Below are 143,869 nucleotides of genomic sequence, written 5' to 3' on the forward strand. Positions count from 1 at the left end.
AAAAGAAATATTGATTTATATAAACTCATTTGTAGTTTAAGCTTTGATTAGACTTTTAAAAATCATTATATGTATACTTGCTAAATTCATAAATAATTTATAAACTATATAATTCTTATTTACTCGTACACATTTATAATCCAAAAAGGCTCTCCTGAACTCATCTACGTTGTCAATATGACGATATATATTTTCTAAATCTAGTAACATAATTTAGCAGTATATATATCAAATATAAAAGATTTTGTCGAAATTCCAAAATGTTTTTTATTTTTTTTTAGTGATGCTCTCGCCTGAAACTTCGATAGAACTTTCTTTTGGCAAATGTCAATTCTTTTTCCATTGGCAAATGTCAATATTGCCAATAGCGTGAGGTATCAAAAAATAATCATTTTTAACAGAAAATGGGCTGATATAGTTAAAAAAAGAGGATTAGTTGTAGATGTTTTTCTGAATGTGGTTTGTATCCTCTATAAATTGCCGTAAAAGCTTTTGAATACAAAAGATAAAAATGCTTCATAAAACAAATATTCAGCAAGGAGACCGAAATTTATCATAATAATGCTGTTAATATCAAACACAAGTCAAAAAAGATGAAAGTAAAGCAGTCAAATTGAAAATAAAGTCCTTTTTTTCCACTGATCCAAATTAGCCAAGGAAATTTGGTAGTTTTTGCAGCCATTTGGAATGAAGATTAGCTTCTATTCTTGAGTTTTAACCAATGGGCATGTGAAGGATATTCTAGAGTGGATACATTTATAATTTGTGTGCAAACGATTAAAGTCTTGCAAATTCTTAAAGTTAGTTTATATGTCTAGTTACAATATGCAGTCATAAAATGTGTTCTTTAACTAGATTAGCGGAACTGACGAATTCGCCCCTTAAATGACAAACCTACCCTACATAACTTGACTATAAATAGATCATTTTACAAACGAATCCATTGTTTGAAACTTTTTACCCAATACATTACTAAAGTGACGGTTCTTGATATTAAAATAATGTATCTTATTGTTTTACTTTTGCCCGAAATTTCATGTACGAAATCACCCTATTTTCGCTTGTGGAAGATCATAATTCATACGTCCAATCCAACTAATTCACTTTTTAAAAATTAACTTGAAACACATATTATTCACGGAATAGAACAGGAATAACAAGTAAATCGTCAGCCGCAACAACTTCACCGTTAAAGTAGTCTTTAGCTTCTTTTACTAGCTTTTCAACACTTTCTTCACCTGATCTCGTTCCATCGTTTCCTGCTTTGTAACGTTGACTAAAATGAGTAATGACAAGTGTCCGAGCACAGATAAGAGTAGCAAATCGACCTGCCATACCTAAGAAATATAAATAAATGAATAATTATAACAGTTACAAATATAAATGTAATAATCATTAGAAAATGACAATGATTAACATCTTTGAACAAATTTATTGACAAACCTGCTGTAGAGTGCCCATGTTCAACTGATTTTATTTCATCAGCATTTTCATTAGTGGATTCATGAACGAGAATATCTGGATCACAACCAAATTTGACAATATTTTCGCTATTACAGGTATCTCCTAATATGACTAACTTTCTTCCTTTCCTTGAAGGTCCCAAGCAATCCTCGGGAAAAACAACATCTCCATTGGGTAACGTAACCGATTCTCCTGATTTTAGTTTTCCAAATAGCGGTCCACTTGGTATACCTTTTGATTTTAAAAAGCAGACATCAAGCTTTCCAGGAAGATCTTTTTCTGTTAAAACGTAACCAACACATGGTATTGAATGTTTAAGAGGGACAGCTTTTACTATTAATGAACGTTTACTACACACATCAAAATATCCCTCACTTTCAAAGTTAATTTCTTTTCCCATTGTTTCGTTAGGGTGGATTGGGAGCTCAAATTTTGAAATATCTGGAATTAAGCTGTTTTTAAGATCATTACAAGCGGGACCTTAAAATAAATTTTTTTTTTTATTTCCTATTTTAAAGAAGGCTAACAAATTAAACCAACCATATTTCTTTCGGATTTTGATTCAATTAATTAGAACTTCTTAAAGGTAAACCCAAGTTACTTACCACAAATAGATGGAATTAGAAGTTCATGAACAGAATAGCTAAAACTAAGATTTGAATATGATAACAGCAATGCTGACCGAACAAAATTTTTTAAACCAACAGGCCCATATATATCAACATGACTATGTATATCAGCTTGATTGAACCCTATAGTGCAAAGGAGACCAGGCAATCCGAAAACATGATCCCCATGTAAATGAGTGATGAAAATCTTGCTTATTCGACTAGGCTTTAGTTGACTTTTTTGAAATTGAATTTGACTGCCTTCCCCACAATCAAATACCCAAATATCGCCATCATGACGCAAGGCTAAGCATGATGAACTTCGATTTGGTGATGGATAAGCAGAGCCAGTGCCAAGAAAATGTAATTCCATGTTAACTCATTCTAAACTAGAATTTACATAAAAAAAGATGTCAAAAGCTTCAAATAAAATAATTTAAATGATTTTAAAACATTTAAAGACTTTTAACTAAATTTAAAGAGTTTTAACGTTTTAAAAAAAACAATAAATAAAAATAGTGAAGTATGTATGTATGTATGTATGTATGTATGCATGCATGCATGCATGCATGCATGCATGTATGTATGTATGTATGTATGTATGTATGTATGTATGTATGTATGTATGTATGTATGTATGTATGTATGTATGTATGTATGTACATTAGGGATATTTTTTGCAAAAATTTTTTGCATGTATCAAGAAAATACCAATTGCACTCTTGAAAAATTTACAAGTACAAAATAGGCTTTTTTATGAAATAAAAACATGGACAAAAATACAGACATAGGTTTTTTAGTGTTTTTTTGTCAAAAGAAATTTAATATAAACTTTTTAAATGTTTTTACACAATGAAAGTAAATCTTGTATGAGTTTAATTCAGCACAAATTTGATTGCTGAATTGGAGTTGGCTTAGCAGTCCAAAAAACCATGTGCCACTAACAAAGTTACTTGATGACTGACTGTTGTATGACTATTCTGAAAGTAGAATATAAGCAAGCTAAGCATAAATTGCTGAACTCATCCATTTTGCATTACAAATATTTGTCAAAGTTTTGAAAATTACTTTAGGGAAGCTTCCTGTTTTCTTAATCTGCCTGTAACAAGTAAATTTACCAAAACTTTAAACTTCACAAAATTTTATTCCCATAGTTTTTGTTCTTATTAGTATTTTCATAGTATTTTATTCTTATTCAATATTAAAATAATATATTAAATATTAGTATCTTCATAGTATTTTTTCTTATTCAACTGTTAAGGATGACTATTTATAGTTATCTTGATTTTAATCTCATCAAATTAGAATTTAATAGTTAATTTGTTACAAATAAACAGATCTTATGAGTTAGGCTATCAAAAGAAGTTTATAAAGTAACAAAAGGTGGAAATAATAAATATTTTATACATGAAAGACAATGTAAAAAGCATGCATATAAGTAGTAAAATGGCACTAATAATGAATTAAAACTTTTACATTAAACTAATACTAAAAAAAGATGAGAAAAGAGTTTTTAGCTGGAGGGTAATCTATTTTAATATTTAACACTTTCTAATGGTAATTTACATTTAAAAATGATATTTTTCTATCAGAGTGGCATGGAAAACAAAAAACTTCCAATTTTTTTTTTTTTTAGTTATACCCCTAATGTACATATGTAGGTATACATGTATTTTATATATATATATATATATATATATATATATATATATATATATATATATATATATATATATATATATATATATATATATATATATATATATAAAAATGAATGTATGTATGTATAAATGTATGGGGGATATCCAATGAAAAATTCTTTTTTTAGAAAATTCCTCTAGAAAGCACAAATATACGTTTATCAAGTAGATAAGCTATTGTTTATTCTACTGTAAGATACCATATAGTATTTATCAAAATTCAGTTGTGATAAACATTATAACTAGAAGATTAAATATGGAATGTATGAGACACACCATTTTCTATTTTGACATTTTTATCAATTCCTTCAACATCTATCTCTGAATTTTCTTTCATCAAATATTGGATAAAAGACTTCACAATCAAAAACTATTTTTGTTAAATAAATTTCTTCACAAAACCATTCCATTGCTTCTTTATAAACACCATAATATCCTACAATAAATATGATTTCAATAGTATCAGAATAAAACTTATCTGATAACTTTTCATTAGCTGATTTTAAGCTTGATTCAAGTATAACACTTTCTGGAAACTCCTCTGCAACAAACAGGCTTCTTAAAACTACATTTAAGTGGCTTTTCATATGCCTGTATTTTAATAACTGCTTTTTGCTTTCCTTCTTTCACTACTTTAGTTGTCATTAACAAAATATATAAACTCCAGGGCAAGTATCCATTTATATATATCAAAGTATATATATTTAAACTAAACTTTTTTTAACACTGCAAGTACCCCCCCCCCCCCCCCTTAAAAGCTTATTTTCATTATGTCATAAAAAAAGGAATGTTTCAAAATAATTTTTCAGTTTCTTCATTTATCAATATGTCATTCTTCTTTTATCAATCTGTCATTTCTGTTTCTTCATTTATCAATATGCGTCGCTGGACATACCCAAAATATGGATATATATATACAGTATTGGACAAAACATTTACAACCAACATCGAACAATGCTAAAAAGTGTTCCTAATTTTACATGTCTTAAAAACGAAACGAACTATACTACCACAGCAAACAGTTCAGGAGTCTGGAGTCATAGCATGCCATGACATGAGCAATCAGCTGGCAGGTGACAGTACACAGGCAGAATTTCGTTGACAAGTGCCATTTTGCAGCGGACAAAACAAGTGCAACTTTTTTGGTTTGTTTCATTTTCTTAAGTCTTGTCCGTGTCAACGTCACGGAAGTTTTTTAATAATTAAAGGAAGTATCCAGAAGTTTCCAGAAGTTTCCAGAAGAAGCATCTGGAAGCATCCAGTAGCATCCAGAAATATCCAGAAACATTCAGAAACTTTCAGAAGCATCCAGACGCATCCAGAAGCTTCCAGAAGCATTGAAAAGAAGCATCTAGAATCTTCCAGAACAGGTTCACACAGGTTCATTTTACTATATAAGAGAATGTAAATCGACATGTAATTCAGTCAGTATATGGAAGTCAATCAGTCAGTATTATCAAGACAGTTTATCGAAGTGAGTTTTATCAAAGTGTTTTATCGAAGAACATCAATACAAGAAGTGAAATACAACAAGTGTTTCATTACATGAATACAGTCCACATCCAACCAAGACGTTGTGTTCCACAGAGCATTATTGTATCATCACAAGGTAAATGTAACACGGTAAGCCTTGAGAAGCGTGATTATTTATTTTTATTATTTTTATGACTTCAAGTGCAAAAATGGCTCCCGACAGTCTTGGATTGGAACTAAGAAAGAAAATTATTGGTGATTACGTAAGTGGAATGTCACAAAAAAGTATTTGTGATAAATATCGCGTGAAAAAATGGACCGTATCAAGACTATGTTCCAAATATCGTTCTACGGGGAAGTTGGCAGCAGATAACAAAGGTGGAAGACCGCGTTCCACCACTTCTAGAGAGGATTCTATGATTGTCAGATCCGTCAAGAAGGATCCCTGGATATCATCAGTCGAGATACAAAAGCAATTAGAGCTGCCTGTATCGGACCGAACAATCAGACGACGTGCTGTTGAAGCCGGATTGTTTTCTCGACGCCCTGCAAAGAAACCGCTGATTTCACTAAAAAACCAGAAGAAAAGACTTCTGTTTGCTACATCTCATATTGACTGGAATGTGCAGAAATGGCGCACTGTCCTGTTCAGTAATGAATCGAAGCTCAACATCATTGGGAGCGATGGCATTTACCGTGTACGTTGACCGGCCGGAAAACGCCACGATTTACGTTACTGCCATAAGACCGTGAAGCATGGTGGAGGCAATGTAATAGTCTGGAGGTGTTTTTCTGCTAATGATCTAGGTCCAATACATCGAACAAAACCTTCTAAATTATTGTCGACCTATGGAAAAAAACAAGTTGGAATTGTTTCTAGTAATGAGTAAAGAAGTCCTGACGAATAAAGTTTTTTGTTGTTGCATCTCGGAAATATTTGTTCCGCCGTTTTTCATTCTAAAGAGAAAGAGACTTAAACTAAGGCTCTTAGACGGTGATCCTCTTGGTGCAGAAGTTTATCCAACCACCTTCAGCGGTTGGATAAACTTTACCAAGTTTTTAGACTGGCTGCAAATATTAGTGAAAAAATTGTGCCCCGCTAAAGAACATAAAGTACTTTTAATACTAGACAATTATGAACCGCACAAAAGTTACGAAGCACTTGATTTTGCAACCAGAAACAACATCCAGGCAGAATCATCAATCAGTATGACTTTGCAAACCTTTTTACAGGAGCGTATCTGAAAGGGGCTACACTAGTAAACGCAATCAGCGGTTTCCTTGCAAGAGGCATATATTTATTTAATAGTTACAATATTAGAGATGAACATTTTGCATCGTCTGAGGTTTATCAAGGAAGTACTGCAAACATCGTACCAGAAACTAACGTCAGTTGCACTAAAAAAGGAGAGCAAAATGGCTGAGCCAAATATATCAATTATTAGCCCATCGCTGTTTGCTACTGGACACATTCTCTTCTCAAGGCCTACCATCGTCGACATCGAACCCTGTCGCCGGCTCTTATACAAATATCTCCAATAATGAAAATCAAGGTTACTACATAACAGATTCAAGAATTTTACAAGAAATCAGGCCAATACCGGTTCAGATAAAGCAAAAAGAAAATTCGATCCTCAAACAAACAGCAAAAAGCAGAAATTTTAACCAGCACACCAATAAAGATGGCGCATAAAGAAAGGATTCACGCAGCAACAATAAAAAAGAAAGTGTTGTTTGACATTCTGGGTCTATCAAATATTATAATTAGAAAAATACGTGCCATAGGAGGCCCATCCACAAACAAAGAAAAAGAAAAACCGACTTCTTTTGCATTGCCTGCAACGAAAAGTATAAAGACCCTCCAATTAAGGATTGGATTTACTGTGATATTTGCAGAAAGTGGACTCTCGAAACTTGTTCTTCATATTCCGGCTGAGGATCATACTTTTGCGACGATTGCTTTGATTATATATCATTATTCGTTTTGCCCGATTCACATATTGATTTTACCCACCATATGTTGGCAAAACGGATTATCACTCAAATCTTGAAAAAGTTGTTTTATTTGAGAAAGATAGTAGTTTTTTTTAAATTTTAATTTTAGTATGACTATTTTTTGTTCAAACGTTGTAACCAAAAAAGTAAATTAAATGAAATGACTATAGTATATATCTTTTTTATTTATTTTGAAAATTAACATATTCTTCTTGCCCGTCCGTCCCCAAGTTGCCAAAACTGAGAGTTTGAAATTATAAGCAGATGACCTTTCAACATTTGTTCACAATTTAAAAGAGTTTGACCGCTTGTACAGCAAAATGTTTCTTTGGGCAGATCACATTTCTATATATTGATTTTTTTGTAATAGTACGAGTACTCAGGGATCACTAGAAACGCCTGAATACTTGTACTGTTACAAAAACACTAACAAGAAAAGGTAGTGAAAAAAAACTCTTTATCTTCCCCCTCTAATTTGTCCCACCTTAGAACACATGCTCCTAATATGAGACAGTATCCTATAATCCTATCTTAAAAAACTTATGTTCCAAATATGAGACAAGTCTACAATGTTAACTCACAGGTTAAAAGAGAGATTTTTAAACACTTTATTCAAAATTTGAATAAACTAAGTTGAATGAATAACAAATCGCTATATGTATTTCATTACCTAATAAACAGACTTTGCTTTGAAAATATAATTTTATCAAATCAGATTATAAATTTAGCATTTTTTAAAATTGAAGTTAGAGTTTCTAACATAATTTGTAGCAATATTTCTAACATTTTGAACTGATTTCAAAATTCTTTTGCTTTGAAATTTAATTTTTCTTTCAATGTTTTCAGTTGATTTATTTCTGATGAAGCACTTTTGTTTTTAGGCAATATATTTCTTAAAACTTATCGAGAGATGGTTTTAAATTGACACTGCTCCACTTGGTGAAATTTAATACATGCGAAAAGATGTCATACAAGATATGAATAGACTAAAAACTGATCGTCTGTATCATGGCTCTCTAAACCGTTTTAGAGAATTAAAAGATTTTAAATAATTTAAATTAATTTAAAGGATTTGCCACTGTAGATAAACGAAAATTCTTAAAATTCTTACTAATTCTATTACAAAATTTGGACGTTTGAGTTCTAAGAAGGTTAAATAGTTGGGGTGAATTTCTATCATAAAAGAAAAATTTTTGCAAGTATCTGAAAATATTATACCATTTATGTTATTTTAGGAACAATTTGACTTTTTCTCTGATAACAATTCTCTGATAAATGGAACCCGACTAATAAAATGAATTTTAAACGGATTTTATTTAATAACTCTCCATATGTAAAAGATTTAGATATAAGAAGGTTTAACTTGTAGCAATATTCTTATTACTTGATATGTTAATAATAATCACTTCTATTTACCAAAATATAAAAAATATTTAGTGAAAAAGTTTTAAATATACAGTCATTATACATAACAGAAAACAGTGTGCAAATAAATTGTTGCTTAATATTATTACGCAAACAAAAAACATCACAATGAATCCATAAATCATCATGCCTAACTTTCCTCTACATCATCAGGAGCTTTATGAACTTTTTTATCAGCTAACTTTTGATGTAGGTTCTTTATATGCCTCCGCAAATGACTAGGGTTGTTAAATGCCTTCATACAATTGAAGCACTTAAAAGGTCTTTCACCATTATGAACAAACATATGTCGCTGAAGATTACCTGATATAGAAAAAGCTTTTGGACATTGATCACATTTGTATGGTTTTTCACCAGAATGAGTTCTCAAATGTTTTCGCAAAGAAGACTTTTCAGCAAAGCCTCTATCACAAACTGTGCATACAAATGGCAGTTCCCCAGTATGAATCCGTTCATGCTTAGTTAAAGAACCAGGATCTCTAAAAGCTTTCTGACAGTGAGAGCAAGCATAAGGTCGTCGCTGAGTATGAGCAGTAATATGCTTACTAAATTCACCTTTACTTGAAAAAATTTTTGTACAAAATTGGCAAACAAATATGTTATCTTCTCCTCGATGAGTAACTAGGTGCTGATGATAATCAGAAAGGTTGCTAAACTCTAAGTGACAAAAACTGCAAGTTTCTACAGCTGCAGTGGTATGTGTTTTGGCATGATTTTGAAGTGTTGCCAATACACTGAAAGTTACACCACACTCTCTACATTTGTATAGAACTTTTGGTCGATGAGAAACTGACTCAGAGATATCACCTTTTTCAGGAGTCAATGCCTGAATAATTGTATAAATTGGCTTTTCAGGGCAATTTTTAGACAAACTTAATTCAACTCTTTTACTTTCTTCTTCATCAACCTCTTTTGCAGTTTCTAATATTAAACTTTGCAAAGAACTTAATGATACATTAGAGTGAATAGAAGCATTTATTTCATTGCTCTCAGAGTTTAATAAAATATCAGTTTGATTATTCTGCATCTTGAGATTAAATAAAGTCTTCATGGGAGCTTGGTCACAAACCACCTCATGATTTTCATTAGTTTTGCCAAAATCTGACAATTGTAGCTTATTACTATCTCCCAATATATTTTTTTCTAATTTCATTAAAGGGGGAATACTTGAAATAGAGCTGGAGCTTTCCTCAGGACGAGCAAAAACAGAAAAACTATTTTTTTCAAAATAATCTTTAGCTAGGTGTTTTTTTTTAGTTTGATCATTCATTGATTCTATAAGCTCTGATATTTGTTTATGGCGATTTAATAACTGGTGCAGTGTTGCATTTTGTGCTTGAGCTGCATGAGAAGTGGAAATTTCATCAACATTACTTAAGTTAGGAAAGTTAAAAACCTCACTTCCTCCAACAGAATGCTGTGTAACTCCTAATTGATGCAAGTATAAAGTTGATAGTAGAGATGAATCAAATGCTTTATTTAAACTTGGTATTGGCATTTTGTTGACAAGTATATCTGCAATGTCAAGATGGTCTGATTTACCAGTAATACTTTGTTTTGCTTGGTTGCCCAGCAAAAGTGATAATCCCATATGAGTTAAATAACCATCAGGAGCAATAAATGTTGGTTGAAGATCACCGGGCTGAATTAGGAAGGGAAAATCAAAACTAGTTGCACCAAAATTTTGATTTTTTAAAGATTCAGGTAAATTATTGTTGCCTAATGAGTTTAAAGTATTAATTTTGGTCTGTTCATCTTTTCCTTTTGCTAATCCCAAAGGAACCAATGAGTTTTGTTGAAATGATACTTGATTATTTATTATTTGATGATTGTTAAGTATTTCAGTTTCGGAAGCCAGAGAAACACCAGATGAAGTCCCATATTTCTCTAAACATATTTTGCTTTCTTTACTTTCATTTTTCTTTAGAGATCCAGAAACTGATGAAGGAGTTGATAAATGAATTGATTGAAAAGGAGACATAGAAAAATGATCAACCAATGTTGTTGGTAGAGGTGACTGAGTTTTATTTATCATCAGAGATAGTATATTTAGCAGCACACTGTTTAGAACAGTGTCATTGTTTGAAAGATGGTGCTGATCTGAAATATGATCTTGTAGGGTACTATAAATTTCTTGACACTTTAAACAAGATTTTTCACTTGTTTGTTGAAGCATAACTTCAGAATAAGATGAAAATTACCACTAAACTAAAACAAGAGCTAAATATAAATTATTAGTTTTAACATAAAGTTTGCATAATACTAAATTAAGTTATTAGCAGTCAGATAAATACATTAGACCATTTAAGTATTTTACTAGCGCATATAAAAAAAGATTTGCTTTCATAAATGAAAAACTAAAATGAAGTAACATTCTCAATTTTCTTTTTTTTTTTTGTGTTTTTTTTAAATCCATTTAGGTTATACAAACTAAAATACTTTTGATTTTACAGATTCTAACCACAAATCTGGTAAAAAGATTTTATCTAATAAACGTTTAAAAAGTAAAACAAAATCTGAAACACACAAACAGAAGCTAACTAGCTAGCTTGGATACTGTATATAACTTAAGAAGCTCAGTTTAAAAAAAAAGATAATTTAAACAATTATCGGAAACAATGTCAGATGTTACGCGAGAGCCGTTCGGAAAAGTCGGCCCAAAAGACGAAACCATCCCTTTTTTAAAACTTTTTCTTAAAAACTTTGTAATTTACTTTTAAATATTGATGCAAGTTTTGTGGTAGGTGATTGTTAAAACTACTAGTTTATTTTTTATTTGTTTTTGCATTTTAAGATGGCGATTTACAACTTCCAAAAACATTTAATGGAAACTGCAAATTTCAAAATGGTGCGACCATTAAATTTTTATGGTTCTTTTTTATCAATATTTACATTTATTTTATTTAAACAGTTTTGAACGAAAACTTTTAATTACAAATGGTCAAACTGTAGAATTGAAAATTTGAAGAAACTGTATGAAAGAGACAGGAACTCCTTATTGATTCAGTGTCATGTTGCAGCTTGATTTGGAATTTTCCATGATAGGAGTTTGTAATGCTATTAGTCGTTACAAAAAGCAAAGTAATGTTTAATCAAATAAATTATAGCCTCAAGTAACAAAACGACAGGGAATATAGGATTGTAAGAAAGCTTTCAAAAGATGATCCGAGAAAACCTGCCACTCAGAATCAGTTGTGTTTTTACAACAGTAAAATGATGCCACCTTGCTTCAGGATTTTGTTTGATAAACCATCACTAAAAACATTGTTAACCTACAAGAAAAGTATTCCCTGAGTCAAGATTGACAAACGTTATTCTTACAATCAACATTCTCTAGAGTGACGAATCAAAGTTTATGTTTTTTGGATTTGATTTACGGTTGTAAAAGTTGAATCTAACTTTGATATCGTCACCAAATTTTTTTGTTACAATTGAAAGCCACGAGCACACAGGTCACAAGACTTTAATATTTTTACACTGTCTGCGGAAGAAAATTGTAAATTTGGTAAACTCTTACAACTCTTTTTGCCAAAATTTTGAGCTACATTTATTTCCAGTTAAATTTTATAAATCAGACTTAAAATCACTAATAAAGAAACAATTATCTGCAATATTATTTTTAAGCACACACTAGCAGACAGGCTAGGGTGGCTTTGGTTTTTTCACTTTTTGCAAAGTAAATTTTTTTTAAACGAAGAACATCAAATTACAAAGAAATAGAATCATGATTAGTTACGAACAGTCACACAGTGTGTCATTTTAACAACCTTGAAGGAAAAAATTCCAAACACAAACATAGACTATAACTTTGCTCATTTAAAGCACAATTATAGATATAGTAATCATTAAAACGCAAAATAATAAAAATAAAAGCATACATAACACTTTTTGAATTTTATAAAATGGAGCAACTTTAAAGAATTTAACAATTTTTAGATTTTAATTTAAATATTTAATAATTTTTATGAAATACACATTTATGCTTTACAATTAAATAACAAAACACAATTTGAAAAAGGCAAAAATAGATTACTCAGTTGTTTAGTATCTCTGGGGATGATATGTTCATCTAGTGAATCCTCAGATGTGTCCACAGAACTGTCACTTTCTAAAGCCGTCTCACTTTGCTCACTTTCTAATAAATTTAACAACTCAGGATTTATTTTAATATGCTTAGTTTTTGGGCATGCTCTGAAACTTGCTATAACCGGATCTGAAGTAATTATTAGTCTGTTTAATAAATTCGTATTTGTATGTTCCCTAAACTGCCTGTTGTGTGTTTCTAGCCTCTTAGGCTTCTTCAGAATATTGTCTGATTGGAAAAATGTACGTTTCCATATTGGCTCTGCTATGAAATAAAACTTTATGAAGGGTAACAGGCATAGGATACCATCCGTATTGTTAAATATAAAAGTCTCGGGTCTCTCTTGCGTAGTTTTCGAATTTATCCAAACTGATTTTACGATCCAAAATTATGCATTTTAGAATAATTCTCAAGCGTTTTATTAATTCTAAGCAAACTCTTATTATCTCAGTTGACTTCACAGCATTTTTTAAAAATGTACGAGCACAGTTTCCATCATTTACATTATCAGTTTGCTATTTGGGTGCATCGACTAAAAAATCCAATTCACGTCTAAACTTTTCCTGGGCCTCTCTTTTTTTTTTTCATGCAACCTTTTCTTTATTTTCATTTGCACTTGGTTGCCATGTTTTAATTTCTAATTGGTATGAAATGTGAAGAACGCATTCAAAAATTCTAATTCACCCATGAAGAGCTGATAATCCAAAAAAAGATATTCTTTGTTCATTTCTTTTCTTGATAATATATTACATTATTCATCTCAATAGTCTTCCCCACAAATGTGACAGCATTATGTTGAAGAACATGTTGACACCGCCTTGCAAACTTTTCCTTCTATCATAGCTGGTATTATCGCAATGTGAAGATCTCCGAGAGATACTTTGGTGCGCCTAAGCATTTTAATTTATCCCCTTAATTAATTTCTTTAACTACTAAATTTGTAGCCTCCATCGTGAAAACCAGTTAAATGGGGCAACAATACCGAGTAGACAATGTGGCAGGGTTCAAGTTCTAGTATTTTTTGTTTTTGTTGCCTGTTAATAAATAGGGATTAACAACATTTGTGTACTTTTTTTCTCTTTTTTAAATTTGCAACATCGGCCATTTATTGGTAGTACAATCTATCTACACAAAGATTCTAGAGTATAATGATCAGCTTTTTGAAAGTTAGGAGATGACATCATGCAACACGGACAAGGGTGCTTTGATGTTGCAGCTTGTTTTCCTACCAATTGAAGAAAAACCTTTAGATCTTCAGATGATGTGTAATCTAAGAATGAAATGTTCAATTTATCTAAAATTAATAGCAAATTATGATATTTTTCGTTCGATGAAGCCAAAATGGCAAATATAATAGTTTTGTGAACACTTGAGTCTTTAAAATCTTTGCACGCATATCCGTCACACTTGCTTAGTTTCTCTGGAACTTTATCATTTTTAACTCTGGTTTTAAGGGTTATTGACATTGCTGCTTTAAGGAATCCCTGCCCTCCATCTATACCTAATTTGATATCAACATCATTTTTTCCTTTACTTTTATGATGAAGTACAATTGCTACAAGCTCTTCAATGTCATTGCAATACACAATAGGAGTATCTTTTTCAACCAACTATACATTCATAAAAAATCAAAATGAATGCAAAAGTAATACAAATTGCAATCTAGTTATCAAAAAATATATTTTTTGGTAATAGTTTACTTACCTCTTCGCTTTCATTTAATGCTAATAGCCAGGGCTGTGGAGTCGGTAAGCTGCTGTTCTGACTCCAACTCCGACTCCGACTCCTTGATTTTATCATGGACCGACTCCGACTCCGACTCCGACTCGCAACTCCGACTCCGACTCCTTCATAAGTAACCAATTTGTAACAACAAATAGTTGTTTGTTTTACTACAGTTATTTGTTTATAATAACAAATAACTGTAGTAAAATGTTAACATTGGCTATTTCATCACTATGATACAAATAATCCAACCACTTAGTGCTTTAAATAATATCTATAAGAAAACAATTTCTGAACAAACAACTTTTCTGAACTCTTGTTATGCAATAAAATCTTATGCAGTCGCTAACAACATTATGAATTTGTCAAAATCATGTTTGAAATAATGTCAGTTGGACAATATTTCAAATATGAAAGAACTTGTTCTTCTTTAAGTTCATATTCTTTAAGAATCTTTTCTACTAAGACCTGGAGAAATTCGCTGGTGTGATTAGCTTTGGTGTCTTTTACTGCCAATGTCTTGGTAACTGCTTTATTTTTTTCAAAAAAGAATTAAACATTTATTGCAAAATAGTTCACTCTGTTAAGAAACACAAAGCGTCCTTTGAGAGATTGATTAAGTTCTTCTTTTTGTTTAACAGCTTCTCCAATCACTAATTTTCTAATATTCTCTCTCTCCAGAGAAACAAAGTTAATTGAATACTTACAATCTTTCTGTTTGTGGAGCAACTCTTTTGTGCTTGGTGGTGGCACGCCTAGCTTTCTACTAAGAATATGTAGCATAGTGCCAGACAATTTAAGTCGGGAGTTAGGGGATCATGAAGTTATATAGTTTAAGGGATGGTAGAGGAGAGCGCAAGGGAGGTGATATATGATTCTCAGTGATAAGCAGCAAAATACCCTATTGCTTATCACTGTTTTAAAGGCCTAAAAATAACATGTCAAACTCCTTGTCCTCCAGTTGTTGCAAACTACAACTCCCATTGTGTCTGGATATCCTACAGCTTTCAGACCATCCCGGGACTTGTAGTTTTGTAACATCTATAAAATCCTTATGAAAGTTATGAAACTTTGAAAGATTTTTTTTAAACCGGAGTCGGAGTCGGTACAATTTTTCCGACTCCGACTCCGACTCCGACTCCAGCCAAAATGAGCTCCGACTCCGACTCCACAACTCAGACTCCACAGCCCTGCTAATAGCAATGGGAGTTTATCACCATTGAAAAATTTTCCAATCATTTCATTGTTTTCAATCAGTTTAATGTTGAAACCAGATTCCATACTTTTCCGTACTGCCTCACTTCTTAGAAATTGTACAACTTCAATCATGTTACAATTACTTAGAAATCATAATGAAGTTATTACAAAAAATTGGCTTTAAACTCATAAAATTATTTTTAAAAGTATTTTTAAGCAACAAAAAGTTACCTGGGATGTAATTTTAATTGAGATTTGTTCAATTTATTTAAAGAAAAGAAAGGTTTCTTAACCTCAGTCTTTCCGAAAGAGACCGCTGCTTGAATCAAAAGTTTTCAAAGCTAAGGTGTCTCTGAGTCATCTGTGCTTAAATCTTTAATAGAACTGGACAAAAATTTTTCTTACGTTGTTGGGGATGTTGATTTTACAACGCAGTCAAATCCTTATGTCTTTCTAATTTCGTACAGGGATGTAAAACTCCTTGTCTCACTTGGGCATACCAATTTTGAAAACTTAGCCTTTCTGCAGGGTTTTTTTGAAATATTTTAGGCGCCTCGATAAACAAGTTTTCCCCACACTTATTCAACCATAGGGGCTAATACTTTTACCATTTTTGATTTGCGCCCATTTTCACAAATAAAATATTCAAATTTTCTCCCTCTAATAACTCTGGTATTCAGGTCTAAATACTATAATATATGTATGGCACCTATAGTTACCAAAATAACGTAACTAAATTTTAATTAAAGTAAATTAAACATCAATAGAGTTATAATTACCTTCATAACACGGCGTAAGAGGAGTTATTATACAACTATTAGCAATAAGCAACTGCTAGCTTTTACTAATTATTATTAATCAAAGGTTGCTTTGCTTCATTTTTATTTCAATAAAAATGTAATGAAAACTATATATCCGCCTGTAAATTCCAATGTTAAACAAATTTTTTTAAACATTTCTGAAAATCTAAATGTAGGGGCATTGGCATGATTTTGTGGTGTTTGAAACCATCCCCCGAATCCCCCTAGGGTATGGTTGCTAAAAACCTTTTTCAATCTTTTGCTTGTTTTATATTAAACTAGATCAAAATTTATCGACAGATTTCAAACTGCATCCAAAAAAATTTTTTTGTTTAAAAATTAAGACCATTTAAAGTTATTTCAAGGGGTAATTTGAAGTAGCTTTAAGTTTTGCTTAGATATAAATCTTAAACGAAAAGAGAGTTTTTGATGAAATTTGAAATCTGTTGATGAATTTCGATCTGGTTTATGATAGAACAAAAAAAAAATTTTATGATTAAAGGAGAGGTAGTTCTAAGAAGGGGGCAGTTAGGGGTCGGGGCGGGATTGGTTTAGCTCCAATTACCCTAATGCTTTGCAAATCATTCTCATTCGACACCTGTATCAACATACAAGAACCTTGAGTATGCCCCATGCCTCTTAGTTATCTATCTTGAACAACAAAATTTCTGGGCACTCCCCTAAAATTTGTGATTTCTCCTCAGGCCTCCACTAAAAAAAGTTGTCGTTTACATTTTTTGAATGAGGAAATGTTTTCTGATGATAATCAAAAAAAAATTTCTGGGAATGTGTTGCAAGGTCTTAGAGCATGTTCCTGTGCACTGTGCTTACGCATATTTTATTTTCATTTGTTTTATATCCCTTTCTAACTATTTATATAAATCCCATTTTATTTTCAATGTTCGAAATCTACGTTTATGGTCTTCGGGAAATTTTACCCAAAAAAAGGTTCACATAAAGAACAATCTTTGTGTGATAGCTAATCAAACTGTGATTGCTAATTAAAAATTTGAGTGAACGGCTAACTTGAATATCTTAACCCTAAAAACTCCCAGAGACACTATTTGCAATTAGGTGAGGCTTGAGACCTCGTTGTCCGATGTAAAAAGCTAGGCCAATATTATAAAATTTACATGCACAATTTTTGAACTTGATTTCAGTTCAATTTTTTCCTCAAAACAACTTTTTTTACAACTATATTACTAATTAATGCTAGTTTGATAATTATCTACAAAAAGTGGTATAATGCATGTAAGGTAATATCTTAAATACTTATTTTCATATTTAAATGTTGTTGCGCCAATTTTTATTTCTTGTAGCATTTTGATTTACTTTATTATATTCAGTAAAATTATAAAACTAAATTGAATGTTTTAGCTAGTGCTGTGACCAAAACTAAAAAGTGTAACTAGCTTAACTAAAAAAACCGTAACTAAGTTTAGTCGACTAACTTCTTACTCGAAATAAATTTAGTCGACTAACATTTCAGTCAAACTAAATTTAGTCGGCTAAAATTTCAGTCAAACTAAATTTAGTCGGCTAAGTTTTTAATTTGTGAAAAGTACATTGTTACTGTTACCCCAAAAATATACATTTAAAATCTTGTTTTGTGTTAGTTGTGAAGTGGTTTGAGCGAAATGTTTTTAATTTCAAATTACTGTAAGTTATAATTTTTATCTGCAAGGCATCTGTTTCAAGGTTCGGTTTTCAGAGTTTTTCAGGTTTTTGGAGAAAGGTTTGCGACATATATACTTGGAACTTTGTAATAAAACTTATCTAATTAGTCTCCCCATAATTATTAAGTACTTGTTTTAAATTTCAATTAAAAGCGGTTCAGATCTGGGTTTTTTCAATTTCTAATTAAAGTAAATTATAAATTATAAAGCACATGTGAAATCAATTTATATAAAAAAAAATGGTGCCATATTTTTGAAAGGTGTGTTATATGCAGAAGCATTTTCGGATTTCTTCTACATAATATCTGCAATGATTTTTCGAGGTAATAATACGTAATTTATTTCGTACAAACAAAATATTTTTATTACCAAATTGTCACAAATTATATTACGTATTTTAAACTTCTTACAAACAATAAAATTTGATGAATGTCTTTAAATTGATTTATTTGTCATAATTCATATTATGTTCATTTAATTTCATGGTATAGGTTATCTAATTTTTTTTAGCACTAAATCTTTTATTCAATTTTAGTGAGACTAAAATGTTAGTGGACTAAATTTAGTTACGCTAAAAAGTCGACTAAATTTAGTTAGTCGACTAAATTTAGTTAATCGACTAAATTTAGTTAGTCTAAAAAGTTAGTCGGCTCATTTTAATTCGACTAAAACTAACCTTAACTCCCACCCCATGCTTTAGCATGAAAACCGCAAGATTTAAATGATATTTTCTCAAAAATAAAAAATCAATATATTTTAAAGTACTTTAAATAAGCTTAAAAAAAAAGTCTCTAGAATTCAAAAAGATTGTTAACTCTATTAAATTGTATATTAACTATAAAAGTGAAAAATTTATTATTAGGGGTGAGTGAGGTAATGGCGAACGCGGCGTAACTCCGAACAAGGTCAAAACGGTATGATGGAAAACAATAGATGACAATTTCTTTTTGTCTGCTAAAAGGGGGTCTCATGCTCATTTCCAGACGTGTAGTGAAGCTGCCCACGTTGTTCACGATAAAGTAATTCTATGTTTTTCTCATAATTTTATGTAATATTTTGCTTAAGAAACATTCCTGTTGTAGCTACTATGGATATTATTGTTGCATAGTATCATAATCAAAGAGTTTTTAACACGTATTATATTTTGGATATTTTAATACAACCTCAATAGATTAATCGTATTTCATTTGTTTATGTCCGCGGGGAAATAACGAAAGATCTTAGTGGGGTAATTTCGAACGTCTAAAGTGTGAAAAATAAGGCAATACGAAGTTTTTGAACTGTTTACAAAAGCATTTAATCGTATCAGCAATATTGAAAAGCAGCCAACAGATTTTGAGCAGCTGGTATTGTGAGGAGGAAAAATGAGAAAATTATAAACATTATCTTCAAGTTTTACTCAACTTAAGCATGTAATATTCGAACGAAGAAAAGAGTGAGTCAACCAAAACACCAGGTGGACACACATGTTCAATGACATGAAAAATAAATAAGTCCCACCATTAATGTTTAAAGCTGTTCTTGCAAATACTTCTAGAAACACAATGATATGAGTTTAATTAGTAAAGTTCTCGAAAGTTCTGTAGCCATTCCGAGACAAAGGCTAATAAAAAAAACAATTTGTAAAATCTGTTTTAGAATACCATGACTCAGAATTTGAAACAAAGCACTAAACGAACATGAAGAAAAAGAGATCGATTGTCAGTACGAAAATTCAAAATTAACATTTGCGGACAGATGGAAAAGATGGAAAAGAATTTTATGAGAAAATCTAACAGATTTTTTTAGGATTTCTAAGAGTGAGTTTTTTGGGGAGATTTCGATGAAATGATTTACTTTAAAGAGAATTTTAAGAGAAAAGTGATTTAAAAAAGATTTTATGAGAAAAGAGTTTTAAGAGATTTTAAAGAGGATCTTATGAGAAAAGAATTTTGAAGATTTAAAGAGAATAATATGAGAAGAATTTACGGAGATTTTAAATAGAAACTCATGAGAAGAATTGGTAAGAAAAGATATTTGAGTAACTTTAAATATATGTTATTATCTGTAAATGTATAGTTATTTATACAAGTTAATATTAAGAGAATATATATTGATGAGGAATGAATGAGAATTTTTATTCAGAAATAAACATTCCACCATTATTGCTAGTTCTCAAATCAGAAATATTTTTGATTACAAGCAACAAAAGAAAAATAAGAAGGAACAAGAAATAAAAAATACCGCGGGTAAGAGTAAGAAGGGAAAGAAGAACTTTGATCGCTTAGTGGCTGAACATGTACCGCCATGTAAAGAAAAAAAAAGAGAGCCAGAGGTTATAAAGAAATTTGTTGTTAATTTGCGAAGAAAAGTATCAGGATCCGCCAACAGAAAACTGGTTTCTCTATCATAAATCAGGCCTGGTTGCACGAGAAGTGCACAATTGTTGAAAGCACATCCCGGGGTTTTGTTTGTGACTTTTATTTGTATTAATTTTTTAAAATTTTAACATTTAAATAAAATATTAGTTTTAAAAGATTGTTGTTGTATTATGTTGCGATGATAAGTTTCATGATGCGCCCATGGAAGACTGGATGATGTGTTACAATTATAACGCCTGGTGGAGGTGAGCATATCCCGAGGTTTTGTCTGTGATTTTTGCACTTAATTATTGCAATTATTATTTTATTTTTTATTACCCCACGATTAGTTCAGAAACACCCCACGTATGTAGGGTAATTCTAAACACCAATAGTTTTATTTTTGCCCTAAATTTTTATTTTATAATGAGATTTATAAAAGTTGCTTAGGAGACTTGTGACTAATTAGTTTTACTAAATGATACGCAATAAATATGATTAATTTCTTATAACGGATATAATCTAATATAAATGGAATATTATAAAATTCAAAATATAAATGGAATTAATTGTAAATAGGAATAATTCTGATACACCAATAGTTTAGCGTAGTACAGCCTACCGTGTTTCCGTATACGTATTTCCAACGCAAATACGCACTGAAAAATGATGTGCTAGCAAGGATAAACAACGATAGGCTATTAATGGTAAATGATGACTGGCTACTAATATCAAACAAAAACAATCCGACGTCCGTTACTTAAAAGTCATGAACATTCATTCGATGCTTTTTGATTTAAACTTTTTATATTCAAACTTAAGAAAACCGTTGAGAGGGGTGTTTATGGCTATAAGCAAAATTTTCAAAATCACGAAATGATTTTTTTTCAGAAGAGTAGGCTTGAAGAGACAAACGGAACTGTATTAATGTTGGTAATGGTGCAAGAGCTCAGTATTGGTCCAAAACGTTTAAGTTTTAAACAGGATTTGATTTATAACACCCTCCCCGCTCTCCCTTCTCCTATAACACAGAGTTTTCTGTGATTATCAAATTATAACGCAAATGTCACGGCAAATGACAAGTGTTACATAAATTAATACAGTGATGTTATATGTTAATAAAAACAAATATTTGATAAAAAATATCACGCTTTAATTTTACACAGATTACTTCAGTGAATTTATATATTTATCACAAAGCATCGTTGGGGCCGTATGCAAAGGCGGCCCTCAGTTCTCATAGGCTTTAGCGCCGAACCCGGAACGATCTATTCACTTCGAGAGGGAGAGATCGCATTTATGAGAATTATTTTTGAACACTTTGAAATATTCAAAAAATATAATTCTCTTTTACAGGTTTTTGTAAAAAATATGTTCGATTTAAATAATCTTAAATGCCTTTGAAGAATGCAATATTGGAGTGATCGCAAGGTACGCCTAAATTTTATAAATGAATTGTGAAGCGCATTATAAATAAAATATTTATAAGAGTCTCGCAGTTGTTCGTATGTGGAAGCTAATAAAATCTGCGTTAGCCTCTGTCGCTTATAGGATAGTTTAATAATTTAATATGTACATTCAGCTACAGTATTCAGATTAATAGTTTATATTCATTTTACATTCAAAAACTTTTCAAGCATAAAAGTAAAAAAAGCGAAAAACTTGTCAAGAGGATTTAACAATTTAAAAATGGTTGATTTTTTTCTTAAAGAAATTCTGTTCAGTCTTGTAAACTGTTAAACTTATCTTAAAAAAGAAAATTAGATTTGTTATTCTTCACTGAAGTTTTTCATGCTTCGTCTAATTGAAATTTTCTTACAAAAAGAATTTACATTTGCATAATAATTTATTTGACACGTTTAAACTCGATATATTTATTTGAAACATTTAAACTTGATATTTATTTTAAACACGATAAACTTGTTTCAGACATAAATAGAGCATCATGTTAAATAATATTTAAAACAAAGCACCTTTGAGTTAAGTGAATTAACATATTGACAGTAATAATGTAGCATCCAACATATTTTATCATCTGAACTCTTTTTTTCAGATATATAATAAAGATTCAGAATGTCTATTGATTGGGCTGCAATAAATGCAAAACTACCGACTGGCCGTAGCAACGAGGAAAAAGAACAGCGCAGGAAACTGTTTCAACAATTCGATAATGGAAACAAAGTTCTTTCCTTAGCAGAAATTGACAGCGCAATCAGAGCTTATCTTCACATCGATGAAATCTTTAACGCAAAACCAGCAATACACAGAGCATTCAAGTATGCAAAAAACTATTCGAAATCCGGAAGCGTGGGCGATGACTATGTGGAATTCTCTGAATTCCGAATTTTTCTGCTCTCATTGCGGCAGTATTTTGAATACTATGAAGCTTTTTCCCGAGTTGATCAAGATTCTGATAACAGAATTGAATTTAATGAGTTTCTGGCAGCACAATCAAAGATTGAAAAATGGGTTGGGTCGATTAACCCCGAAAATGAATTCAATGCTATTGATAAAAATGGTAGCGGATTTGTCTTGTTTGATGAATTCTGTGACTGGGCAATCAAGAAGCACCTCGATTTGGAAGATGACGTTGATGAAGTAAACAAAGACTAAAAAAAAAAAAAAAAAAAGGCATTTTTCTTTTCCTTATTTATGCTTGCTTTTTTTGGAAATAGTTCAAGTTGAAAGCTATCTTTTTGTAATGAAACTAAAGCCACACGTTGATACATTTTCGTATTTACTTATTTTTTCAGGAGCTAATCAAGTAATATTGATTTTTTGCTTCAATCCCAAGCGACTGATTTAACCTGATTGCGGCGTATTCGAAATAGCATCCAAACCGCTGGCAGTGGTTTCCCGCGCGTTACACTTTTTAAAGATACGCATTATGTTCCAAAAAGATATGCTCACGCTGAATTAACTTGCAAAACTTCTTATTAATTTTTGAGTAAAAAGTTTAATAGCCTCTGGTTATAAAAATTTTAAAAATTTTATTCTAAGTAAAAGTTAAAGGAGAATCCATCTATAGTGTGAAATTTTTCTTTTACCTAAAGCGCAATAATCTTCGCTGAATTGAAACGCTGCAATGACAGCTTTTGTTCATAAAATTGATTCAATTTAATGTTTATGGGAACTGCATCAGTTTTACACTACTTATTTCTCTCTGTCTTCTTTCAGCTATATTTAAGATTTTAAAAATATGAATTTCGTAACAACAAATAATCAGTAAATGCCTAACCGTGTTTACTATTGAAACTCAAACCTCCACCAGGGTTCCCACGGTCTTGTTCCATTTAGGAAACAAGACCGTGGGAACCCTGCAACCCACTGCAGCAAAATAAATGCATTCTAGTGGTAGATAACGAATACTCATGCTAACCATTCGCATTTCTCAACCAGAAAAAGTGGGAAATGTGTCTTACACGCCGCTCTCACACCTTCCTCTCGCTATTTGGCTCATCATCCTCTAACCGCACAGATTATGGGACACAGTTTGAAAAAAACAGTATCATCAAAACCAATTCCTATAATAGGCACCGTGCTACCAAACAGGATTCCACACTTTTACACAGACGTCAGGTCAGAATAAATTATGAACTCAACCCTCGACGTCTTTTCCCGTTTATATTTACGCCTTAGATAACACATAGACGTTGGCCCAACGTTGGATCAACGTCGAAAAATTCGTTGGCCGACATCGATCCAAAGTGGATTTGATAGCCGGCGCGACGTCGCAACCAACCGTTGGGCTAACGTTTGCCCGACGTCGGATTTCGACGTTGGGAGAGCGTCGCATTCTGATGTTGGTCCAACGTATAATTCAAAAATTATTAGTTTTACTTGTTTGCAAAAACTTTGATTTTGATTCAAAAGGTGTGCTCATCTTTTCAATCAAAAACAAAGTTTTTGTAATCAAATTAAATTAATTATTTCTTTGACTTAAGTGTAACTTTTTTTAACTAAAGAGTAACTATTTTTTTAAATAAAGCGCAGCTATTTCTTTGTAACGTTGAATAAAATGTAATGTCCAAATAAGTTTGAATAAAATTTGACGCTAATGAACGAAAATAAAACATTGATTATTGAACCAACTTAAATTAAACAATTACTTAGAGAAAATCAATATTTGTTGTAATAAACATTTTAATTATGTTAAAATATTTGTACACATGTTCGAGCAAAATAACGTTCTTCTCGACTGCTAAGCATCCTTACAAATCTGCATCTTTACTTCACTTTAGACAAACAACAACGTTCGAATGCTCCTCGTTATACAATTTGATAGAAATCTTTGAACTTGCATCATTCGTTTGATGAGCTTTAGGCATTGCCATAACTACTGCTAAAATTATAGGTATTCATATATTTTTGTGTTTATATATATTATATATAAAGTATCTGTATCTCTCTAACAAACTGGATTCTAACGAAGGGGATTTCTTTTCAAAACCACTTCTTCGCGTGATTCAATCTTTTTTAATTTTTTTAATACCACTTTTTCTCGTGATTCAACCTTTCCGAGTTCTATAACGACCACTTCTCGTGACTCAATCTGTTTGTTTTAGAATAATTTCTTTACAACTTCTTTACATAACCAACAGCTTAATAAAAACGGAATTTTTTTAAGAATGGCCGAAAACTTATTCAACACTAAAACTTGAAACACACTGAAAGTATGCAAAAAAGCAAAAATTCAGTCGTATTCCGACGTTGGCCCGACTTTGGTTCGACGTTATCACTTAAGTCATAAAATAAACCAACGCTTCCGACGTTGTGCCGATGTATGTGTGCTAGCTGGGCGCTTAGGTGGGCTCTATATGTTAATCAAGTTATATTATGCGTCTTACTTTGTTGTTGCTTGATGCATTTGACTTTACATTTAATAAAACCGAATCATCTTCCTCAAATTAATATGTAAAAAAATGAACTGCTTCCTGAATGCACATAAGGCTCAAAAGCAATTAGAGTGCAATATATCCGTTTGTGAACTTATTGAAATTAATGTTTAGTTGCTCTTATTTTGGTCTTACATTTGATCTAATGGTGGTAATTAATTACTTCCTGGCCATTATTGATTTCTTTTTTTTTATGCGAGATTTTTTTAACTTATAAGTTTTTTTATTTTAAAAGTCCATTTTCTTAGTTTAATATTTTTTAAAAATATTTCTAAAACTGAATACCTCTTACTCTCTTTATGTAAAATTTTCACTATTTTTTCATAGATATTTCAGAAAGATCTGGTAGAAAAGTAAACAAGAATAATCTTTTGTTTTGGTCAGAAAAAAACATTTTACTTTCCCGGGGATCATTATCGATGACGGCAACATGCCAATGTCTGTCATTTTAGTTTGGTTTACTACTTTTGAAAAAAATTTAGGTTGATTATATTATGCTTATAAAATTTCTGGCTCAAATCTCAAGTGTTGCTCAAATTTTTAACGTTCTTGTTACTACATGTTTAAATGCTAATTTTGCTGACTCAGCAGCTTTTGATAAATTACGGTTATTTTCGCAAATTTTCTATTTCTTCACGAAAAAAAAATCAAAATCGTCACTCTTTTAAACGTTTTTTTCAAGAAGTTCGTTATTTTATTTAATTTTACAAGATTGACCCCAAAAGTCATTTATGAATCCATGTTACATTATCACGAAGATTTATTTATTTGAAAAGTATTTAACTTATGGTAACAGCATAATAGTTTTTAATTTAATTTGATTAAATACAAAAACTAAAATACTCTAGAGATTTTCATAAAATTAATTCCCTATAAATTCCATAGAATTCACTTAAAATTGCCAATGAATTATATACGTTCTGAAAGGGAATTTTGATACTTAAGTATTTTATTTTTTATTTTTTACTGATTTTCCCTACTAATTTTCTTTTTTCGAACTTTTTTAAAGAAAAATCTAAAGAGCTATTTTTGTTAGAAATAAAGATTGATATAGAGTTAATTTATAAGAAAGTTTGTTCTTAAGATTTTTTCATTCTTAAGAGTTGTTAGGATGTTTCTGCACAGTTGTTTACAAATTCCAGTTGTTGAAGAAGTCTTTCTGACACTTCATCATTTGAATCGTACTAATTGACAGCTAATCTTTAAAATCTAGTATTAAATTTGTCTCAAGCAGTCAGCTATTAAAAGGTGTTTCACTTCTGACAGATCTATTTAGGTAGAAAAGTAGGGAATATTTTAATTAGTGCAATATGCAGCACTTGGTTTTAAGGTAAATGAATTCCAATAATACTCCAATAAAATAAAATTATATTGAGACAAGCATTCTTATTATCATCCTTATTCTTATATATTACAATAAATATATTAAATCATATATATATATATATATATATATATATATATATATATATATATATATATATATATATATATATATATATATATATATATATATATATATATATATATATATATATATATATATATATATATACATACACACACACACATTTTTTAATCTTTTTGTTTCTAGATTTTAAAACAATTTATTTTATACAATATGGATCATGAAGATGAAGAGCTCAAACAAAGGATGCGTAATCAGGTAATCAGAGTATAAATTATTCAACAATGTCTTTCCTTGATAACATAATTTATCAACATATAAGGGTGCATCAAGAGCTTCATAATTAAGAAAATGTAGAGAGATATTCTCATCCTATCTATATTCTTCAAAAAATATGAATAGCAACCAAATACTACCTATCTAACCATTTATCACAATTAAAGTGCAGATTGAAAACAAGTCTTACAAGGAATTAAATTAAAGTTTTTCACGCAAAAAACTCTTCACCAATTTTGTGTTTTCAAAAATGATTGAAAAATCCAACACATGTAAGTGAAGCAAATGAAATAGTTGACAAACTTCCAAATGGTTGGATGGGAACGTCTTTTAGGAATATTACAATTTTTAAAATTATTTTGCTAATAAAAAACAAACAAATCTTCCATGTATTGTTGATCTATGACTCGGTTGATCTTATAAAAGTTGAGCTATTCATAAAATTGTTCTCCTATGACTTTGGGAGCTTTAGCAAGTGTTTTTTTTTTTAATTAGTAATAGAACTATGCCTGTTTCTTGTGGTTCTTATTTAAAATTCAATTGGTTTTAATTAGTTTTCAAAAAGGTTGTGAAAACCCAAATATCAAAATAAGGTTCTATTGTTATCAGGGACTTGAAATAAAAGTATGAAAACTGTAAAAATACCAAAGTATTTTAATAAATTTAGGTGCTACTAAGACCCATTTTTAAACTATAAATTTCAGACTCATTGGTGCACTACTAAGCCCTCCACTTTTGACTTAAAAAAATCCTTATATTAAAAGTCTAACTTTCCTCAAAACTTTTTTTTAACTCACAAATTACTCAACATTAACAAGCAGAAATTTCTTACATCTTACAGCAAACTTTCTGTTGTGTAAAATCAAAACATAAATAGTTTTATCATTTTCCTATTTTAATAACTCAATATAATAAGTATTTAATTGGGTTCAAAGTATTGCAGTTCTTCCAAATATATCTTTGATAGTGAAAAGATTAAAATATAATGCTACCATTTAAGATTTTAGTAATTAGATTTAATCTTTATTACTTAGAATTTTTGTCTATGGCTAGCAATGGCTAAAAGATTTGCCTGCGTGTCACTTTTGTGCCAAAAAAGCACGCAGGCAAATCTTTTAGCCAAAATCATTTTAGCCATTTTCCTTTTAGCATTATTAATAGCATGGAAAGAGAACAAATTATCTGTATTTCAGAAATCCAGAAAAATCTCCTATTTCAAACATGGTTAGTTTCAATATGTCAAATAAAAACAAACTCTCTGGTCCTACAAGTTCAGGAAGAAGTTTGGTATGAATATCTACCACAATCTGTGGTATTGCTTTACCTATTTTGTTTAAATATAGCATCTATAGCCAGGAGATTTGTAAAGCTGAAGAGCAACAGCTTACCAGAGCTGGCACTAAAAAAATCCACCCAAAAAAATAAAAAAAAAAAACCACTTTAAAAAAACCATGTAAAAAGTTTTTTTTTTTTCAAATTTAAAATCTGTTATTAGTTTCCTAATTCTTTTTTTCAATTAAGAACAGATATTTATATTTCATGACATTATTTTTTAATTATTTGATAGGGGTATTTGAAATATGATTTATTAAAATTAGGGAAGTAGATTACTGAATTCTTATCATTAATTTTCTATATCATGAAGTGAAAAGTAAAAAGGATTAAGGGTAAAATTCAAGAAGCAAACTTATGTCAAGTTTGACTTGAATTTCAAAGTTAGGCTTTGTCAACTCAGACTTCTATTCAGTCTGTTGTGTGTTGGTCATTACCAAGAACAAATTCATATGCCACTTTCAGATCCAAACCCTAAGCCATAAGTAACCAAAGTTTGGCCATAAATAGCACTTTGGTAATCATATAATCTTTTGGGGGATCTTATAAATACCTCATTGGTGATCAATATCTCTTGATTCCTCCATTTTTAACAGGTTCTGTTTGAAATAAAATACATGGAAAACCCAGAAAAAAGAGTACAAATACAAAGAAAAGAAAGTGTCATGGTAAAATGTGATTCATTTTGCTACTGTGAAATTGTAATTTATATTGTAATAATCTAACTGTGGTGGTAGTAGAAGATTGGAAATACTTAACATATAAAAGAAGATAAATTTCTAAATGCATATCCACCTTTTGCTGATTTTTTAAATATCTGTAAAATAAATTCTATAAGACAAATTTTCAGTCAACATGAAAAACCACTTCTGATCAATATAATTTAAGGCCATAAAGAGATGGAGGAAAAAAAGGATAGATAGTTTCTCCCTAAAAAAAAAGAAACCTTCGTGGGAAGAAATAGCATAATTATTTAACAGCCAATCCATTTGAGCTACGAGAGATAAAGAAGAACTAAGAAAATGCTGGATGAATGGAAAGTAAAAAGCAAAATTGTTTTTAAAGACAAGCATCCAATAAACTTATGACAAGTTTAGACATCTAAAAGAAGAATGGATGTCTAAAATATGGAAGCCCTAGTCACCCTCCTGTTCCATCACTGGAGATTGAAAGTGGTCTGCAGATAAAATTAGGAATAACTTGACCTGTTGTTTCATAATTTAGTTAATAAGTGTAGTTTTATAATAAGTCATAATTAGTAATTTAGCTAGTAATTATATTTTCATAATTAGTCATAATCTTTGAGTCAAAAAGGATAGCAAGACATTTATTTTTGGTAAGATTTAAACTTTTTATTTTATTTTTTAAGCATTTTCAACTTTTTTTTCCTCCTCTGCAAACTGCTCTGTATTTAGAAATCAATACTACCTCTACAATCATTTATGATAGTAGCCAGTATTGCTACTACATTTGAAGAGATTCAAAACCTTGACAAAATAACTCCTATGTACTTCACAATTGCATTTAGAATGAGAAGAGATATGAAATCAGAACCTCAGATTTTTTTCTAGGAATAACAAAATCATCACCTATTTTCTCATTCAGATCAACATGTTCAAGTTTTTTATTAGCATTTATGCAGCTTATCTCCATTCTCTCCTTTTTTTTCAAGATCTCTTCTTTTCTCTTTCCTTCTTCTATTCCCTATTTTTTTTAAAGCTTATTATATAGGTTGATTGAAAAATTTTGAAAGCAGAAGTGAAAGAGTGTAAATTTTTACCTGAAATTAGTTTATTTATTCAATATAATCACTCTCAACTTCAATACAGTTATTCCAATGATCCTCCAATAATTTTATACTATCTCTGTAACTATTTTCTGGAAGATCTGCAAAATACTGATCCATGACTAAAAATTTATCCTGATCTCTTTGGATGGACAGCAGAAAGTCTGATAAATTCATTTAATTTAGCTATCATTAAAACACCTGTTTGAGAATAAGTATAATCTTTATGAAAAATGATTTTTTTTTTGCTAAACCAGATTTCTTTTCATGAATCTTAACATCCAATTGATCAGGTTTTCATTCAATTAAAAGGTTAATGATAATATTCAGAGTTAACTGTTTTACCTTTTTCATGATCAATAAAATCCCTTTTAATTTTAAAAAGATTGATCCTAAAACCTTTTCTGCCAATCATCCTGACTTCACCTACTTTGGAGCTGTACAACTAGCCTCAGTCCACTGCAATCATTGTTGTTCAATTTAGGATCATGGTAGTAGATCCACGTGTCATGCATGGATCCACGTGTCATGCATGGTCATGATTATTCTGCTTAAAACACTGCAAACTATGCTAAGAATTTTTTTTCAATCCAGGTTTTACTATAAGCTGCTAAATTTTACAGGTAACTTACTTGGATTCAAATACTACTAAAGGTGTACATTATGTTAAACTTCTCACTTTTTCTATAAATGCATATTCAAAAACATATTTAAAACTAGAAAGTTTATTATACAAAGCAATATTCTCATTTGACTTTTTTCATCTTGCTACATCAGTCAGAATAATTTGATATTTCAGTCAATTCTTTTAATGCGATACTAGTTTTTTGATAAAGAAATTTGGCATAGTTTTTATATAAAATGAGCCTAAAGATGTTTTAAATTTTCAGCAATATTATAGTTGTTTATGAGCGATTTTGCATATTAATTTAATGTCAGAGTTCAATTTTAGTTTAATGTCAGATTAGTTAGATTAAATAGCAATATGAAACTTGTTTAAATTATCATATCATAAGTAATTTAAGACCTTTTATAAAATTTAACAAATTCAATCAAATACTATCACTGGTTTTATCTTTCCATTTTTGGTTAGGTTACATCAAACTACTTTTTTATATAAAGAATTATTAATCATAAAAACCATGCTTTAAATTTTTTTTTTTTAAATTGATAAATATATTGTTTATTACCATTTATTTGTGTGTTTAAAGGACTAAGAATATACAGAAAAAGTAATTTCTAAATTTTTATGATTACAATATCTCACTTTCTTTTTAGTTACTACAAAGTCAAAGTGGTTCTTTTTATCCAACCAATAGTCCAATGCCAATCAGCTCGGTCACTAGTGCTTATTATCCGTCTAATCCATCAGTTGCACCAAACACTCCTATGATTGGGCCTCCTATGACTCCATTAACACCTATGATTGCTCCAATGACGCCAATGTCTGCAGAAGCTTCTGGTATTATTCCTCAGCTTCAGTAAGAAAAATAAATGGAATACGAGAGCAGTTAACAAAACTAATTATTTAATTATTTCTATACTGTGAGTGTGTAATGTCTTTTCAGGAATATAGTTTCAACAGTAAACCTTAGCTGCAAGCTTGATTTAAAAAAGATTGCCCTCCATGCAAGAAATGCTGAATATAATCCTAAGGTATAAATGCACACTCTTGTTTCCCTTCATCATTATCAAAATCATCATCCACCACAAACATTTGTACAAAAATTTATATATATGAATGTATATATGTATATATGTATATTAGAGTGACAAATAAATGCATTAAAAAATTTTTTTTTTTTCTTATGCTCTTAACCTTTTATTTGGTTCCATTTAATGAAAAAATGACATTGGGAAATTTTGGATACATATTATTGATGTTTAGGGGTTGCTCAATCCATTTTTTTAATCTTACAAGACTGCTTGAACCCACGTTTTTCATATTTTATCATATATCATTTCTATTTTACTAATTTAGTTGATAATGTTATCAATATTTTGTATGTATATATTTTATATGTTATCAATATTTTATATGTAATATGACAGAATTGTCGCATTCTGTTTTGATACTACTTCAAGCAGCACAGGTATACATTTAGGTGCTTGAACCTTGCTGGAAAAATTAATTGGAAAGTCTTTATTATGCACAGCCTGTTGACACCATGTTCACGAGTGATTTTATCCCATGTTTACAAAACTTGTTTTGGATCATCTTCTTGTCCCGAGGTTAAGTTGTTTCAATGATTTCATGATCAGTGGAGTAATTTTAGTTCTTAATCATGGCTCTTAACTGATGCAGATCTTAAAGTATATGATTCACTTGTACCACCAGCAGTAGAATTTGCTGTAAGTATGATGCAAAAATCAAAACAACCTTGCAACAGTTACAAAGAATTTTAGCAACTCTTGAAAGTTTGTTTAGGAAAAACTCCTCCAGGCCAAAGGGGAATAACTTTTTGTTCTCCTGGTGCTATGCACCAAGCATGATGGATGGCGAAAGCATTGTACTCTATTAAAATCTTCTTGTTTCAACATCAATTTCATGTAACAAAAAATGAAAAGAAGAATCTTCTACGACTTTCGATTTTTTCAATATTGATTTACATGGAACATTGGTTTCCATCTCTTCATCTGCTCCTCATAATGGCTTGACACTGTTCTGGAAAATTTAATCATTTCAAAATATTTGACAAAGAAGTTGCTGAATTTGCCATAAAAGCCATTGCAGGACATTTATGGTATTTAACTGAAAACGTTGTGAGTCCCTCTTTTTTCAGAAATGATGTTGATAACCAAACTAAAGAAAAAATGTTGATTGCACATGAAAAGCCAGCCACAAAAACTCTGTTAAAAAGATATGGAGGTAAAGGATTAATGGATCAAATTGTACACATGAACTTAGATGATTTTGTAACAAAGAGATCAAAATATGTATTTGAATTGCTTGGAATAAATTGGGCATTTATGAAGAAACATTGCCCAGATAAGTGGAGTGCAATAACCAAATACCAGAATGCACATAAAATTGTTAATTCTATGAAAATTGTGAATGACAAAGTGGTGAAACTTGTTTCAGATTACACAAAAATCTTAACAAAAGATGAAACTCAATTGCAATATATTTTACAAAATGTGGAAAATCATTGACTTCAAATTCCAAATATGCAAAAGTCCACAATTGTGAACATGATATTATCAGATTTAAGGGTCAACGTAAAATAAAAACGAATGTACTTCTTTTTTTATTACAAAGTTTTAATTATTTTATTCAAGTTTAATTTTATTAATAAAAACAAGTGAACAATCAACAAGCAAACAACCTGATTCAAACATTGATTAAAATCAACAATTGATTAAATTCAAACATTGATTAAAATCAACAAGCAAACAACCTGATTCAAACATTGATTAAAATCATATAAATAAAACTAAACTTGAATAAAATAATTAAAACTTTGTAATAAAAAAAGAAGTACATTCGTTTTTATTTTACGTTGACCCTTAAATCTGATAATATCATGCTCCTTGAGCAAGCCCTAGGTATGAAAATATCCTAATAATATTTTGCACAGTTTATTTTTTAGTTAAAAGGAACACAATAAAGGGTTGAGAGTCCAATTTTGAGCAACTTGAAATTTTTTTTGTCACCCTAATGTATGTACATATATATACATATATATATATACATATATATACATATATATATATACATATATATACATATATATATATATATACATATATATATATATATACATACATAGATACATACATACATACATACATTCATGCATACATACATATATATGTATTCTCTTTTAGAGATTTGCAGCGGTTATTATGAGGATTCGTGAACCAAGGACAACAGCCCTCATTTTCAGCTCAGGCAAAATGGTTTGTACTGGTGCAAAAAGGTATCAAATAACATTAGTTTAACTAAGGGAGCTATAAAGAAATTACCAATACTAATTTCTTTTTACAGTTTATAGCTTAAGCATTTTAACCTATTTGTTATATATATGGGTATTCTTTTTGTAGAATAAGCAACTGAGTAGAAAATTAAATTGTTTGTAAAGGTGAACTCAATGCTCATGAAAGTGACATTACTTATAAAAAAGAAAATTTTTTTTCACTAATGAGTGATGTCCTATTTAGCTAAATTTGTGTTATTCATAATCTATAATTTTTACTTACTCTATTTTAAATATACAGTATGCGACAAAGTTATTCATATCCCAAGCATATTGTTAAACTGTTTTTGTACTCTAACATGTTTATTCTTTATTGCTATGAAAAAATAAAAATGCTTTAAGACAAAAATAAAGATTAGTTCTGTGTTAATAGTTATGATGTTAAGTTATTATGTTTGGTTATATTTTGTATATAACATTAAAAGTGCAATTTTAAATACGCCATAAGTACTCATACTTATTGAATTATTTAGTGCTGTAAGTTTATTTTTTGATTTTTTTTTACTGGTAAGTTATATAATTTTGTTTCTCTGCACTACAGATGTAAAATTTAAAATATTTAAATAATTTCTTCTTTTGTTTTACTTCAAAAGTTTTCCAAAGTGCCTAAGACCAAGGAAATTAGTGTTGAGGAAGGCAAATGATTGTTGATGATCATGAAAGAGGCTTTGGGTATAGAAAAATTGCTGAAAAATATAATAAAAGCAAGGCAATGGTATAATCAGTAATGCAAATATATAAAAAACTGAAATTGTGCAAAATAAAGCATGTTCAGGCCAAAAACAACATCTAGAGAAGATAAGCTTATTGTACAAGAGGTAAAGCGAGAGCCTATTATTTCTGCCAGAACTATTAGAGAAACTAAATGTGAACATTTCTGATTGAACAATACAACGTAGACTTTGCTCTGCAGGAATTTTATGGATCCTGTGTCACAAAAAAACCTTTTATTTTGAGAAAAGTAAAGTTAAATGCCTTGCCAAAAAAGTATTTTTGAAAACCACTAAAGTTTTGGAAATCAGTTTTATGGTCTGATAAAAGTAAATTTGAACTAAAGAATTCCAAAAAAAGACCAAATGTATGGGCAAGAAAAGGAAAACCCTTGGCCAAAAAAACTATAAAAGTAATCATCAAATATGAAGGTGGTAATGTACTTGTTTGGGCGTGTTTCAGTCATAACGGAATTGGTAATTTAGTTCAAATTGAAGAAAAATTAACAGGAGCTGGATATGTGAATATTTTGTGGAACAACCCTCTCTGTCGATAAATTAGGATTACTGGATCAATTTGCCTTTCAACAAGACAATGATCCAAAACATACAAGTAAGATTGCCAAAGTATATTTTGAAGAAAAACTATTTAAAACACTTAATTGATAGTATTCCTTGTTGCTAGCATTAATCAATGCCAAAGGACTTCTTACTAAATATTAACTATAAAACAAAAAACTCAGATATACTTAACAAAACTTTGAGAGGTATGAATACTTTTGACACTTCCTAATATCACAACTTTTAAATAATCTTTTGTTTTTAGTTTCAATTAAAGTTATTTAAATCAATTTGCTTTTTGTTTTATTACTACAACATCTTTTATGATAGAGCATGAATAATTTTATTGCATACTGTATTTTATAAAAATAATATTGGATTTGATTCTATAAGGAAAAGTTACTTAGAGAAATTTAAAGAATGATCAAAATAATTCCTGTTACATTAATTTTCTGATGAAATTTTAAGACAGAATTAACACTCTAAAAATCTCAAGTAACTTATCTCATATAAGCACTACTATTATTTGAGTATGCATGTATGATATAAATATATGTAGTAAACTAAAGTCTTCAACTTGCCATAAACAAGATCAAGGTACTCTACTACTTGACTGCATGAAAAAAAGAAATGCTTGCGCTGAAGTATTAATTGGGAATTTGATGAGTTTTTATATTACTTAGTTAAAAAAAATCTTGTGACACAGTTTAGATAATGTAAAGCTAATAGTTTTTATCCCTATGTAGTTTTTTAGTTATATTTAGTTTATTAGTTACTTTTTAGTTATTTATAGTTTAATGAACTTCATTAAAACAGATTCAGTCTTATTTTACTAAAGCTAAGTAAGTTATTGCTCATAAAGTCTAATAGTTTCTTTTTAAATATCTAACAGAACATCTTTCTTTGTAAAAGAAAATCATCTACATTCACCTGCTAAAAATGTTACATACCAGACCATATACTCAGTGAATTATGGTTTGACAACATTTGTATTGGCACATTTGTTTCAAAGCAGTTTCTTATCTTTTAGTAAATAGCAAATTCTTAAAAAGAATACTTTTAAATAATAATAATTATACCATTTTTAAATGTACTTTTAGTGAAGAGCAATCAAGGCTTGCAGCTCGAAAATATGCAAGAGTTATTCAAAAGCTGGGTTTTCCAGTAAGTTCTCCAGTTTTTCATACTAAGTTTCTTTGAATTATTCAGTTATATAAAATCATGAAATATATATAAATTGAATACTCATTTGTGTGCACCCAGATGTTTATTGCTCATACAAGCATTTATGATGTTGTTTTATTTTACAAGAAAAGTCTATTTGTTGTTTTACTACACAGTGGATTTACTTGCAAGCTTTTTGATCTAATTCAATTTTCCAGTCTGAAGCTGAACTCGAACTTTCTATCTCAGATTTATGAGACAAACCTGTAGACTAACTTAATGGTTGTTTTCATATATTTAATGCTACTTTATGAAAATAGAATTTATCATTAAAACTTATTCCATAATCATAAATAAATGGTTTAACATTGAGCATGGGTAACATGTTCTATTCAGTTTTTATTTGTACTTATCATATATAAATTAAAATGCTCTTTTGAGAATAGGACATTAAAGTGTCAAAAAAGTCTAAAACTTATTTTAAAATATGATAAATATCATGTGGTTTATCATATTTTAAAATAAGTTTTAGACTTTTTTGACACTGAAAATATGATATCATTAGGAATCTTATGTTTCAATGCTTCTGTAGTATCTTTAAAGGTTAGTATTTTTAAACCAAGTTTACAAGGAGGTCATTAGCTTTTTTAGGAGTAAAACCAAAATATTCTCCCTTTAAAATTCATGTTTTATTTTTTGTATGAGGCTTATGTTTTTTAGAAGGTAAGCATTTACTAGCCTAACTTGTACAAGCAGGATTAGTGAAGACATTTCTTAAAACACACTTTACTCTGTACAATGTAACAGCTGTGTGGTTGCAAACTTACAGACATGCAACTATATTGAGTTGACCTTTTTTTTAAAGATTTTTTCTCTTTATTCATTTTAAAGATTTTTTCTCTTAATATTTTTGTGGGGGATCATTAAGCTTTTCAGATTTAATACATCTCGCCATTAAAATAGGATTTGTTGAATAAAACATAAAATTGATATATAATTTTTCAGATAAAATTACACTAAGCTAGGTTTAGATCCTTTTTTTCTGTCTGGAATTTTGAACTCCAAACAAGAAAAATTTCTTTTTGTTTTGCTTTTTAATTGTCCTGTTAGATTTTAGCAGCAGTTTTTTATGGCAAAAAAAAGCAATTTACAGTCTCCATTGTGGAAACTTTACAAATCTTCTGCTATGTTTACGAATTTTCTTTTCCAAAGTGTTTGGCTTTTGAAGCCTTAAATTTATTTTTTTTAATTTGTTGATTTTCTTACATGAAATCATATCATATGCCATGTTTTATTCATTAAATATTGACTTGTAGAATTTTATGAAGGCAACTAAAAAATATATTTGACATTTATGATATGTTTTATTGAATAGAGGTTAGTAAAAATATGTATTTTCCTCCTATAAATTCACCTTAGTATCCAGCAGTATTTTTTATTATTTTCACAATTTTTCTGGCATCAAAGAGACTGTGAAATCAATCAATTGCAATGCTTTGTTCATTTTATTTTTTTGATTGCCTAAATTTTTTTTTGGTGATAAAATTTCCCTGTAATAGTTGACCTGGCTCCAGCAGTTCATAATATGCTAGACCTTAAGTAAATAAACAGCATGGTTTTAAAGCCAAGGATATTTGGCTTAGAAATTCATGTTGATTTAGACAGAATAGTTTTGACTTGTTTTTTATGGATTTTTTTATGCTTCAGTTATCCTGAAGTCACAATAAGATGTGTAAACTTTTTCTTTTGTTTCTTCAGAGAATTTTTTGCAACTATTAACCCATTTTTACTAACAGAAAAATGCTTGTTTACATTTGCATATTTTTTTGAACCAAAAATAACTCAGTTTATGACTACTTTGAAACTTAGACATGAACTGACTGTAAAAGAACACAAAATTATGAGTGAATAAAATAAGAAAAAAATATGATTTTTTAAATTATTAAAAAAACTTTGTTAAAAATTTTTTCAAAGCTGATTCTCAAAGCTTTTTAAACGCAAACTAAGATATAAGGAATATTCATTACATCCTAGTTTGTTTTAAACAGTTGAAATGTTGGTATCAAAATTGTAATAATCTTAATCATTCTTTCTCTTTTTTTAGTAATAAAAATCCAGTTAAGTAAGTTATTATAAAAATAGTTCCTATTGTTAGTTAGTCATTGCTAAATTTGAGCAGCTGCAAAAAAATTGTTAAGTTTAACCAAAAGTTATATATACTTTTTAAACTTTTATTTAAGTCAAACACAGTTTAATCATATCTATAGACTTCACATAATTTTCTTAGGACATTATATTACCAAATATAAGATAGATATAAATATGAAATATAACTTGTTTTATATTAAATGCTTTATATTAAATGTTTTTATATTAAAAATAGTTGTATATATAAAATCATAAAAAAATTATAGTTCGTTGTGTTTCATTACTTTAAATTCATAAAGGAGGAAATTTTAATGACATGTATCTCTTTTGATTTAATAAAGTTCAATTAGTTTTCACTTTTGGACTCTTTATTTCAGGCTAAATTTGTGGACTTCAAAATTCAAAATATTGTGGGAAGTTGTGATGTTAAGTTCCCTATAAGATTGGAAGGATTAGTATTAGCACACAGTCAATTTTGCAGGTTTGTTTGAATTTAAAATTTTTGTTATACCTAGCATTATATTGTAATAATTTAATTTTAGTAAAATCTTCACTTAACTGTCCTTTGTGAAGCAGGTCTGTAAAAAGCTGCTGGTCCTTAGGAGTGCAAAAGGGCTTAAGATATAAAAGTTAGCATAATTGGCACTGCTGATAGTCCTCTTTCTGATTATCTTTGACATAGCAGTTCTTTTTAAAGGTCAATTTCAGTTTTCTGTATTTAAAAAAAAATTGCATTCTATCTTAAAGTCAAAGATCATTATAAATCACCAGAAAAACAAAGATGCATAAATTAAGTTCATGGTAAGTGATTTTGTTTTTTTGATATCCTGTTAAAGTATCTTTTTATAAGACTTTGTAAAAATTTCTTAATTCTATTTGCGTTACTTTTTAGTTATGAACCTGAATTGTTCCCTGGTTTGATCTACCGAATGGTGAAACCTCGCATTGTGTTACTCATTTTTGTTTCTGGAAAAGTAGTACTTACTGGAGCAAAAGTTCGCTCAGAAATATATGAAGCATTTGAAAGCATATACCCAATTCTACGAGGTTTTAGGAAAACTTAACAATGCTGTTTTAGGCTAAAGCCTAAAATTCTTCAACAAATTTCCGCTTCATTTGTTGCTACAGAGAATATGCACTCATATGAAATTGTAACTTCATGTTGAACTCCTTTACTAAAGTATTTTATAACAATTGTATCTGTTTTAATAAGGATGAAATCATATAAAGAAAAATTAATTCAATTCTCAAAACACTTTTTAACAAAAAGCTTTGAGTAGTTTTTTAGCATTTTTTACAAATGTCTATATATATATATATATACATATATATATATATATATATATATATATATATATATATATATATATATATATATATATATATATATATATATATATATATAATACATGTATATTAGGGTAGTTTAAACCCCCCTTTAGATACAAAAAATCTAGGTTCAGTGTTTTTCATGTGCTGTGGTTATCCTTTGCAACTAATTTATGCCTGATTTTAGCTCAAATATCAAAAATTAAGTACTGGCTGAAGTCCATTTTCTGTTTTTTAATATATATGATTTCAGCTCAAGCATCAAATGCTTAGTACTGACTTAAGTCCATTTTCTATTTTGTAATATTATAGAGGTATTTTGTAATATTATAGAGGTAGCATGATTTTTCATAGATTATTTTTCATTATTATTCTTAAAGATGTTGAATTAAGAGAAGTAACAGCATTAATTTCCGCGAAATATTACTATAATTAAGTAATTATTACAATTACTATACTTTAGTACTTTCATGATATATTCTTTTAAATTAATAAGAAATTTGTAATTAAAATTTATAATCAGTTTTTAATATATTTGAATTTCTATGGTCTCACTGATTGCTGGATTGGGTTGATATATAGCAGAAGAGTGTTAAAGATCAAAATCTGAGATGTTTCCCCCTGGTGATTTAATAAAATGTGCCATTGTAGCAGTATGGGCAAAATTCTGTATCCCATATCTTTTTGCAATGACTGCAGTTTGTCTCAAGATTTTTTTTGTAAGCATGACTGGAATGAAATCTGGTTTCCATTTATGTGATTTTGATATACTATCAAATTGATAATTCATGTCCTACCCATCATTTGTGTCATCTACATCATCACAATTACTAAGTGTTTCAGGTTTTACAAAAGTGACATTCCTTCTTAGTGTAGACTCCAACACTTTCTGTTATCTTTTAATTGCTTTTGTGTACTTCTTGTCTTTGGCTCCTGTTACAGCATTCCTCTCCTCCCTTTTATCTTCCAAGGACGAAACATCAGCAAGTCTCTCATTCTTTGTGATTTTTTTGTTGGATGAAATGAACTCAGCAGCAATTTTAACACATATCAAACAACATCTTTATTTCTTTTTTGAAAACTTGCCTTTGTTTTACAGCTGTTGCACTGCGTATGGAATTATTCTTAGCCACTGCAAGTATCTTATTCCTAATTATTAAAACTAGAATTTTCTCAATCAAAAATTTACATAAATTACTATATATAAAAAAAGAGGGAGAATGAGAGAGAGAGAGAGTGGGAAGGAGGGTGATGGAGAGGGCTGGAAACAATTTCATTCTTCTTAAACTATTGAAAATCTTTGAATTGCTCTCTTTATTTGCTTTAATTATATTCCAGCGACAAAGTTGCAGAATTTGTTCACCAGTTGGTAATTGTGAGGATTGTAGAACTTTAACAGCATCTTCCACCAAGAAGATTCTGTGTTTGGATCTAGTATCCTTCTTTGACATTGTTTTATATAAATTAGTAATTAAACTGTAAAAATTTGATTTATACAACTAGCTGTAAGTATTCTCCATAACATAAGAATTTAATATATGGCACACACAGATATTACAGTGATTTGTTTTTATGGAATAACACATTTTTAAGTAAAATTTTTCATTAAATAAATATCTTAATTTCAAATTATCAATAAAACTGTAACTAAAAAATTTATAAGTTATAGACTCATTCATAGCTGAAATGTAAGTTTAGGCAACCTCTCTAATATATATTACAAATTAGAAAATGGACTAGTTAGTACTAAATATTTGATGATTGAATTAAAATCATATATTTTAAAAAACAAAAAATGGACTTTAGCCAGTTCTTAATATTTTATATTTGAGCTAAAATTAGGCTTAAATTACTCACAAAAGATAACCACAGCACATGAAAAACACTGAATTTAGATTTTTTTATCTAAAAGGAGTTTAAGGTACCCTAATATATAAATATATGTTTTAATATATATATATATATATATATATATATATATATATATATATATATATATATATATATATATATATATATATATATATAATATATATATATATATATATATATGTATGTATATATATGTATATATATATATATATACATACATACATACATACATACATACATACATACATACATACATACATACATACATACATATATATATATATATATTTATATATATATATATATATATATATATATGTATATATATTATAGTAATAATAATAATTAAAAATAATAATGATAGTAATAATTATTGATAATAGTAGTTAATGATAAATAAATAATAATAAATAATAGTAATCATGATAATAATAGTAATACTATGTAATAATAATATACAAATTTCTTCTAATTTAATTTGTCATCAAAAAGTTCCAGATGTTGTATTGACAAACATTTTTTAGTTCATAAGTGTTCTTTAAACAATATAAATAATACTAAGCTTGAAGTCAGTATATGAATACCTAGTTCTGTTGAACTTTCTTTCAAATTCATAAACAGTTAATCCATACGTTTTTTTTTTGCAATAACGATTACTAATAAGTGATTTCATTAAGCAAAGTTAAAAAGGTATCTTCTCTCAAATTTGAGAATGTAAGCTTAAGTTTCTACTATTTTTAGACAATTGTTTCAGTGAACAGACTTCTTTAAATTCTATTTTTTCAATGTACCATAAAATATGACTTTTTTTTACAACAAATGTATTTTAAAGTCAACTTTCAAATGCATTATGTAAAAAAAATGGCTGATATGTGGCAAATATAATTTAAATATGAAAATTACAACAAATGCTTTTTATGTAGACTATTACTTTACTTTAAATGAAGTAGATTCGTGCAGTGTCTACACAATTTAAATTGAACCAATACACCTACATAGTGATTTTGTTAACATAGGTTACTAAAAAGCATTTGTTAAGGGGATATTCTATATTCTAGTTGCTGATTTTTTTTTTTTTTTTTGAGTCTGTTTGTTTATCCAAATTTATTTCTTTTTTTTTTCTGTAAAAATAAAAGAAATGAAAGAATGGTTTGTTGATATTTTTATTATCAACAAACCAGTTTTTTAAAAATGGTTTGTTTAAAATGTTTTTTATTTACATATTTATTTGAATATTTATTAGTTTGATTTAAATGTTAGCAGAAATAATATTTAATTTTTTATTTTTACTTAAATCTTTTTTACTTGTTTGAACAGTTCTTTGAATAGTTTAAAAAAAGTTTATTTGAATATTTGTTTAATTTCAATCTTTGCAGAAATAATTTTTAACTTTATTTCTACTTAAATCTTTTAGTATTTAGAACATGAAATTATTTTTTAAGAAAAACTTAAATGAGAAGAATTCATTAAGTTCTAGGTACCTACAACAGTTTATCAATCAACTTATTGACTCAAAGACTTTTAGAGTTTTTATCTTATTTGTCATTGTTTTTAATACAGTCATATTGTTATTACAAACATTTGAAGAAATCAGTGTAAAAGGAGGTAAAAACCATTTTATATACTTTGGTAAGATCAACCTTTTTTTAAAAGTTTACACCTGTTTTATTTGTAACTTAAATGAGCATGATGATGAAGGTGAAATGGCCATGATAACAATTTACATTGTTTGCAGGAGACCAATTTGTCTGAAACAAATACAAATTTAAAAATGGTTATGATTAGAATTGGTCATATTTTAAAATTTATTGCTTAAAGCTTATCTTGCCGTAGACTGGTACTTTGCTGTAATAGACAATTTACTTCTTTCAATATACTTTGTGGAACTGATTTTAAAACTTTGTGCGCTGAGGTGGTCATTTTTTAAATCAGGATGGCACATTTTAGGTTTGTAGCAAATTTCAGTGTTTATCATTTTAAAAGAAAATTTTAAATTTTTATTGATTGTATTGTTTCTTATTTAGACTTCATAATTGTAATGTGCACCACCATAGAATTTTTTTTTCATATAATCATCTCTTCATTCAACTCATTGAACATAAACTTCTATTTATTCAACATGTTAAAAGCTATCAAAGCACTTAGAGCATTGAGATTACTTCGAGCCATTAGGTAACTACCTTTTATGTTTGTTAACTAAATAAATTTGGTTAATAAATATATATTTTATAGACATTTAACTACTTAGTTAATAAAATAATTAGTTTTTTTAAACATTAAAGTGCTGCAAGAATTTACCAAAGAAAGTTTAAAAAACATGTATTACTTTTAACATCAAAGTTTGATATAAACTGAGAATTTTTACATTTATATTGTTAGATTTTTGAAGAATCTTCGAGTTATCTTGACAACAGTTTTACAGTCTTTTAGAACTCTAAGTACCATTGTTATGCTACAGGGTCTGTTTTTATGTATCTTTTGAACTGTAATTTTTCTTCAATTTAATAATATTTTTAAGGAATACACTCACATAAAGATAATTGTTACAAACTTTTTTCTCCTATTTCGGTGTTTTTAATAAAGTTTATTACAGAATATTTTAATTTTTTTGTTTTTAGAGAAAAAATTTAAGAAAGCTTTTGTTTTTTTCATTTCTTCATTTTATAAAGTAATAGAAGTCATAAAGAAAACTCCAACCCTTGTAATTCTACCCTTTAACCTCATTTTTTTATATCTTCTGATAACTTAAGTAATTTCATTTATAATACTTCCCTTTTGTTGCTACTAAATCCAGATGCAGTTTATTTTGCATGCTACTCTGTTAGAACATTTTTATGTATTTAGCTTCATTCTTGTTTATAACTATTTATACTGCCCACAATCTAGATATCAAGCATCTTCTTTCTGTGATACTTGGTAAAATGGAGCATAATGTGAGAACCATAATGAAATCTGTATCCTGCTTCACACCATGTTCTGTGCAATTATTTTATTATTTTGAGAGTTAATAATTTCTGTGATGCAGTAACTTTAGGAAAAGCTGTAAAGCATCATTCCATGATGCTTTACAGCTTCACCTGTATTTCTCTACTTAGCTGATGCTAAAAGAAGTTTGTCTATTCTTTTTTGATGTAATCACTGTTTCTTGGCAATGCTTAGAGCACTGTTGTCAATTTGAATTTTGTTTTGTTAATAGTATCTGATTGTTCTTTGAATAATGTAATCTGTGGAACCAGATGGTATAATGAAAACCAAATATTTCAGCTACCAGAGTCTTAAAATAAAAGATTTCAACACATTAAAAAATATATATATATAATACATGTCCTTAAAAATAGTGATAAGCTTGCTCCCTCTAACTGTAGATCTGTTTCCCTTACATTGATTGTATATAAAGTTTTAGAAAGAATAATCAATTTTTTAGAAAAAAGGCAAGCCATTGTTCTTGGAGAGAGTCTCTACATTGGTTAATGTTTCAAGTGGTGTACTCCAGGGCTCTGTTCTGGGACCAATATTGTTTTTAATGAATTCCAATTTTCTTACTGATTACTTAATAAAATAAGTATAAACTCTATGCTGATGCCCATATAGTTCTTCAAATAATCTGCATTAGTAATTGTAATCATCTACAAAAGGATATAAATACTATTGTTAAGTGGTGTAATGACTGGAGTATGCAACTATATATTGAAAAATCTAAAATTATGTGTATCACTAAAAGAAAAAAAAAAGAAAAATAACATTAATATTAGAAACCATCACATTGCTCACTATAAATTGAGTACTAAAGAATTTGAAAAGGGTCTTAGCATCATGTTAAAAAACAATCTAAAACATAATATCAATGCAATAGTTTCAAAAGCAAATACTTTTAGGTTTAATCTGACACACATTATTAAATGCTGGTAAAGTTAAATTTTTATGTTTCACTAGTATATCCCTATCTAGAATGTCTTCTATTTGTAGCCCTTTTCTGAAAAAAGATCTTATTGATTATTGAAGAAGTAAAACATTGAAAAAGTTATTGATCTTAGATAAAAAATATTGATTGAAAAAGGTATTGATTTTATTGATAGAGTACAACACAGAGCAACTAGAGTTATTCCAGGATATTTTAAGTTAAGTTATGAAGAAAGATTTAAAAGGCTCAATTTAACTTTATTTAAGAGAAGAAAGAGTTGTGATTTGATTAACTTCTTGAAATGTGTTATAATTTTTTAGCAGATATCTCCCTTAAGGAAATTTTGCTAAGCAAAAGAACCAGCTGAAAGTATTTGTGAATATAAACATAATCAAAGGTATATTACAGAGAACAGTAGTTATTCATTTAAAAGTTTTTTTACTAATTGTGTCATTCCAATTTGGAATAATTTGCCATTTGGTGTTGAACAAAACAGAACAGTGACCAGCTTTCAACAAAATCTTGATAAAGTTTAGAAAAATTAAAATTAAAAATTGTAATTTACTGCTAAAGTAGCTTACCATTCAGTAAGCTTTTATTGATTGCAGCTAAATATAACTAATAGATAAAATAAATATATAAATAGCCCCTAATTACTGTTATATTATAAGTATGAACACCTGTATTTAAACTAGTGATTGGAAACAGAAACTAGCGAGCCACTCAAAAACATCTTACACTCAAAAATATCCACTTGTACAGAATTTATACCACCTATGAATACTGCAGTACTTTTGAAAAGTTTTGTATTGGTTATCAGTTTCTCAAAATTATGTTCTGATAGAATGATTGGCATTCATAAACTAGTTTCCAAATAGTTTACATATTTCTTCACTGTTGTTAATTCAACCATTTAATTAAAGTTTCTGACAGTCTAATGTCATCAATTTCAACACAGAGCTTTAAGTGCTTGTGCAATAAATGGTGGATTTTCTTTTTTCTCTGATTTTACTCAACCTGTTTACTAGATTACTGTTGTCTAGTAGTTTGCTGTATATTCTTTATTGTACCAGCTTGTTTTTCTTACAGTACTTTAAACTTTGCAATTGCATTAGGTTTGGCTTTTGCTGAAATTTTTGTTGCATGGTAGTGCTGGATTTCATCATTTACTTTGGAACAGCTGACTCGTATATATACTGCCATTCAAATATTTACACACTCTTTTTTTCACAAAACTATTATCACATAATGCAGGTTTTTTAAAACCCGTTTTGATAAAGAAAAGCTTTAAAGTTCTTTATATGTTTAAATTGAAATAAATAATTTTATAAATTAACTTAAAGTTCTTTTTAGTTTATTGAAAAAATATTTTTTTTTTTGTATTATGCAATATTTATTATCAAGGTTTTTTAAGAAATGAATTATTTACCATAACTGAAAGGGGGACTTCCGCCTTTATGTTATGATAAATAAATTATTTTTTAAAAAACCCTGATAATAAATCTGGTTTGTATCTCATCAATAATTTTTGCTGAAATAGCATATCATCTTAAACTAGGTGTATTTTAATTTTACTAAAGTTTCAAATAATTTTTAAATTGTGGAAAATATTTAAAATATATTACTTAAACAGATTCACAGAACAAAGTTTCTATTTAAATATATTTAACAGCATAATAATAATATATAGTCTTTATCAATTTAACAAGAGTGATTAATTAATTTTCTTATTTGCTTAACATTATGAAAGATATATTTGCAGTTATTGCTAAAGGTTTGTTTTATATCGTAAAACCAGATCTTTTTGGAACAATTGGAAATTCTTTTTTTACTTTGTTTCAACTCATTACATTGGATGATTGGTATTTCTTGTATATTGATGTTGTAAAGAGCAATCCAGGTATCTTATTGTATATAAAACTCAGCATAAGTATTATACAGGGTGATATCAATAAAGAAAGCATGTAAAGTTATAGAGTTTATTTTTCTTTTGTGAATTGATCAAGGCCCCTAAATTTTTTGAACATTTTAAATTTCGCTGTAAATTTAAATTATGGATGGCTTAGTTGTTAATTATATTAGAGAAAGATAATTTTTTTTTTAGAATACAGTTTCATTATCATTTATCTTGTGATTTACATCGTCTTAGAGAATTTAATATTTCTCAAGTAAGTTAAAGTTTTGCTGTTTTTTAAGTTGCTATTTTGTTGTTGAAGATTAAGACATGTACATAATTCAATGTCACCCAGATCATTTTACAAAGGTTCTTAGAACTTGTCTATTTTGTTTTGACAGAACTTATAATAAAAAAATTCTCCATAAAGTTCTATCATTGAACTCCTTGTGGCTAGAAATAGTTTTAACCTCAAAGATAAAACAATTTTAAATTGACTCAATTTCTCTATCCCAAAAAGTTAAAACTTAGACAAATAAAAAAAAAAAAAAAATTCTATAGTTACTAGAATATCCCAAATCCCTGTTACTATAGCTCTATAATTATATTTCTCTTTACTATCTTTACACCCTCACTATACCTCTCAATAAATTTTCAAGGTGCTTTTCTTCAATAAAGCAATTTATGGCATTTAATGGTTACAGATTACTTTATCTAATTAGATTCCTCACCATTAAATGTAGTGGTATTTCAAATTTTAGCCAAATGAGCAAATGTTACTCAATTTATACGTATGTTAAACCTCCTATTTTCAAATTGACTAGGGAGTTAAGAACAATAGTTGAAATTGGATTCCAAGAAATACTAGTAGGTAGATGTTGGAATTTTCAGCAGTATCTGTAATATTTTAAACGAACCCAAAATCAACAAATCCTAAAAACATAGCTGCATGTTTTTTTCTATTTTAGTTTAACTTGAAATAGAATTATGAAAATTAGAAAAATGTTTAGTTCCTTTTATACTTTAGTTTGTTTACTGCAGTATTGGTTGATAACTTTCAACATGCATTAGCTTTAGAAGAATCAAAAAGAAAGAGAAAGAGGAAACTTGGAACAATTTTAGTACTGATTTTTTTCACATAGTTTATTTTTTTCTCATACAGTTTATTGTTAGTAATGAAGTTAGAAAGTGAGCCAGAAATTTATTGTACATTAAACTGAGTAAGGAGCACTTTGTTTAATGATTTGTAAGAGTTTTTAAGTTATTTAAATAAAATCTATAAAAATATACGTTTTACTTCTGCAGAATTAATGTAAACTTCTAAATACTTGATCACCCTAACTTTAAACTGAACAATCTTAAGTTTAAACTGTAATGTATGAGACAATCTCTTTATTTCTCATAAAAACTTTTTACAGTTGACCTAACCAATTCATAAAAAATCTTCAATTATCTCTTCATTTTAATATTAATTTGTATTTGAATTGATTTTTATTTCAAAAGGATCCATGCAAAAATAATCGCTAGAGTTGCTATGATAAATTTGCATATTTTTTTTATCATTAACTATCATTATGTTAAGTTTTTACAAGGCCATCGCTATTTTTACTTAACTTAATGTAGTCATGCCTGTGTTGTAATTTCATAAAAAAATTAAAATGAAACATGACGACAAATTATTTTATGATTACCTTTACTATCAACACATTTACTATTGCAATAAGCTTCTCTAATGGTAAAATCAATTTTAACTCCAGTATAGTTATTGCGATTCAGCCTTAGAAGAAATAATAAGTTAAGAACTTAGAAAAATTTTATGCGTACTCAAAACTCCTTAGAAATACATATTTTCAGAAATGGTTCTAAAATCTCACTTCAAATAGTTTTTTGAATTTATATGGTTTATTTATTATTCACTATCAATGTTTTAACTTTTTAAGAGATTTTTCTTTTTGCTTGAAAAACTTTTTTTTATTTTCTGCCTAACCATATACTGTTTTTATATATAATTGCCATGATGTTGTTTAAAAACTACAATTCAAATAAATATTGTTATATGTTGTGTCGATAAAGTTGGTCTTGTGTTTTCATTGAGCTGGTGAAACAGTCTTGAATACCCATTTTTGTGTTATTGTAAATAATAATCTCAAATAAAACCAAGTTATCTGACTGAAAAATAATGATGGGTCATTAAATTGTCTTTAAACACACTTAAATGGATCTTGAATTTTAGGACACCACAAATAACATTGTTAATTGATACAGTATATATTGTTAAATGATATATATGAGCTGTTATTAATACAACTAAAAAGATCTATGAAAATAATATTAACTTTGCCTAATTCATTTTTCATCCAGGTTCCATTATAAATCTTCATTTGCAAGAAAACTGAATAGTTTTTTTGGTTATCTTTAAAATCAATAAACAAATGAGAAGCAGGATTCATTTAAAAAACTTTCTTTAGTTTCTTCAAATAGAAACAAATATCAACAAAATATAAGCTGTTTAAAATTTCTTATTTAAAACCTCTTGAGGTTGATATTCAAACTATACATTTCTTGTATAAATGTTTAGTTTGAGCATCACCTCAAGAAATTATAATTTTCTGTTGATATTTTGTTTATAACAATACAAAAGTTTTGATTTCATAATTCTTAGAAGAAATAGCATGTCAAGACAAATATGATTACATAATTCTCTTGACAGGTTACTCCTTCTAAGATAAGACTTCGGAGTGATTTTTGTTAACCCAACTAGAAATAATGTTAACTATGCTAGTCTCTAATACTATTACTAATAACATAATTGGGTTAGTAGTAACTATACTAGTCACTATTACTCTTAATTGCTATGAACCTATTTTTTGTTCTTTGTTTTCTAATTAAAAATTATCTGAAGATAAATTTTGGTTTTAATACTTTTGTTGAGATTTAATATTTGTAGTAAAAGTTTTAAAATTATTTCCTAGTTATAAAATGTTTCGTTATACAGCTATTCACGAAAGTTTAAACGATTGCAGAATTTTTATCAAGTATGTTTGGTTTTTGTTTAATAAAAAAAAACTGTAAAATGATATCGAATTAATTTTATTTATTTATTAAAGAAAAAGTAAATAGCTTTAAAATGAGTATCAACATATTATAAAAATTTAAATATATTTAGTTAGAAAAAAACAATTACAAAAAATCATATAGGAAAAATAAGAAGCACAAAAGTTTAAATGAATTGCAACATTCGAACAAAAAATTAAAAAAAAAAAGCAAAATTAATATTTAAAGTGTCCTCCATTGTTTTTATAGCAAAGATAAACTCGTTTATGCATTGATTCAACTCTTTTCATGCACATCACGCGAGGTACCTTCAGCCAGTACTCATTCAAAAGTTGCTTTAAATGCTGAGTTGATTGAATTTCATGGTATGTCAGTTGATTGTCGATCCAAGACCAAATATTTTCGACTGGGTTGAGATCTAGTGATCTAGGGCACCAGGGCATCACATTGAACTTTTTTTTCAAAAATATTCTTTGATTGAGTGAGCTGTGAAAGCTAAAGCCCCGTCTTGTTGAAAGATGAATTGCTTGCTTTTGCCATACAAGTGTCTGGTTGATGGATTTAAACACGTTTCCAATGTGTTCTTGTAGTTGTATTGATTAATTCGGCCTTTATACAGCTCACAGAAGCCTATACCTTTGTGAGAAAAACATCCCCAGATGCCAACCGAACCTCCACCGCCTTGTCGACGATTTTGCAAAAACCTGTCTGAATATTTCTCAGTTGCAAATCTTTTGACATAGATTCTTCTCTTGCGGTTTGAAAATTAGCTTCATCACTCCAAAGAACTTTTACCTACTGTTCTACAGACCAGTCCAGGTTTTCTTTGGACCACACTCAGTGTTTACGTTTATCCGTGATTGAAAGAATAAGTTTTCTAGCAGCTATATATGTTCCAATACCTTTGTCCAACAATGTTCATCTCACGAGCTCTCTGCTAACTTTTGGATTATTTTTTGACTCATTGAAGATTTGAGCTAGCTTTTTGTAGCTGAGTCTGGGGTTTTCTCTGCTCATTCTGATTATAACACTTTTGTCATGGTTGCTGAGTTTGGGTGGTCTCCCAGTACGCGGCATGTTGAAGACATCCTTGGAAAGTTCCCAGGTTTTGATGGTTTTTTGAACCCAAGATTCAGAAACATGAAGTATTTTGCCTATTTGAATATTTGAGTGATTTTTTGTCCTCGCCATACCAATAACTTGCCACTTGATCTCACTAGAAACTGCTTTGCAACCCATTTGCACGCAATTGAAAATAATTTGAAATTTCCAATATTTCAAGTTGATTTTTTAAAATTTAAAAGCTGCCTGATGATGTTGCGATAAATTTTTTGATTATAATTGACTCATTTTGACTTTATTTAAAAATAAAAAAAATTTTTGCCCCGGATTTATAAATTAATTAGCAAATAATTGATCCTAAATAAAATCGTTTAAACTTTTTTGATACCTCTTAATTTGTATCACCTACCTTTTAATGAAATTTCTGAGTAAACAGTGATGAGTCGAAACCTACTTTTTTTAATTTTATTAACAAATAACCTATATACCAAATTAGAAAAAAAACTATTTTGAAATTTATTTTCGTTAGATTTTTATTTAAGAAAAACCGAAGATTAGATCTTAAAATTCTGTAATCGTTTAAACTTTCGTGAATAGCTGTGTAATATCTTTTATAGTAATTGAGTTTTTAAAAAGTATTTATTATTTAAAAGTTTGTATTATTTTAAAGTAGTATAAATGCTAGTGGTAAACTAAATCCAGTTAAAATGTGATGTACATTTTGAGCAAACAAGAATAAAACATTTTATTTAATATATGAATATGCTTATACTTTTAAAGCCATTTCACATAGTTTTAATTATGAATAAAATTAAAGACATTTTTAGAAATTTCACACCAAATAACAAGTTTACTACCTAATTATTGTATAATAAGATAAATAGTCATGAAAAAAATCTTGATAAAGTAAAAACCAGTCTTAAAAGGACTTTTATGCTTTGGATTATATTTTAAGATGAGCTTTTAGTCAAAATTCATCCTTACCAAAAATGTTAAATGTTAATTTTTTTGAAGAGTTGTGATATAGATGTTCACCAGAAAGTTAAGGTGATACTTGATATGACACAATTTCCAGTTTGTTAAAAAAAGAAAGATTTTGATTTATTTGAAATTATAACTAATATCATATACTAATTTAAAAATATTTATTTTCTACTTTCAATTTTCTCATAAGTCTGTTGAGGACCATTTTGTTTGTGTTGAAAATCCATCAATTGTTGATGTAAAGCAGAAATTAAAAGGTTTTTTAAATTATTAATTTTTACTTTTTTAAAATAATTAAAGTTGCTTATCTTCATTTCCAAGTTGCAAATTCATTAAGTTAACTGTATTTATATCTTTGATATATCTTCAATGTTATATCAGCCTGTATTCTTTTGTTGAGATTCAAAAGTTCAATCTGTATTTGGAAAGTACTCTACTTGCAAGTACCTTGATGAAAGGTTTGTTTTTCTTTTTATTATTTAGATGTTTCATATATATTTTTACAGTAGTTTCCTTTAAACTGTGTTTATTTTAGTGACCATTTTAATAGTGCCTTTTTTTCTTCGCTATCCACAATGGAGTATAATATTCAACAACTTCATATACAACAAAAGCTCCTGGATGAATTGATCAATTTAACTGTTAATGTAAGAATACATTTTTTTTTGTAAAGAGGAGTTAAGTTAGCAATAAAGAAAAATGATATACTGAATTGTTAAATGTAAGTAAATCATTAAAACTGAACCAATGACAACAAAAGTGTTTTAGTAAGAGATAGCAATAGATAGAAATAACAAGAAATAACAAGAAATAACAAGAAGTAAAAAAAAAGTACCTGAAATAGTAAAGAAATAGCAAGAAATAACTAGAAATAGATAAAATAACTCAAAAGTCTATAAAAAGAATTAGCTTAGCTATTCACAAAGTGTTAGCATTTCTGATTTCATCAAAAAATTATAATTAACCAGAGTTATCTAAGGTCGTGTATTAAAAGAGTTCTCCAAATCATGATGTAAATATCTATTTGTGTGTATAAATATACAGTTTCTAATTTTAGGATAATAATATTTTTAATATACAGTTTCTAATTTTAGGAAATTAATATTTTGCCAAAGTGCTGTAGTTGGAATATTAATGTTCCTTGAAACGCATTTGAGAAGAAGTTTATAAATTTATGTAGCAATCATAAACATAGCAATCATAGTGGGCTTTACATAAACATATTACTGATTGTTTTTTATATGGTACTAAATTTACTAAGTAATTTACTAATGTTATATTTTGATTATTTTAATCAAACAGATTCCAGAAATACCAGAAGAATTATTGTGACAAAAGGATGATAATATTGAATGCAACTGTTCCAATAAAATTTTTAAATGAAGATTGAAATTTTTGAAGAGAAAGTTAATTTTATGCTTTAGTTTTGTTGCTTTTCATTATCCAGTAGTGCAAGAAATTTTTAGCGCATTTGTTAATTTTTAACATTTGGTTAAAGTCAAATACAATAAAAACTATAAAAGGTTTTTTAATTTTTTATGGAAGTCACAGTGTGCACTGAAGCTCTATCTTGTTGAAAAATGTATTTACCACAGCTATAAAATTTTGCAGCTGATAATAAAATGCAGTCTTTGAAAGTTGAAATATATGTAAACTGATTAACTTGACCTTTTCAAATGTTGCATTGATCTGTTCCTTTAAAAGAGAAACAGCCTTAGATATCTATGGATAAAAATTTTCTTTTCTTAAGTTGGTCTTAAATGGTTAGAAGTTTTCTAACAGCTATATAAGTTCCTATCTTAAATTTGAGCAAATTTTTTCTGCTTTAAGAACTCTAGCTGATGAATTTAACACAGCATTAAATGCTGTGTTAAATTCATCAGCTAGAGTTCTACAACTTAATGTAGGATCTTGTCTTTACTCTTATTGTCTTCTTTGTTCATACCAATAATTTGCCATTTGATGGCTTCACTGAAGTTTTTTCTTCTCAATTTACCACAATATAAAGAAATAAGCTCAATATTTGACCAAAGTTATTGTTATTTAATTTTTTCAGGCTTTTTCAAAATTTTATATAGAGTTAAGTGAAAAAAGAAGACAGACCACAAGTTTGTTAGAAAAAACTCTGTCAAAAAAAAAAGCTCAAATATACATGTGCTTAAATGTTTTTGTCACTTTCTTTAGCGTTTTTTTTTTATATGAGTTCATAAAACTTGATATATTTACTGTTCTGTTTATCAATTTTTAATAATTTTTTTTTTTTTAAATCTTTTTTATTTTTTAAAAAAATTTTGTAAAATCTTTTATATTTTTTTATTTTATGCAATTTTGTCTCTATCAAATGTTAAAAATTAACGAGTGAGCTTAAACTTTCTTGCACTACTGTCTTACTGTGTTAACTTACTGCCTATATCATACAAAGTGTTTGTATATTTTGCTTAATGTTTTGCATAATATTGGTTATTTAGAGTATAATTCAGTTTGTGTGAAGTTTTTTCTTCTATTTAAAAAAATTGGATATTTTGATTAGATTTTCCTGAAAAAAAGCTAAAAAACTCATGAATTTAATAAAAATGTATTATCTGGATTCATTTAGTGTAAATTGTAAATTAATAAAGTAATATGATTGATGATGTTAACTGATGGTGTCTTCCAAAGTTTACACTTCCCTACTTTACCAGGGGAACAGGATGTTAAGGTAGGGAGTAAAATTTTTCTTTTATTCTGATGATTAAAGTTTATTTTAACAAAAAGTTGAACTTTCAAAAATGCTATGACATCTATTGTTTAAAATATCTTTGCTACATTAATACTATTATAATGAAAATATTTCAAGTTTATGATTGTTTTTTTTTTTAAAATGATCTCTTTTATTGGGTTATGGTTTGATACTTTTTATCAAAAAAAATAGTGTAAAGAAGCCTACTTAAATTACATGTTCATAATGTACGTTTTAATGTATGTTGCATGTTTTCATAGAAATAGGTAAAAAATTTAGGATATTCATATAAAGAAAAGTGAAAATGAAAAATTGAGTTTCCTTTCCATGGGTAAAACATAGCTGTTGGTTTTCAGGTAATAGCCTCCCAGATGAAACCATTAAAAAAGTTTTTAAATTTTCTTACTATAGGTTTTAATGAAATTTTATGAACTGAGCCATATAATGTTGAGTAGCATATTTAAAGACCTTTTGTTGAGCCACCTTAAATTTTTAATTTCTTTTTACATTTGGTATATTTACAAATTGCTGTCTGCTGTTTTTGTACTAAAAAAAATATTATATTTTCATAGTTGATTTAAGGAGCCATTATATTTCAGAAAGTTTGATTTAAGGAGCTATTATATTTCAGAAAGGTCTTCATAAAATTATTTGCATAAATCTTCTTGATTTTCTTGCTAGTTAGAATGGAAAGAAGATTTTTTAGTCATAACCTAAAGATTTGTACTAGTCAGTTGTTCTAAGCATTGTTAAATGTCTTGAGTAGTTTTTTTTTCATATGCTGTAGAAAAAAAATACCATTAACATTGTTCAACAAGCCAATAAATGAAAAAAGGTAATACTAATGTTTAAAAAGTATGTACTAGTAATACTAGTAATACTAATGTTTAAAAAGTAATGTTTAAAAAGTATCAACAACAAAATTTCAACCTAGCAAAAAAATCTGTCATATTTTTTATTTTATGAAACTTTATCAAATGTTAAAATTTAACGAGTGAGCTTAAACTTTCTCACACTACTGTCTTACTGTGTTAACTTAATGCCAATATCCTACAAAGTGTTTGTTTTATATTTTGCATAATATTGGTTATTTAGAGCATAAATCAGGTTATGTGAAATTTTTTCTTCTACTTAAAATTATTGGATATTTTAATTAAATTTTTCTGGAGAAAAGCTAAAAATTGTTGAAACTTTTGGTTAGAACTTTTATTATATCTAACTCTTGTTTAATGCTACTTATGGAACTTATTTGGATTTTGACTAATTATTTGTCCATCCAAGCCTAAATATATTTGATTGAATTCATATCTAGTGATGAGCTGATCATTGCATTATTTTTCTTTCATTTTCTTCCATTTGAGCTTTGATTAAAACTATTGATGAAACTATCACTACTCTTTTTGATCAATCAGCATGTCTGTTGATGGTACCATTCAGTTCTCTAGCATTTCTATATATGTGTTGGTTGGTTTTGCCATCAAAATTAAAGCAGCTTTAAACACCAACACACTTGTCCTCACCTTGCAAAACTTGTATAACAAAATGATTATTTTACTTTTCAGATTTAATTTATGAGAGCTTTGTTTTCATAAATTAAACTAGTTTTCATCACTGAAAATTAGCTGCTTTCATTTTTTTGAAAGTCCAAGCAATTATTTTCTTATACCTTCATAATCTTGTGCATCTATCTGTGGCCCTCATCATCAATTTCATCAATAAAAAAAAAAAAGTAGATTTAGGTTCAGTTAAAAAGTTTTTCAATAAATAGACTTATTGTACCATTAACATTAATATTAATTTTTAAAACATGACTAAACATTATTATTAATTTCCATACCCTCATAATTATGGACAAAAACTCAGTAACATCATATTGGTTACCTTAATGTCTATGACAAGCTTCAAAATCAAGCATTCCTTCATTGTCAGAAAAATCTTCCTTACAAGAGCTACTCTCTGAAAAACTGTATTCTTTTTTAATAGCTCATTTAAGGAGTCATTAAGTTTCAGAAAATTTGCTGTTTAAAACAAATAACTACTGTTAAAAATAAAAGTTGAAAGGACTCAGAATTGATATACCAATACATTAAAGTTAAAGGTTGAACTATTTATGAAAAGCTTGTGACCTCTGAAAAGCATAGACTCAAATTAGATTAGCTCTTTATGAAACTATTTGCATTATTTTGCTTGATTTTCTCGCTAGTAAGAATGGAAATAAGATTCAGGTGTTTTATGAATTCTTGAATTCCCTGAGTTTTTTTTTTTTTTCTTTTCTTCATGTGCAGCATAAAAAATTACCGTTAACAAGCCAATAAATGAAAAAAGGTAATACTACATCAAAGACTGTTTAGAAAATATCAACAAAAAAATTTCAGTTCCATTCTTTTCTTAACCTACCAACTTTATTGAATTAATTCATGTGATAATACTAATGTTTTGCAAAAGATTTTTATACAATTATACAAATCATGAAATGATAAGCAAAAAGATTTTCAGCTTGTTATGTTAGTTCAAATAAACAAAAAACCCTTCACATGGCCTCTCTCTCTTTAAAATGAATAAAAACCTTTCACATGGCCTCTCTCTCTTTAAAATAATTTATTTTTAGGATTGGGAGTATCATATGAGAAGGAGCATGCAGGTAAATGTTCTTTTTGTTGTTTGATTTGCTCCAACTACCGCAATTTTATTGATTTAATTTACATTTTCTTTTTCTTTAAGGAAATATTGCCTGGTATTTACTTGGGACCATATGCTGCTGTAACTAAAAATAAGGCATGTGCTATTTTTTGTGTATCTTTTGAAAAACCAATTTCTAACTTACTTTAAACAAATATTTTCTTTCTTGAAAAAAACGATCTGATTTTAGTTAGAACTGTTAAGAGAGCATGGTATCACTCACATAGTTTGCATTCGCCATCCTATTGAAGCCAATGTCATAAAGCCCAATTTTCCCCAAATTTTGAGGTAAATAGAGCATTTTTAACAAATTCAAACATTCAGTCTTTTCTTTATTAAAAGATTTAACAAATTAAGTCTTTTCTTTATTAAAAGATTTAACATCCATTTTAAAAAAAGGTTTAGGTGTTTTTTATGTTTCTAATTTGACTTAACTAAATTCAACTACAGTGATTTTTACTTGTTGACTCTACTTGTTATATGTAAATTCTGTTAATAGTTATAAATTTCTTGATAAGGAAACTTTTTTCTGTGAATTTAACTCTATTTTTTGTAGTTTTTTTGGATACAAAAGAAACAGTTTTCAGAAATTCTTAATATAGCTTTGCTTTAAGGAATAAGAACAACCTTATCTAAAAACCTCTTTAAGAACTATTCACCTGCATTAATCTTTTTTTTTTTTACATTTTCAGAAATGTTTGACCAATATTCAAACTATTCAACTTACTCTTGTAAAAAAAGTTTTAAAGTATTGAATTTTTTGAGTTAAAGAATAGCACTTCTAGCTATTTTTTTGGAACAAGGTTATTATTCGCTTATACAGCTATTCATGAAAGTTTAAACAATTGCAGAATTTTTATTAAGTATGTTTGGTTTTTGTTTAATAGAAAAAAATTGTAAAATGATATCGACTTAATTTTTTTTATTTATTAAAGAAAAAGTAATTAGTTTTAAAATGAATATGAACATATTATAAAAATTTTAATATTTAGTTAGAAAAAAACAATTACAAAAAATCATATAGAAAAAATAAGAAGCACAAAAGTTTAAACAATTTGCAACATTCGAACAAAAAATGAAAAAAAAAAAGAAATATTAATATTTAAAGTGTCCTCCTTTGTTTTTATAGCAAAGAAAGATAAACTTGTTTATGCATTGATTCAACTTATTTCATGCACATCATGTGAGGTATCTTCAGCCAGTACTCATTCAAAAGTTGCTTCAAATGCTGAGTTGATTGAATTTCATGGTATGTCAGTTGATTGTTGATCCAAGACCAAATATTTTCAATTGGGTTGAGATCTGGTGATCTTGGGCACCAGGGCATCACATTGAACTTTTTTTTCAAAAAATATTCCTTGATTGAGTGAGTTGTGTGAGCTGAAGCCCCGTAATTCGGCCTTTTTACAGCTCACAGAAGCCTATATCTTTGTGAGAAAAACATCCCCAGATGCCAACTGAACCTCCACCGCCTTGTTGATGATGTTGCAAAAACCTGTTGCAAATCTTTTGACATAGATTCTTCTCTTGCGGTTTGAAAATTAGCTTCATCACTCCAAAGAACTTTTACCCACTGTTCTACAGACCAGTCCAGGTTTTCTTTGGACCACACTCGTTGTTTACGTTTATCCGTGATTGAAAGAATAAGTTTTCTAGCAGCTATATATGTTCCAATACCTTTGTCCAACAATGTTCATCTCACGAGCTCTCTGCTAACTTTTGGATTATTTTTTGACTCATTGAAGATTTGAGCTAGCTTTTTGTAGCCGAGTCTGGGGTTTTCTTTGCTCATTCTGATTATAACACTTTTGTCATGGTTGCTGAGTTTGGGTGGTCTCCCAGTACACGGCATGTTGAAGACATCCTTGGTAAGTTCCCAGGTTTTGATGGTTTTTTGAACCCAAGATTCAGAAACATGAAGTATTTTGCCTATTTGAATATTTGTGTGATTTTTTGTATTCGCCATACCAATAACTTGCCACTTGATCTCACTAGAAATTGATTTTCAACCCATTTGCACGCAATTGAAACTAATTTGAAATTTACAGTATTTAAAGTTGTTTTTTAATGAACTAAAAGCTGCCTGATGATGTTGTGATGAATTTTTTGATTGTAAACTACTCATTTTAGCTTTATTTAAAAATAAAAAATGTTTTCGTACCGGATTTATAAATTAATTAGCAAATAATTGATCCTAAATAAAATCGTTTAAACTTTTGTGACACCACTTAATTTGTATCACCTACCTTTTAATGAAATTTCTGAGTAAATAGTAATGAGTCGAAACCTACTTTTTTTTATTCTATTAACAAATAACCCATTTACCAAATTGGAAAAAAAAATCATTTTGATGTCTATTTCCATTAAATTTTTATTCAAGAAAAACCGAAGATTAGATCTTAAAATTCTGTAATCGTTTAAACTTTCGTGAATAGTTGTATGTGAATAATTTTGAACATTCTTATAAATTTTTTTCTTTAAATATAGATATCTAACTCTTGACATCATTGATAAACCTGCAGAACCTATTATGAAGTTTTTTCCTATGGTGAAAGTTTTTTTTCTTATTATATTTCAATTTTTTTAAACAAGCTTCTAAAATATTTTTGACATTCTCAAAATGCATGCTTTCTAAAAAGATTTTGTTCCACTTATGTTTTCCATCTAGGTTAAACAGTTCATTGGAGAATGTTTGAAACTTAATGGTATATCAAGTTCTTTTTTCTACTAAATTTATTTTTTATCAATATTTGTACAGTACTTGTACAATGTTGTTTATTCTTTTCTAGGTAAAGTTTTAGTTCATGGAAATGGTGGAATTTCAAGAAGGTACATTATTTTGATTATTATATTATCTTTTTTGCTTGCACCTAACATGTGTTTTGCATATAAATTTTGGTTGATTTTTATCTTTACAATAAAAGTATCAGTCATACCTATTTGTTATCTAATCTTATTTTCTCTGATTCCTATTCAAAAGATTGTAATAAACTAATAACATGTGAAGTAATTTATCATGATTAAAAACTTTCTTGACAAATTTTTCATGAAATAAAATTTTGAGTAAACATCTGTTAAGAAAGTTGGTATTTTTTAAATAGTTATTATAGTATATCCAGTTGCTAGTCCAATGTTTGTTTGTATTTTTTAATTTGCTTGAGATTACACACACACAAAAAAAAGCATAAGCTTTAATTAACAAGATGCTAAATAAACTATGAAAGTCATCATTTTTAATAAGAGACTTTCAGTTTGTTTAGCTTCTGTGTTACACTATATATATATATATATATATATATATATATATATATATATATATATATATATATATATATATATATATATATATATATATAGATATATATAGGTATACATAGATATATATATATATATATTTCAGTTTGTTTAGCTTCTGTGTTACACTTTATATATATATATATATATATATATATATATATATATATATATATATATATATATATATATATATATATATATATATATTAGGGTAATAACTATTATCATTATTTTTCGTTATAAAGCTGAAACCCTTTACATTAGAGGAAGAATTGTAGGTAGATGACAGTAGCAACATCAGTTTTTAAAAAAATTGAAAAAAGTTCCCCCACCTTTTTATTTTTTTTTGTGCGCACATCGCACAGTTTGACTATTGGTTTCAATTTCACACTGACTTTTTATATGATGTTCTATACTGCTTTTAAGCACATTCCAGTCAGCTGTTTCCATTTGTTTATAAACTAGACATTTACAGATGGTTGTTAGTTTAGTAGTTTGTTAATAGATGTTGTTTATTATCTTTGTTTTGAATATATTCACTTACACACTTCACACGGTATTTTGCTATACCGGGTGAAGTGTGAACTCGTTTGAATATTTTTGTTTTCAGTGCAAGATTGTCAATAAAATGTCTTATAGAAATTCCAGCAACAGTGTAAAGTCAAACAGGTATATTTGGATGAAGAATCTACCCTCTTTTTCTAAACAGAAAAGAGATCCAAGTATTCCATCTGTTGAAAAGCTAACCAATCTCACACGGATGCCGACAAACCGTCAAATTCTTGGAAACTTCACTTTTCTGTTCAACAGCAAAAAACAGCAACTGAATCGAATCAAAAGTATGATTACGGATATAGAATTGCTCTGGAGGGAAATTCTAGACTTTCCACTATTATCCAGCGCACTCATCAGAAAGAAGCTCAATAGTCTGATTGATCTATATGACAAAAACAAAAAGAAATCGTCTGATAAATTCACTGCAACACTTTCTCAGTTATTTGATGTCACTAACGTTAATGGAGAATGGAAAAGTACAGAGGATAAAGAGCTCTACCAGAGGCAAGTTGAGAGTGGAGGAAAGATTGGTTATTCAATGATCAAACAAGCCCCTTTGGAATCAATCCACCCAAGAAAACGAATCCAACTATCAACAACTTAACCTCAAGCCAGCTCTTCTCAATCCCAACCCACACAAACACATGAATGTGACTCAGAATCCTCGGATTCTGAAACCTCTGATTCTTCACCCGAGTTGCCAACCTCTTCTTCCACGTCATCTTCTCCTGAATGCAAACCAAAATACCAAAGATCAAGCACTACAACAGCGGGTTTCAGAAGCCACAATATATTGGCTGTCAGCACCATGTGCTCGACCTCCTTCTGAAGCATGTCATGGATTTTCTTATTCAAGAGCCAACAACCAAACCAGAACTCAACTATTCCTTCATTAACAAATTAATAGAAAACTGTCTCTCTTCAGGCTGATTACCACCTTGTTGCTACAGATGATGTTAACACAGGCGAGAACCCTGGATGGCAAGATGATTTTAAGTTCTTATTTGAACTATGTCAGGCATATCGTCATTACAAAACAACTTCACGTTGGCCTATAATCAGCTGGAAGAAACTCCCAAATTTACACCAGGCAAGGTGGAACTCACGTGCGATATATGCTGTTATAGCATTATTTCTGATACTAGAGTGGCGCAATATCCTCACTCTAGCATGCGACTTCATCTGCTACGAATGGGCAAATGCTTGGTTCCATTCGCAACACTACAATGAAGTGTCCTTCAATGAACTGTTTACCTCACTCATGAAGATAAAATGCAAGAAAGCAGTTAAGTGTTTGGAGACACATTGGTCAGTCGAAGAGTCATTAATTGACATTCCCAGATCTAACCAAATTGCTGAATGTGCTGTAAAACTGATGGAGGAACTTCATGCGAAGTCAAGAAAAATTGAATTTTTGAACCTGAAGTTCATAGCAAAAACTATTTTTTAAACATTTTTTGTACATTTTGGACAAATTGCTAGCTGTTCTGTATCTTATTTGTTAATAAAAGTTGCTTAGTTATTACTAATACTCTTTTGAATAAAGCAAAAAACACATGTCGTTTTTTTAAAAAAAAAATTATTTAGTCACTTTTTTCTTCCGAAGAGGGGGGGGAACTTTTTTAAAAAAAATCAAAAATGCAATTTATATTCTTTAATTACTCATAAACTTTCCTCGATTGCAAGTGGTTTCAAGTTTTCCAAAATATCACAATACCCATACTGGTTCAATCTTCCTTCATATATTTAATGACAGCCAAAACTTAAGCCTGATATGCATCCCAATATGTCGACAGAGCTACCACCTTTTTGAATACGACTGTGTATGTGTTGCTTTAAATATTTTTCTTTATTTTTGCGATGAACAAATCTCTTGTTTTTTCTGTTAATAATTTCGAAATTCGACTCATCGCTAAAGATAATCATTTTCCATTTTTCCACTGAATAATCTAAACACTCTTTGCACCATTTTTTTTGTTTTAGATGATTGGTTAACGACAACATAGGCTTTTTTACAGCATGAAACGAATTTAATTCTTTTTTGCGTAATAACTTATTTATTGTTGTACGACTAACTGTTTTCTCTAGAAGCCAACTATTGATTTCTGCACTCAAAGCTGATACTCCTGCTTTTGGTTGCGTCTGCTAAGCGTGTAAAGCATGTTTTAATTGCGAGCTGACAGTTTTTTGGTCTTCATATATATATATCTTTTTAATGGGAGAAAACAATTATAATTTAGCTATTCTAGAATGTATTACGAAAGTTTATAAGAAAGGAGTCAAATAAAAAGAAATTGCCACTAAGTGTTCCATAAGTAACTAAACTGTATGTTGAATGATCAAAAAAATTAATGAAGGCTATTCTTTATTAACAGAACATAGAGGTAGAAGAACTTCTGAGCTTAATATCAACAAAAAACCTTTTCATTTCTCCAAAGAATTGAAACGCTAGAGCTGAATTTGTAAATGCTCATAAATGCTGGCTGAAAAAACACTGTTTCTTTTTTTGGAGATAGCAACTAAATAGCTGACCTGAGAGCACCACCTATTTTCTGAAATAAGATCTAATTTAAAGTCCCAGCGGTGCTAGGACCACAACAACCCCTAAATGTCAGCAGATGTCTTGGCAAATGTTCAGCTCAACACTGGTCTTTTGAATATTACTTTTAAGAAATTAGTTGAAGTAGTCAACCAAGCAGTAGGTAAAAAGGGGATCGAGCTCAATTTTCCTTTGAACTTTTAACCTGCTGATCAGTGACTCAGCTTCTTACTTACATCTAGATCAAAGCTTCTACTTCAAAGAGTGATTCATCAACAGATCACAATGTTGTCACTACTTCACCTTGCCAAACCTTTATTAACAGAGGTATTTCTGGTTAAAAATCTTTTTCTGACTTGATTATAGATCTAGGGATTGATGGTGGTAAAGGCTTTTAAAGGCCTCCTTATGTTTCATCCAAGCTCTTTACTGCACTGAAACACATGATCGCCTCTTTTCAGCTTTCTATTGATTTTAGGAAAATATTTTCTATATTTGTTGCACGTTCCTAAAGTGTCATCAGCAAATAAAAAAAAAAGCATTTTAAGCAAATTTTACTCACAGAAGGCGTGTAGATCAGCTATGTAATTTATTGGTACATATATGTACAGAGAGTCTTAAATGGGTTAATTCTACCTTGCCCTTCCAAATCCCTAGTGTCACACACCAAGACCTATGCAGTATTCCATCGTATTAAAGACTTTACTTACCATCATATGTATCACTTGCCTCAACAGTGAACAGACAAGAGAAGCAACACATCAAGATTTTCATCATTAGTGAAAGAACTTCAAAGGAATTCCCGCTCATCCAGAATTTGATTGAAATTTACAAGTTGTGTTGCTGATTACAATAGCAACCATCTCTAATGTTTTAGCCTATAGTATTTAACTTTGGACTTTTGTCATTTTGTTATAGAAAATCTTTGAATCTAGATCAAGTGTAAAAAAAATGCAGTGTGTTCATTAATCATCGAATAGAATGTTTTTGTTGTGTAAGCAGTATTGTATTTTGGGAAATAAAATAAAAATGTGAAGGAAATTATTTTATGTCAACAGTAATTAAAATATGACAACTTGTCATCATTTTTTATCATGACTAAATTAATTCAGAAAATTTATGTTAGTTTTTCTCTTTATCAGGTCTAAAAACCTATGGGGTAAAACATCAAAGCCATTTCATTTTCTATTAAAGTTATAATCCCTACTGAGTCCTTATGTAATTATCTATCAATGCAGTTGTCTTTCAATTTATATTAAGAAATAAGGGTATGGCTGCCCATGTCTTTTAATAATTAATTTACTTTTATGAACGGGTATTTTTAAACCGATTGTTAACAGTTAATGTGACAATAATCCACACATGGTTACATAAATAGAATTTAGTTAAATTTATGAGTAATAAGGAAGTGATATTTTTTTGGAATGTCTTTCTTTTCAAATTTTTTTAATCCATTATTTTAACTGATATTTTAGAATTTTTCGATGAAAAATATATTTGGACATCAGTATTTACTTTTGTAATATCTATTCTCGTTTTGTGTCATCCGTAGTTGTTTTTTTTGTCATTACTAATATCAACTTTAATTTTAACAATTATTTGACTGATTTTGCAAGTATCTTGCCATGTTAGTTTATCAATTACCTTTTTTTTTAAAACGGCCTCAAACTTTTGGCTGTTAAATACGATTTCCTCTTTTTCATCTATGTTATTTTTACTTTATTTGTATAAGTATTATTGAATAATTTTGATACAATCCAATAGCTGAAGTTTGTTTTTTAGTGCATCACTCATCATAGCCTATGTGATGGAGACTTACGGGTTAACTTACCAAAGATCATTTATGTATGTTCAACAAAAACGCTATTGCATAAATCCTAATGAAGGGTTTGTAAGACAACTCCAGGTATTGAAATAGTATTGCTGTAAATATAATCTTCATTAGCATAGTACATAACTTGTATTTGCCAGTAAGACGTTGTAAGAGACATCAATTTTTAGTGAAATTAAGTTGTTCTTCCATTTAGGAATATGAACCTATATATTTGGCTAGATACCAGCAACTGAATGAAACACATTCAAGTGGTAAGTCATTTAATCGTATTAAGTGATGGTTTTTAGTTTAGAAAATGAAATGAATTTAGATGGATTTTATACTTTTTAGCATCTCGTTTTTTGTTAAACTGTATTTTTGTTTTGTTTGTTATCTGTTTTAAGTCATGCAATGCGTTTTAAGTCATATGTATTCTATTTTCTGTAAGATACAATACTATTTGTTGTCTTGAAAAAGCTGAACAGTATACCTTATCAATAAATAAGATATACTATTTATATATTATAATCCTCGATTCCGGTGACTTGTAAAGTTTACTGAAAAACTTATCAAGTAATGACATTAAACTTTTTTTATCAAATAATTTAAAAAATATACAAAACTTGTTTTACTGTTAAACAGTATTTTCTTTTTCTTTTTCTTTTTCTTTTTCTTTGGATCTTACTTTTGAATGAGTATTTTACACTGAGCCTTAAAATCAAAAATGTCAATGGAAATATAAAACATTAAATTTTTTTTTCGAACATTTGGATCCAAACGAACTCATAGATCTTCAATTAAATCAAGATCGAGGGAAATTTTTGTTAGGGTTTAAATTTGGTTTTAAAAACTTAACTATAGGATTGTTGAAGCGAAAGCACGAAAGTGAAGACGAATCCACGGAAGATTTAAATAAAAGAGAATATTTTGAATCTTATGTTTTAAATCCTTAAGATCGAGAGAAAGGTAAAGTTGTGGCTTTTATCTCAAAGTGCTACAATGTAGTACATTTTGATATGCATTACACCACAAAGTCGGCAAAACAATTGTATGCAGGTTAACGGTTTATCATTGTTTTTCGATTTAATCTGATGAACTATTTGATGATAATTAAAATAAGGAATTTTTGTATTGCAAAATTACTAATTTCAATTTATTCAAGATATTTAAACCCATAAATTTTGTGGTGAACATCTTGTTTCACAAAGACTATTCTTTTAAGATTTGGACTTAGATTTTTTTTAGTTTTAAGTATTGAGAGTGATTTTTATTAAGTATTGAGAGTTCTTAATTTTAGTCTCATTTGTTTTTTATTGTCACTTGTAAAGATTCAGTTATAAGTATTTCACATTTTAAATGTATACAGTAGGGTTATGACATTCTTTGAATCTGTTGTGGCCATACTTCTATAACCTGAGAAATGTTGAGTAATTGATAAAAAAACTGGTTTAATGGTAGTCTAGTTGAAAAAATATCCCCCCTCCCCCTTGATATTAACGTGATTTTTCATAGATTACATGAGGACACATAAAGCTTATTTCCAACCCATTTATGAACAGCCCCAAAAATAAATAAAACTAATTTTAAATTATATTTAGTATTTATAAACTACATATCATTGAAGTGGATTAATAAAAGTTATTATTTTCAGCAAGTTAGTTTTAACGCTTCACAGGTCATTCTTTCCAATAAATTTCACATTTGCATATTCCCATTTTTTTGAATTTCGAAGGAGATCTGCCATCAATTTAACGCCTTGTTCAGCAATGATGTTTGTTCTTGGAATATGAGCCATACAATCTTCTTTGCTCCAGTGTTTCATAAAGCACTTTAAAGCAGCTGTACACTTAATTTCAGTCAATCCATCAAGCATATAGTCATATGATTTATCATCAAATAATTGTTTGCTAAACCAAAGTTTTTTCCATTGATTAGCAATAAAAGTTGCTGCACTTTCAAGTTCACACCTCCATGTTGGAGTGATCTCGCCATCCCAAGTTTATGTAATGATTAGGCTCAGCTTCATATTTATAATTTTTTTGAAGATTTTTATAATTTTCGGTTAAGTCCTTCAAAAATTTATAATCAAAACCAAGACTTGTTGATTTACAATTTACAAAATGTGTTTTAAAAGGAGATCCAGTATATGATGCTAACATCCTAAATATTGCGGTTTAGTAAAGCCTCTGGTTTCCATTTCATTTTGTATTTTTACCACTATACCATTTAATCTTTCTGTGTTTACTGCTATTGTGTCACATACAATCATTGAAATACATTTCCATGCATCAAAATCATTTAACAATTTCTTAAAAGCTTCAAAAATATCATTGAATTTTCCACTTTCATATTTAACAATTCCTAAGTTAATTTTTCTTTTCTCATTTTGAAGTATCACAACTTGGTATTCAGTCTTGTTTATTTTCTTTCCATCAAAATGTACGCAGAATTTTTCTTCTTGTACCATTTTAGCAACAATTTTCTTCCCCTTGCCTTATAGTTGATCTCCATATTCCTGTCTGACTTGGAGTTTCTATTTCAATACCTTTTTTAAATAACTTTTTACAGATTCTAGCTGATTTATTTGTACTTAAAGATTCAGTTATCACAAGATTAGATGCTAACTTTGTTCTACTATATACTCTCTTTCTTGATTTTTTTAATTCCACTGGTTCATAATTGTCTTGTGAATCTAAATCTGAGCCACTTTCTTCTAATGCAGTTGAACTGCTAACTGGACAATTATTAGCTTTGCTTGTAGAAGTTGTATCTTTTGCATTACAAACTCTGACTTTTGAAGGATGTAATGACACTTGTGTGTTAGTACTGTGACCAACTTCTCCTGAACTTAATAATTGTATGTTATAAAATTTTTTATCATCCAGACTAAGCCATATCTCCTTTATATTGGTTATATCAAAAAGATCTCCAAAAACAGAGCATTCTTCCTTTTTGCCAGGCTTTTTAAGATACTTGTCATGTTTTTCTATAACCTTTTCAATTTTTCTTCCTACTGATTTTTTAGAAATACTTGGAAAGTTGAGTTTGTTCCATAATTTACTTATTTCGACAGCAATTAACTTTACTCTTTCTTTTCTGCTTTTTTCAATTGATGCCAGGTAGTTGTAACGTCCAATAATAAAAGTTTTTTTTAGCATTCTATTAAATAAATCCAATGATTTTTCAATAAAGGGAAGACTAGTTCTTGATGTTATACATTTTTCAAACGAAACTAAATTTTTTGTCCATACTCTTGAATATTTTTCAACAACGGTTTTGCTATATTTATTTGACATATTAGAAAAGCTAAAATGCATAGATAATATATGTTAGTAATGTTTTATGTTTTAATATTATTTTAATAAAAATACTTCTCTTTAAAAATTTGCTGTATAAATATAAAATTAATTAAAAAAGACATTGAAATGGGTAAAGACAAAAGAAATGAGTAAAGCATAAAACGCATTTGTATTAACTATTTTCTGTATTTGTGTAATATTTCAGTTCAGCATATTACATAAGCACATAAAATAGTTTTTACTTTGGTGTGTTTTATGCTTTATAGCGAATTTAAAAATCAAATACTTCCATAATAGTCATAAAAACAACAATATTTTTATAGCATAACTTAATTGTGGGTGGGGGACATTTTTTAACACTATTCAATATTACTATGAAGTTTTAATATTAACTATCAATTTCTCAGGTTTTAAAACTATGGCCAATTAAAACTGTGACAAAAGTTTAAAAAAATCATTACCCTAGTATACAGGCATTAATTTGTTTAACTTTACACAGATGCACTCGCTTAACATAATTTTTTTTAAACAGTTATTTTAAGCTTTTCGAGCTTTGTAATAATTTTTCGAATACAAATAAGCGAGACTTGATGTGCGATTAACTCTCAAACCTTTCCTACAGTTCAAATTTTAATCCTGACAATATTTTATTTTTTGCGGAGTGTGGTTATTTTTGTAAAAAGCTTTTAACAACTTAATCATATATTTATTAATCTTAAGTGCTAGTTCCCCTTTGTTTTTTAATTATTAAGGTTTTTAACCTAAATTCTTGGATCCAAAAGTTGAAAAAGCAATAGTCACAAAAATTACAAAATTAGTGAAAAACACAAAAATCGCTATAACTTCTATGCGCATGCGCTTATAGCCCTGATACTACACTGAAAGATGAATCAGTTAAGTGGGAAGGTTCCATGTGAATTTTGGAAATTTCTGGTGGAAAATTCCAAAGTTAAACGCAGTGTGTCAACTTACCCCTGTAGTCAACTAGCCCCGGTCTCCCCTATCTAAAGATTGCAATCCCGGAGGTTATTTTCAATCCCGGAATTTCGGGATTAAAAAACATCAATCCTAGGATCCCGGGATTAAAAGGCAGATACAACATCTATATAGTATTAAGTAGAATAAAAACAGTACATTTAACTAAAAATATATTTATTGAATGAATTCAGTTTAAAATGTTAATTAAATTTCACATGTTAACTAATGTTAAAAAATGTTAGAAATAAGGAGATATATTATTTTTTTGCGCTTCGAAATGCGACATCAGAAAGCATAACGCGTCCAAAGTTTCATCGCCCAAGCGGTAACGAATTTTTGTATTGAACAGTCCAGCGGAAAAACATTCCCGCTCAGCCTCGACACATCGGTTTCATGGTCATTAGAAAAGAATAAACTCTTTCTTAATAATCGCCACGTGTACTCCCATTTTCAAATAGTGTCATTTCTTTTTGAATTTTTGATGACAATATTTCATGTCTAATTGGTTGTATTGGTGATTGTCCTTCTTTAATAACACGATCAAGTTCCTCTTCAATACTTAAACTATTACTCTCAGACTCAGGTGCCATTTCAATTTCCTCAATCAAATCCATGTCAAACTCAACTGATGCTCTTACTAGAGCAGGATTGGAAACATTTAATCTTTCCAGCAATTCTACCAAATGTTTTCGACATCTAAATGACTATTCCTTCATAGACTTCAACGGGGCTTCGACCGTTATGCAGGTATTGCAGAAGTCCACTCATATCGGTTCGGCGTTCATGCATGCGAGTCATTAAAGCTCTACGCATTTCTTTGCTTGTAATATTGTCAGCATCTTTTAATTTTGAGCAAAAAATTAATACCAATATCCGCTGTAAATAGGCTAGAGTCTCGACGATATATGGCTTCAACTGTTGCTTTAATGGGAACTAAAGTTGTAATAATCTCTGATAATATTGTCACTTCATCATGTGACAGAGCTATAGAATTATCTTGCACTGGGTAAATATCAATTAATGATATTTGTATACAATTTTTTACTTTGTAAAATCGCTTAAGCATTAACAGAAGGCTGCTCCACCGCGTCTTGCAGTCCATTATTAAAGACAGTTGTTTTCCAAATTCAGCCTTAATATGTTTTTGTAAGATGTCGTTCTTGATAGGTGATCGTCTAAGTTTTAGTATTAGCTTTTTTAATGACTGGCCCATTATGAACTTCATTTAGTTCAATTTTAGGTCTTACATTTTCATGATTGTAGTCCAACAAATCTTCCTCAATGTGCTCATTCTCGGGTGAATCACTGTCAGAAAATTCATTATCAAAATCTGGCTGGTTTGCATCAAATTCTCTCTTTTTTAAAGAACATCAATTACAGCAAGTTGTTACTCGTGAGATAACTGTTGGTTAGCAGGCAGCAACCTGCCAATTTTTTTCATAACACAAGCTCCGTCGGTCATTATAGCCATAATGTCGCTGTATAGATCAAGACTATAGTCTTTAAGTCTTTTTTCTAATAGTTCAATGCACTTTTCTGCTGGTATTTAATCTGTTATTCGCACAAAACCTAAACTCCAAAACTGAGAGTTTTGTCCATGAACGTTAATATTCATGTAGCGACGACTTCGAAGTGACGTCCATTCATCAAAAGACAAAGAAAATCTCTCTCCTACACCGAACTCTTTTTTTTTTGCGCACTTTAATTTGATGAACTAAACCTAATCTTATTTTTTTGCTGTACTCTGCTACATGATTACGAAGTGTGTTTACTGGCGTTGGTAGATTTCTGAATCCCATAGCAGTTATAGCGGCACGTAAGTCTGTTGAAGAACAAATCACATTAAATGAAAGCCCGTCAGACGCCGTTAAACGAGCAAGTGTAGGACAAATTGTTTTATCTCCCCTCTCATAAATCGGAAAGTATTCTGTTAGTGGTTTAGATTTCTTTTTTGGTGGTTTATTTGGTGTTCATTCTCCGGTAATATTAGGTTGGGTTGGAATTTCGACCTTCACATTATGCACCGACAACGTGTGTATTTTGTTGAGACACCACCAGTTTTTAAAATCTTCTTGCAGTTTGGCAATTTACACATCGCCGTTTGGCCTTTTTCATCCCGTAAAAAAAATTTCCAAACAGCTGAGTTACTTTTAATAGTAAGATCCACATACGACATGCTGATTTAATTTTTAATTTTAAGATTCTACCTTATAAGAAACGCGCTTTTCTTTAGTTTGAAAAAACTGACAACAGTAAATAAGCCATTAAAAGTTATTAACAATAGTAACTAAGGTATTAAATAATCTAACTAATTTAACGCGTATATTTTCAAAGTGTTTACGTTAATAACTTTTTAGAAACAAAGTAAATTTGTATTACATAACGAGTTATTATAAAATAAATATAAACCGTAATATATAATGATACAAAGCGTGGGTATCGCAAGCAAGCATATTATAACAATATTTTTCATTGCTTACAAATCTATTATTAAAATCAGATCGTATTTAATTTTTAAATAGTGTATATACTAACCAACATGACATAGTGCGAAGATTTTCACTTTTGTTTTTCTCTAAATCAATCCTTTTTGGTATCGTATATTACTATACAACCGAAAATACAATACTTTTTACAATTTTATACAAAATAAAAATTATTTTGATACGCAAAATTATTGTTATTTTTATATATTTTTTCATTACGCTTTGTTTAGTTCGATCTTACAGGGAATCCCGGGATTGATGCTAGACAATCCCGGGATTGCGGGATCATAAAAAAGGCCGGGATCCCGGGATTGCAATCGCTACCCCTACCTTGATTGTGTAAAGTTAATCGTTTGCCTGTTGAAAGATTTAAAACTAGAGAACTGTCTCAGAACGACTAAGCTAGCTCTAAAGCCAGTACTAGCCTAAAATTGTGGATAAACTATATATTCTATAAATTTAACCTAATTTTTTGGCTAGTGTTGGCTTATTTCTTGTTATTAACCATCTCTCTCATTAAACAAAAACAAAAGACAAAATTCGATAAAGAGTATGGTTAATTATGGATGCTATATCTTTAAAATAAAATCCTACATGCCAACCATAAAAAGCTCAGCCAAAAATTAATCATCAACCAACCGTAATTTAACCGTCTTTCTACTCATTCTTGGTTTCTAACACATAGCTATCTAAATAATTCTTTTTATTTCCTTTTTACACCAAGGTACCCAATGTGTTCCACTATTATCACTCTAAATTAAAATCTACATTAAAGACATCACACTTATTCTTTCCAGGCTTTTTAGGTGACGTATCGCAGAGAAATACTCCTCTAAAATTTAATATTCTTAAATCTCGTGCTGCTTTTATCAATTCGATATTAGATTGAGGCGTATTCTGTAATAAAAAGGTACTAACTTTAAATTTTGTTTTAAATTTAAAACATTTTTCATATATATATATATATATATATATATATATATATATATATATATATATATATATATATATATATATATATATATATATATATATATATATATAAAATGAATAAAAACACCTTTTTATGGAACTCTGAGTTTCATGGCTTCCGGCAATCATCAGCCATCGTTACTTAAAAACCGTTTAAAAATTACAAATTAAAATAACGGTAGAACGAGTTTTGACGTTACTAAAACCAAGGAAGTATTAATAGATGGACGTTCAACGCATTGTTATAGATCAGAGGTGCCGCCAATTAACCAAAAACTATGCGTGTTACCGTCAATTTTCTAAATTCATGATACAGATATTCCGACTTCTACCCGTCAAATTTCCGTCAAAAAACCTCCATCAGTAAATCCATTATAATTATGCATTTACTGAACTTTATGATTATAAAAGACAAAAAAATTAATCGAGAATAGTTCACAAATCTGAAAAAGGTTGATTTGAGCTATGAACTTTGCTTAACAAAAACTTAACTGTGTTTAAACTTTGACGTCTAAAATTAGGCTTTTGCAAGAAGACTATGTATGGTTTACTAGAATGGATAGAGTAAAGTGAAACAAATTTTCCTTGTTAAATTGAAATTGCTATGATATAGTTTAAAGGTCGAAAAAGATATTTTTAGTGTTCTTCTCACCCCACTCTCAGATTATGCTTCCCACTTTAAGGTTCAAATTAGAGAGTATTTCTTATTTTTGTCGGAAATGTCGAACTTATTTGCCTCGCTTTTTTTTTTCTCTTGAACTTGTGATTTTTTTTTTTTCGTCCTAGTTATAAATTTTCTTATTTTTGATACATAAATCGTATTTTGTCTAAATGTATTATAACTAAAAGCATCTTAACCCTTTCATGCGCTGGGTTGTTTTATAACAACAAAATAAACTAAGCTTCCACAATGCAAGTAGTGCATTCTAACCGATTGAAAACAATATTATTTTATAAAGGAGAATAGTGCCACTGTCATTTTGTAGATAATTTTTTATGGGTTATGTTAGTTATGGGAAAATAATTAGAGCATGAAAGGGTTGAAGTTCATAAAAAACTATTGATTTCAGAAGTTGGAAAAAAATATTAAGTATGTATTTTTAATGAGCATTTTTGATAAAACATTTTTAAACAGTCAGTCATGTAAAGCTACTTTAACTTATAATGATCTTATTATTTTTATTATTATTGTTGTTACTAACAGTAACAACATGATAATAAACATGGTAAGACCATACCTTGCGTTGCATATTCTTGAGCCTTCTACAAGTGATGTACAGCCTTATTTTTAACCTTTTCTAGATATATCAAAAGAAGTAATCTTATATTCCTATCTATTATCTTGTTACTGGATAAATAATGAGTCTTCATGAGGAATATTTAAAACATTTATGTAGAAAGTGTGGCTGCATAATAAAACAGGATAGTCACTATCAAATAAAACCTGTTGTAATCTTTAAACAAGCAACTCTTAGTTTTTACAAGCTGGATATAACCTCAGACTATCAAAAAGTTCATCCTGAATATTTATGCAAATCATTTTATATGGTCTTATGCAGGTTAGATTTAAAATCAAAAAAGGCTTTGAAGTTAAGAGGAATGATAAATTCTTCACTTTTTCTGAACACACAGAAACCTGTTATGTATATAACACACTCACAAGAGTTGGAAGAAATAAAAAAGTACATGCGATAAGTATTCATCAACAGTTAAAAGCATTTGCATCAAAACATGGTTTTGACTGTTACAATGAAAATAATAAAAATTATTTTGTAATAGTTAAAATCAATAGTTATCGCCAATCAAATGGCATGTGGAGACTAATTGTTTTAAGTGCCATTGTTCATTAATACTAACAAATCTCTTCCAGATCAACTAAATCTTCAATCTGTTAATATTATATTCTTCAACATTTCATGCATAAACATCTGTAAAGGTAATAATGACTTCCACTATCTTTTTTTCTAATCAGAAGTAAATTTTCTGATTTTAAAAATTTCCAAAGCACATCAAATGAGGATGTTGGAATAATTGAAATGAAAGAAGGCAATACAGTTGAAAACTTTAAAGTTATTAGACATAAAAATTGTTTATTAATATGGTCAGAAGTCCGTTGTGATTTTAGTACCATCTACCATAATAACTTGCCTATAATGGAATCCAGGTTAAAGAGTAAAGAAAGTCAATCATCTATTACCTTTAACTAGCCATTTTTTAACTGTGCACATTTTCTTACAACAATATACGTAATAAAGACAACTTGCATTCTTCTACATGGAAGTTCAATAGTACATTACAACAATTTATAGTTTTGAATAATTTCTAAAATCAAAATTAAGAGTTATTGAAATATTTTCATAATCTAGGAGTGTTCGCAAATATAAAATAGCACCAGATAAGACGTTAAGTTCCACAACATGTGAGTATAAACACACCTTTAGTACCAATGTAACATTTCTTTTCATGCTTTTTAAAATTCGATTATCTAAGACATTTATTGTGACATTTCGTACAGGTAAATTTAGTTATTAAGCGTTCTTCTGTTTTTTTTCAGCATTTTGGTTTCTTCTTCTGCAATCAGCTTCTCTGTAGGAATTGCTGGTGGTATGAGCTCCAATTCAAAATCCTCTGATAACAAGTCCGCTAACTCTTCAAGATCTATCTCAATAAAATCATCCATAACTATTTCAATTTCGTTATCGATATTTTCAAGCAAAAAAGAATAATCTTCTTGATTAATAGCAAAGTTTTCTGTCAAACTCATTTTATGTAACGCTGCTCAAAAATATTTAAAAAAATATTTTTATTGGATAGTCGAGACCATCTTTTGCCGACGTCGAAAAAAACTCCCCGGTTTCGCAACTGTCACCTGTTGTTTCGCTATTGTTATCTAAACAATACCGTAATATGCATATCTTTTTTATGAAACAATGTGTTGAACGTCCATCTATTAATACGTCCTTGCTAAAACGAAACAAAGACGTCAAAAGCTTCATTCCCTAGTGTCCAATAAGGTAGCAAAAATTTCTTTGTATATCGGCACTTTGATATTATTTCATATCTTTTGTTAAGTACAACCGGGGGGGGGGGGGGGTTGTACCATATAAATTTACTTTTGCGATGTTTGTCTATTTGCGGTTGTTTGTGGTTATTTGTAACTTTTAATCGAAACTATATTAAAGTTAGTTATAGTTGCATGCCTAACATCAATTCTTTAATAAATGCACATATTAACAAAATTCTACAAAGCGACAAATATAAAACAAAATAGACAAAAAAAGTTGTCTGTTAAATAACCAATGCCTACCATTCTAGCAATGTTGCATACCAAGCCACTGTAAATTCTGGAGATCCTCAATTCAAAGACAAAGTTTATTTCGGTATAAGTGAAACTACATTTAAACTTAGATATGCCAACCACCTTAAATCTTTCAACGCACCTAAATATAAAAATGACACCGAACTTTCCAAAGAAATATGGATGCTAAAATCTAAAAACCTGAAACCGGTGATTACATGGAAGATTATAGCTCAATAAAACCTTTGACGCCTTTTGTTTTGTTTCGGTTTAGTAACGTCAGAACTTTTTTCTTTTTTAACTTTATCACAATAATGTATATTTTGTATATACAGTATTGTGAAAAGGTTTTTCACAATACTGTATATAAAAAACTTGGCCACCAAATAGTCCATATCTAAATTGCATTGAAAATCTTTGGAGTTGACTTGATAAAGAGACTGCCAAGAAATCACCAAGGAGCCTTGAGGAGTTGCGAAATATTTTACCAGCAAATCTTGGAAATGTTCCCAAACATATTTTGGAGAATTTAATAAACTCAATGCCAAATCGTATAAAGGAGTGCTTAAAAATTCATGGTAGAATTACGCGGTATTAGGTAAAAATTACCGTTTTTTGTTCTGTGGTTCTTAACTTTTTCACAATTTTTTTTAAATAAAAGTTACTTATAAATATATATATTTATAAGTAACTTATATTTTTTATTTGTTTAAAAGTTTTTATCATTATTTTTTTTTATTATTTTGTTTGTCTTTTTTCTAAAATTATATTTATATATATATATATATATATATATATATATATATATATATATATATATATATATATATATATATATATATATATATATATATATATATATATATATATATTGACAATGCGTTATCACAGAAACAGAACAAGGTATACAACAATCGTGGTAGACAAAATGATGTAGATTATATTTATCGTGCACAGAATTTTAAGCTTCCACAACAAACTATACGTGGGAATGAAAATTTTTCGTCTATTTCCACAAGCCTCAAAATGTATGAACTATATACAGCGGTGGCTAAAAATTAAAGACCACTCATTTTTTAGTTGGTTTCTTAATCTTTAAATTAAAATTAAGAAGATTCTAATTGACATATTTGATTTTTTTTTTTTAATATCTTGTTAATTAAAACATACGGATTCACGGTCGTTAAGACTTTAGAAATAAATGGAAAGTTATTATACGCAAGCGCAGTAGAGTTAAAAATAATTTAAAATTTTAAAAATGGCTACGGATGCAAAACTTATCATTGACAACGAGTAACTTGTTTAATTTTAGATAATTAAATAGGTTTTTAACTATTTTTTAAATGAAATTATTTTGAAAATAACTTGCAGCTGTACGAAAAAATTTTTAAAATAAAATACAAGACCTCTGAATGTGAATAATATCTACTTTCAGCTAAAGCAACTTTAGTGTTTTTGTTTACAACTTTTAAACCTTTTTTAAAATATTTTTGAGCGTAGAAATTTTTTAATTTAAATTTATTCAGCAAGATGAACCTTTTATCTTTTTTGCATTTTTTGCTTATATGAGGATTCAATTTTTTTTGCAGGGTTAAAAGAAAATCTTAATCATTAAACTTTTGTAACCTGTTGCTATGGTACTCTTTTCCGATGTTACTATATATATATATATATATATATATATATATATATATATATATATATATATATATATATATATATATATATATATATATATATATATACATATATATATATATATATATAGTATAAACACTTATCTATTTTTTTTTAAAACCTTCTGAAGGAGTTAAACAGACTGTCAAAGAACAAAAAACTAGATAAATGTTTGACTTTTTTATTACTGCTCTCTTCTTTAAGAATATTGAGCACTCTATTTGTAAAATACACTAACATTGTTAGTGTATTCGACAAATAGAGAGCTCAATATTCTTAAAGAAGAGAGCATAATATTGTTATATGTTAGTAACATAATATTTTATAATATTTTATAACATAATATAGTTATATGCTAATAACATAATATATATATATATATTCATAATTTATATACATAAAATATATATATATATATATATATATTATGTATATATACATAATATGTTATGTATATATACATAATTTATATACATAATATATATATATATATATATATATATATATATATATATATATATATATGTATATTTGAGGCAGTGGCCTTATTCTTCACAAAAATATTAATTAACAAATTATATTCAGATTATAATAATGTAAACTGAGGTCTAGCTTTATTTGTATCTTTGTAACATTTATAACATATAGAAAGAGCACTCCGGTAGGAGCAGGTAAAATCCTTATTTTTTAAAATTCTGTAACCGTTTGCATAGCAGTATATTGGTTAAGTTATTTTACCTAAACATGCATATTGGTTAAGGTATTTTACCTAAACATGCACTGATTTTAAATTATCATTTTTGGATTCTTTCTTGTTTCGGAACCTTAAACCTTCAAACCTTTTTTGAGTGGCGCTCAAAAAATGTCTTTGGCCCACTACATGACGACTTGACCCTGGTTAATGTCACCCAGTGTAGTGCAAATGACAACTGTAAATATCTGAAAGTTATAGGGAAGTTTGATTGTTCTAATGATAGAAATAAGATTTTGCAATATCCGCATGAATGTTGATGTATTAAATTTGTATAAAATTGAATTTTTATTTATTTATGCCTAGAAACTAAATGATGGAAGAAGAAAGCGTGTTAGAATAGGTTTCCATTTAGTACAGAGACAAAGGGCAGTTAATGTTTTTCTTGAAAGCACATTGTTTATTGTACAATAACATTTTTTACACATTTTTGGAGGATGGACAAATTCCAAGTCTGTCATTTCAACATGAAACAGCTTCTCTAATTTTACTTTAAGAATTTCTCCTGTAAAATAATGCTTTTTACCAAGTAAGTGTCCACAAATTCTGCAAAGGAGTTTAATATTTTTGTTGTGAAGTTCCATTTTATCTAATATTAGACTATTTAAAAAATGGTATATATATACAATTATATATGTTTTTTTTTTTACAAATCCTAGTAATTCATTCATATTTATCAACCAATTCCTATATATTTATACTCTTTTTGAAATCTCTTTCTCTATTTCTCTTTATTTATATATATATATATATATATATATATATATATATATATATATATATATATATATATATATATATATATATATATATATATATATATATATATATATATATATATATATATATATATATATATATATATATATATATATATATATATATATATATAGTCACATCGGAAAAGAGTACCATAGCAACAGTTTACAAAAAGTTAACGATTAGGATTTTATACTAACCCTGCAAAAAAAATTGAATCCTCATATAAGCAAAAAATGCAAAAAAGATAAAAGGTTCATGTTGCTGAATAAATAAAAATTTAAAAATTTATACGCTCAAAATTTTTTTAAAAAAGGTTTAAAGATTATAAACAAAAACAGTAAAAGTAGCTTTAGCTGAAAGTAGATTTTATTCACATTCAGAGGTTTTGTATTTTATTTAAAACATTTCTTAGTACAGGTGAAAGTTATCATCACAATAATTTCATTTAAAAACTAGTTAAAAGCTTATTTAATTATCTAAAATTAAACAAGTTACTCGTTGTCAATGATAAGTTTTGCATCCGTAGCCATTTTTAAAATTTTAAATTATTTTAAACTCTACTGCGCATGCGTATAATAACTTTCCTCCTTCAAACGACCGTGGATTAAAGTGGTATAATTTTTTTAATCTAATTCTAATTAAATAGCGTTTAACTTATTAAAAAACTGATGAGTACTTATAAATCTTCTTTAAATAAATTGGACAAAATTTAACGACCACTTTCAAATCTTTAATTTGCACTTATTGAAAATAATAATCCTTTTTTTTTTAACTGTCTTAATTGCTTATTACGTTGGCTATAAAATAAAATGTCGAAACCTGAGTTTTGATATCAAATAAACATTTATTTTTTGAATTGCAATAAGGATATATCCTTATTGCATTTCAAAATATATAAACTCAGGTTTACACGCATTTTTGCAATATTTTTATATATAAAAATATTGCAAAAATGCGTGTAAAGATCGAAGAAAAAGACAGATACGCGGCTCTTGTATTAAAAGAAGAAGACTATAGCCCTAGAACTGTGCGAAGGGTCCTCCACAATTTAAATTATTTATGGCGTGATGCTGCAAAAAAACCACGCTTAAATAAAAAACAAAAATTTGCCAGGAAAGAGTGGTGCAAACTACATAAAATTTGGTCAACAGATCAGTGGAGCCGTGTGGTCTTTAGTGATGAAATGATCGTTGAGGTAGACAACAGAAAAGGTTGCGTAATGTTGCATAGACTTCCAAGCGAACGGTTCGATGAATCATGCATTTTGAAACGAACAAAACAAGGCAGTGGTTTAATAGGCATTTGGGCCTGTATGAGTGCCTGTGGAGTTGGCGTTTTTCATTTATTCGATAGTAGACTCAACAAAGAAAGGTACATCGAAATTTTGGGAAACTCGCTTATTCCTAGCATTGATTTATGGCAGTTGCAAGATGGATTTATTTTCCAGCAAGATAATGTGTCGTGTCATAAAGCGCATGTTGTTAGCGATTGGTTCAATTCTAATAAAATTCAAGTGCTTTCATGGCCTGCCAATAGTCCAGACTTGAATCCAATAGAGAATTTATGGTCGTGGCTTGATCAAAAGCTTGGTAAAGAACAACTTTGCAATTTGGAAGATTTGAAATCTTCTATCTCTCATCATTTGAAAAATGTGCCTGATGAGGTAATCAAAACTTTAATGAATTCAGTGCCAGAACGAGTACAAGAGTGCTTAAAAACAAATGCAATTTTTGATTGCTTTTTGAAATATTTTTGAAACTGGGCCCAATGCTATAAACATAAAAAACGAAGTTTTTTCCGTAAAACACGAAGTTTTTACCGTAAAAAGCGAAGAAAAAAAAAGTCCATTGCTATAAACATTCTAAAAACTCCGTTTTTAAGATAAAAACTTCGCTATTAAATCCAATGCTATAAACGAACAAGGGAATCGCCTTTTCAGATAAAAAATGCGTTTTTTCGAAAAAAAACTTCAGATAGATTTTTGATCTCAATTTTAGATATTTTCTTCGTGATTTTTGGCGGCCATTGTTGGAACAACGTTAGCGCTTCAAAATCATTGAACATTCTTTGTTTGTGTTTTTATGCAGATATTTTATAGATAAAGCTTAAAAGGATTTTGGTAACTTCATAATAAACTAATTACTTAAAAACTGCATTTAATCGATTATTCAGTTCCTTGTTGTGCTTCGTTAACAATGCATGCATGAATTTAAAATTCCATACTTATTTATGAAGGTTTTCGATAGTAATTCTGGTTAAACAAATTTTTCATAGTGTTTGACTAAAGAAAAGTATAAATAGTCGATAAATATGCCATATAATACACAAATACACAACAAAATAATACACAAATACACAACAAAAAAAAATGCTGTCTAAAGAACTTAAAATGTTACTAGCAATATAAATCAGAGAAAACAAAGAGGTTCTTCTTGGGAAGCTTATTATGTTTTAATTAGCAAACTATTTAAATAAAAATATGTATTGCTACATTATATTTTATATATATGTATATATATATATATATATATATATATATATATATATATATATATATATATATATATATATATATATATATATTAAAGATATATTTAGAAATGTTATAGCATAAGTATGTAATATATAGTATATATTAACATAATATAAGTATGTAATCAATCATATTTCTAAATAAAGATTTTACATTCAAGTTTATATACAAATAGTTATAAACTAATGTAAAGTAAACTACTAACAGTGCTAATGATATATAACAAGGGTAATAATAATGGCAATTTAATCATTCTATTCAAAAACAGCAGAGATATATTACAGTATATAAAACTAACAATGATAACATGATGTAATGTATAGTATATATCAATTTTATATATATATATATATATATATATATATATATATATATATATATATATATATATATATATATATATATATATATATATATATATATATATATGTAAATATATATCTACTTCCAATAGTTTTATTAACTTAATACACTAACATTGAAAATAGCTTCTCCTACACTGTATAATACTATAAATTGTGTTGGTAAAGATTCCATGACAGTCTCTGAGAACATGAAAAAAAATATTTGTGCCAATAAAATGAAGAAATACCATTATTTGGAAAAGTACTGAAATGCTTTTATTTCGCTTAGCATAATGTTGCAAATCATCTTTAAGCCTAGTTTCTAAAAAATCTAATACAGCTCTTGGGACTCGATACTGCTCTCGAAAAACGTTGTCAGAAACATCTTCGTTAAAAAAGCGACCATTAAACTAAAATGATATTGAAAAACAAAACAAAAATATAATTTCTGCGCCTATTTAGTATGATTTCTGATTTTGTTCGATAAAAAATCATTAAAAAAATATATATATATAGTAATTTTAAGTAATGTTTTAAACACCAACCTCTCGAGGCAATCGGTGGCGAAGCTCATTTTCTGCAACTTCGAAATCTAAGTCTTCATCCGAAAAAATTAAATTCATGTTTCTACTTTAATTTTACACAGATTTTTTAAACACCAAATACTAGAATTTAAAAATATTCATAAAAATAGAATAGACAGCACAGGATACTTAATGACTAATTAAATTCATTAAGTAGGTCTAATAAATAAAAGTTACAATAAAAATTACTATTATATTACTACTATATATTACGGATAAAAAAAGTTCGTGAATTTTAGTGACGTTTACGTTTTATGCTTTATAGCAATGGCCGAAAAAAGTACAAACAGCGATAAATTCTTCGAGATTACGAACTTTTTTTCGTACGTGAAAAATTGCGTTTTTACGAAAGATTTTTTTTCTCGAAAAAAACTTCGAATTGTTTATAGCATTGGCCCCTGGTCTTAAAATTTTTTTCCAATTTTTTTTCCCATTTATATTTTTTACTAGTCAGTTTTTTAATTTTTTAACATTATTTTGTAAAAAAATTATAAATTCTTTTATAATAAATATAAAATACAATAAAAATTCTTTCTAAAAATGTTTTTCTTTTTTTTGATACCTTTTTCCAAAATAAAATTATACTAAGGTTAAAAATGAATTTTGAAAAAAAAAAGAGTGTTCTTTAATTTTTGGCCACCGCTGTATAATTAGGTCAAGTTAGTCAAGACAGGTCAATGGTCGGTCTGTTACTTAATTTATAGCGGCTGTTTTCCACAATTTAAAGTTGCGAAACCTTAACTAATACCCTTTTAGAAAAACGCCTTCAAAACGAAAAAATTAAACCATATGTGAAATTAAAATAAAAAGTATGCGGAGGTAAAATAATTTACCAATTATTTATTATTGAGTAATTTACAACTGATATAGGTCATATCAGTGTAAGGCAGAACCATTTTTCTCGACATTGCTAAGTTCAAAACAATACGCTTTTAATGACTGACACAGAATAGTAACACTTCGTCATGCTTTAAATTGACGAAAAAGTAAAGCTAAATTCTTGATATCTTTTTTATAACATGAACTTTAACTAATAAGATTAATATAAAGCGAACGTAAATTATACTTGAGTTATTATGTTTTTGCTATCCCCTTGATACATGTTTCTTTAAAAAAGGAAATTGTCTTTAAAGCGTTAAATGCACACAACTAAATAGGTTTATTAAAAATAACTGACCATTTGACCATTACCATACATGGCACTTATCTGACCATTTTTATATATGGCCTCTTTGTTTCAATAGTTTTTAATGAACGGTAATTTGCAACCATTTACTCGAAATTTAATTCTCTTAAATATTTTGACACTAATAAAAGACCTCCCTTCCACAATTTTGCCTTAATGGTGGTAAGGAGAATAGAGTTATTTTTATTAAGGGTTATCAAGTTTTTAATGAAGACCTTTTAACAGAATAATAAGATTTAAAAAAATGGTTTACATGTATAAGAATTTTTTTTTTTTTAGTATATGTAAGAATTTAACATATATCAGAATTTTTTCTTTTTTCGAAAGTGTGGCAAATGCAAAATAAGCTAATTAATTAAACAACTTATAAAATTTACGTAATTTGATATTTGACAAATGCGCAAAACTACAATATTCACCCCACGTTTAAAAAGATCCCCTATGTTACATACAGCAAATTATTAGGCATAAAATAGAAAAAATTTGAAAAAAAAATGAACTCATTGCAAATATTTATATCATTTTAACTGAAAAGAATTTGCAATAAAAGGTAATCAGGTTTTTTTTATAAATTCTATAAATGCATCAATCGTAAATCTTAAAGAAAAAAAAAAAGGAATTATGATACCATAACTACAACAAAAAAAAAAAAACACCACATAAAATCTGTAAATCGATTTACCTATTTATAGAACCTATTTTGACATGGCAATTAATATAAACATTTATCGATAATGTAACTATGAAATCTGTTTCGAAGTACAAAAGGATTAACAATACTAAAAAAAAAAAAAATCAAGTTAAGATATAAATTGCATTTTTAGCATAACGTTGTCTTGGCTTTTAGTAAATAAATAAAAGCAGTAAGTTCCAATAATGAAACTACCTGCGAAAATAACAAACCAAATTAAAATATGAAAGGCAAAATTAGAAAACCAATTTAAAGTTAACTATATTTATCTTTTTACTAAACATATAAATGCATAAAAGTATATTTGTTTTTATATTCAATATCAGTTATTCAAAAACTTCAAATTTAAGGCATTAAAACACCCTAGATTTAAAGATCAAGGTTGAATACTCTCTAATACACATTACGCTAAACATTGACAGACATTAATGTCTGTCAATGTTTAGCGTAATGTTATTAGAGAGTATTGTTTTGGTCAGCACAAAAATTGCAAGCATTTCTTAAATTTATGTAATCATGGTAAAGATTTTGACATCATCATAGAAAGTTGCCATTTGATGGCGATGGACGGTTAAAAGACTTGTTTCCAATGTTAGTCTTCAACTCCCTATTTAGAATGCTGAAGAAACGTTCAATTTTTTTAAGACAAAATATGTTCAACTTCATTTTTTTAAAGGCTTAAGATATTCAGTGCGGAAAATCAGTCAGTCCGGTAAATCAGTTCAGTCCGGAAATCTTTGTCTCCCTGATTTAATAATGCAAAAACTTTATGTTGTACAAGAAGTTTCAATCAATTTTTCAGAATATTTTCACTACGCTTGATGAATAATGAAACCCACTATGTACAATCGGGTGTGTATATTAGGAATGTAATAAACATTAAAATTTGAATTCAGACTTTCGGACAGTCCTAAAAGTATCCCTTAAAGCGGTTTTATTGATAGCTGGAGTTCTTTTTGACATGACTTTATCTCCATTTTGTGTTTCATCATAACCTCTTTTAAACTCAAAAACTTTTAAATCTGAAAACCTCCTTTCGTTTTATTTCACTCAACAAATAAGACTTTCAAGAATTCTTTCTAAAAACACATCACCAGGTGATGACGTTGGACAGGTATGACGTTGGACAGGTATGACGTTGGACATCTCAGCTGCTTAAGATGATAGACTTGGTCCTTCGGTAAAAAAGATAATTTTTTAAATCTTAAACAAGGTAGTTATATAGGCACCAGCCGTGAACTCAATCAACTTTCTTGATAACGGCTCTATAAAGACCATTATGAGGAATCCAGAATCTACAGACCTAAGGGCAATTATCAAGTACGATTTTAAAATTAAAATCATCAACCTGATGAATCCACAAGTATATCCAAGGGATATACTTCAGCTTTGTAAAAAGGTTTAGAAATGGTCTAGTAAGTTTCAAATCTAAATTTAAGGTTGAAGGGGATGTTTATAATTGCCTAATGTTTTGGTTATCTTTACAGCTAAGATGAGCTTAAACTCGTTTTTTAAAGCAAACACTAGTTTGCTAAGGAACATTTAACTGATATTTATTGTCTAGATTTTACTGGAACCATATGCACTACTATACTAAAGAATAGAAGAAGCAGATCATGACTTCCTTTGAGATATTTATATATATATAAACTTTATGAGGGCGATTTTCTTGCGTACGGATGTGCCATTTTTTTTTTTTTTAAGAATATTTTTAAATATAAATAAAGTTCGTTTAGTTTGACTTAATTTCGTTAAGTTTCATTCAAATCAAAATTATTATTTAGGAGAGTTTTTTAACAATTAGAATTTCCCTAACCGATTCACATTTTGTGGAAATTTTTATTGCATTTTGAATATTACAAGCTTCTACAAATTTAACTTTCAAAATTATTTTTGAAAGATAAATTTATAAACCCTTTTAACATTCCAATCCTTTGTTACTTGGAATAAATCTTTTATATTCACTTTTAATTGAATCTCTATCAAATTCTTCAAGTGATGGAACATTTTCCGGTGTGCTTAAGCTAGAAGATATGGTGGAGTGAAACAGAGGTACGGAGGTGACGTGATGGAGGTACGGAGGTTAAGTTGTGATCACTGAGAGGATTATATAAATGGTTTTTCATCTTTAATTTATGAATGTTCTAAGTTGAACTAAGAAAGAAAAATAGATGTTAATAATAAATTGGGAAAATGACCAAATAAATGTTTTCTCCTAGTTACAATTGCTATTAAGAATTCATGGTTAATTTAGTGAAGTAAAAATTTTGTAAATAATGAATAGTTAATTGGGTTCACGAACTTTTGAGGAAGTAGGTGAATTGGGTAAAATTCGGTAAAAAAGCTCTAGTGTCAGGAAGCTTTTCTTTCGTTTTTTTTTTTGTTGTTTTTTTTTATGGTTTGTATACAGCATAATGTTTTGATTAAAGTTTTTCCGTTCGAGTGGTCATTGCATGACAACACATTAGTAATTGAGTTATCATGCTAAGACGCCACGTGCTCCAAAAATGATTGGCTTATAGTCCAAATTTCCCAACAATTTCAGCATTTTTGAGATCACTGCTAGACTCCTTAAAACATTAATAACACTAATGAGAGATTCCAGTCTGCGAGGATGACTATTGCTAAATTTTTGGGGCCATCTTTACACCATGGTTTCTAGATGTGTAAATAGCATATTGCTTATAAGGATTATCTATGATGCCGAGGTAGACTTTAAGAAACCGCCCCCTCCATCTATCCCCAGCTTTATTAAATTTTAAGATCATCTTCCTTGGGCTAGAAGGACTTCTTCACAAATGTTTTTTAATTAAACAGCCGTGTGTGTGAAAAATTCTGATAATTGGCTCCCAAACACTTTGATTTAAGTTTTAGCTCTTTGATTTAAGTCTTTAGTTAATTTTTTAAAAACTAACTTTTTATTAAGATACCGAATCAAACGATGACAGTTTTATTTAACTCAAAGGATTGAATTTAAAAAAACTGTCATCCTTTGATTCAGTATTTATTTTTGGCTTAAAACGGAAACAAAATAAATTTCTTTGTTTCTATTTTAAACCTAAAGTTGCTTAATAATGAAGAAACTCTTATAAAGATTCATGAGAGTTATAGTCTTATGTAGTTTTTTTTAACAATAGAGAAAAAAGATTTAATGAAAACAAAAGATAGATTCTACCAAGCTATGCATTTATAATTCACTAAACTGCTAAAACTTTACTTTAAAATTCATTAGTTTTTATTTACAAAGGAAAACGTTAAATTCAATGGATCGAACTTCTGCAAAGGGGAGACTTTCTTTTGACTAATTACTTTTTAAGATTTGGAGCTCATAAAAATGCAGTTATTCAAATTTAGGACAATCCAATATTTTTCGTTGACTTATTGAATATATTTAGGGTTTTCAGTTTTCTTAAATGACTCAAATGTTTTTAATATGCATTTTAAATTTGCAAGATCCCGAACCAAAAAGAGTGTTCCGAACTTGTTATTTAGTACATATGTGAAAGATGACGAGAAATCAGTCATGAAAGGTTTTTTTTTATAAGGTAACTCACAATTATTATATCTATTTTTTTTGTTCTGTTTCTTTCTCCTGACACGCACATGCTTCGCGTATATTGTTTAACGTTTAACGTTTGACGTTTTGTTAACAAATTGTACCAAAAAAGGTATTTTGTCGCAAATTGTCAAAACACAAAAACCATAAACAATAAACCATGTAGCGGCAAAAAATCTTTTATCTATTTATCGACACATAAAAAGTTTAAAGTTTTATTTAGCTATTATGTAGCATTTATCTGCAAAAAGAATAAAAACATAAAATTGATTTTTTTCTCGGAAGTGATAGTTTGACTTGATTATTCAAGTTTTTTGACAATCAGTATATAGTACTTTCATCTTTTATCGGTGGGATTCTCGGGACAGAATTATGACCAAAGAAAATGGAATTAGGCATGAAACTTTGTCGTGAAAAAGTTTAACAGAAGTAAAAAGACTTTAAAATATCTTTTCGACAAAAGCTACCGAACTTTACTTTAAAATAAAATCAATTTAGATAATTTGTTAATATCTTTTTTTTTTAATCAATAGCAGATTATTCGCTAATTTTTCTTAAACGTTGTAAAAAAATAAAGAAAGAATTGAAGGATGGCATTTTGTTAAATTCAAAGAACGCCATCTCTTTTTCTTTTACCCTAACTATTAAAAAATGAAATAAGCAAATAATTGATTTCTTTAAAGAGCAAACCAAATTTTTACTTCTGTTTAAAATAAATGGTTTAGTATTCCTTTTCAAAAGTTGTTTTTATATATAGTTTACAAAGATTTATACATATTGGTAATATTTAGATAACAATAAGAAGTGGAGCAAGTTTTATTTTTTCTATTTTCAGTCTTAAGGGACTTGAAAATGTAAAAAAGCTGGGTGTTGAGGAGGTCAGGATTTTTAAAAGGAAAACTTTTATTTTTTACTAAAATAAGTGTAAACATTTGCAATTTACCAGTAGGCGAGTAATGTTAATGACATATATTAACTTGATAAAGATTTCGTAAAAAAAAGTAAAGAAATTTTTTTAAGTTTTTAACGATTCATTTTGGATTTGCTTTTATTTAACATTGCGTCATTCCAGGCTGGCAAAACAAACCTGGCTGGTAAAAAATTTGCTTACTGCGGAAGCGCGAGTTAAATATCTAGTTAATCTATATCATTGAGTAATCTAGTTTTAGTTAAATCCAGAATTAAGCACTTTAAAGTGAAAGTTATTTGTCTTACTCTCCTGCAAGCCGATTTTCAAAAAATTGTTGAAGGTACTTCTGAAAAAGGCTCTGTGAAGAAACTCTAATAGGAGTCTCTGTGAAGAAACTGTAATTCATGGGAGGTTAAAACCTCTGTCTGCTTTTTTGTAACAATAGAGAAAAAAGATTTAAAAGATTTGACAAAAAAAGGAAATATGCAATCCAATAGATTAAATGTTTTTACAGTGCTTCGTATTCGTATTTACAAATACTGAACTGCTGAAAATTTTACTTTGATTGTCGTAAACTTTTATTTACAAACTGAATCGTTTAATTTTACGAATCAAATACCTTTGTGAAACGGACACTTAAGGTTGACTCATCATTTGTAGTGGTTTGGAGTTCATGACAATGCATTTCTTTGAATGGAGAACCATTTTATGTTTATCGTTAACGTTTTTAACATATTTAGCATTTTCAATATTTGTAACTTACTCAAATGTTTCTGATAAGCACTTTAAATATGCAAAATATAGAATCATCGAGAATGTTCCGAACCGTTCATTTAATACCAGTGTAAAAGATGAGGGGATCTCAGGTACTTAATAGTTTTTCTTTTATAAAATAACTCAACTCTTTTATCGATTTTTGGGTGCTATTTGATTTTCCTGACACACACATACATATACACACACTGACACAAGGTCACACATACACTTATCTCAAATAAATACAGAAACTTTCAAACTATTTAACCATATTGTTCAACGTTTACCTTTTTTTAGAACTTTTACCAAATCAAAACAGAGATTTTATCATATTGATGTACACAACCTTTTTCGGTGATTTACCGTGGCCGTATTTTAATCCAGCAGCGAAATGTACTTTTAACACTTCTAACTTTCACATAACGTACGATAAAGCATATTTTAACCTTAGCGATGTTGTGATGTTTCATTCACGTAATATGCCATCAATAGAACATTTAGAAAATTTAACGAGCAGGCGGAGAAATGGCCAGCTATGGGTTTATTTTACAATGGAGTCTATACATAATAACCCTGGTGTGGGAAATATTAATAAGTATTTTAATGCTACAGCTACATATGGAGTAGATACAGACATTCCGATGCCATACAGGTTTCATGGAAAGCGTCTTGAGATTGATACCAACGTAAATACAGATTACTCTTTAAACAAAACAAGAATGGTAGCATGGATTGTTAGTAACTGTGGTGGTTATGCTAGAAACAGTCTTGCAAGTAAATTAATCAGTTACGGAGTTGACATAGAGGTCTCAGGATCATGTTCAAAGAATTTCCCGAAAAGATTTTCTTCGTCCTGCAGGGGACGACCGTGTTTTACAGATTTACAAAACTTTAAATTTTATTTTTCTGCCGAGAACTCCTTGTGCGATGGATACATAACGGAAAAATACTGGGACTCTGGTCTGAATAATAATCTAATACCAATTGTTTTGGGAGGTTCCAACTATTCTGATCCTAGATTGGCTGTCCCAGGCTCTTTTATTGATGCTTTAAGTTTTAATACGCCTAAAGCTCTAGCTGACCATATCTTAGATGTGAGTTCAAATTCTACAAAATACAACTCTTTCTTTGAATGGAAAAAAAGTTGGCAACTAGACAGTGACAGTTATTTTTGTGCACTTTGTGAAAAAATTAGAAACGGTTTTAAACTTCGCACGAATGCTCTAATGCAAACCATGAATCCAACAAAGTGCTCTCAGGCTAACGAAAAGTTCAACCTTTGGATTAATAAAAGCTAGCAAAGTTTTATGACATTCAACATTACATACGCCAAATCTGCAATAAGAAAGAAAATTTACTGTGTGTTTCTTGATTAATTAAACTTGAAGCTCAGTGACTTAAGCAACACTCATTCTTATTTTTCTAGAATATATTATTCAAAGCACTCACATGTTTTAATCATAGAACTTCATTTCAATGATAGACTTTCCATTTGAAATTAAATTCAAAATAAGTATGAAGTGAGTGAAAGGTAAGTTTCACTTCATTCTGAGGTATATGTACGATAGCTAAAAAAGTATTTATACAGCAAAGCTTTATATTACTTCTTTTTATCATCAAGCTATGAAGAACTTTAAAATAGGTTTTAAAAACAACTAATTTATTTGATGAATTTATAAAACAAATTGATAAATATAAAAATTCGTATTTCTATAACATCACTGATTTTTAGCAGTACAAAAGTACTGGGAAACCCTGTAACTCGAATACCGGTTAACTGGAACTTTTATTATCACAAACAGTTTCCTTTTGTCCCTTGAAATTGTCTAATCAATTTCAAATAAAGTTTTCTTTTTAAGTTGAAACTCTTAAATCTCGACCCTGGTTTAATCAAACCATTTTTTGTCAAATTTCTTTGCGCAGCTTGAACTTTTTGTACGGGTAATTAGGTGATAGATCCGATTTTAATACCGAATATTAAAGGTCCTTTTATATACTCGTTTTTAACACCGAAAAAAAAAAAGAAAAAAAATACTGATTGTTATTATTGAAATATTTCAAATAAATAAAAAAAGATAAAGCAAGTGAATATTTAGCTGACGAAGTTATGACATTAATAAATGATGCTCATTTGACAAAATCTTCCTATCAAATGATTTGAAGGGGAGCTTTTGAGCAATTCAAAAACCTGTGCTAAAGAACTTAATTATGAGAAACAAAGTAATAAATTAATGAATCTCACATGTAAGGCTGACTTTGATATTGCTACTGGCCAAAGCATACATAAACAAGTTTCGTCAGAGCCTGATATGAACAGTGATTTAAAAAGTGAGGAATATTATTCATGACTTTCGTAGTCCAATTCAAATTTACGGGATTTCACAACAGCAATATAAAGGTGTCAATTTGGATAATTCAGAAGTCATCATTTGCATTCAAGAAGGAATCCGAGGAGTCTGTGCTTTAAGAAGATCAGCATATCAAAAGTGAGATAGAATGCTTGAGTATGATTTTGCTAGATATTTGTAAGTCTCAAACTGAAGTGAAGTGCATTATTGGACTATTGATGGGAAGATTTAAACTATATTACCTGGAGCAACTAACTTATCCTAATGTTGTTTTATGTATGGTGTTTTTTAAAAAAACACGAATTGCCTTGATATCTTGAATAAAGAATATACTCACAAAAAATTCAAATATGGTCTCTCTACTCTCTATACCTGAATTCAATTTTTTGAGATGATTTAGCACACTACATTTAAAAAAGTAACAAGAAGAGTCAGACTGACGTTATGAACAAAAAAAGACTTATAGTTGACTTCCCCAAATGTAGTAATTCTAGAACAAACAATTACGGTTATGCTTTAAATTTGGCTTTTGCAGAATATGAACATTTAGCTGAAAATCTTAGTATTAATCAAAATCTTATATTCAGATTTTTCATTGTCTTAGTAACACTATTTTTAGGATGTGAAATAGATTACCTCAAATTCAAGGGTTACTATTCTGACACTGTTAAACTGTACTTGTTTATAGTGCAACATAGCTTAATCTATGTACTGCTATTTGATCTAGGAATTAATTCGTGCGGTTTGACAAGGGATTACGAAACTAGCTTATTGTCTCAGCGTTTCGTTTAGCCACGCATGCGTGCGAAGATCACTGTTATTGCGCATCATTTTCATTATAAATCATTTGATTTAAGCGTAAACAACACTATTTTTAATTTAACTGATAATGTTGATTTTTGTTCCTGATAAAGTGTTTTTGCGGGGGATTCTTCTTCATTACTTTAACATGAAGAAAAGTGCTACCGAAAGTCATCGTATTTTGGTTGAAGTTTATGGTGACCATGCTCTAGCTGAGCGAACGTGTCAGAAGTGGTTTGCACGGTTTAAAAGTGGTGATTTTTGTTCGGAAGACCAAGAGCGACCAGGACAGCCGAAAAAATTTGAAGATGCAGAATTGGTAGCATTGCTCGATCAGGATTCTTGTCAAACGCAAGAGGACCTTGCAAAATTGTTAGGAGTTGAACAATCAACAGTTTCCAGACGCCTCAAAGCCATGGGTATGATTCAAAAAATGTCTCATTGGGTTCCACATGAATTGAAAGACAGAGACGTGGAAAGAAGAAAGACCATTTGTGAATTGCTGCTTGAAAGACAGAAAAGAAAGGGATTTTTGCATCGAATCGTTACTGGTGATGAGAAATGGATTTATTACGAGAATCCTAAACGAAAAAAGGCCTGGGTAAAGCCAGGTGAACCAGGTCCATCACAACCCAAACGGAATATTCACTGTGCAAAGGTTATGCTGTGTATATGGTGGGATATGAAAGGTGTGATGTACCATGAGCTTCTGACACCTGGTGAAACTATTAATGGAGAACGTTATCGACGACAATTACTGCATTTGAAGCAAGCTCTGGTCATAAAACGACCAGATTGGGGTAACAGACATGATAAACTCATTTTTCAGCATGATAACGCTCGACCACATGTCGCAAAACCTGTCAAAAACAATTTGGAAAATGTCGGATGGGAAGTGCCGTATTCTCCGGACATTGCTCCTTCTGACTACTACTTGTTCGATTGCATGAATAACGATTTGATTGGACAGCGCTTCACTTCTTCAGAAAATATCGAAAAATGGGTCTCTGATAGGATCACTTTTAATAGGTATGTGCGTATCTGCGATTTACGGCACCGATTTTAAAGTTAAAATCTGTGACCATTTTTTCACCGCGTGCTCGAGGTAGGTATCGTAAGGATGGATTTTTCTCGTCTTTTTTATAGAATTTTATATTGACTTAGATAATATTTTAAAAGTAGAGTGTTGTAAGTTTATTTCAATCTGTTTTTTTTTTGCAGTTACTAACGTTTTTAGTGATTTGATTGCAATTGAAAACTTCATTCCTGTTCTGGAAGTGAATTGACATTGAAGGGATGATGGGTTTTTTTTCTAACTTTTGAATCAATTTTCTATGTCTATTTTCTATGTACCTGCCAAATTTTATTAAAAAATAATGGCACGCTCATATTCTATTTTTGCACGCAGTAAAGGTACCAAATATTCTTCTGTTGTAAAGGTTGGGGGGGGGGGGGAGATTCACGATTATGAACATTTTGCATATTTGACTTTTTTATTCATTAAAAAATTGTTTTTTTAGAAAAATGAAACTTTATTTAAAATAATGGTGATTTTTTTAAAGTATTCAAAACATGATATACACACAAACACACACAAAAAAAACATATTCTGTTATTAGTGGTTAGCGAAAGATACTATGACCCACGATGAGGAAATTAAAATATATTTTAATTGTGCGAACTTTGTTGTTACGTCATGCTAATATTAATTAACGTTGCGTGTAAACTCATCTTATGTTGTTGTTTTCGTTTATTTCGCACGTGCTTCAAAAGTTTAAAAGAATGCATGAAAGTAAAAGTAAGTTTGTAAGTTTTTTTGTTAAAATAATTATAAGATTGGAAAGTAATATTAAAAAATGTTAAAGCGAGACTTCATTGACATTGACTGAGGGAAGAAGGTAAATAAAAATTAAATAAAAATTAATTAACTGTTTTGTTATTGACGTTGCTAATCTGTTTTTAAATTTTAATCCTGCTGCTACTCGTATTTTTATATACAAAAGATAAAAAGGAAGTTTAACTTGCTGTTAAATATTTGCTTACTTATATTTTTAATTCATTTATTATTAGTATTTTCATGGTAAGATATAATCGTATTACACATAGTACTACTTATTGTACAATATAATATATCAATTTCAAAATATTTTACTAATATACCATGGTATATAAATAAGTTTAAATTGATACATTATATTTTTTGGTATAATGTCATTTGATACTGTTTATTGGTATTAGTAACAATATTTTAAATGGTTTATTGTTATTATTTAATATTATTTTTATATTAAATATATATACTATATTATTCACTACAGTTCATTTTTATACAACCATAACGTTTATAAGCATATGCAGGCTCAGATTTTGTTTTTAAAATAAGCATATTTAAGCATGTTCTTGAAACATTTAAATGATTAACAAAAAATAAATTTAAATTTAAAAAATATGTTTTTTTAAATTTAACCATTTAAATCAACAAAATAAAACTTGTACATTTTTATGTTTTACAAAGCAACGACTTCATGAATTTCTAATTTAAATATAGCTTAAGTTTGGTTTGACTTTTTTTTTTCCTTTTGAGCGTTAGAAGATATTAATAACAGGAATTTTTTATAGCTAAAAGAAAAAGTCATATTTTTTTATGAAGATGAAAATGAGGCCTTGTGTTACATAAAACAACACGAACTAGAACACACTGTTCGCTTTGTGGCATAGTTTACACCCAAGGAATTTGGTAACACAGGTTTAAACCTTTTTTTGATTTATTTAATATCTACTTTATGATGCAAATGTTTGAGTTGTCAGAAAATTCTTTAACACAAACTTTTGAAAATAAGTGAAAATAGTTGGAAAGGTAAATGAAATACATTATAAATTGAAAGTTTATAATGTATTTCATTAAGAAGATCAAACGCAGTGATGAATTAAAAACTTTAAATGCCTTTTTCTCAGCTTTAAAATAATGTCTCTTACAATTACAATTAAGTTACAATTATTTTGCAGTTATTAATCTTGCTTCTCCTTAGGTAAGAAATTTTTGTATTTATTTTTTATCCAATTTAACAGGTTTTTAAAAATTAAATTGTTCATGGCAGACTTTAAAGATCTTTTTTAAATTTTCTATAAACCAGAATTACTTTCTTTGATGTAAAAAACTTGATGTAAATGAAAAAAGTGGCTTCAAAATATAATATTCCAATACATGTTAGTAAAAGTTATACTATAAGCTACTGCTCTAAATCGAACATTTAGAACAGTAGCTTATAGTACATGATGGCAGAAACGCGAATTCTTAAACCAAATGCCACGCTTTTCTTGAAACAATATCCAAGATTTTTTGATATGAATGAAAGAGTAAGTTGTTCAAATTTAAATTAGTTAACTTTATATTTATTTTCTGCTTTTATTTGGATGAATAAAGACATTACTGAATTTAATTATACTAATTTATCCAATAGAGGGTTTATATTGCTGCTTTATGAAATCTTTGTACAGTCGCTCTTATGTCTCGTCTAATCTGTTTTAACTAAATTTTGAATTAAAAAAAAAATGAGTCTCTATAAAACCAAAGATTCAAATGCAGGAACTTCATAAAGTTACCCCGGAGTTTCCCAAACATAATGTAGAAATTAAAATAGATTAGACGAAACAAAAGAGTGGACGTATTAATTTTTAATGACAATATTTTTTTTACTAGAGTATGACAGTTGATGCTACTGTTGATATTCTAAATCACGTTTTGGCATTGATTTCTATACTTGGATTAGCAATGTATATAAAAGTGGATTTAAATGCTTTATTGGTTGAAGATGCTGGTTTCAGAGGTGGTATTGCTGTTTTTGGCAACGTTTTACTTTTTTAATCTGCAGTATCCAGACGAATTGCGAGTAGTGTTTTCGTTACTTGAAAAAGTTTGTGGCATTCCAGAAACAATTAATAGTTCAATCGCAAATAATATTTTTAGATAACTGAACATTTAGTTAAATTTATAAATAATCAAGATGCAATATAGTTTTTTTTTGAAAGCATTTTTTAGTTTTCTATGGGGTTTTATTTGATTTTGACTTATTTTTATCTTGATAAATTATCTGGGTTATGTAACAAAAAATAAAAAAGTTAAATATTTTTAGTAAAAAGTATAATCATTCATTTTATAAAATTTGCGTTTTTTTTTTTATTTTAGTTTGTTTCTTTCTTTTAGGATAACAACTAAAAAAATATAAAGTTCCATTTTTCAAGTTTTAACTGATCACTCTTTATGTTATGCATCTTTTTGTTGTGGTGGTTTACATTTTATTGATAGTTAATGCATGCATTTTCTTGATGCTATATATCTATATTTTGATTACGTTTGCACTTTACATTCTCGTACTTTATACGAGAATGAAAATATATATTAGTACATTAAGTAAACGTACAATAGTAGTTATATAATACAGTAAGGAAGTTTTACTCAATCCGCTGTCTTAAAATAAAGAAATACTCTCTATTATTCTTACAGGCATTTAATATTTTATTTCTATATTAGAGGTATGAGTCAGACATTCTTATTTTCTCTAGTAAAAGTATAAAAAATTAATAATTGTATGTTTGATCTATAGGCGTCAACACCTCTGGACGAATCAATACCAAACTTGGCAAAGGCACTAAGTAGGCCTGAGCGGTGGTTTTGACCAGGTTTGGGCCACCAGCGGCCCCTCCTAACCCTAACCCTGAAAAACCCGCGCGAAGCGCCGGGTAATCCAGCTTGATTATATCAAGGACATATTAATAGATAGACGATAATTCGTCTGACTTTTTTTTCCCGTGAACTTTGGGAAGTCAGACGAGAAAGCTTTGGTTATTTAAAAAAATGAATAATGGCGAAATATAATTACGTTTCGCAGGTTTAAGGACGGGGGTAATAAATGTTTTAAAAATCAACTATTTTCAACCAATTATCAACCATTTTGCCAAATATAAATATACGTCGAATATATTTTGTAAACCCGTATTTTGTACTTTCAAATTAATGTTTTTCACAGCCTGTTGGTTGGCAAACAAAACAATCTATGCCATTGTTGAGAGCTATTAAATCTTCTTTTTGGTAGTCCTTCAAAGACTTAATAAAAAATAAATCACAAACTATTTTAAAAGCATACTCTAAATTATCCTTTTCGTTTGTCATATTGCTTCTGAATAGCACTGACAATTTAATTAACTAAATTTTGGCGTAACCTTTAATTAACCCCTCGAAACTTTACGATATTTCATTAAGATCAAAGAAAAGCCGCAGGAACATATTTGTTCCGATAGATGAAAAATTGGATTAGCGCAAAAACCAAAGTCTGACTTCCCAAAGTTCACGGGAACTGCCCAAAGTTCACGGGAAAAAAGTCAGACGAATTATCGTCTATAGAAGGACGTTCAACGCATTGTTTCATAAAAAAGATATGCGTGTTACGGTATTGTTTAGATAACAAAAGCGAAACAACAGGTGATAATTGCGAAACCGGGGAGTATTTTTATTTTTTTCGACGTCGGAAAAAGATGGTCTCGACTATTCAATAAAAATATTATTAAAAGTATTTTACTGAGCAGCGATAGATAAAATGAGTATGACAGAAATCTTTGCTATTAATCAAGAAGATTATTCTTTTTTGCTTGAAAATATTGATAACGAAATTGAAATAGTTATGGATGATTTTATTGAGATAGATCTTGAAGAGTTTGCGGACTTGTTACACGGTCGTTTAGACTTTAGAAATAAATGGAAAGTTATTATACGCAAGCGCAGTAGAGTTAAAAATAATTTAAAATTTTAAAAATGGCTACGGATGCAAAACTTATCATTGACAACGAGTAACTTGTTTAATTTTAGATAATTAAATAGGCTTTTAACTATTTTTTCATGAAATTATTTTGAAAATAACTTGCAGCTGTACGAAAAAATTTTTAAAATAAAATACAAGACCTCTGAATGTGAATAATATCTACTTTCAGCTAAAGCAACTTTAGTGTTTTTGTTTACAATTTTTAAACCTTTTTAAAAATATTTTTGAGCGTAGAAATTTTTTAATTTAAATTTATTCAGCAAGATGAACCTTTTATCTTTTTTGTATTTTTTGCTTATATGAGGATTCAATTTTTTTTGCAGGGTTAAAAGAAAATCTTAATCATTAAACTTTTGTAACCTGTTGCTATGGTACTCTTTTCCGATGTTACTATATATATATATATATATATATATATATATATATATATATATATATATATATATATATATATATATATATATATATATATATATATATATATACATATATATATATATATAGTATAAACACTTATCTATTTTTTTTTAAAACCTTCTGAAGGAGTTAAACAGACTGTCAAAGAACAAAAAACTAGATAAATGTTTGACTTTTTTATTACTGCTCTCTTCTTTAAGAATATTGAGCACTCTATTTGTAAAATACACTAACATTGTTAGTGTATTCGACAAATAGAGAGCTCAATATTCTTAAAGAAGAGAGCATAATATTGTTATATGTTAGTAACATAATATTGTATAATATTTTATAACATAATATAGTTATATGCTAATAACATAATATATATATATATTCATAATTTATATACATAAAATATATATATATATATATTATGTATATATACATAATTTATGTATATATACATAATATGTTATGTATATATACATAATTTATATACATAATATATATATATATATATATATATATATATATATATATATATATATATATATATATATATATATATATATTTGAGGCAGTGGCCTTATTCTTCACAAAAATATTTATTAACAAATTATATTCAGATTATAATAATGTAAACTGAGGTCTAGCTTTATTTGTATCTTTGTAACATTTATAACATATAGAAAGAGCGCTCCGGTAGGAGCAGGTAAAATCCTTATTTTTTAAAATTCTGTAACCGTTTGCATAGCAGTATATTGGTTAAGTTATTTTACCTAAACATGCATATTGGTTAAGGTATTTTACCTAAACATGCACTGATTTTAAATTATCATTTTTGGATTCTTTCTTGTTTCGGAACCTTAAACCTTCAAACCTTTTTTGAGTGGCGCTCAAAAAATGTCTTTGGCCCACTAAATGACGACTTGACCCTGGTTAATGTCACCCAGTGTAGTGCAAATGACAACTGTAAATATCTGAAAGTTATAGGGAAGTTTGATTGTTCTAATAATAGAAATAAGATTTTGCAATATCCGCATAAATGTTGATGTATTAAATTTGTATAAAATTGAATTTTTATTTATTTATGCCTAGAAACTAAATGATGGAAGAAGAAAGCGTGTTAGAATAGGTTTCCATTTAGTACAGAGACAAAGGGCAGTTAATGTTTTTCTTGAAATTGTTTATTGTACAATAACATTTTTTACACATTTTTGGAGGATGGACAAATTCCAAATCTGTCATTTCAACATGAAACAGCTTCTCTAATTTTACTTTAAGAATTTCTCCTGTAAAATAATGCTTTTTACCAAGTAACTGTCCACAAATTCTGCAAAGGAGTTTAATATTTTTGTTGTGAAGTTCCATTTTATCTAATATTAGACTATTTAAAAAATGGTATATATATACAATTATGTTTTTTTTTTACAAATCCTAGTAATTCATTCATATTTATCAACCAATTCCTATATATTTATACTCTTTTTGAAATCTCTTTCTCTATTTCTCTTTATATATATATATATATATATATATATATATATATATATATATATATATATATATATATATATATATATATATATATATATATATATATATATATATATATATATATATATAGTCACATCGGAAAAGAGTACCATAGCAACAGTTTACAAAAAGTTAACGATTAGGATTTTATACTAACCCTGCAAAAAAAATTGAATCCTCATATAAGCAAAAAATGCAAAAAAGATAAAAGGTTCATGTTGCTGAATAAATAAAAATTTAAAAATTTATACGCTCAAAATTTTTTTAAAAAAGGTTTAAAGATTATAAACAAAAACAGTAAAAGTAGCTTTAGCTGAAAGTAGATTTTATTCACATTCAGAGGTTTTGTATTTTATTTAAAACATTTCTTAGTACAGGTGAAAGTTATCATCACAATAATTTCATTTAAAAACTAGTTAAAAGCCTATTTAATTATCTAAAATTAAACAAGTTACTCGTTGTCAATGATAAGTTTTGCATCCGTAGCCATTTTTAAAATTTTAAATTATTTTAAACTCTACTGCGCATGCGTATAATAACTTTCCTCTTACATACGGTCTTTGTATTCACCGAAAATAAACAAATCAGGGTTAAAGCTTTTCAAAATAAACAGTCAAGTAATTTAATTTAAAAAGACTTTTCAAAATGATTTCAAATGATACAATATCTTGTGACAAACTAATAACTCATTCTATTAAAGAAAATATTACTGTTGAGTCAACAACAACAACAAAATACCGCGGTGGCATAACTTGTTGTGTTCCATTATGCAACAATAATTCGCTCAAAAACAAAAACTTATCGTTTTGCATCATCCCAAAGGAAAGTAATTTGAGAAAAAAATGGCTATCTTTAATTAGTAGGAAAAACTTTGTTCCTTCTACTTCTCATCGGGTTTGTTCAGTCCACTTTACAGGAGGAAAAAAGACTTATATGAACAACTGTCTATCTTTACTGTCAAAACAAGTTAAAGACGAGATAAAAAAAACCAAGAATCACAGTAAATAGTTCTATTGGACATAAAAGAAAAATAGACGAAATTGAAAACGAAAAAAATGATGTTAATTTTTCATTTGAAGAAACCGAGCCTGAAAAGTTAAAAAAAGAAATTATTATCCTAAAGGACAAACTGAACATTATAAAAACTAAAAAGAAAGAAATGAAAAATATTATTATGAACCAAAATCACACTATCAATCAATTAAAATTTACAGTTGACAGATTTAAACATAATCAAGCCCACTTTAAATTTCATACTGGCTTTGAATCATACAATTTATTTAAAGTTTTACTAGAATACTTAGAACCTGCTGCAAGCAAACTTATATATTTGGGGTCAAATACAAACATTGAAAAAACAACAGATTTTGATTACAATAAAAAGGGAAGAGGACGCATAATGAGTTCAGAGTCAAAATTATTTTTAGTTTTAACAAGATTTCGACTTGGCCTTTTGGTTGAAGAAGTGGCACTGCGCTTTGACATATCCTCAAGTCATGTTTGTAGAATCATAGTGACATGGATTGATTTTTTGCATTCTCAAATACGTATGCTACCAATTTGGGCAACAAAACAAACTGTAAAAGAAACAATGCCAAAATGTTTTAAAGAAAAATATGAATCAACAAGGGTAATCTTAGACTGCACTGAACTGTTTATCGAAATGCCTACATCTTTTCGAAGCCAGTCTGCAACTTTTTCTAATTATAAACATAAAAATACAGCAAAAGGATTAATTGGAATAGCACCAAATGGAGCCATAACTTTTGTTTCTGACTTATACTGTAGTCGTTTTTTTGTCAAACAAATTACTAAAGATTGTGGCATATACAACGTTTTTTTGTCAAACAAATTACTAAAAGATTGTGGCATATACAACCTGCTTGAACCAGGAGACAGTGTAATGGCAGATAGAGGTTTTGATATTGCTGATGATTTACCAGAAAATGTTTCATTAAATATACCACCATTTCTAAATGGAAAAGCTCAACTCAGTCTAGAAGATGAGAATGAAACTAGAAAAATTGCTGCTGTTCGTATTCATGTAGAAAGAGCAATACAGCGAATAAAAAATTATCATACTTTACAAACACCATTTAAACTGTCTATGGCGCCAGAAATTAACAAAACTTGGATAGTTTGCTTTTATTTAGCAAACTTTTTGCCACAACTTGTTTCAGATAAATGAAAAGTTTGTAAAAAACATAAAAAATTTAATCTAAACTGCAAATATATTTTCTTGCATAAACTCAAAGTAAAATTTAGTTAATTTTGGTAAAGTAGTTTTTTCCCATTGCCCTTTAAGAAATTTAATACTCTCAATAAAAACATCTTTTTCAGTATAAACTATAAAATCTAGTTCTGTGACCTCTAATAATGCCATATATTACCTTCACATTGATAAAAATAAACATGATTTTGTTTAAGCATTGTTTTACCATCAACAACAGCAAGAAAAAATGTTTTATCTAGGCAAGCTTCAGCTATAGTTAAATCTTTTTTTGAATAAGGACATTTGATTTCAACAGCCCTTATTTTTTCATTTACAAATACAATTCCATCAGGGCTTGTACCGAGCCACGGCCATTTTGGGTTAATGATAAATCCACATCTCGTTACTGATACATTTTTTATATTTTCATACTTTTTTATTGCGGTATTTTCATTTATTTTACCCCAATTACAAGCTTTGTTGCAAAAGTTTGTTTTATTGTTTTTCAAAATTCTATTCAAAATAGAGGCAGGAAATATACTTTTTTGTCTATTAATAACAAAACCAAAGTTTGAAGATGTCAAGCGTTTTTTTCTTTCTTCAAGCCATAAACTTGTAGATTGTGATAAAGTAGCTCTTTCCAAAGTCTCTATTTTCTCTTTTGATAGAACTAAATATTTTGAAATAAACATTGAGTTTCATCAAATTCAAATGAGTCACTGAATTCTACTTCAAATCCATTAATTATGGTATCAACAAGATTAAACATAACATCAGAATTTAAATAGAATTCTTTTACATTTAGCTGATATTCAGATATTGATGTTTCATAGTAGGATGTGGAATGATAAATGTTTTTTTTTTAAAAGATTTGCAAATACTATTCCTTCTCCTAAATTATATTAACTATTAGACAGTTTTTTAATTTTTTCATCGCTTGGATTATGTGCAAAAATTGGGGTTGCACATAAGTTTCTATTTCCTGATACAAAAGGACGCTTTCGTGAGTTGTTTAGATCCTTTTCTAAATCACTCTTTTCAAAGGAAACTTTAGAAAGCTTAATTGGTTCTGAGTTTTTTCCTTCAGCAGGAACATGCCATTGCTTTAACACTTCTGTGCATGTTTTATCAAATGTTACAGAGTCTAAATTTAATTGTTTATATTCATTTAACTGAAATAATACTGCAGCAACATGCTTGCAGCATCCTCCCATACCAGCTTTACAATTACATTTAGCATACAAAATATCTCCTTCTTTTTGACAAAAATGTACATAAATAAGGAACTGATTTTTTTTCATTGAAGCTGAAACGTTAGCTCTAACAAGAAAAGAATTTATTTCAATGTTGACATTAGGTTTTACAACTAAATTTTTAACGAAGTTCTCCTTAAATAGCTGATACCCAGAGATTTTATGCTTTGAAGCACCTCTAGCTCCGAAATCAGTCGAACTATCGTCTATAATTAAATTTTTGTGTATTTTTTCTTGGCTTATATTAGGTAATAAGAAAAGACGGCGCTACTGCAGTTTCTCCCCCCCCCCCCCCTTTTTTTTTTTTATGATTGATTCTGATAGAGAATTTTATGCTGATTCAGAAAAATATTAAAACATAGACCTGAAAATCAACGGAAAGTGCTCTAATTCGAAGTCAAAGTTGTAAAAAATCCCACTAAAAACCCTAATATTCGCCATTTTGAAAATAATAAGTTAATGCTCTTTTTGCTGACAAAAGCAATACATTAATAGCATGGTTTTTACGTTAAAAAAATTGTTAAAGTATGTTTATCTTTCTGCAAAGGAGTTTAATATTTTTGTTGTGAAGTTCCATTTTATCTAATATTAGACTATTTAAAAAATGGTATATATATACAATTACATAATTTTTTTTTTTTTACAAATCCTAGTAATTCATTCATATTTATCAACCAATTCCTATATATTTATACTCTTTTCGAAATCTCTTTCTCTATTTCTCTTTAAATATATATATATATATATATATATATATATATATATATATATATATATATATATATATATATATATATATATATATATATATATATATATATATATATATATATATATATATATATATATAGTCACATCGGAAAAGAGTACCATAGCAACAGGTTACAAAAAGTTAACGATTAAGATTTTATTTTAACCCTGCAAAAAAAATTGAATCCTCATATAAGCAAAAAATGCAAAATAGATAAAAGGTTCATCTTGCTGAATAAATAAAAATTTAAAAATTTCTACGCTCAAAATTTTTTTAAAAAAGGTTTAAAGATTATAAACAAAAACAGTAAAAGTAGCTTTAGCTGAAAGTAGATTTTATTCACATTCAGAGGTTTTGTATTTTATTTAAAACATTTCTTAGTACAGGTGAAAGTTATTTTCACAATAATTTCATTTAAAAAATAGTTAAAAGCCTATTTAATTATCTAAAATTAAACAAGTTACTCGTTGTCAATGATAAGTTTTGCATCCGTAGCCATTTTTAAAATTTTAAATTATATTTAACTCTACTGCGCATGCGTATAATAACTTTCCTCTTACAAACGACCGTGGTTGAACGTCCATCTATTAATACGTCCTTGATTATATTAAGAAAATTATTACCTATTAATAATTTCCTTGTTTTAAGGCAAGAATTTTGCTTAAAAATTCGTTCCTTATTTCAGAGGATACTTTTCTAATGTCATATTTCAACTGGGCAAATAACCAACAAATTTTAAAGCAACACATGTTAACTTTTTTTTTCTTAATTCAAACACTTAATATTATACTGATTATAAAAAATAATAATGTAAGATGGTAGCTTGTTGCTATGGTAACCGATGAAAATGGCTGAAAAATACCAAAAAAAACTGGATTTACGCTGTAAAAAAGGAAGGAAGAATTAGTAAAGAAGTGATAATGTAACTTAGTAAAACTGTTCTAAATGTGTAAATTTAAAAAAAAAGTATGTATGATGAGTCTTAATAGATGAAACACAGTGCATAGTTCTCATTGTAAATGATGAGTCTTTATAGATTAAACACAGTGTAAAGTGAAAAAAGTTAAATAATTTTCTTCTAATTTATCTATAATTTTTATTAATAATATTTTTATTTTATTAAATAATTTTTTATTATAGTTTTTTACGCGTTTTGTTGTTTCATTTATATAAACGCAATTTAACACGTTCGCTGCCGAGCTATTTTAAACTATGCGTTATTTCTTTGCCGAGCCATAATAGGCCAGGTGAATAAAAATGAGCAATTGCTTTTACTCAGTAATTGGTTAGCTTTACGGGAATAAAAACTTCAGAAGTTTTCTTCATATTTTTATTCGCGTAAAGGTAAGCAATTTACTCAGTAATTGCTCAATTTTACTTGAATAAAAACTTAAGTAAAGTTGTTAAAGTTTTTATTCACGTAAAGCTGACCAACTACTGAGTAAAAGCAATTGCTCATTTTTATTCACCCGGCCTAATGTCTACAATGATTAATTTTTGCCGAGGCTGTTTTGAGTGGTTTCATTCTCATTGCCAAAGCTAGATATCAACATTCCAATTAAAAAAATGTTTTTAATCTGAAAAAATTTTATAGTATTTTTTATTCTGAATATAACTGACAAAAAAAAAGCACTACGAGTATACTCGTAGTTTGGCAATGGCGAAGGAATTTTTTTCTCCAGTGCAAAAGTACTCGTAACACCGTAATGAATATAACTCGTTGTGGTGACTACATCTTTTCAAGATGTAATTGAGAGCTTGAAAGTTGTAATTAAGAAACGTAAGATGTAATTGAGAAATACAACAGGTAATTTAGAAGTCGCAAAATGTAATTAAGAAACACAACATGTAATTAAGAAATTTTAAAATGTAACTGAGAAACCCAACATGTAAATAAGAAATCGCAATATGTAATTTGAAACATATATTATAAGCTTTTCTCAATTACAACTTTCATCTTCTCAATTACATTTTTCGTTTCTTAATTACATCTTCCATGTTCTAAATTACATATTGCGACTTTTAAATTACATTTTGTATTTCTCAATTACATCTTACGTTTCTTAATTACATTTTTCAAGTTCTCACTTACATCTTGAAAAGGTGTAGTAATGTAGCTTATTTTATGCATTATTATTATAAATAGTGTTTCAATTTTTTTGCACATGCACATTGGCAGTTATCATGAGTAAACAAGGTAATTTATATTTTGTTTTCTTAATTCTAAATTGTTGTGTTTTTTAGACTACACACAGATAACAGATGTTGCGAAAGCGCAACAAAAATGTTGATTACCGCGCAACATTCAATTTTGGCATTTGACTCCCAAACATTAGTGTTGACAATTTTCAACATTAAATGTTGCGTAATTTAACGCAACATTTAATGCTGCGTTTTTTACAACACAAATGTTGAGAAAGCTAACTTTAGCGAGGACTGCGTTGTAAACCTTTTTTTTTTCAAATTCTGCATTTTAAGGACTGCGCGCTTCATGCTTCTATCAAATCAAATCAAAATTGAATTTTAACAAAAAGCATGAGTTTAGTGATTGCGCATACGAATAAGGAGTCATTCCATTCCATAAGTGTATCTGTGGGATCTTTGGTTTGTATTTCGATAGTCTTATTAATATTATTTCAAAGTAATAATGCTTAAGATTAAAATAAAAAGCAAAAAATAACTACAAAATTTAATGAAGTTTTTCTACTAAAATTAAAAAAAGTAATTGTTTTTAGTTCTTTTGTACAACTTTTAAGTCATTGCTCCCAAGAAGTCTGATAAAGCGGCACTTTTTCCGATTGAAACATTCATCTGCATGAGATGCTCAAGCAGACCATAAACTGGCTTTAATTCGTGTGGATAAGTTAAATTAAATACATAAAAACACTTTAACAAAAACTCAATCGCATCACAAAAACAAGCTGCATCGCGAAGTTCGATGGCCCGGTCATCCAACTTGATGTAATAAATCTTATTAAGACGAAAAAGTAGGGGTGGGAGGTTGTCTATACCTGCCCATACGTTTTTTTGTAGAGAAGCAACTGCTTCAGGGACACTAATCTGTTCCTGTATGAATAAAAATAAATATAGATTTATAATTTACAAGACAACTTGAAAATAATTGCGTGACTTTTGAATGATTGAACTGTTTTTAGAAATGATTTAAACTTACCTCGTTCATATCCACAAACATCAGATTAGACACTACATCCCTCCCGACTCTAGGAGCTTTTAAGCCTCGTTGCGGTGGTGGAATCAATATGTGAGGCAACAGCAATAACGATAACTCAGTCTTTTTGTCTAGAAAAGATAATTAAGTAATTTTTAATTTATATATTAATTAGGAATAGTTTAAAAAATCCTGAAAGTTGCTTACCTTCATCAAATTCATCAGATTGGTACGCTCTGAACATTTGTTGCACACCAGAGTTATCTTTAAGCTTTTCAAAATATACAAATATCTTTTGACGAAAAGATAACATAGCAACTCGCAGAGTAAGAAATTCGCCTGCAATCGCTGCAAACTCCTGGCTTATCTAAAAATAACAGAATTATAATAACAGTATACCGTCTTTTTTTTTTTTTTGCAAAATATTGTTATGTTTGCAAAATTTCATAAATAAGTTATGAAATTTTATGATCAGTAAAAATTCTTTTAAATTTATTCTAATTCATCCATATTTATGTTAAACTGTAACAATATCAGGATGAGATAATATTTAAGTTAATAATATTTAAGGATGATATAATATTTATTTTGTTCCACTAAGTTGCATATGAAAATATATTTACTTTTTAATTATATTTTTTATATAGAAATTTTGAAAAAACAAAAGCATACCAACTCGTTTACATCAAATAAACGAGGGAATCTGTTTAAAATACAAGTGGCATCAGGATTGCAAGTATTGATCCAAGATCGTCTATTCTCTCTAGTGTTATGCATGAGCTGCACTAACTCAGATAGGTTTATCGCCGTTGGCCTACTTTCTCGAAGTCGACGCTCATCATCATCAATGTTTGGTAAAGGATTACTAACCCTGACTCTACAAAAATTTTAAAAAAATCATATATACACATTTTGGTAACAAAAAATCATATATACACATTTTGGTAACAAAAAATCATATATACACATTTTGGTAACAAAAAATCATATATACACATTTTGGTAACAAAAAATCATATATACACATTTTGGTAACAAAAAATCATATATACACATTTTGGTAACAAAAAATCATATATACACATTTTGGTAACAAAAAATCATATATACACATTTTGGTAACAAAAAAGTAACACTGAGATTATTCTTTAAAAAAAAACCTATTTTTTCGCCAAGTCCAATGCTTTTTAATAAATGGGTCTCTGTGACGTTTTTGCCGCACATATTGGGCAAGATAACCAGTGGCACCTTTTGCACAGTAGATCTCTTCCTTTAAAAAAAAAGAGCTAGATTATGCTTAGTCTTACAATTAGCATTTGAAAATGCACAACTAATTAATGTTTACATATCCATTTGGTGTGGCTTTGGAAAAAAGAACTGGAAATTCCATGACAATACTCTTTGCCAAATTTGTCATTTCTTTTGAACTAGGATCATTTTGACTAAAAAGAATTGGGTAAAAAAGTTAAAATGTTACAGTTTGAAAAAACTAAAAAATAAAGTTAAAAAGATCAAACAAAAAATGATAAAAACATTGCACTAAGGCACTCACATTAAACAATTTTTCATCAGATATTTCCCAAGGACTTTAATCATTAAAACACGTTCTGATCTTGTGTAGTAGATGCCTTGTTTCAGCTTTTCAACTATTTTTGTATAGTTACATAATATCTCCTCAACTGCATAAACCTGCACAAAATTGTTACTAATGAGCTAGTTTTCTATATAACTATACTAATAATTCATAAATGCACTTTTTATACTATTTTGTTACATTACCTGTGACTCTACATTTACTACATCACGGGCAGGTAGTGGTAGCATTATTGCAGCTGGAGTTGATACTGATGTTGAATCCATCATTGATGAACATTCTGTTGAAGATTGTGAGTTTACTAATATAAAAAAACGACACTTAGCTAACAACCTAAAATTTACAAAAACCAGAGTGTTTTAAAAACTTATTATTTTAACCAGTGAGCTCTGGCAAAGATAATTAGGAAGCACATTTTCACTAAAATTATATTTCTACCAAATTTCTAAAAAACTATAGGCTAAAATCAAAATTTTTATTTATCTAACTACAAACAAGTACTTTTGCTAACTTAAACTGAAAGAAAATTATTTTAGTTATTATGAAAATTATCTTAAAGCATTAATTATAATTAATTATTTTACCACTTGATTTTATCCAAGACATCAATAGCTTTCGCTCACCCATCTTTAAACCCAGCTCTCTAAGATCTTCTTCATTAAGCAAAACAGAGGAATCAAGAGTCAATCCCTCTTCTATAAGCCAAGGTTTTTTAAAAAAGTAACAAAATTTTGTCAATTACAGTTATTAATGTGATGTTAACAAATAGTAATGAAATAGTTTAAAATATTTAAAAATAGTAAAATAAATATTCATTTAAATAATTAGTAATAATTAGTTTGTCCAATTAAACAATAATTATGATTAATGTAAAATAAATTACGAATGTTCAAACTAACATAAAAAGAAGAAACTATATTAAAACAATATACCACGAATTCTACACATAACTTCATCTGATAGATCCCCTTTCACGATACCAGATAAATGCTTTAAAAGAACATCCATTTTTTTTAAAAAAGAAACTCAACTAAAAATAACAAAACTATTTATAAAAACAATTCAATTTACAAAACATTTCATGTATTTTAATATCGAACAATATAAATAATACTGATAATAATTAATACAGTACTATATTCAATGTATGACAGTATTAAATGATAAATTCAAAACAAAATTGTTTTGTTGTTTTTAGTAAAAATTAAACGGTAATTAGAGAAGACTAATATCACATAATTAATAACAAAAACAAAATTTTAAAAAGACTTATATTTATTTCAAAATCCAATAATAAAGTTAACAGTTAACACAGCCTTTAACACACAATATGGTAAGGAAGTCGAATAAGACTTATGTTATCTTTACCAGGTTGCAAATAATTAAAAAGGGGATTATGGTCACACAAGCTGTCAATGGTTATACATATAAATTCTGCAGGCAAACTCTGAGATATGACATAGGCATGAAAATGGCTACAAAAATATTCTGTAGTGCATAAATGCAGCACAATGTACCATTTATCAGTATTAGGTAAACTAACGAATGCTACCACCTCTCCAAATACTGGATCACCATTTATTCTGCGACTAATCACAAAGCAATGGCCTTTGCGATATAAAATAGAATCAACATTCAATTTCAAAGCTACAGAAATAATTTCTGTCTTTTCTATACCAAGTTCAATGCAAATACATTCATGGTATGTACCAGCAAGACTTGCAACCATAAATTCAGATTTATTACCTACAGTGATAATAGTTCTCAAATATTGCTTTGAAAAGCGAGAGTAAAATGAGTAACACTGATGGCGATAAGCCAGAGTCTTGCAAATATTAACAAAGTTGCAAACTACATTTGCAGATCTTTTAAAAAATGAATTTTTTATCTCATATCGAAGACAACTCATTCCAACAAGAGGTCCATTTTTTAAAATAATTGTAGGAAAATGGACCAGAAAGTGATGTTTGGGACGCAACTTTGCTACTTGTCCAAACAGATTCTTAAAATCCAATAAATGATCAGATATAAAGACTCTTAAATATGCTATCATTCCTTTGGTAAACTTAGGAGCAAATATTAAATCTACAAGTTCACACAAATTTAGCAAAAAAATCCAGCAGCCATCATCTTCAGGTACAAATTGACCAACAATCATAGGCAAATACTTAAGCAAAGACCACATTTGAACCGCCTTCATTGAAGGTGAAAGACCTCTTCCTGGTTTCTCAACTTGGCAAATTGTGGGTGGTCGTTTAGATTTTTCAACTGAATTACAATCAAAAAATTGATGCATGCAAGTATTTAAATCTGATAACGAGAAATAACGTTTGATTTTGATTAAATGGTATAGAATGCAACCAAGTTCAAAAGGTACAACACCTTCTAGTAGTGTATGCATTGGATCAAGAACAAAATTTTCAACCACATAAAAACCAGGAATTTTATTTAAAGAGCAAGTTGCTTTGACACCATGGCTATGAGTTCCTAAAGCAAGGGTTTCTAATGCTTTCAGATCATTATTATAAGAAGCTATTGTTCTCATTTCGAAATCTGACTCATATGTTTTAGTTTGAATTGTTTCTTTGGTTGCCAAACATAGAGTGCAAAAGAAATCTGCAGAAAAGCATTCAATGAAGCCAAACAACCCATTGAGAGCAAGATTATCGCAAGACACCTGACAAAGACCAACATAAATCTGTTTAGAACCTATTTTAGGAAAGTCCCCACAAAAGCCAATGGATTGTAGTTTTTGTATTTCACTAACAAAGCGTTCTAAAATTTTATTGTAGCTATAAACTTTCAAATCTTGAGTATAACAAAGTGACAATAGATATATATTAGCATAACAAGAATTATGACTGGGAGGCAAATTTTGTATTGTATAATAAAAAAACTCCAATATTACTGGTTGATACATTTCCGCGAAGTGGATTTGTTGTACCCATACCATCGTAGAAGAGCTGAATCATGATTGAAAATTTATCATTGTTACTAAATAAATAATGCTTTTTACAGCATTCTCCATCTTGAAAACAGTCAATTAAATCATCATCTTTAATTTGATTACCAAATATCAGTTCTACAAATTCTTCACTACTAAGTAAGCTACGAAAATTGCTTTCAATTGACACATATTCATAGGTGTCATAGATTAATTTATTGAGTCCATTTTTAACCTCATACCTAGAACCAATTGGAAGTGTTTCAGAATTAACAAAAAGAGGATGTTCAGTAAAATATTTATCTTGTTTGTATTTTGTAGAAAGAAAATCAAGAGGTTTTCTAACCTTGTTAAATACTTCTTCAATATTATTTACAACATCTTGATGAATATTAGGCACACACTTTATCAACTCCTGGACTTGTTCATTTAAATAATCTGTTAAACAGTCAGCCATGTGATTGAAGGATGGAATGACATATGAGATTATATTATGTGGCAAACCACTGTTTGATCTCAGAGAAGATACTAAAGAAACTGCCTCATGATGAATGTCTAAAAGCTTGCATCGCTTATTTTGATCTTCTCTTCCATAGTTACAATCATCATCATTATTGGATAAAGTGTTGCAATTAGTGACAGGGACACAAACTTCTTTCTCGCGATGTGACTGATTGTGATACTTATCCATGTGTCTTTTGAGGTTCCACAAATTGCGAAACGAACTAGTACACTTAGCTTAACAACAGCGAACAGGCATTCTTAATTCACCAGCAGCTTCATGATTACGTAGATGACATTGTAGCTCTTTAACTTTAAAAAATAATTCTCCGCATAAATGGCATTGATACATTGTATAAAATTATTTTAGGATTTTTCAATAAAAAAAATTGTATTACTTCCAGACTATGCGCCTCGTGAACTTATAAGAAAGTCGAGCGCAATATTTTATCCAAAATGGTAGTGTATACTTCGAATCTCAACAATTAATGTTGAGTTTTATTTTTCAACGAAATTTATTGCTCAAAGACCCGTTTCTCAACATTGATATTGCATTATAATCAACATTTTATGTTGAAAATTGAACTCAACATTTTTTGTTGAGCGGTTTCGCAACATTTGTTTTCTGTGTGTAGAAGCTAAAATATATTTGACAACTACATTATACTGTATGTTATTGAAAATGTGAAAAAAAATTTGAAGTACACAATAAGATGTTTTTTAATACATTAAAAAACATTTTAGTGTGCACTTCGAATTTTTTACAAAGTATACTAATTAATGTGTTTTATAGATGAGTAATTTCTTTTCTATAAATTGATAATTTATAAATTTATCTATCTCCTATTAGCTCAACACAGATATTCCACTATTGGATCAGCACATATGATTATGGAAGACTGTGAGGATAGTGAAGATGATGATATTGAAGATTCGGATTCATTTTTCGCTTATACTACTACGTCTTCGAGCTTGACTGCATCAGAATCAGGTTCTGAAGATAATAACGCTGAAGAAAGTGATGACAATCAGTACACAGACGTTCATCTAGCAGCCACTGCAGAAGATTTTTTAATGCCGCCAAAAAGAGCTAGAACAACGGGTGGTCCATCTAGAAATTCAAACCAATGGAAAGATGAGCCAAATATTGTAAAACAAATTCAATTTTCTGCGGATCCTGGTTTGAAGATAAACATGAAGAGCAAGAAACCATTAGATTTCTTTAGACTATTTGTTACAGAAGAGCTTATAAATACTATGGTAGTTGAAATTAATCGCTACGCAACGCAAGAAATAAATAAGCAGCGTCCCCTCAGAAGAAGCTCACGTTTTAAAGATTGGAAACCAATAAATTCAGAAGATATGCGGCAGTTCCTTGGAGTTCTTCTTCATATGGGGTGTGTCAAAATGCCATCTTTAGAACACTATTGGTCTAAGAACAGTCTCTATAGATTTCCCTTATTTTCTAGAATAATGTCACGAAATAAATTCCAACTAATATTACGGTTTTGGCATTTTATTAACAATGAAAATTCGGGTAGTGGACGCTTGTGTAAAATTATTGGACTTCTCGATCACTTAAATAATGCAATGGATAACATCTACTGTCCTAATAAAAATATATCAATCGATGAGTCAATGATGCTTTGGAAGGGACGTCTTGTATTCAGGCAGTATGTGAAAAATAAAAGACATAAGTATGGTATCAAGTTCTATGAGCTTTGCGAATCAGATGGTATTGTACTAAAAGTAAAAATCTACTCTGGCGAGACAACTCTCGATAAACATTTGTTGGGTCATACGGGAGCTATTGTTTTAGATTTAATGGAAAAATTTCTGGGAAAAGGTTATCACCTGTACACCGATAGCTTTTACAATTCCTTTGAATTAACAAAGCACATGATAAATCAAAAAACACATGTTTGTGGTACTTTAAGAACTGATCGAAAGTCAAATCCAAAAGAGTGTACAAAAGCAAAATTGAAACAGGGAGATGTTATAAGCAGAAGCAGAGAGGGTGTAGTGGTTGCTAAATGGAAAGACAAAAGAGACGTGCTAATGATTAGCAACTTGCATTCGTTGCAAATGATTGAAGTGACAGACAGGAGAGGAGAGAAGAAAATGAAACCCAACATTATTAAAGATTACAATCAATATATCTCAGAAGTAGATAGGGCAGAACAAATGGTATCATATTATGATTGCCTAAGAAAGACAATCAGATGGTATAAAAAAGTAGCAGTTCATCTCTTTGATACTTTTTTGTTTAATGCTTATTGTCTAAACAGCAAATATGGGGTAGATCACACAATTTCCTTGCTTAAGTTTAGAGAATTAGTTGTTACGGACTTATTGGGTGAACGTTTGATTGAAATTGTGCCTCGAATCACCAATAATAGCTTCCACTACTTGTCTTCAATACCACCGAATGAAAAGAAAAAATTCCCAACCAAACCATGTCGAGTCTGCTCTAAAATAAAACGTAAAGAAACACGATATGAATGTGCTGTTTGTGAAAATAGACCTCCGTTATGTATTGGCGAATGTTTCAGAATGTATCATTCAACAGAATAGCTTTACACTTGAATTTTCATGAAATAAAATTAAATCAATATCAATGTTTTATTTTTATCTGTTTTAAGCTATTTCTGTCTTTATCCGCATTTTTTGTTAGGTTCCCTGGATTTTTAAAATAAAAACTTAAATGTAATATTTTCTGAAATCAAATATGAAGCTAAGAAAAAAAAAAAAAAAAGAACAGACAAAGCCAGTCATGCACAAATGATATTTGAAATAAGTTAGTATAACTACGAGTATTCTCGTAGTTGGCAAGCTCATGACGCCAGCTTACTACGAGTATTCTCGTAGTTGGCAAATAAATGACGCCAACTTACTACGAGTATACTCGTAGTTGGCAAATAAATGACGCCATCTTACTACGAGTATACTCGTAGTTGGCAGCGAACGTGTTAACGTTCATTTAACCACCACCAATATTTTAGGTAAATATGTCGTTGTTATTAGTTTCTTGTTTGCGCCTTGATTGTCCAAAAATTCACTCAACGTTAATTAATATTAGCATGACGTAACAACAAAGTTCGCATAATTAAAACATATTTTAATTTCCTCATCCGTGGGTCATACTCATGTAGATTAAGGCCAGTCTCCGTAAATTTCGGGTTTGTTTCGTTTATCTGAGGGTGACGTAAAATTGTGCCGTTCAGATCCCGCAGGACTTTTCTAAACGTTTATAATAAAGCGGTGACTAAAAAACTCCGACAAGAAAATTTTCTAATTTTTTGAGTATATATAGCATGAGTTCATAACATGTTATGAATTAGTATATAATATAATAAACCACATTATTTATTATTCAAATCTTGAATACTTATTACTTGCAATAGATTTCTTAAATTGGATGTAAATTGTGTTAGTGTATTTTACAAAATTAGTGCTCAATGTTCAGAACAGAATATAGAAAATAAAAGTGTTCAATGTTCTTAGAGAACAAGAAAATAGAAAGACTTCTTGACAATTCTGAAAAGAGAAACTGGCAGCATATATATATATATATATATATATATATATATATATATATATATATATATATATATATATATATATATATATATATATATATATATATATATATATATATATACATATACATATATATTGAAAGTATATACAATATATATACAATATATACAAATATATTGTATATATATTGAAAGAAATAATAAAACGTCGGATTTTCTACCCTACCTTCTAATCAAAGTATGAAAAAACAATATAGTTCAATATCGATGTCTTTTAGCTTGTAGATAACTAGAAAAGTTGTGCTTAACAATTTAAACCCTTATTTTTTGAAACATTCATCTTTAAGTTTGAGGACAATATGCGTCATCCACCATATTTTTGTCAATAATATTTTTTTCAACTTAGCCCAACTTTTGCTAAATATTTTTCAGCTTAGACAACAAATTTTCAAAAACAGTTTTTTTTTTAAAAAGAAGTTATAGAAGGTAGGACGAACTACCAAAAAAATTTGGACTGGCCTTAAATCACCTGAGAAGTATCTTTCGCTTACCGCGAATATTAGGGATTTGTCGTATATTTTTGTACTTTCAACTTCAGATTAGAGCACTTTCCATTAATTTTGAGACCCATGTTTTTATACGATTCTTAATCAGCATAAAATTCTCTATCAGAATCAATCATAAAATTAGGGGGGGGGGGGGGGGGGGGGAGCAAGTCGAGTAGCGCTAGAAATTGAACTGGAGCGAGATATATTGCTCCACAAAGCCTTATAATGCCTTGTGATAATGGTGGTTTTGTACTTATTCCTCTTTATTATGACCTTAATAGCTATTTATAAAACTCTAATTTTTTTATGCATTTGAGTTAATATGCGAACTAAATAAATTTTATTCTGCTATTTTACTCTGAAATTTTCTTATAAAATAATAAAATAAATGAAAATCTATTTTAAAATTTATGATAACAAAATAAAATATTTTTACATTTTGTTATTAGATAAAACATCTTTACTAAAAGGTTTTTAACAACAGATGGGTGCCAAAGTTAATTTTTTACTTTTATTTTATCAGTCTAAATCACTTCTATTTTATCACAAAATGGTATGTTAGCTATCTTCAATATTTACCTTAAGCTTTTATTGTTAATTTCTTTAGAAAAAAAACAACTAAGGTGCGCAGTCGGGAATTTACTGCTAATGGATGCATTTTCCATAACCATATTATGGAAACCATATATAACATAACCATATATTGGGACCATTTTATTTTGAAATATAAATAGAATATATTAAAACTTATACCATTTTATGTGCTATAAAAGTATAATATTATAAACAAAGAAATAACCTGTTTTGTTACAGTAATCAAAGTGGAGTTATTTCTTAATTAATAACCACAAAAATTTATATTTTTTAAGTAATAAATTGAGAAAATATTACATGCAGCTGTAGTAAAAATCTAGCTACAACAATTGCCTACACTTCTGTATTTGACTAAGGACTTATTTAATGTTAAGTGTTTAACTCTAGTTTTTTATTTAACCGCTTATAAATGATAAGATAAAAACGTTACTTTCAAGAAATGTATTAATAAACTTTATTACCATAACACGTGTTACATAAAAATGTTTTACTTATAGTTTTCGAGAAAAATGCGATGGAAATTTTAAAAAATATAAAAAGAGAGTTAGCAGAGGTGAAGCGAAACCAAAAAGATTATGGACAAGTTTTCAGGATTTCAACATACAGAGTCAGATGTTGGTAAAAAATTTGTTCTGGTTACCATTAAAAAAGTCTAAAATTTGGGAAAGTTAGACACTTAATTGAAAGACAAAAATCTATATTTGCAGATGGTAAGTTATGTTATCAATCAGTTCATTCATTCTTGTTTTGCCGTTTAGTTGTCCAAAATACACAAGTATATTTCATCAATTTTAAATAAAAAAATGCAGAAATATCAAAAACCTTTTGACAGTTTTTTTGAACAATGATCCTCCATTTATCATATTAGATCCGATGGTGGGTCAAAAAAATTTATAGTTATAAGGGTATAAAAATTTTAAATGATAAGTATGAGAGACCAGTGGCTGATACAGAGTTACAAACTATTTATAACACTGTTCAGACAGTATTTTCTATTTAAATTTTTATTCTTACGATAAAATATTTTCCAATCTTTTAGAAAAATAGTTTAAAACATTTTTTTAAGTCACTTTTACACACACACAGCATTCTTATTAACATTATTTAGTTTCTATTTCTTTTGTATTGCTGCAAGTGTGACAGGTAGTATGTAATGCATTTATGTATCACGCTCAATGTTCACTGTTGAGTTGGCAGAGTATTTAGCCAAATAATGAAATGTAAATGTTACTCTCACTGATGGATCCTAGAATTCCCAGTAGGGGTAGGGGATGATCCCAGGAAACATAAAAGTTTTAATTCCTAAAAAAAATTACTTATAATTTTCCTTTTAACATCTCAAGGCGTCAGTTTCTTATCGGCATAGCTACTTTACTTGCTATTTTCAAGTTACTTTGCTTGCTATTCTAATGTTTTAGATAATCTGGTGGAAGGAGGATGCATGCCTCTAGATCCCTCACTGATTAAGGACTATTCTAAAGTTAATTGTAAGTATATTATATATATTATATATTTACTAGCAAAAAGCAACCCGTAATACGGGTTATGGTTGGTCTGTTACTTAATTTATAGTGGCTGTTTTCCACAATTTAAAGTTGTGAAACCTTAACTAATACCCTTTTAGCCTTCAAAAGGAAAAAATTAAACCATCTGTAAAATTAAAATAAAAAGTATGCAGAGGTAAAACAATTTACCAATTATTCAACATTATTTGAGTAATTTACAACTGACATAAGTTGTATCAGTGTAAGGCAGAACCATTTTCCTCAACATTGCTAAGTTCAAAACAATGCGTTTTTAGTTACTGGCTCAAAATAATAACGCTTTATCATGCTTTAAATTGACAAAAAAGTGAAGCTAAATTCTTGTAATATTTTTTATAGCATGAACTTTAATTAAAGCGAAAGTAAACTATACATGAGTTATTAATTTTTTGGTATCCCTTTGATACATGTTTCTTTAAAAAAGGAAATCGTCTTTAAAACGTTAAATGCACACAACTAAATAAATTTATTAAAAATAACTGACCATTTGACTATATATGGCACAAACCATTTTTATATACGGCCTCTTTGTTTCAATAGTTTTTAGAAAACTGTAATTTGCTACCATTTACTGAAAATTCCTTTTAATACTCGAAATTTAATTCTCTTAAATATTGACACTAATAAAGGACCTCCCTTCCCTGTTTTTGCCTTAATGGTGGTAAGGAGAATACATTTATCTTTATTAAGAGTAATCAAGTTTTTGATGAAGACCTTTTACCAGAATGATAGAATGTAAAACAATGATTTACTTGTATAATAATTTTTTCTTTTTAATTTATATAAGAATTTAACATATATAAGAATTTTTACTATCCCCAAAAGTGTTGCAAATGCAAACTATGCTAATTAATTAGTTAAACACCTTATAAAATTTAAGTAACTTGATATTTGACAAATGCGCATAACTACAATGTTCACACACCTCCCCTGTTAAAAATTATTAGGCATAAAAAGGAGAATTTAAAAAAAAATTGAACTAATTGCATATATTTATATCATTTTAAGTGACAAAAATTTACAATAAAAGGTTATCAAGTTTTTTTTTATAAATCGTATAAATGCAAAAAAAAAAAAAAAAAAAAGAAGCACCACATAAAAACTGAAAATCAAATTAAGATATAAATTGCATTTTTAGCATAATGTTGTCTTCGCTTTTGATAAATAAATAAAAGCATTAAATTCCAATAATGAATCTACCTATTATTCATTTTTAACAATAGACACCAACATGAAGGTATGCCAAGCAGTCTATCAACACAAAACATCACAACAATAACACATAACAATAGAATATTTACACCCTTGATTCTAAAATCCAGCAAAAATAACAAACCAAATTAAAATATGAAAGGCAAAATTTGAAAACCAAATTAAAGTTAACTGCATTTATCTTTTCACTAAACTTATAAATACATAAAAGTATATTTGTTTTTAATTTCAATATTAGTTATTCAATTACTTCAAATTTAGGACATTTAAAGATCGAGGTTGCATGCTCTCTTATACACATTACGCTAAACATTAACAGACATTATTATGTGTTTCCAGAATAATTAAAAAAGGCTAGACAACACAACCTAGCTCTAAAGGAGTAACACCGCCTTGCACTAAATGCTGCCAAGTCACACCTTTTCTGCTATAAGTACACTGCTTGGCTGGCAAGGTTATTAATCTTGCTCAACATTATGCCAAGTCACACCACTTTGAAAAGATGGAAACAACATAATTTAAACATATATACAACTATAAACAAATATGGTTTTATATAACACATAAAAACACCTTTTATAACAATGTTAAATGACAAATATATATTTATCAAAAACTATTTAAAAAAAAAAAAATAATAATAAATAAAGTTATACAAACAAAATGTGCTCACAACCTACAAACAGTAAATTTTCAAAATGAAAATCTAAAGACAATAAATTAAGAACATTAGAAAATATAACATTATTTTTGTAACACTTTTAACCAACCATACCTTAAATGAGATGTTTATCAATTTTGAAAAACAAACTATTAAATGCTCTAGTTCTTGAACATGCAAAATAAAGTTGTGTAAGCACTTTCACCTCCGTATAATTCATGATACTTTTGTTTCATGACATTCGCTTTTTACGAGAATTACTTGAGCTTAAAGAAAGGATTATTCACGATAAAAATGAATTAAAAAAAAGGTGATCCAATATAAGACACTTTTAGTTTATATGAAATCGTTGGGATCGAACTTAAAAAATACCAAGATAACGCGATGTTTATAAAAATTTAGAATGACGCCTGGAGTCAATCCTATAATCTGTTTTCAATTTCGGCATGTAGAAACATTAAGAGAATTCTGAATATGAAATTTTTTACAAGTATAAGAGATAAAAAATATATTGTAAAAAAATTTACATTTTGTTATGTAAGAAATAACCTTTCAGAAAGCAAAGACTATTAAGAAATTTAGCACTTATTCGTGACCTTCTCTTAGTAGCAAAGCAACCTGCAGCACTAAATGCTCTTTCACTTTCAAAAGAAGTTAGAGGAATTCTTTCAAGTGCTGACAGTAAGTGAAAAATAAAAAGAAGAAAATATTTTGTTTTCTTGAATGTATATGTGCATTTATAAAGTGTAAAGGTATTTGATTCATGGAAGATACCATTTTATTTAAAAAATGTTTGTTTTGTTTTTTTTTAACATTTTTAAAATGAAAAACCGCGTAAATAATTTTTTTTTTTTTTCTTTTATATAACATGATAGTTAAAACAGAATTTTTTGTAATAATTTTAACTTCTAGATAAAACTAATGCTTGTACAACTTGATCAAATAAAGAAGGATTTGTTCTTTAAACAATTTTCACAATTAATGACCAAGATAAAAAATATGTGGTCAAAGTTTTAATTGACATTAACTAATAGTAAATTTATTAACAGACTGTGTTGATAAGTTTAAAAAAAAATTATTGTCAACAGATATTGCAGGATATACATGATTCGATAAAGAGTTTTCCACTTTAGTCAGTTTAATTTTTTATCTTTAACATAACATTTTGAGTCTAGTACAAAAATTTTAAATTTGGTCAAAGCGTTTAACGATAAACCGACTGGGTAGTAATGCGTAGATTTGCAAGTTTTAGGAAATTAAGTGTTTGCTGTAAATTTAAAAATGAATAAGGTATTCTGGTGATACTTGATAATAAAATGAGAGGAAATGGCAAAAGTAGCATGCAGTACAAACAATGAGTGTATTATGTAAAGATGCGCAGAATATCCAAGTACTGAAAATTCAAAGACATTTTTTAGGTAAAATATTAAATGAGATCAATAAAGAAAGGTTTAATGATGGATTTATGACAATGAAATTATTAATTTTAACATTTTAATTGATATTTAAAGAGTTTATTAAAGAAGAAAAAGAAAATTATTTAAAAAAAAAAAACAACGCAAATAATTTAAATACAGTTAGTTGGATTGTTAGCAAGTATCTTTCTATTTAACAATTTATACAACATATAATAATACATACAATATATAACAATAAAAAAGAATATTTTTTTATTTTGTTTTTTACCGTGAAGGAGCATTTTTACAATACAGTTGTATTAATACATGAAACTTTATCTTTTTGAATCACACTGTTATTTTACTTTCAAAAAACTAATTAATAGAATGAAAAAAAAAATGCCAGTATCGTAAATGCTGGCAAAACATTGCTGTATATGTGACATTTTAAGAAATATAAATGTTTTGCCAGATGTAGACAGATTTCATTTCTAAGAAAATAACTGTAAAATATTGAAACCCCGGCACTGAGGGAATTCCAAGTTTTAATCCTGTTACCTGAAGACAGTAAAAGTGCACCCTACTTACGACAATTGCCATGAAATTACTATCTTTGCTACCATAACTAACCAAGGTCATTTTTAAAAGAGAAAATATACTTATCACTTATACTTATTACTTATCGTGAGAAAATATACTTATCTAAGCTATTTTACATTTAAAAAATTTAATAACTTTTTTTGCTAACAATTAAAATATTAAACCCTAAAAAGAAGTTCTGTTGTTTTAACTAGATATCTAGTTAGATAAAGTAACTAAATTTTTTTCTCTAAATGTTTATTTTATGTAAGGACTTTCTTAAAGCATAGAACTTTGTTAACTTACTGTAATTTTTACTGTATTTTTTAATTGAGTTTTGTGTAAGTAACAGAAAAATTTTAAGTAAACCAAAAAAAGAGTAAAAGTTTATAATATAAAGGTTTTTTTTTGTCATAATTAAGTTGATTTTTTTTTACTGGCATAAGCAAAAAAGTACTATAAAAGTACTATAAATATATATATATATATATATATATATATATATATATATATATATATATATATATATATATATATATATATATATATATATATATATATATGATAGAGTGATCTTTTTTAGAACCTTTTGTGATTATTGAGTCAAATTTAAGATTATAGTGCATAAGATGAGGTGACATAAAAGTGTAAAATTCTTGATAATTTTTTATAAGTATAAGAAACAAGTAGAATAATGTTAATTGAAGACAACTTATATGAAAAAATCGTCAAGTTGCACTATATCTAGTGCAACTTGATGATTGGTAGTACAAAAAGCTCCATTTGTAAATGTAAATTTTCGTGGGTTTCTTCGAAAAGATTCATTTTTAAACATATTTAGATGGTAATATTTGTTCAAAGCACTCTTATCGTGGCTCACAAAAACATGACTAAGTTGGAAAGAAACTGCTCTAATCCTTGTACAAAATTTTTTCTTACGCTTTGGATTAAAAAGGTCGTCTCAATAATTGAGTTTGATTGATAGTAAGTATTAGTAATTTTATAATAGCTATTAAATTTATTAGTTCAAATGTTCTTCTACTTACAAAAATGTTTTTAAGAAAAAGAGTCCATTAAATTGAATAAAATGCTTCATTTGAATTTTGGGTTCGACCATGTTAAACATGGTTTTTTGGACGTTTCAGAACAAAAGGTAAATTAGAATCTGATGGAGCCAACTGAATTTGAGAAACAAAAACCTGTTTTCCACCAGAAACACCTGTCAAAACCTTTGCATAAATAAAATTATTTTTAGGAGCACAAACTTTCATTCAAGTACTATTACACAACCCAGCTTTGAGATCTAAATTTCTAAGTAGCATAAATACACAACCAATTTTCAATTTTAAACAATGAGGTGGCATACCTGGAGGAGCTAAGCTGTTCAAAAACTCAACAGGAAAATTATTTCTTTCGTTAAGGTCATCAGTATCAATTTGATCAGCACTTAAATAAATTTTGACCTCACCTGGCAGACATTCAAGCAGTTCTTCATTGATTGATAATGAATCAACATTAGTTGGTGTTAAAATCACGCGTTTAGAATAATCATTTTGATCAGCATCTCCAAAAATCTTTTCAACAACTGATTCATTTTCTCTAATAATGCACTGGTTTGGTATTTCGATGCATCCTTTAAAAGGATTATCCTCTTTGACAGGAATTTTTCCATTCCCAAGTTTTAGTAGCCATTGGGGAAATTTACCTTCCCCATCTTGAACTCTCATATTTTCAGTTAATGCAAACTTCTGCACCCATTGCCAATGCAAAGAACATTTTATACACTATTCTACTATTTCAGCTGGTTGTCCTCTTTTCACAACAGGCAGAATTTGCCTAAAGTCACCACCAAAAAGAATGATTTTTCCTCCAAATGGAAAGTTGTTGTTGCAAATATCTTTTAACAACCTATCAATTGCATTTAAGGCATGTTTAGGTATCATCGATGTTTCATTAAGGAAAAACAAACTAACTTGTCTTAAAAAATGCCCATCTATAGAGTTAGGAGTTACATTACATGTGCTACTATCCGATATTGGAACAGGAAGTTTGAATAAGCCATGCAATGTAGATTCATTTGTAAGAAGAGTTGCTGCTATGCCAGTCCATGCAGCTGGAGCAGATTTAAAGCCCCTACTTACGGTTTCAGCAATCAAATAGTTATAAGTAAAGGTTTTTCCACTACCAGCTGGTCCGTCCATGAAAAACAATCTAGAATGTTTATTTTCTACACTTGGTTGCTCATTCAGTGCAGCAAGGGTAGCATTACATACATTTAATTGATTGACATTAAGCAAAAGTCTCATTCTGTTGGCTTCGTCAATAGATTGTTGAACATTTTCATCAAAATTTTCTACGTTTAAGCCTATAAACTCATCAATAGTAGGCAGATTGTAATCAGCCAGCGTTTTGCCACTTTGATTAATAATCTTTTCAGTTTGATGAAGAGAAGCTTGTTCAGCTATTAGAGCTGGGACTGAGCAGTGAATGAAATCTTCTATCATAAAAGCTTTGTATGTATTCCAGAGATGTAAAGGATTTTCAGGTTCACAAAAGGTCAAGATAATTGAAAACACTTGTCGAATATGCTTTGACATATGTGTTAAAACTGTCTCAGAAATAGTATTCTGCCATTCAGTGTCATCTTGCAACAAAGTTTTCAAAACACATGCTTCACGAAACGTTTCAAGGACAATACATCCTCCTCTCCTTTTGCTTGCAAAAGAAACAGTCTAAGAAAAATCATTTCTCCAGTTGGATTAACTTTATACATTTTTACTATCACATTATTACCGCCCCTTTGTCTAACCTTCCATTTACAATGTTTATCATTAAATATAGAGTGATATGGAATGTCTACATATGAATAGCAATGTGCTCTTTCAATATCAGTATTTAACTTAAACCATGCCGTTAGGTGCGTATCATTTTGAGCTGCACGATCTAAAGCCATTTGTTCTGCTCCTTTTCTAAAATACACTTATTGATTTTCAGGTAGATGTTTACCAACTCACAGCACTTTGAAAACACGGAAACAACATAATATAGACATATTTACCAACTATAAACACAATAAATGTGTTTAAATATGTATATAAGGTTAAATATATACCTTATATACATATTTAAACACATTTTTAAAACAATTAAATAATGCATATTAACACATACACAAACAATAAAAAAACAGTTTACATTATTATAAAAAGACATTGATAAAACAACTATAAAGCACTTCTTACCACATACATTTCAAAAAAGAATATATGTAAACAATAAATGTGTGCAAAAAAAATTTTTTTAAATGACGCGAGAAATTTTAAAAAGATTCAAAGTAAACAAAATATATACAAACAATACTCTTTACCTTCTTTTTTTTTCATAAGAACTGTAATCCTCATAACAAAATTTAACCTTTACATACAATAACATGTGAAATGCCATGTCAGTGTTTGCACAAAATTTTAATTTATTTTTCTAAATTTTCTAAAAAAGAACAAAATTAGTTAATAGCATCACAGCATACACATTTTAATGTAGTAGTAACCATTTTATGGAAATTGAATTAGTATAACTTTAAATAACATCCATACCCCTATTTTCCATCTAAAAAATAAAGTAAAAATAAAACTGCTAAAAGAAAAACTAAAACCAACAAAATATAAACAATTTAAAAATTTAAAATCCTTTCCACTTTAAATCCTTTCTACTTTTTCTAATAAAAATGTATATATAACTGTTTTATATACTTACTTCAGTTACAATATGATCTTAACGATGATTATTTATCTTCATATGATTTTTTATGTAATATATCTAAACTAATAATTAAATTCTAAAAGGAAAAAAGTTTTAACTCGCTTAAAAGACCTTTCTCCAATGACCGCGTGCATTAAGAGAATGCGCTCTTTCAAAGCCTAGTAACTCATGACTAATCGACGTTAAACATTAAACATTAAATGTTTCTTTAAGAATTATATTATAGACTAATTGGATATTTTTTCTATTTGGTTTCATGAGCTAAGTAATAACTTTGAGGTAACTACTGACCTTTTTCTCAGAGGTCAGTAGTTATCTCAAAGTTATTATTTATTACTCAAACATCTTATTCTCAAAGAGTTGGCTGAAATAAAATTTATTTTAAAGGAGTTTGTTGACTTAAAGTTTCATGCAACTGGGGTGAAGTTGCTAGAATCAGTTGACCAATTTGTAGCACTTAATAAAAAACTAAATGACAAATCAGAATATAATAAATGTGTATCATCTAATTATTTTTTTTTAATTTTTTTTTTTATTTGGGTTATTTGAAGGTAGCTCAGAATTTGCTTGATAGTTTGAAAATAGTTGGTGGCAGAAAACCAAGATAGCATGTTTTCATGATCATGAAAAGTTAAATGACAATTCTAATCTAACTTCAGTTATCAGAAATTTAGTTAAGTAGCAGCAAAAAACAAATAATTTTGACCTTTTTGTCTAACAATTACTTGTAACCTGAGAATGATAAAAATTTTGAGTAATTTACTGTAGGTATTTAAACTAGTATCTACATGCAAAAGTAATTTTGTTCGGGGTTTAAATTTAATGATTATAAAACTTTATAATTTATAGTTCATTTAAATAGTTTATTTCATGTATTCAAATATTTCATTTCATTAACATATTCAAATATATATGTCAGTTTAATGTAAAAATATCTGTCAGGTTATTTTCCAATCAGCTACAATCTAAATTAAATCGAAAAGGCAATAGGGAAAAAAAAAGTCTCGAAAACCAAATAAATGTCTGGAGTGTTTTGGGAGGTATAGTTTTAAGTGTATAAAACTGCTCTCTGAATTAAAAATGTACTCTTTAGCTCATTTGTGTGCCATACTAGTATTTTTGTCTCCATGACCTTTTTTTTTATCTATACCAAAGTAAATTATATTGAATATTTTAAAATTTGTTTATTTTGACAGATTCCTGTAATTACAGTGGTGGATCAATGAAAGATCTAGAAAGATCCGTACCTGATGTTTCGCAAAATACTCCTGCGTGTAATCGGAAAAAAAAAAATTTAGTACAGGTAAATTGGTGTTGTTAAAATCAGTAAAATTATATTTTTAAATTAACTATTATTATTGTTATATTTTATACCTTCTTCAGATAATTAAAGATGAAAACGTTAATAAATAGGAAAAAATAGCTTAATAAGGTTTCTTTGTACCAGAAAGACGTGTTATATCTCATATCTTTGATGTTTTTATGAAGTTTGGCAACAAGCCGAGTGAAAATTTTTATATGTTTCATTTAAACAGATTTTTTAATCATTCTGCATTTCTTTTAAAGCATTAGTGCATTTATTTACATGCTATGATTGAAAATTAAATTTAGTTTTTATTGCATATTTTACATAAAGTTAGGTACCGGCGATTCGGTTCGTAAAATTTGAAAAAAGTCAATCCCACTTATTTTGCGTATTAAAACAGTCTGATTGTTAAATATTTTAAAAACCATAATCTGAAAAATAATTTAAAAACTACTGGCGAATTATTTTTGGCAAATTTTCTTTGCTGTCGGGATTATTAATCCAAAAAATTTTTACGAAACACTAACGGATTTTTATTTTGCGGATTCTTTTTGATGTTCGGATTATTAATCCGAAAAATTTTAATGTCTGAAAATGTAATTTTGCCATTGCAAACATTTGAACAGGTGCAAAATTTTGAAAAGAAATTGTGACAGTCAGCGCTAGACAAGTTGCAGATAGTGAGTTTTTTGTTCTAATGACAAACTTAAACTATTTTTTCTTTAAGTTTAAGTTAAATTATGTTTTGACACAATATCTTGGTCTTCAAAGAGGTGTTACTTTGAAAGAGACTGTCAGACAAATAATGAAAATGGTCATGACTGATGATTTGACAAACAGTTTTAATTTCATGGGCCATGGAAATAAGCATGCTTTTTCTGTCCTGCAGCTTAAGGACATTGTTTGTGGTTTGTAAATAATTGTATGTATATATTTGAGTAAATTGAAAAAATTTACTATTATTGGTTGAAAAAGTGTGTTTTTGTGAAAGAAGACATAGGTTTTCAAGTAGACAAGTGACATTTGTCCTGCAAAACTAGTATCTTGTGATTAAATAGTTCTGTTAAAATGCTTATCAGTGTTTATGTTGTTTTTTAATAAAATTTATTAAAAATCAACCAATAAAAATCTAAATTCATGTGCAAGTATAGAATCAACAAAACTTTCTTTAGAGTGCTCGCACCACTGACTTGTGATCTTTTCAGATATACAAACCATTACATACAGCTTTATAAACGCTATTTTAAAAATACAATGGTAACAACACGGTAATGAGTCCTAAAGTTTTCATTTTCACAAAATTTGTTAAAATTAGGTCTTTTAGCTGCAGTTTGTATTTTACGCAGTATTGATATAAAAAGAATTAGAATAATTGAAAGTGAAAAAAATGATTTGTGACAGGTTATTAATCTTTTAAGTATTTTTTGAAATGAAATTAGTATTGATATAGTATATTTTGACTGCTTTGCAAGCACAAAGGGTTTATAGTATATTTATATATTATACAGATTCTGTGCGTGCAAATCAAGAAAGACCAAGAAAGAGATGGCTGGGGTAAATGCAGAGGATTTATTTTAGCAATAACTAAAAAGCTTCGATAAAAATCCCATTTTTTATGTTTGAGGTGTTAGTTTTGTTTATTCTTCTAGGGATGCAAAGCATGCAAAACCTGCTTTAAATGAAGCAAAAAATGCATAATATGAAATATCTAAAAATAACACACACACACATACATACATACATACATACATACATACATACATACATACATACATACATACATACATACATACATACATACATACATACATACATACATACATACATACATACATACATACATACATACATACATACATACATACATACATACATACATACATACATACATACATACATACATACATACATACATACATACATACATACATACATACATACATACATACATACATACATACATACATACATACATACATACATACATACATACATACATACATACATACATACATACATACATACATACATACATACATACATACATACATACATACATACATACATACATACATACATACATACATACATACATACATACATACATACATACATACATACATACATACATACATACATACATACATACATACATACATACATACATACATATCAACTTAAGCTATTTTTAGATATTTTGTTTAAATGTTAAACATAAATGTATATGTGTGCTTTTATTTACAATATTTTTATATTTGGTTCTTTTAATGAAGGAATTAATATCACAGAATTTGTTTTTTCTTTATTTCAATTTTATTTAATTTTACTTAAAGTTTATATTATAAGCTTTTTTTGCCATGTCTACAGTTTTAAAAAGTAATATATAAATGACAAAAATATAAGTAAATAATAATCCCATAAACATACAACACTTTATACAAGAAACAACCTATATTAGCGATTCCACGGCTCAACAAAAAACATTTGATGTTTGACAAAAAACATGAACTTTACTCTCTTATATCTTTTTGTATGCTTAAGCAAACACCTTGAGGTTTTTTGCATCAATTATTGTTACTCAACCTCTTTCCAGCCATATATAGAAAGTACTATGGATTATATGGCTTCATTTAAATTTTATCCATATCTTAAGACCACTTTTAAGAAAAAAGCTTGAAGCGGGAACTTTTTTTAAAACGAAGCTTTTGGAGGTTAGTTTTCCTTAGTACTAAAACATCCAATTTTTATAAAACTTTCCGTATATATTAAACAAGGTATGAGGAATCTATGGAATGTGGACACTTTTTAACTTTTATACATAAATTTTTAGTTTTTAGCGTTTCAAAAGTTCAAGGTTTATTTTTATAGAAAAAAAAGTGTTTTTTAAAAGTGTCCAGGTGGAAAATGCTAGCTTGTTGTTTCCTTTTTTTATAACAAGTATTTATTTATGTTTTCTTGAAGAATAGATTCTAAGGATTTTTATATATAGAAATTAGGTATATATCTATATTCCTTCGCATATTTTATGACGTTTTTTGTTTTGATTTTGCGTTTCTGAAATTTTAACTTCAAATAAAATTGAAAGTGAAAGTATATTTCTTGATTAAAGACTCCAGTTTTTCAATAAAATAAATTTTTTACTTTTTTAAAGGTATTTTGTCTGGATTGTTCAACTACAAGCTTGACTGTTACTATTTTTACTTAAGTCTGTACTACAGATTCTTTAAACTGGTTTTTTCAAAACAAAACCCGGAAATAGTAATCAACTAAAGTTCACAAAACGGAAATGTGTAAGAAAGTTATCAGTTGTTTTTTTTCAGTTATTTTTCTATTTTTTGTATTGGTTTAGTAAAAAAACCTATGAACTCTAATGATAATTTAAATTCCCTTTTGTTATAATCACATAAATTAAGTTTAATATTAATTTTAGCTACCAAAATGTTGTCAGCAACAGCAACCTACAAGAATATTTTGGATTTTCTAAATATAAATGATGGCATTATTTCTGTGAAATATCCTAATTTTATATTAACTAATAGCTACTTTTTAAAAGTTTTCAAAGAAAAAGGTAAATATGACTTAACTTGGAAAAATCTTTCATTATTTTTTGAAACCTACTGCAAATATAATATCTCTAGAGTGATGTTAATTAAGTACTTGAAAAAGTTTTAAAACTATATTTCAAAATTAAATCGAGCAAAAAATTTGGACTTAACAAAAGCTTTTTTAAGCTTTGTTTTATCTTTTAATAATGCTTTTTCTGATGTTGTTGGTATGTCACCTTGTTCTACTTCTATCCACAATAGTGAAATTGTTCCAAATCATGCCACTGTTTTTGTATCTTCTGACCTAAACCTGCAAATTGTTAATGATGATTTTTCGTGCTTTGTTACCCCAAATTCTACTGTATATACTCCTTTAGGAAATGGCTCTGAAAATTCTTTTCTTGAAACGCAAGTTAATGAAGAGAATCTCCCAGTTTCCAATTTAGATAAAAAGCTACCTATATTATCTGGTGATTTGACCTACAAAATAAAAAAATACAAACAGAGAATTAATCATCTCAAATTAAAAAATAGACAAATTAATAGGAGATTTAATTAATATAAAAGAAAATATCAAGCAATCTTGTCAAAATATAATGTCAGAAATGTCAACAAAAGAGAAGTTAGAAAGGATTGTAGGATTAAACAATTTTTGCAGAAAAATTTTGAGTTGGAAAAAGAAATTGATTTGGCTAGAAAGCGTTCACAATCAGATCAACAAAAGGCATGGTTTTCAAAAAAGAAAAAAATTGAAACACCGTTTTGAAAACGAATCTGATGAAACGAATGATTCAATCTTAATGGAGAGTTTAAATTACTTTGGAAATCTTTTAGAAGAGCTGAAGGAAAGAGTTTTTTGAAAAAAATGTAATTGATGTTTTTGAAGGTGGTAGATATAATGATAAAATTAGCTCTGTATATTATGACCTTTTACGTAAAAATGTTTCTGTTAATAATGTTAAATCTGTTATCAGAACTGTACTACAAAAAATGGCTGGAATTTCATGTGGCGCACTTCCAAAAAAGTCTTTGGCAGCTGAATTTTTTAGTGAAATGAACCTTTTATCAAAAGCTCAGGTTAGAGAGGCTATGTTGAATAGTACACACAATGTTCTTCATACAGACGGCACAAATTATAATTTTAGAGAGGTTGGTAGTTTTCAAGTCATCTGGAAGCTACATGTTTGACATGGCAATCAATGGAATGGGAAAGCTGATGAATGGAAGTCATTTTTGCGTAAAACGTTTTCAAAAAATTTGATGGTTTCATTTTTGCATCATTGATTTAACATTATATTTTTACTTGGTGGAGCAACTTATTTTCACAAAGATCATCTTAAAGAATTTGTTTTTAATCTTGATGGTTCAAATTTCCTTCATGAATCAATTAGGCATGATATTGACAACATAATTTTTCATGCTTCAACCAGAGCTCTGGGAATATTTTTAATACAAAAAAGAAGGTCCTGATATCAGTTTATTAAAAATAAACTGATATCAGGACCTCTTTTTCGTTTTATTGAAGAGAGGATCATATTTTTTCTTTGAATACTGTTTGGTCGCAAATGGTTAATTATTTTGTTTGTTGTTCTTTTGATGCATCAATTATGTTAAGTGGTTCTACATTTTTTGATGTCAAATATCTCACCAAGGATGAAGTGTTTGATTGTTTGTTTTCTAATTGTAATGACCTTCTTTTGGATGGCTTAACACAAGAATGTCTTGAAGTTATATATTGTTCGTGTTCGGTTATGATCCAGAGTCAGTTAAGAAACCAATTGCCTGGAGGGAAATATCACAATACAGATGTTGATGTTCTTGAGGAAACTCAAAACTTCCCACGTACTAATGTTGTGTCTAAATGTGACTTTGCTTCTTATGACCGTAGGTTAAAAATGAAACCTAACATGACAACAGTAGCTGCAGCTGGTGTCATCATGTTTAACAATAACAAAACAGCTGATTGGCTAGATGGGAAATCCCAGGAAGAAATTGCAAGGCTAGTTTTACTAGCGAGGCGAAATAGAAAAGGATATATCAGAAAGTACAGAGAAAAAAAAGCAAATATATTGTAGTACAAAATCATTAAGATGGACAAGCGCAACTTCGAAAAGGAAATAAAGGAACAAAAGGCAAGTGAAGAAAAAGAGTTTTTGACAACAGAAATTGGAAAGGATGGTGGTTTAATTTTGTGTAAAGTGGATTTGGAGCAAATCCTAGGTACTGAAAATGAAATTCTAATTAAGTTGCAAAGACAAATTAAATTTCGAAAAAAGTACTTCAGCAAAAATTTCCAGAAAAGAGGTTACAGTTAGGAGAAAAGGGAAAAATTACAAAAAGTTTGGTATAGAAGCATTAAAAACAAGCCTGCTATCAATTTTTAAATTTTTAAAAAATCCTCCAGAATAATGAGCAAAAACAATAAAATGTTCAGTAATCAGACAGAATAATGAAAGACAAGAAATGTTGTTAACATTAAAACAAAAGGTCAGGTTAGAGGGTGAAGCTAGATTATTGGAAACTGGGAAAAAAAAAATAACAGGCACATCAAAGGGAAGGGTTCCAAAGTTTTTAGGAAAAAGAATTAAACATAAAATGGTAGATGAAGGTGGCAAGGATGTATGGTATTCAGGGCTCGTAGTAAGTGTTTTAGATGACAATGAATTTGATAAGGAATGCGATTTTGAGATACTATATGATGGATTTGAGAATAAATACAATATTGAGTTAGTCAAAGAGTGGAGGATGAAATGTGTTGAGATAGAGAGAAAGGCTGATGGTTATGTGGAGGGCGAAGTTTGAAAAAAGCATAAATGTTGTTAATATTGTTTTTGACACAATGTCAATTCAGCTTCAATTTATTGTATTTATTTTTGTTATTATCATTATTCAATAAGTAAAAAATAATTCAATAAAGTCTTTATGTTTGTAATCTGTTTGATCATCTGGAGCTGTGTTTGCGCATATTTGATTTCTGTTGTACCTTTGCAGCCATGGCAACATACTGGTAAGTCATGCTTTCTATTTTTGCCCTGATTTACCTGTCAATAAATGTATCCTTGTGTTTAGGTATTTCTAAGTCATTATATGTATGTTTTTGTAGGTACACCCACAAATCATTATATGAGTACCTATCTTCTGTTCACCTCTGCAGTGATGTTGATCTACCGGTAAGTAATTATTTGTATGTTTGTGTGTATGCACCCATAAGTCATTATATGTATGTTTGTGTTAATGTACCTGTCAGTTATTTGTGAGTGTTTGTGTTCTGTTGGACCTCTCGAGCGGTGTTGACGCACCCGTAAGTCATTATATGTATGTTTGTGTTTATGTGCCTGTCATTATGTGTATGCTTGTGTTCTGTTGGACCTCTGGAGTACTATTTAGGTACAAGTAAGTCCTGCAAATTGTTGTGTTCATGTACCTGTCAGTCATTATTTATACACTTGTCTTCTGTTGGAACTGTGGCCGGAATTTCATGTGATAATACTAGTCAATATATTTAAGTTTCTGTTTATGTACCTGTAAGTCATTATATGTATGTTTGTGTTCTGTTAAACCTCTGGCACAGCGTTCATGCACGCGTAAGTCATTATTTGTATATTTATGTTTTGTTAAAGAAAAAAAGAGTTTTTAGACCATGAAGGAACATATGCGGTAAAAAGATGCTGAATGATTAGTCACACAAATCAGAATTTTGGAGCACTTAGGGACAGTCACATTAAAAGGACGAGACTTAATTGAATGAAGAGTAATACGAGAATGAATTTTAGCAGATGGCATAAGAGATGCTAGCTCCTTAAAACAGCACCCTTTATAGTATTTGTTGATAAGAGAAAGAGAAGCAACACTACAACCATGTAACAATGGTTGGCTACAGAGGTCTTACTATACTACAATTTTTTTTTTTTTTAATTTTTTTAATAAACTTGTGTCACCATCTAATCTGAGGTTTTGTTAACAACATATTTTGATTTTTCATTTTTTTTTTTTTTTTTTTTGAAATTTAATTTGTCTTTGCAACTTTTATTACAATTTCAGTCATATTAAAAGGATGAGACTTAATTGAATGACAAGTAACATAAGAATTAGTTTTAGTATACGGTACAAGAGACGCTAGCTCTTTAGAGCAGTGTCCATTATAATATTTATAGAAAAGAGAAAGAGAAGTAACATTACAATGATGTGATAATGGTTGGTGGTTGGCTCCAATAGCAGGTCTAAAAATGTTTACAATGCGTTTATGAACCTTGTCTAAAAGAGTAAGGGCATCATTGGAAGATCCGCCCCAGATAGGGCAATAGTATTCCATACTAGGAAGGATTTGATTTTAGGATTTGAGCGCGATAAAGAGCTGCAACTTAATAGAGGCTAAATTTGCAGTCGATTTAACATATGATTTCCAAGAATGATCAGAAGTAAGACCTTGAAGATAAAGGGTAGATGACTCATGGAGTACATTACTGTTCATAAATATAGGAAGATCTAGATTATGGCGATAACAATTAGCTGAAAAAAAATTAAGTTTTCTTTGAGTTAAAGTTCACCAGTCACTGTGAGCCCCATGCTGTAGCAGAAGTGAGATCCTTTTCAAGCTCAAATGCCCCCTCCAAGCAACCAGAAAGTATTGGTTCTTATAAAGACAGAAATAAATGGTATTATTAGCTGTAGAAAGAGAAGATCGAAATCCATAGTGATGATCAGAAAGTAAGTTATTAGATTCAAGATGAGAGGTTAAGTGATTGTTAATTAAATAATTAAAAAAGTTGCTTATAATTAGACGATTAGATATATATACCTTCTTCAAAAACCTCAATTACATGTTTCAAATTAAAATTTCTTTATTTGATAGGTCAAATCACCAGATAATATAGGTAGTTTTTTAATCCAAATCGGAAACTGGGAGATTCTCTTCATTAACTTGCGTTTTAATAAGAAAGTTTTTAGAACCGTTTCCTAAAGGGATGTATACAATAGAAGTTGGGGTAACAGACCATGAAAAATCATCATTAGCAATTTCCAAGTTTAAATCAGAAGATACAAAAACAGTAATTTGATTTGGAACAATTTCACTATTTTGGATAGAAGTAGGGGTAGAGCAAGCATCAGAAGGTAACAAACCAACAACATCAGAAAAAGCATCATTAAAAGAAATAACAAAGCTTAAAAAATCTTTTGTAAATTCGCGCGAGATTTTTTTTTTAAACATCTTTATTTTAACAAGCCAACCACTGCAAGCAACCACTTTTAGAGTTGATGTTACTGGAAGAGCCAAGGCAAAGTTTATTTAGCTAGATAACAATTAGCAGACGACTTAAAAGATTGCAAAAAGATGGGTAAGTTCATCATACCAGACTTTATCGAAAGCCTTTGATATCCAGAGTAGTAGAATTTGGTTAACCACTTCTATCTAATGCTATGTAGTACTGTTTTGAAACAACAGTTAGCAAGTTAGCTCTAAGACAAGATGGTTGAAATCCATGTGTTTTTTAATTTATCTGCAAATAGAGCCCCCTTTAAGCTTTTCAGGATGATCAATAGTTTTGGCTTAAAGTTAACCCATTACTTAGTTACACTAGTGTGAATTAGGAGCGTTCAGTGCCACAGAGTCTTTGTGTTTTGTGATTGTGATGATAGACAATTGGCTTACCTTCTCGTGGTGTCTATTGTTAAAAATGATTATTAAGTTGTTTCGTAACTGAAACTTGCTACCTCAAATCATTCACAAAAAGCCAAGAAATAAGTTTTAGAATAAAAACATTTTTTTATGTTATTTTCATTTTTTTTTGTCTTAGGAGTTTTCATAAGTTCACATAAACAATCTTAAAGAGTAAGTTTCTTATTTTATAATTACTTTGGTTTCAAATGTTTTTAATTTATATATTTTTAAAATGAATTAATAAAATATTTTTAACACGTTATTGTTTATCTGTGTTTCTAATAATAATATTTTTACATTTTTAGGTATGATTTCTGCTGTTATACCTGCCTATCACTGTTGTAAGAACTCCAAATTTCAAAAAGTTCATTTGCTGTAAGTTATTTTCATTAAAAATTAAATTTTTAATTTTTAATGAAAATAACTTACTGCAAAATTTATTTATTATCCCCTTCGTACACGATGTGTACAAACGTACACACTTCGTCATGTTTATTTTTTACTATGAAGCTTAAGCAAAATAATAATTGAAACACGATGCATACAATAGTGCACACCAGTACTACCTTCGTGTAGCTTGTCTTCTTTAAGTAAGATTTCTGTATCTAGATATTTCAACATGACGTTGACGGCAAAAAAATACTTCGTGGTAAGTTTTTTCTTTATTATAGTTTGAGAATTATAAATTATCTCAAGTCAAATTTTGTATCAGATGTATTTAATAATATGTTTATAATTGCATACACATAAGTTTAAAATATAACAGGTGACTATTCTTTGCTGAAAAATTTTTTTATAATACTGTGTACATTTGTACACACTGTGTGTTAATTGCAACGAGAAGAGAGAATAGTAAAACTAGTAAGGTGAAACTCAACATTGAATTTCGTTTTGTGTGATTGTCGTGAGTTAATAATTGCATGTGTGTATATATATTTCTTTAAATCTCAGATACAAAATGTGTTTTGTTTAATAGTTTAGCTGTTCATTTAATATCAAAAGGTTGTATTAGAATCATTAAAAATGAAATACTTTATTTAAGTCTACCTACTGAAGCTAATGCCCCAGCCTTTGTGTTTGTATAATCAAACATTTGTTTTAAGCCTGTCATATTTATTTTGTTTCTAAGTTTTATCAAGTTGATTTTATAATCAAAGATAAATAGGTATAATATGTTAAATATATTTTCAGATAATCCGCGAAGGCGGTTTACAGTTGAAGATATGTTGCAGCATCTTGATGACTCGGAACTTGAATTATCAGATTCTGATGACTCTGAGGATGAGACCTTTAACCCTTCTGCTGCTGATATGCTGACTGATAAAATTGAGGATCAAATTGAAAGACCAGATGAAGATGATCAGCCCGGCACATCTGTGAACAGTGGGAACAAAAGAGAAAAAAAGACTCAAATTAAGTGGCAGTCTCTTCGAGGAGCATTTGAAAGCAGCTCAGAATGGCTGGACAATTTGAACTTGGGAGATGGCTTACTTTCACCATCCTCATATTTTTTTAATTACTTTAAACCAGAAATATTTGAAACATTTGCTGAACAAACAAACATTTATCATCTACGCCAAACTGGTAAAACTCTAAATACTACAACAGCTGAAATTCAGAAATTTTTTGGTATCACAATAGTAATGGCAAATTTAGGTTTTCCCAGAATAAGGATGTACTGGCAAAGAGCAACTAGAGTAAATGCAGTGGCAGATGTAATGCCTATAAACCGCTATTTAAAGTTGCAAAACAGCATTCATATCAATGCCGATCCTAATCCAGAACAAGGAACAAATAAATTCTGGAAAGTTCAGCCTCTGATAAACACAGTACGTTCTCGCTGTCTCAAGTTACCAAGAGAAGAGTACAACTCTGTGGATGAGCAGATGATCCCTTTCACTGGTAGAGTACCTGCTAAACAGTACATCAAAGGAAAGCCGAATCCAGTAGGGGTAAAAAACTTTGTTGTCTGTGGCACCTCTGGTAGGGCAGTTGATTTCGAACTATATCAGGGTGCAGGTACAGGCATATCAGAAGAGTACAAACACCTGGGACTTGGTGCTTCTATTGTCCTAAGATTGTCAGAAACTATTCCAAAACATAAAAACTACAAGCTCTGTTTTGATAATTACTTTACTGGCATGATCCTAATTAGACAGCTGAAAATGTTAGGGATTCAGTCCCTAGGTGTTGTTAAATCCAACAGATTAATGGGGTGTCCGTTAAAATCTGAAAAAGAAATGAAGAAGGGTGGACGTGGATTAACCGACTGCAAAGTCTCAGCAGAAGGTGACATATGTGTGGTCAGGTGGATGGACAATGGAGCTGTCACTCTTGCCTCCAGCTTTGTTGGAATCGAAGAAATGGGCACAGTAAGAAGGTGGAGTGAAAGCAAAAAGGAATATATTCAAGTGGACAGACCCAAATGTGTAAAAGTCTACAATGAAAACATGGGGGGAGTGGACAAAATGGACTTCCTCATTGCTTTGTATAGGATAAAGGCGAAAACTAAGAAGTGGCCTGTACGCATGATTTTTCACTTCGTGGATTTTGCCCTTGTCAATTCATGGCTTGAGTATCAAGACATTGAAATTCAAAATGGTACTCCAAAAAGACAAAGTTTGGATCTCCTCAATTTCAGAAATGAGATTGCTGCCACACTAGTGAAAGCCCACTTGACAACACCAATTGCTTGCCGACCAGTTGGAAGGCCAAGAATTACTGCAACAGCACCAATCACAGATTCAGGTGATTTGTCAACATCAACATCTTCTGTGGTTACACCTCCTCCAAAGCGGGCAAGACCGGCAGAGAGACCAGCCGTGGAGATCCGCTATGACCGGTTCGACCATTTCCCTGTCTGCATCAAGGAACTGGGTCAGCGCTGCAAATTTGAAGGATGCAATGGTCGCAGCAAATGCATCAAGTGTAATCTATTTCTTTGTTGCACTGGTGATAAAAACTGTTTTCAATTATTTCACATGAAATAATTCGTTGGTAAAAAACTGAAAAACATTTTGTTTTTTTTTTTGTATTGATTTGGTAATGTTGTGAGGTAACTACATGACAAATATTTTTATATCTTTAAAAGAAAGGTTAAAAAATGAACTATTGATTTGTTTCAGCTTTTTGAGTTTTTTTGTAAGGATTTCTTTTGATATAATATTGTCTACAAAAACCTTTACAGCAAGATTGATACACGCTGTGTACAAATGTACACATGCCCTATTTTGAATAATTGATGAAATATTTTAACAAAACTTTACATACCCCATAAGGAGGCCTAGTACATTATTTTTATTTAAAAAAAAAATTTTTTAAACACTTTCCATGTGCCTGTGTACGAAGGGGTTATAATAATATGGTTATTGTTTTCTTTTTTGATTAAGTCTATCAAATATGAATATACTATAGAATATATTTTATACATGTCATATATAACTTAGTTGCATTTTTCCCGCACAGTTCCTGATCGGCTATTCAGCATAATAAGGTAAATTGGCAATGTCATTTTTACGTTTTTGTTTACGTCCTGCCGATGAGCAGCCGCCCATCAAAAATACATAAAGTTTATATCTGTAGCCGATTAAATGCGGACGTCGCGCCGATATCAGGCCGATGCTAGTGTGTTATCTGGGTTGCGAATTAAATCGCTTTGCGGTTTTCTTCAATTAGTGGATTGGTCCGATAAAATTTATATTATTATATTTCTTCTACTTAAATATAAATAGAAATAAAAATTAGAAATACAGATAAAAACTAGTTTGAAAAATTGTTACATTCATTTCAACAAGTATGGCAAATAATTAGTTCTTTTATTGAAAACTTTATGCATGCCTCAAAAATATCATTTTTTGTTGAGACAAATATTAAGGAAAAATTCAAATAATCCGATTTATTCCATTTTTTAGTTATTTTTTTTTTTTTACTTTTCAGATGCCTAAGCTATCTAATATTTGAGAATCCTTCAACAAGGTGGAGGAAAACAAGGCAAAATGTAAGGCCTGTGTCGAGCCAAAAACCGAGGTGTCATTAGAGCTTGCTCACTAATTCAATGAAGATCTAAACAAAAGATTCGAAGGGGAGCTGATGAATATTGAATTCTCCATTGTTCATTTTTAAAATCCTAACAGCAAGGCCATGTGGTTTGTGGATGAGGGGGGAAAAATTTGAAGTAGTCAAAACTTCAGTGAAGAAAGCTATGGAAGAACTGTCAAAAAATGAAATTTTGGCTATCCAAAGCACTCCTTCCCTTTCATTGTTGGATGATGAAAATGACAACTTTGATTTCACTGAACAGCTGAGGAAGAAAGGGTTTGGTACAGGTTACATTAATCCTGGAGGTGAAACAAGCACCAAGAAAGCCATTTCAGCTGAAATTGAGGGGTATTTAAATGTAAAACCAGTTCCAGCAAGTTCAAATGTACTGGAATTCTGGAAACAAAACCATTATATTTACCCAATGATGTCAAGGCTGACCAGAAAAAATCTCTGTATACCTGCTACATCATCAACATCTTAAATAGTTTTCTCAACAGCAGGGAATATATACAGCTCTAGAAGAGCAAGTCTTTCAATCTCAAAGCTTGAGATGTTGGTATATATGAAAGAAAACACTAAGCAACTCAGCAAAATACATTGTCTGGCCAGGAAATGAATTTGGAAAATGATTAACTTTCAGTTTGATTTTGACTTTTTTTTATTTCTTAACATGGATATCATTTCGTTTCATTGTATACTTGAATAGTATGAATAAATGAAAATGAATCTTATTTCAAAGGCATTCCTAATTCTGAATCCGTATAAATTCGTAAAATTAATAGCGGTTCCGGTTTCAATTCGAAAAAAAATTTTGAATTGCAATCCGATCCGAAAGTATCGAATCGAATTATAGTCCGAAAAATGATCCGAAAAAATTTTAAGGAATTTTTTTCTGATACATTATCTTCGGATCAAATCAATCCGTAAGTAATTTAAA

The 143,869-nt window shown here is 28.8% G+C and overlaps 10 protein-coding genes, 2 long non-coding RNA genes and 4 pseudogenes across 17 annotated transcripts; 8 read left to right on the forward strand and 8 right to left on the reverse strand.

Annotated features, from left to right (window-relative positions):
- Positions 1–433: 433 nt before the first annotated feature.
- On the reverse strand, positions 434–4,544 carry LOC149890236 (zinc phosphodiesterase ELAC protein 1-like). Its single transcript, XM_090084043.1, has 4 exons — positions 4,049–4,544; positions 2,070–2,461; positions 1,444–1,944; positions 434–1,337 (listed from the first exon to the last, which is right to left on the reverse strand). The coding sequence occupies exons 2-4, from the start codon at positions 2,443–2,445 to the stop codon at positions 1,132–1,134; spliced, it is 1,083 nt and encodes a 360-aa protein (XP_089940169.1). The 5' UTR covers positions 2,446–2,461; positions 4,049–4,544; the 3' UTR covers positions 434–1,131.
- Positions 4,545–8,651: 4,107 nt separating this feature from the next.
- LOC145182721 (uncharacterized) lies at positions 8,652–11,286 on the reverse strand. The gene has a single exon (XM_080057932.2). The coding sequence runs from the start codon at positions 10,839–10,841 to the stop codon at positions 8,796–8,798; it is 2,046 nt and encodes a 681-aa protein (XP_079914058.2). The 5' UTR covers positions 10,842–11,286; the 3' UTR covers positions 8,652–8,795.
- A 10,869-nt stretch (positions 11,287–22,155) lies between these two features.
- Positions 22,156–23,210, forward strand: LOC149890237 (flagellar calcium-binding protein-like). Its single transcript, XM_090084053.1, has one exon. It carries the CDS (start codon positions 22,560–22,562, stop codon positions 23,097–23,099), a length of 540 nt encoding a protein of 179 aa, XP_089940179.1. The 5' UTR covers positions 22,156–22,559; the 3' UTR covers positions 23,100–23,210.
- Positions 23,211–26,948: 3,738 nt separating this feature from the next.
- On the forward strand, positions 26,949–39,987 carry LOC145201447 (uncharacterized). Its single transcript, XM_090084044.1, has 7 exons — positions 26,949–27,047; positions 31,462–31,664; positions 31,752–31,839; positions 34,012–34,103; positions 36,532–36,595; positions 39,121–39,224; positions 39,636–39,987. The coding sequence occupies exons 1-7, from the start codon at positions 27,003–27,005 to the stop codon at positions 39,805–39,807; spliced, it is 768 nt and encodes a 255-aa protein (XP_089940170.1). The 5' UTR covers positions 26,949–27,002; the 3' UTR covers positions 39,808–39,987.
- Positions 39,988–43,288: 3,301 nt separating this feature from the next.
- LOC145182733 (cation channel sperm-associated protein 1-like) lies at positions 43,289–54,260 on the forward strand. 2 transcript variants are annotated; one of them, XM_090084992.1, is made up of 11 exons: positions 43,289–43,549; positions 43,778–43,891; positions 43,969–44,116; positions 44,324–44,415; positions 47,596–47,745; positions 47,950–48,013; positions 48,767–48,860; positions 53,030–53,096; positions 53,240–53,297; positions 53,375–53,486; positions 54,142–54,260. In XM_090084992.1, the coding sequence occupies exons 1-11, from the start codon at positions 43,369–43,371 to the stop codon at positions 54,169–54,171; spliced, it is 1,110 nt and encodes a 369-aa protein (XP_089941118.1). In that variant the 5' UTR covers positions 43,289–43,368; the 3' UTR covers positions 54,172–54,260. The 2 variants fall into 2 exon arrangements, with proteins under 2 accessions (XP_089941118.1, XP_089941119.1); XM_090084993.1 differs by lacking the exons at positions 47,950–48,013; positions 48,767–48,860; positions 53,240–53,297; positions 53,375–53,486; positions 54,142–54,260 and having other exon boundaries at positions 43,292–43,549; positions 53,030–53,099.
- A 1,169-nt stretch (positions 54,261–55,429) lies between these two features.
- On the forward strand, positions 55,430–67,738 carry LOC149890238 (serine/threonine/tyrosine-interacting protein-like). Its single transcript, XM_090084994.1, has 10 exons — positions 55,430–55,537; positions 58,167–58,199; positions 58,280–58,333; positions 58,428–58,525; positions 60,725–60,785; positions 60,906–60,942; positions 61,027–61,066; positions 66,411–66,534; positions 66,656–66,713; positions 67,303–67,738. The coding sequence occupies exons 1-10, from the start codon at positions 55,469–55,471 to the stop codon at positions 67,392–67,394; spliced, it is 666 nt and encodes a 221-aa protein (XP_089941120.1). The 5' UTR covers positions 55,430–55,468; the 3' UTR covers positions 67,395–67,738.
- An 8,125-nt stretch (positions 67,739–75,863) lies between these two features.
- Positions 75,864–76,989, reverse strand: LOC149890239 (uncharacterized). The gene is made up of 2 exons (XR_016451754.1): positions 76,612–76,989; positions 75,864–76,498 (listed from the first exon to the last, which is right to left on the reverse strand). It is a non-coding gene; the product is annotated as an uncharacterized LOC149890239 (long non-coding RNA).
- A 6,453-nt stretch (positions 76,990–83,442) lies between these two features.
- LOC149890240 (uncharacterized) lies at positions 83,443–84,236 on the reverse strand. Its single transcript, XR_016451811.1, has 3 exons — positions 84,087–84,236; positions 83,790–83,951; positions 83,443–83,451 (listed from the first exon to the last, which is right to left on the reverse strand). It is a non-coding gene; the product is annotated as an uncharacterized LOC149890240 (long non-coding RNA).
- A 5,227-nt stretch (positions 84,237–89,463) lies between these two features.
- On the forward strand, positions 89,464–92,668 carry LOC149890241 (4-galactosyl-N-acetylglucosaminide 3-alpha-L-fucosyltransferase FUT6-like). 2 transcript variants are annotated; one of them, XM_090084996.1, is made up of 3 exons: positions 89,500–89,547; positions 91,273–91,334; positions 91,522–92,668. In XM_090084996.1, the coding sequence occupies exon 3, from the start codon at positions 91,560–91,562 to the stop codon at positions 92,520–92,522; it is 963 nt and encodes a 320-aa protein (XP_089941122.1). In that variant the 5' UTR covers positions 89,500–89,547; positions 91,273–91,334; positions 91,522–91,559; the 3' UTR covers positions 92,523–92,668. The 2 variants fall into 2 exon arrangements, with proteins under 2 accessions (XP_089941121.1, XP_089941122.1); XM_090084995.1 differs by having other exon boundaries at positions 89,464–91,334.
- A 10,031-nt stretch (positions 92,669–102,699) lies between these two features.
- LOC149890242 (uncharacterized) lies at positions 102,700–104,312 on the forward strand (annotated as a pseudogene).
- Positions 104,313–109,023: 4,711 nt separating this feature from the next.
- On the reverse strand, positions 109,024–112,238 carry LOC149890243 (uncharacterized). 3 transcript variants are annotated; one of them, XM_090086403.1, is made up of 10 exons: positions 112,036–112,238; positions 111,688–111,798; positions 111,289–111,404; positions 111,062–111,198; positions 110,855–110,951; positions 110,670–110,779; positions 110,182–110,380; positions 109,717–109,876; positions 109,513–109,640; positions 109,024–109,406 (listed from the first exon to the last, which is right to left on the reverse strand). In XM_090086403.1, exons 1-10 carry the CDS (start codon positions 112,109–112,111, stop codon positions 109,092–109,094), a joined length of 1,449 nt encoding a protein of 482 aa, XP_089942529.1. In that variant the 5' UTR covers positions 112,112–112,238; the 3' UTR covers positions 109,024–109,091. The 3 variants fall into 3 exon arrangements, with proteins under 3 accessions (XP_089942529.1, XP_089942528.1, XP_089942530.1); XM_090086402.1 differs by having other exon boundaries at positions 110,182–110,386; XM_090086404.1 differs by having other exon boundaries at positions 110,182–110,386; positions 111,688–111,756; positions 112,036–112,231.
- A 183-nt stretch (positions 112,239–112,421) lies between these two features.
- On the reverse strand, positions 112,422–114,023 carry LOC149890244 (uncharacterized). Its single transcript, XM_090085238.1, has one exon. The coding sequence runs from the start codon at positions 114,021–114,023 to the stop codon at positions 112,422–112,424; it is 1,602 nt and encodes a 533-aa protein (XP_089941364.1).
- A 5,476-nt stretch (positions 114,024–119,499) lies between these two features.
- Positions 119,500–134,420, forward strand: LOC149890245 (uncharacterized; annotated as a pseudogene). Its single transcript, XR_016452183.1, has 7 exons — positions 119,500–119,602; positions 119,727–119,939; positions 120,648–120,716; positions 129,578–129,684; positions 131,196–131,241; positions 132,839–132,977; positions 133,118–134,420. The product of XR_016452183.1 is annotated as an uncharacterized LOC149890245 (transcript).
- LOC149890246 (uncharacterized) lies at positions 125,741–127,126 on the reverse strand. The gene is made up of 2 exons (XM_090085239.1): positions 126,596–127,126; positions 125,741–125,851 (listed from the first exon to the last, which is right to left on the reverse strand). The coding sequence occupies exons 1-2, from the start codon at positions 127,124–127,126 to the stop codon at positions 125,741–125,743; spliced, it is 642 nt and encodes a 213-aa protein (XP_089941365.1).
- A 57-nt stretch (positions 134,421–134,477) lies between the features above and the next one.
- Positions 134,478–136,055, forward strand: LOC149890247 (uncharacterized; annotated as a pseudogene).
- A 1,183-nt stretch (positions 136,056–137,238) lies between these two features.
- LOC149890248 (uncharacterized) lies at positions 137,239–138,441 on the reverse strand (annotated as a pseudogene).
- Between the last annotated feature and the right edge of the window lie 5,428 nt (positions 138,442–143,869).

Source organism: Hydra viridissima, unplaced genomic scaffold (genome assembly GCF_058129835.1).
Source record: "Hydra viridissima isolate aposymbiotic clone 2 unplaced genomic scaffold, HvirCarnegie_v1 scaffold_4, whole genome shotgun sequence".
Lineage (NCBI taxonomy): Eukaryota > Metazoa > Cnidaria > Hydrozoa > Anthoathecata > Hydridae > Hydra > Hydra viridissima.

What these genes read in the sequence shown, in the direction of transcription:
- LOC149890244 (XM_090085238.1), bottom strand. Translation starts at nt 114,023, where the DNA reads ATGTATCAACCAGTAATATTGGAGTTTTTTTATTATACAATACAAAAT.
- LOC149890238 (XM_090084994.1), top strand. Translation starts at nt 55,469, where the DNA reads ATGATGTTAACTGATGGTGTCTTCCAAAGTTTACACTTCCCTACTTTA. An exon ending in AGAATGTTTGAAACTTAATG is followed by an intron (nt 60,943 to 61,026) that starts GTATATCAAGTT and finishes ATTCTTTTCTAG; the next exon opens with GTAAAGTTTTAGTTCATGGA. An exon ending in GGTTTGTAAGACAACTCCAG is followed by an intron (nt 66,535 to 66,655) that starts GTATTGAAATAG and finishes TCTTCCATTTAG; the next exon opens with GAATATGAACCTATATATTT.
- LOC149890237 (XM_090084053.1), top strand. Translation starts at nt 22,560, where the DNA reads ATGTCTATTGATTGGGCTGCAATAAATGCAAAACTACCGACTGGCCGT.
- LOC145201447 (XM_090084044.1), top strand. Translation starts at nt 27,003, where the DNA reads ATGGATCATGAAGATGAAGAGCTCAAACAAAGGATGCGTAATCAG. An exon ending in GGTATTATTCCTCAGCTTCA is followed by an intron (nt 31,665 to 31,751) that starts GTAAGAAAAATA and finishes ATGTCTTTTCAG; the next exon opens with GAATATAGTTTCAACAGTAA. An exon ending in TTCAAAAGCTGGGTTTTCCA is followed by an intron (nt 36,596 to 39,120) that starts GTAAGTTCTCCA and finishes TCTTTATTTCAG; the next exon opens with GCTAAATTTGTGGACTTCAA.
- LOC149890236 (XM_090084043.1), bottom strand. Translation starts at nt 2,445, where the DNA reads ATGGAATTACATTTTCTTGGCACTGGCTCTGCTTATCCATCACCAAAT. An exon ending in TCTAATTCCATCTATTTGTG is followed by an intron (nt 1,945 to 2,069) that starts GTAAGTAACTTG and finishes ATTTATTTTAAG; the next exon opens with GTCCCGCTTGTAATGATCTT. An exon ending in ACATGGGCACTCTACAGCAG is followed by an intron (nt 1,338 to 1,443) that starts GTTTGTCAATAA and finishes TATATTTCTTAG; the next exon opens with GTATGGCAGGTCGATTTGCT.
- LOC149890246 (XM_090085239.1), bottom strand. Translation starts at nt 127,126, where the DNA reads ATGATAGAAGATTTCATTCACTGCTCAGTCCCAGCTCTAATAGCTGAA. An exon ending in ATGGGCATTTTTTAAGACAA is followed by an intron (nt 125,852 to 126,595) that starts GTTAGTTTGTTT and finishes ATTTATGCAAAG; the next exon opens with GTTTTGACAGGTGTTTCTGG.
- LOC149890241 (XM_090084995.1), top strand. Translation starts at nt 91,142, where the DNA reads ATGACAATGCATTTCTTTGAATGGAGAACCATTTTATGTTTATCGTTA. An exon ending in AAAAGATGAGGGGATCTCAG is followed by an intron (nt 91,335 to 91,521) that starts GTACTTAATAGT and finishes ACCTTTTTTTAG; the next exon opens with AACTTTTACCAAATCAAAAC.
- LOC149890243 (XM_090086402.1), bottom strand. Translation starts at nt 112,111, where the DNA reads ATGGATGTTCTTTTAAAGCATTTATCTGGTATCGTGAAAGGGGATCTA. An exon ending in TGGACTTGGCGAAAAAATAG is followed by an intron (nt 110,387 to 110,669) that starts GTTTTTTTTTAA and finishes AAATTTTTGTAG; the next exon opens with AGTCAGGGTTAGTAATCCTT. An exon ending in TGTTTGTGGATATGAACGAG is followed by an intron (nt 109,407 to 109,512) that starts GTAAGTTTAAAT and finishes TTATTCATACAG; the next exon opens with GAACAGATTAGTGTCCCTGA.
- LOC145182733 (XM_090084992.1), top strand. Translation starts at nt 43,369, where the DNA reads ATGAAATTATTTTTTAAGAAAAACTTAAATGAGAAGAATTCATTAAGT. An exon ending in TGTTGTAAAGAGCAATCCAG is followed by an intron (nt 47,746 to 47,949) that starts GTATCTTATTGT and finishes TTTTTTTTTTAG; the next exon opens with AATACAGTTTCATTATCATT. An exon ending in TGCAAGTACCTTGATGAAAG is followed by an intron (nt 53,298 to 53,374) that starts GTTTGTTTTTCT and finishes TGTTTATTTTAG; the next exon opens with TGACCATTTTAATAGTGCCT.
- LOC145182721 (XM_080057932.2), bottom strand. Translation starts at nt 10,841, where the DNA reads ATGCTTCAACAAACAAGTGAAAAATCTTGTTTAAAGTGTCAAGAAATT.